The 144,179-nt window shown below is 39.5% G+C and overlaps 1 protein-coding gene across 1 annotated transcript; it reads right to left on the bottom strand.

Moving 5' to 3' along the window:
• Positions 1 to 5,237: 5,237 nt before the first annotated feature.
• Positions 5,238 to 60,441, bottom strand: Lhcgr (luteinizing hormone/choriogonadotropin receptor). The gene is made up of 11 exons (XM_026385757.2): positions 60,275 to 60,441; positions 41,130 to 41,201; positions 38,771 to 38,845; positions 35,593 to 35,667; positions 33,556 to 33,630; positions 33,390 to 33,467; positions 23,606 to 23,674; positions 18,072 to 18,146; positions 14,351 to 14,536; positions 10,719 to 10,799; positions 5,238 to 6,390 (listed from the first exon to the last, which is right to left on the bottom strand). The coding sequence occupies exons 1-11, from the start codon at positions 60,439 to 60,441 to the stop codon at positions 5,238 to 5,240; spliced, it is 2,106 nt and encodes a 701-aa protein (XP_026241542.1).
• Positions 60,442 to 144,179: the final 83,738 nt, after the last annotated feature.

Below are 144,179 nucleotides of genomic sequence, written 5' to 3' on the forward strand. Positions count from 1 at the left end.
ACACTCATGACACAAATGAAACAAGTTTCAGAAAATCATGATTGCCTTTAGCATGATGGCCTTCTGCATTAGCTGATTCCATTCTGCCTTTTTTTTTTAAACCTGATGATCTCAACCAAGTTGGTCTCATTACTTGCAGTTAAAAACCTTTTTTTTTTTTTTTTTTGGCATGCTGACAATCATATCTTTATTATTCAGTATGAATATGATAATATAGAGGATTCAGTTCTTAACAAATTCATCTAGTATTTTATTGCATTTTTTATTAAGATGTATTAATTATGCCTATTAATAGGGTTTTGTGTGATATTTCAGTATATGCAGACAGTGTGAAGTGATCAAATTCACCCTCCCAGTATCCCCGTCCCCTGCCCTGCTTGCTCATCAACCTCTAATAATCACTACTCCACATTCAGGTTGGCCTTTTTTTTTTTTTAACTTACACATATGAGAAAGATTTTTAACCTATGTGGTAAAGATAATGTGAGATAAATCTCCATCTACTTTAGAAGAGAAAATTATTCTTTGAACCCTGTAAAGTTGAGATTTTATCTGAGACTTCACTTTGCTATTATATGAATTTTAGGAACCTCTGCATCATGTCCAAGGTAAACATTTCTTATTGTATTTTATAACAAAATATTATAAAGTTAGTTTCTAAGTTCTTATAAAGACAGTACCTTGGTAAATGTTGTCTTTTACTTTTTATAAGTAAAATGTCTTTTGTAGAGGTTACAGTTTGCTATGTTAAAGGAGGTTTGTGAAAGTATCATGTATCTAATTCCTGTGCCAGTACACTTTGAGAATTTCTCAAAATTTTTTTTCTCATACTCAGCATCCTATGGTGATTTCTTAACATATTTTCTATCTCCCTGTAGACCAAGAAGATCTTGTTGATTTTGCATAGAATTAGTCTCTTGACTAACTGACCTTGCTTCCTTTACTTATTTTATTCAATGTGCAGAATTCCCCAGTCAGTGCTATAATATGTATAAATAATCATCTACAGCTCAGACTTCATACAGCATTAGGATTCTAATTCTAAGTGCTGTACTCAGTTTAAATCATTTATATTGTGTTGGAAAATAATAACTATAGAATGAATAGTGTTTTAGTCAGCTTTTTCATTGTCATGACTAAAGGACCTGACCAGCACAATTATAGAGGAGGAAGAGTTTATTTGAGGGCTCACGGTTTCAGAGGTTTTAGTCCATAGAGGGCTGGCTCTATTTCTTGGGGCTCAAGATGAGGCTGAACATCATGGCAGTGTGTGACAGAGGGATTCAGCTCATATTATGGTGATCAAGAAGCAGAGAGAGAGACTCCACTCTCGAGATACAGAATATATACCCCATAGCCGCATCCTAATTCCCACCTTCTTCAGCCACACCTTACTACTCCAGTTACCACTCAGTTAATCCCTACAGGGGATTAATTCACTGATTGGGTTAAGACTTTCACAACCCAATCATTTTTTCCTCTGAAGTATCTTGCATTGTCTAACACATGAGCTTTTGAGGGACACCTTACATGCAAACCATAACAAACAGCAACAGTTAATTGGGACATTAAGCAGGGAATTTAATACAGGATTTTATTTGATTTATGCTAGTAGGTCAATATTATGCTGTTTTCCATGTAAATATACTCTAGGCAAGGTGGGAACTTTGTGTTTTATAACTAGAAAGTTAAATGGTAAGTTGGAAGCCTATGGCAATAACTCTTAGGGAAAAAATATGTTAATTAAAATTAGAGTACTTCTATCTTATGCATAGGGAATATGTTTCAAGACCCCCAGTGGATGCTTAAAACTGAAGATAGTACCAAACCCTGTATAAACTGTTTTTATCCCTATGTGTTGTTCATTGTTGCCGTTTAACACCTAAGTTAATCTTTCCTTTTATGTTTTATGTTCTGGTGTCTCCTTTGCATAACTATTCTTGCATTTTGGGGTCATCATTAAATTAAAAAAAAGGTTTACTTGAATATAGGCATTGTGATATCATGCCAGTCAAACTGATAATCCAGACTGCTACTAAATAACAGTGGTATGTGGGGTGTTCAGTGTGGATATTCTGGATAAAAGGATGATTCAAATGGGTGGGATTGAGTATGATATGAGATTTCACCACAGCACACAATTTAAAACATGTGAAATTTTCATTTCTGGAATTTTTCACTTTATATTTTTTGCCTGTGGTTGATTGTGGATAGCTGAAACCATGGAAAGTGAAAACAGTGGGGGTACTTTGAAGAAAAGGTTATTTCTAATTATGAACACATTTATTGAAATCATTATGAGATTCTTAATTTACATTCTTTTTTAATATTTATTTTTTAGTTGTAGTTGGACACAATACCTTTATTTTATTTATTTATCTTTAAGTGGTGCTGAAAATCAAACCCAGGGCCTTGCACATGCTAGGTGAGTGCTTTGCTGCTGAGCCACAACACCAGCCCTTAATTTACATTCTTCTTTTTATAATTTTTTTATTGGTTGTTCAAGAAATTACAAAGCTCATGATATATCATCTTTCATACATTTGACTCAATTGGGTTATGAACTCCCATTTTTACCCCAAACACAAATTGCAGAATCACATCTGTTACACACTCACATTTTTATATAATGGCATATTAGTGACTGTTGTATTCTGCTTAATTTACATTCTTGAAGAAGCTAAAAACAGACCCTTTACAACAAATGTAATAAATGGAGTACAAAACACCAATACATTTTAAAGCTATTTATAACTTTACATGATTTATTCCAAATTGATTAACCCTTTTTAGCCAATATACAACCTAACAATAATAATATTCAACATCACAAAAAAAATTCAAGGCAGAAATATAAATCCATTAAGCATCTGATTTTTTCTATGATTTAGGTTTGAGAGATTATACAGCATAAGAATACACACACTGTCTATGGGACTATTACATACAAGAAATGCTTCTTGACAAGGACAGTTTTATATTCAGTTACAAAAGTGAATCAGCTTAAAAAATTATTAATCTGGGTGAGTAGCTCATTGGTAAAGCATTTGCTTAACATGAGCGCAACCTTGGATCCAATCCCTAACACCACAAAGAAGAAAAAATTCAATCAACTACTCTGTGTAAAGCTTCACAGAGTAGTTGAAGGATAAATATAGTGGGAGAAACAAAGTTGTAAAAGAGACAAGTGTATCAGAAATTTGTAACAGTTGAAATAAGGATGGGCTTGTAAACATAATTAGTAATACACAGTATAGGGTAGAAGCAAATGAGTGATATGGATGGCAAGTGCCATGGAGTCCAAAGAGAGAGACTGTTGTAGTTTATATAAATATTATTTGTACTCTATTTTATTGCACATAAGAGGTTCTTGACTATAGCTGATTGGCAAGGGAGTAGATTAAGGAGAGTTTGATAAAGAAGATAAACCCATAGTTGGAACTTTAAAGGAAGCAGGATAGAGGAATAAATAAGGAATAAATTATTCATGTGATAAGTATAGGGGATAAATACATATATGGCATGACTAAGGAAAAGTAACTGGAACAATTTGCTACATGTGAAAAAACAGGAGAAAAAGTGAGCAGATCTGAGGATGGATTCTAGAGCTCTAGAATATTAGTCTAGTAGCTGAAACTTAAATTTACAGGTATTTTCAGAGTATATGTATGATGACTTTTGGGCTCAAACTATTTAACAGTGGGGAAGTTAGTTATATTAAGATTCTCCACCAGAATAGATTTAATTTTTCATTATTTTGCTTTCTGCTTTTAAAAAATTTTCACTCAGTTGTTTTGATTCTGGGATTTATTATGAATAAAATGTATATATGTAGTTAAATAGCAACATGATGAATTGGTATTCTGCCATATTGCTGAGACAAATTCTAAAACACTAGCTTACAAGAGAGAGGACTACATCTGAATAAAGTAACTGTTATGGAGTTGAAAAATCAGAAATGTGAAAAACGCATTATAGAGAAGAGATTTTATAAAGTTTATAGTCTTTTTAAATTTTTATTTGAATCACATTATACATAGTAGCACAAGGACTGAAAGAAAACTAGATGTGTTGAGTCTAGTTATGTTTAGATATGTATTTAATGAAATGTTGAAGAGCTGAAATCTGGAAATAGCCCAGATATCCATTGACATAGCCACTGGAATACTAATAAGTATTGAAAAGCAATGAACTGATTCATCAGTAACAGAAATGAATAGCAAAAACATTATGTTGGGTTAAAGAAGAAATGTACAAGAATGTAAACTGTATGATTCCATTATATGAAGTTCTAGAATAGGCAAAACTAATCTATAGGAATAAAAATCAGATTCATCAGTACCTTTAAGAGAGGGGATGAGGAACTGACTGGGAAGGGAGGTGGGGGAACTTTCTGATAGTGATACTGTTCTGTGTATTCATAGAGTTGTATGCATTTCCCAAAACTTTTTAAATGGTATATTTAAGATTTGTCCATGTCACCTAAAAAATTCATATGTGAATTTTACCTAAAAACAAAACAAAACAAAAAATAAATACTGAACTTTTGTGAATTTTTTTTTTTTGCAGAAATTTTAGGACTGCCAAGTACTGAGGTCTTCTGCAAATTACTTTGAAATCCATAAAAAATAAACTCTTCTGGGAAGATGAAAATGTTTTGTATCTGTGCTGCCCAGTATAGAAATTACTAGTCAGATGTGCTCATAAAGCACTTAAAATGTGGTTAGTGCAACTGAGAAACTACAATTTTCATGTAACCTTAATTTAGCCACACATGGCTAGTGGCTAGCAGATTGCATAGTGCAATCTCTTGAGTGTGGCTTTCTAACTATTCGGGGGAAAAAAAGACCAATTACTTTAAATTTCCAATCTGTTATGCACTATTGTTTTTATAGAGTGAAATAAAAATTAAAAGACTAAAATGAAAAAAATCAAAGACACATAAAATGCCACCTTGATTTTTCTTAATATTAGGTTTAACAATTTAATCACTCTGTCAAAATTGTTACAAAATTTCTGAGCTGCCTCTGAATTTTATATCATCACATATCAATGACAAATAGTTCCCAGATTGGCAATGGTCATGGATCACAATTTGAACTAGGCAAAAGTCTTTTGATCAACATACCTAAGAATAAATAATTTTCTAAAACCAACTCTTTATATTAAAATTACTGGTTCAGGTAATTTTTTTCAGACTTAAGTATAATTCAGTAATGCAATTACTGATGTAATAGTTAACACTCTTTGTAGCAGGTCTTGTCTAGGACAGCTGAGTATTGACAGTGCAATGTGGACAACCTCAAGGTCGACTGAGAAGGCTTATTTGATCCAGAGAAGCCATTTTTGCAGTTGGAGGTATAAGCAGAAAATTCCTTCCTTCTATAAAGTTCAGCCCGACGTTTACAGCAGCCAAATTTGCTCAGCAACAGAAAGAAATCCCTTCGGAATGCCTTTGTGAAAATTGCATATAGAAATGGGTTGGCACAAGAATTGACAGGATAAAAGAGAACCAGTAAAACTTTAGAGTTGGTGACTGTGATAAGAGGAACTTTGAAGGCAGCTGAGATGGCAAAAAAAGAGATAGGTGCCATGCAGGTAAAGTCAGTGAAGATGAGGATTGCCATTTTCTTAGCAATCTTTGTATCTTTGTTGGTAGCCATCAGCTCTGGATTTTGAACTGCAAAATAAATTTTAATGTAACAAGCACAAATGATGATGAAGGCTACCACGTTGAGTATCAGGATAGTTAATATGTAGACTTGCGAGAGAGTGGTTTCCACATCCATGGGGAGGCAGATGCTGACCTTCATGTAATTGCTGACACCCACGAGGGGCAACATGGCAATCAGAGTAGAAAAGAGCCATCCTCCAAGCATAATTGGAATGGCATGTCTCAATCGAAGCTTTTGGTCCAGCTGAACAGCATAGGTGATGGTGTGCCATCTTTCTATAGTGATGACTGTAAGGGTGTAGACTGAAAGTTCGCTTGCAAATACTGTGAAAAAGCCAGCAGCACTACATCCACTCCCTGTCTGCCAATCTATGGCATGATTATAGTACTGGCCTTTTGTCTGGAAATCAACTGAGGCAATGAGGAGCAGATAGAGCCCCATGCAAAAGTCTGCAAAGGAGAGATTGCACATAAGAAAACGGGGGACTGTCAGTTTGTAACGACTGGTCAGAAGAACAAAAAGGACAGTCAAGTTTCCCATGATGGCCAGAATATTAATCAGCCAAATCAGAACTCTAAGGAAGTCATAGCCCATAATATCTTCACAGGGGTTAAAAGCATCTGGTTCAGGAGCACATCGGAGAGTCTTTGGCAAGCAGAAACCATAATCATAGTCCCAGCCACTCAGTTCACTCTCAGCAAAGATAGCAGAATAACTGTAAGAACAATATTGGCTTGATGTAAACTTAAGAGATGTTTTTATGATTCTGAGTATTGAAAAAAGTTCAAGAATCATCCTTATTGTGTTTTTAAAGCCTAAGAAACAAGAGAAAAAGACACAGCAGCCTCAGCCTTACATTTATTTGTTAGATTATCTGATTTGATAGTTCCTTAAGGAGGGAATGAAAAACCAATTAGACTATATTTTATATGTGTGTGTGTGTCACATTGATGAAAGACTTAATGAAACTGTTTACAGAGGATGATTTTCTTTGGAAAACAAATTTAGAGGCATAATATACACTTTGCTAAATCTAAAATAATCCTTTCTTGGCATTTTCTTAGCTATTTATCTCATTTAGTTGCCAACCAAACTGCTACTAAGCTGTTTGTAGTAGCCCACAAATGGGATAGGAAGGCTTGCAGTTTTAAAATCATCAGCTACCAGTGGACTTGTTTGACCTTAAGTCCCTGGCTAATAAAAATGAGGAATAGAAACCAAGGACAGATTACTAAAAACCTAAGAGAAGAGGATGAATAGTCATGGACAAAAGGAAGAAGTAGTGAAAATAGACATTTCTTAGGAATATGAGGCAAAGACTCTTCCTAGTAGAGGAACAGTTTTACTTCTGCCACTCCATTCCAACCCCATTGCGACTCCTCTCATGTTTTCATCCTCTCTCTTGGGGCAGTTACATTGCTTTTCTTCTTGACATCCTTTCTCCAATTTTAGCTCTCCCCATTCAAGCCTGTATATTCCTCTTGGAATGACCTTTTCTAAGTTATCTTCAAGGTTTGGGTCTAAATTACTTCCTTGGTTGGGTCCTGTCTACTTTTTCAGTCTCATTTCTGAGAAGCAGAAGTGCTGTACAATACAGAGCATGGTCTCTGAAGGGAGACTGCCAGGGTTCAGGCCTGGCATAGCAGCCTCCAGGCTGCAGACAACCTATAAAGTTAATTAACATCTCTGTGCCCCAAGTTCTTCATTTGCCAAATAGGGATAATAATCATACCTTCTTTGTTAGGGCTATGCTAAGAATTAAGTGCATTAAGATATGTATAATGTTTAGAAAAATTATTGACATAATACCAGGAATTCCAGTAGTTATCACTTGCAAATCTCCCATGCACTTTTGGTCACATGAGACTACTTGTAAGTCTCTGAATGAAGCAGTTCTATTGTTCATTCCTTTGTCTTCATATGTGTTGTTTCTTCTGCCTGGAATTTTTTTCCTCTCTGGTGATTTCCTCCTCATTCTTAAAGCCAAGTTCCTCTATAATGGCTTTCTTGATTCTCCTCCCCAAGGAGTTTATTATCTTTCCTCTCTGCTAGGTTGCACTTAGTACTATTGGAGTTATCAAAACATATTGCAATGAAGTGATGATACATGTCTGTCTTTAATAGTCTCTTAGTTTCTAGAAGACAGGGGACTCAGGTCTTATTTATTTCTGAAATAACAGTGTTTAGCACAGTTTTGGCTCAGAGTGTCCTTTCAATAAATGTAGAGCGAATAAATCTAAAGCACAACAATCCTGGCTCTGAAAGGAATTGATAGGGTACAGGAACAATGAGCATATCCTGCATGATGCAGGTGGGCTCAAATCTTTTCTTATTACACTCTGCTAATATAATCTTGAGAACTGGAAAAGCAGGTGTAATTTTTCTGTAAAGACCATTACAAATATGTATTTCACCTTGGGGTCTCTCAAATTAGTAGTATTTTTCTCTTTGAACTTCTTATGTTCTGTATTAGGAGTATGTGTCTAATTTAGTGAGTGGTTGAAATAATATATTTGAGGAATATAATACTGAAGGAGGAAAAAAATAAAAAATGTTCTCTGAAAATTTTGAAAATATCATGGAGACCAGTTTGGAACTACAGAAGGGCTGCTTTATACAGAAGGCTGCACAGAAACCTTATCTGTTTTATTATTAAATATCTTTAAAAACAATACATTTATTTTTCTTCATATGACAGGCATCAACATAATTATTTTTAATCTCTAAATAGAAAAGATTGTTATAAAGAACTATTAAAATTAGTGTTAGGTCCTTACACACCATCTCATTGAGTCTTCATTTTATTAGTGAGTGACTTACCCGAGGTCCCTCTGGAGGACCGTGGCAGCATGGGGTTCCACATCCACTGTCCAGAGGCCCTTGCTCTACACCTCACTATCTGTTAGTGTTTTTCAAAGTGTGGTCCTCACCACCTGCATCAGAATCACTAGGACGTTTGTTAAACTGCAGATTCCTAGCTTCACTCCAAGCAAGCCCCGATTCAAAATTTCTAGAGACAGAGCCCAGAAATCTGCAATTTAAGCAGGTTCTTTGGATGATTCATATAAAATACAGGCCAAAAATCAGGTAAAAATGTTTCAACTCTTGCTGTCTTGATTGCCTTTACTCCTTTCCCCTAATCAAAACTACTTCAGCTGCTAGAAGAAATAATTTAAAATTTCTAAAAATTCTGGCATGATTTCTGAATAAATTAAAATCAATAAAAGGTTCAACATGTTCCCTTCCTCCTTCCTCCTTGGTCCTTTGTCCTTTCTTCTTTTGCCCTACCTGTCATGTGTCTAGTAGTTTTTCTCCTTAGCGATTTGTCTTCAGACCAAATACCCACCTGCTGCTACTAACAAGTGTGTCCAGGGATGGCTCCTGAGGGAAGCCTGTTGCCTATTGAAAAGCCCAGCAGGGAACTGTCCTTAGTACTGGAGGCTATGACAGGGAATGTTAGTGGCTCACAGGGACCCAGTTAGAGGAGGCAGGAACAGTAGCACCACTGTTCCAGTTACAATTAAGAAAGAAAGGGAAAAGATGGGAATTTTAGGACAGTGGGGTCAGCCACAGCAGTGAGAGTACCAATCTTATCTTGGAAGAACTGATAAGGCTTAGTGGCTGGCTTTAGACCCCAGAGACTAGCTCTCTGGTGGGAAATGGGAGGTAGGGGATTTATCATTAAAAATGTTTTCACAGGGAGCCATTTAACTTAGATTATGTATGAACGTTGTGTAATTTTGGGGATGTTAGAGATTAGGGGATTTGTCTTAAAGCAGCATTAGCATAGTAAATTTGAGGTTTCATGCTTATTTGGGAAACCTTGGGGTGGGGGCTGATGAAGATTATTGAGTGTGGGTTAGAGTTTCTCTTCCCCCTACAAAACATCCCTTTGTGCCACCATTGACTGAACCCAGAAATGGTTTCCCATTGATGAGTATAAAGCCATGTGTTTGCCAGAGAGTCATGAGTGGTGAGTGGTATTGAGAAGGGAGGGACCAGTGGAGGAAAGGAACATGGGAGGACAGAGTGTCAGACCCAAATGAAAGGAAACGAAGGAGACTGAATAATAAGAATAAAACCTATGCTGATGCTATCATATTCTTTTACAACTCCTATCACTCTTATGGTTCTAAAAGCCAAATGATATTTATGCTGCTTCTTATAGATGAGGGCAAAAGTCTCAAAAAGAAATTTATTGTTCAGCAGTCCCCACTCATTGCAGGAACATTACTGTCAAACTCTGAGGAACCCTGAAGCTCAGGCCTTCCCCACACGGCCCTGCTGCCTCTGTGTAACTCAGAGATTAATGGGGGTGGAGGAGAGAAGAGAAAAATAATAGAAATTGGCAAGGTCTCTTAGAGGGGCACCTGGTTTTGTCTAAGGAGACATGGGAGGACTAATAATATTTCTAAATCTCACTAAATGTGGCATAGGGACACTGGGATTATCTTTTGAAGTGTGCTCTTTTACAATTGAAGGTAAGTGAATGCCAAGGCAGACAGTATTTAAAGCAGGAAAAACGTTAAAAATTAGTAGAATGGAAATGTAGCTCCTGTCCATTGCATGATGATGATGGCATTTTGATTAATATAATGCTTAGGGGTATAGTGGTCATGTAGCCTAAGTCCCTTTGAAAGGAATTGGTTACTTTCAAAAGCTATGTCTGCAATCAGTTTACCTTTGTGGAATGCTGACCATGTGACTATTGAAAATTCCTACAAATGAAACTTATTATTTAGATCAGCCTTTAGTGATATGCAAATACCTGAAAATAAAACTAATTTTTAAAAATTTTAATTTAAATGTAGAATGAACATTCAGGTACATTTTAAAAATAGGCTTCTTAAAAACCATTTAAAATACCTGTACAACTAGATGCTACTTGCAAAAAGAATTTTCCATTTTAAACTATTAAAAAATATCTTACAAACATACCTTAACCAATACTTTTATCAAAAGAAAGTCGTTGGTACTGATAATAATAAGGTGCACACAGAGTAAGACATGGCTTCCTGAGTTTCTTTGCATGCAAATACTTACAGTGTTTCATTATTTGGTTTTCTTACTGTGCTTTCACATTGTTTGGAAAAGTTTTCAAAAATGGAAAATGAAAAATTCTGTCTGAAAGAGAAGAAGTAAAAAAAAAAGCAATTGAGCTTTTGGTTTTTAAACTAAACCTAATCATGTCTATTTATGCTTTGTTCATCCAAGTTCTTTACCTAATACACCAGGGGACATTTTCTGCACCATTGTCCTAACTGAAATGCTTCCCGAGGAGAGAGTAAAGCCTTCTGAGTTGTCATTAGTGCTCCTCCAGTTTAGATAGAATGCTTCTGAATGCTAAATGTTTTGTGTGGGCTCTAGAGATGAAAACTCTTAAAATTGTCATAGTGAATCAAGTTTTCTTTTTTAATGCTTATTAAAAGCTACCTTAATGGTCTATTAAAGTTTGCTGCTTACCAACTCTCCTGTCCATATTGGCCTTGATTAATAATCATTCAGAGTTTATGACTTTGAATGAATTATAAGGATTTGAGGATGTTTGACATGACAGTACAATGTGAATTTTAGTTTTTTTTTTTTTTTGCTTATGGGCAGAAACCTATGTGGATGCTGCCTACACTTCCATCTTCACCTCTAAGTTTAGCTTATGGAAAGGGGAGAAATGCCAAGAAAACCAAAGAAAGTGTGTAAACTTGCCTAAAGGAGTATTTACCTAGGGATGAAACCTATGGCAGTGATAAAAATGAATGAAGAGTTGGGATAAAGGAGAGCAGGCTCCAAGAGCCTCAGCTTTCACTGAGGAAAAAAGAGAAAGGCTGTCCAATTACAAGGCTGTCCTTGTAATTCTAATCAAGAAAGACTTCTCTTGAGTTGTTCTTCTGCAATATCAATGAGACAGTTCCTTGTAGAAATAACTTTGTACAAAAGCAGAAAGTTGGGGAGTATGTCAGAATTATTTGATGTGCCAGACTTTCAAAAATTAATCAACTTGTTATTTTGGGTTATGATTGTAAATTCTTAAAATGTATCAAATTTTTTTGGGGGGCGGATGGTGGATGGATTCACATGTTGGCTTTGAGTATCTGACACTGAGAGCTCTTTTGTGGAAACAAATCCACAGTTAACAAGATATGTGCTTGTTCTTGGTCTTTAAATGATAATACTATTATCATTTAAAGTACTGTCCACTCCATCTTCTTTAAAGTTTTAATTATAGATACCAAAGAAGTCTTGGGAACCATTTGCCCAGGCAGCTGTGTGAGTTGTCCAGGCAGAGGGATGACTCAAAGTTTGCACCAACATCTCATAGGCCCTACTTGAGGTTCTCCATCCTCACTGGTAGCTAAGGCTTTAAGCTTTAGGGTCACAAAAGGAGTTAGTTAAAGCTTGTAATTCTAATCAAGACAATCTCTGTGTAACTATGTTCCCATCTTAGATTGATGCTGGTCCATAATTGTGCAATCCTCCCCCCACCAGAAATAGTCTCTTTCATCTACTGTAATAGAAGTTTTAAAGTTTTACAATTTATTACTTTCAGAAGGGATGTGGCCTCTACACCACATAGTGTAGGTATCCAGAATCAGCTTTACCATACCTCAGCATCTCTATTTTCTCTAAACTGGTCACTCACCAGCTTTGGTCACCTTCAGCCCATCCTTCACCCTGCTTGCCAGGGTGATATTTTGTGAAAGCAAATTTGAGTAATCTTGCTTTAAATTCTTTATGCCCTTCTATCCTCTAGACAACTTTGGCTGGCACTCAGAACCCATCATGGCCCAATTCTCAATGGCTTCTCTCCTGACACATTTTCCTCCACACACCCATAAGTCTTCTTGTTCTGCTTTTTCTGAATGACATTCATCTAGTGTCTCTTGTGTTTGTACTTTTATATGACAAATTCCATCTTCTTGGTATGCTTTCCCCCTCATCTGCTCTCCACAGCTCAGCACAAATCACCTCCCTTAGGAAGCCTTCCTTAAACCCTGCTACCATTTAGAAATTGTTCTTCTGTGCTACCAGAACATTCTGCTTTGTTCTCAACTATGTTATAACATCTGCTATATTCTGTGTAGATATTGGGTTATTTATTTGTGTGTCGCCCTATACTCTGAAAATTGGACTGAACTCTTACTCATCTTTTCATCTTCAGACCTGGCCCAGTGTTTAGAACACAGTAAGTGCTCAATTAATGTTTGTTGAAGCTCAGTTAGTGGTGCATAACTTTGAACACAACAAGTGTTTTGTCTTCTCAGCTCAGTTCACCTATGCAAAGCACACATAATACATGCTGGTTATAAATAAGTTATAAAGAAGTTGAATCCAAACAAAACCAGCAGCAGCCTGGTGTCACTGTCTCAGTGCCTTATTAATTGATTGAGAATATTTTCATAGACTGCAGTAATAATCCTTCAGGTGAGTGGTTCCCCCTCCAACACTCGTGAGTTGTGTCCCATTAGTGGATCTTGAAAACAATAGAATGCATCATGACTGGTAGTAAAAACAAACATGAAATAGAATGGAGTAAGACGGAAAGTATCAAAATATGTCACATATTTAAAAGTTACATATTGCTTTGCTTTGTTTTATTTCAGTTACATATATGATAAGTGTATTGGCTTCAATACAAAAAAAGGTATTTTTTTACTATGAGTCTCAGTCAAAAAAAAAAAATCTGGAAAACAACCCTCTAAAGGAGAGAATGAAATCTGGAGTGAACCAAATCAGTAAGATGCAGTTTACTGGACATAAACTAGCCAGGAGCGCATGCCCTGTCTGTTTGCATGACGTTAATCCTTAGGGAATTTGGCTTTCTTTTTGAAATGAATGATGTTCTTCAGTGAGAAATAACTTTAAAAAACCCCTTCTATAGTTTTTTTTGGTCCATATTTACTAAAAAATAAGATATTAGCTAATTTTTACTCTTCTTAGCCTACTTCCCCCACTTCTTTAAAGATGATGCTCTCTGATGAGGATTGGAACTAATTGATCTTTGAGATGCTGGTTTTATACTTCATTTTGTAATTGCTAAAGTAGGCTATCATTCAGTTAGCCCAGAATTGATCACTGAGGTTTTGTGGTTACAGGGTCAGTAAGTGATTTGGCAGCACTTTTTTTTTTTTTTTTTTTTTTTTTTTGGTACCAGGGATTGAACCCAGGGATGTTTAACCACTGTGCTACATTCCCAGTCCATTCCTAGTCCTCTTTATTTTTTATTTTGAGACAGGGTATTGCTAAGTTGCTTAGGGCCTTGCTAAGTTGCTGAGACTGGCTTTGAACTTGTGATCCTGCTTCAGCCTACCAAGATGCTGTCTGGTGTGTGCCACCATGCCTGGTTGGTAGCATTTTTTGTGAGAAAACAGGGGAGCTCATTTTCTTCTGTATCTGAGAGTGACCTCGTGATTATGGAATTGGCCTGGAAGGCAGGGAGTAAAAGTAGAGAGAGATCCCCATTAGTTGACTATCTTGAGAGCTGAGTCTCTGCCACATGGGTTGGCTTTACATTTTGTTTTTTACTTACTCTTAATTTTTAAAAAAATTTTAGTTGTAGATGGACACAATACATTTATTTTACTTATTTATTTTTATGTTGGTACTGAGGATCGAACATAGTGCCTCATGTGTACGAGGCAAGTGCTCCACCTCTGAGCTGCAACCCCAGCCCTACTTACTCTTTGGTTGGCAAGTTCCTAAAGGCACAGCAGTGGCTGGGGTAAGTCAGTGTGGCATCCACAAGATTGGTGAATTTTTCTCTCGATGGCAATTTTTTTAGATAATAGGATGATGTGGCAATTAGCGTCTGAATGGACTCCAGACCATAGCTTGGCAGGGCCTGTAATTTGGTGGAAGAAATATCCCTGAACAATAAAGAAGGAAAACGTTTTTATTTATTTATTTTATACATTTTATTCAGAGAACGAAACCTCCCCTCAATAGTCTGTCATTCTAAGTTGTTAGAACTCTTTTCTCCATTTTTGTTTTTCCTTTACTTCTCTTAGTTACCCTCATTAAGATCTGAATTCAAAAAAGTCATTCCATGGGTTTTTTCCACTTCATGTGCACCACATTATTCTTTTCAAGATTGAGTGTAACTCCTTGTACCTGCCTTGACTCTTCCCTCTCTAGATTCCCTTTTCCCATTCTCTTTCTCCCTTCTTCCACTTAGTAGAAGTGAAATAACTACTTGCTTTCTGAGAGAGTGGGCACATGCAGTGACATCAGCTTTTGTGCTCATTCCTGGGGTAAATATTCAGGACTTTGATGCCTTTGATTTATGAAGCCCTGCAGGAGAGGTTTTCATGAAACCTAGGCTGGCTACCTCATTAACAGCCGCCTTGTGGCATTTACCATAATCTGCCTGGGAAACTGAATATTTTCTAGTGGCAGGCTGGATGCATCTATCCAAAGTAAGCAAACACTTCTGCCATGTAAGCAGAGCTGTGTGGAAGGAAGTCTGGGGCTCTGCAAATAACCTGAACTCTTCAGTTTTACTAGATTTGAGGCCATGTCCAAGAAAATAGCAAACATGTAAAAAATCAGGAAGAAGAGAAGTCAGTGGGGATTCAAAAATTCTGCTCATCTTCTAAATACTTGCTACTGGTGCCCCTTGAGACTTCCAGCAGCACAGCACCCCTCAGCAGTCTGACCCAGTACTTGGTGCCCAGTGTGTGGGAGGGGATCAATAGGTGATGGATGGAACATGAACTTGACAACATGGAATGTGACTGGCATAGACAGCAGAATTTACCTCAGGAGCTTCAGACTTCCTATTGCTTCTATGTCCTGGTTGATTTAAGTAAACCAGTGTTCTCATTCTGCTTTACAGAGTTAACATTTCAGCTGTGTTAGGGATTGAGCACAGAACTCTTCGCAGACTTGCTTTTTTTTTTTTTCTGAGTGTATATGTTTAAAATTAGGATCTTAGAAATGGCAAGACCTTATTACAAAGGAGGAACTCTGAGAGTGGATTTTCAGTCTCAGTGACAGATTGGGGTAGGGGGAATATAATATTGAGGGGCAGAAAGGATGCTTCTAGACACCATCTCAATCCTGGAGGTGCAATGAGAACTCTATCTTGGGAATGAAGAGACCTAGGTCTAGCCCCACTGTTCCAAAAATGACAGCATAGGTACTTGCAGTACCCATAGTCATTCCTAAGCAGCCCACCAAGCAGCTCTTCAGGACTGTCACTCAGGGCTCTTCCAGCCACCCTAACAGTCATGTTCTGTACTGAGCCAGAAGCAGCACACTGTCCAGTGCCAGTGGGGGGTGGGTAAGATGGAGAGTATTCAGCCAGCCTGCAAGACTGGTGTCTTTCTAGTATGAGGACATGTAAAAAGATCTCTTAGGGCCTAGTGGTCAGAAGCTGGGAGACAACAGAGAAAGCAATAGGCAGGAGGCACCAGCTAAAGGGAGCCCTGAGGTTGAATATTTAGGATTGATTGTGGCAAAAGTCAGAGAACAGAAAGAATCCCAAATTTTAGTGGTGGGTGTTAGGAAGAGCCAGAGGTTGATGGGGGAGGAAATTAGATTCAGAATGAATAGCCACTGGAGCTAGGAGTGGATAACACCAGGAATTGGTAGTTGTGGGAGCTAGGCAGTGGCTGGATAGAAAGTAGAGCAGGTGTGGGTAGGTGTTTGGACTTGACAGCAGAAAGAAGTAGGAAGTGGACAAGAGTTTGGGGTTTATAGTGGTAGGAGAGAGTCCTGGGTTGATCCTGGCAGGATCTAGGATATAAAGAATAACTGGGACAGTTCATGTCCTTCTTCTGATCCAAAATTATGAAGCCTCCCCATCTCGCTAAGAGCAAGGTTAAGCCTTTTAGTGGCTACAAGATCCTGTGACCCTGCTTTGTCACCTCTCTTGATTTATGTTCCCTTACTCACTCCTTTGCCATGCCTCCTTGTTATTCTTCAAACACGCAAGGCAAGATTCTGCCTCAGGGCCTTTGCTCTTGCTGTTCTATCTCCTGAAATGTTTTTCTTCCAGATACTCACACAATTTGCTTCCTCACTCCTTTCATACATGTTTGTTCAACTGACACTTTTTCAGGCACTCTTCCTTGGCCATCCTCTTTAAAATGGTAACTCTGCCTCTCAAGAACTTCTTTCCCGCCCTCTAGCTGAATTTTTCACCTCTGTAACTGACACCATGTGGCTTCCTACATGTCTGTCTTTCCCTATTCTATAAAGGAGAAGATGTTTGTCTTGTCTCATTCTGTGCTATTTCCCTATTGTGTAATCCAATGCCTGGCACATGATTTGAGCTCTTAAAGGAGTTGTTGAACAAATTAATGAATGGATCAACAAATAAATTAAGTTATCCTGCTTTTTAGCACATTTTTTTTTACATTTTAAAATAACATGCCTATTTATTGCTTTGTCTCTTTATCGTTGTCTTCCTGTGTGACTGTAATCTCTTTAAGGACAGGGACTAGAGCTGTTTTGCTCAACACTGTCTCTCCATCCTGGTGCTTGGTGAGCAGGAGGGGTTTGTTGAATGAATAGCAGCTCACTAGAGTGGGAAGTAATGGACTGCACCTTTGTGGAGAGGGTGAAGTGATCTCCCATCTTAGAGCTGGAGAGCATCTGGAACCTTGTCTCTCTGAGCCCTGCCTGCAGCTGCAATTCTCCTCTGCAGGATGTTTCAGGTTTTTCAAGGCTTCACCAGACTACTGATTCGATTTCCTCTTCCTCCTAATTTTCCCACATGTCCTTACCCTAAACTCCTATAAACTGAGAAGCATGGCTCAGTCATTGTATCATCTGAGAGTGTGATACGCCAAGTACCAAGGACAAGTCAGAATTCTGGCCTTGGATTCCATGAGTGGATCCCAGGCAGGTAGCCATCCCATCTGCTAGCACACGAAACTACCCTCCATATTTGGTAGTACTAATTGAATTATAGTTCCTTCAAATTCATATGTTGAGGTCTTAACCCTGGTCCCTCCAAATATGACCTTGTTTGGAGATAAGCTCTTTATAGAGCTAACCAAAGTAAAATGAGGTCATTAGGCTGAGTCCCAATGCAGTATGCCTGTTTTTTTTACAAAAAGGGGAAATTGGAAGTCACACTCACACATGCACACAGAATGCCATGGGAGAGTGGAGTTATGCTGCCACAACCAGAAAGAACTACCAGAAGCAAAGAGAGAGGCCTGGAAGATTCTTCCCTCACTGCCCTGAGAAGGAACCTAACCTGCTGATACCTTGTCTTTGGACTTCTAGACTCTACAGCTGAGAGACAATATGTGGTGCTTTATTATTGGCATCCCAAATACATTGGGACTTTTCAGCTGCAGAGGCTGATGCTTTGCAAACCAGGCTGAGCACACTGAGTAGGCCAGTCGGGGTACATTGGGTGGGAAAGGGAGGCAACACCACCGTACTCACAAGATGCTGGGCCCTGTGGCCCCCCTGAAGGCTCCATTGTGCATCTTCTCCAGGTGTATGTTTTCTTTTAGTTCCCTGTGGGAAAGAACAGTTTCCTTAGTGGAGTTTGCACCTTATGTGTACACACACTTTTGGACAGTGTGCAAGATTAGGAGAGGGAAAGAGGAACTCTAGGAAAAGTGGAAAAAAGACATGCTGGCCCTTGCTGAAATTGTGTGATTGCTGGCATATGTGTTTGACTCCACCTTTTCTCTGCAATGTCTCCCTCACTTGGTGCAGCCCTTTGTCCTACAATGCACAACTCACCCCTCCTGTCCTGAAGTTGTGAGAGTTTGCTACCAGACAGCTGGGTGAGGATGAAAGGCCAAGAGGCCAAGACTGGAGTGTTAATGGGCAGCCTGCTCTGTGTCAGACCAGCAGCAGCAGTGACCTTGAAGGGCTCTCAGTTTGTCAATAGTAATATATTGAAGTTTGCAAATACTTAACAAAAAAAGTAGGGCTTATTCAAAGTCAACCTTGTCATAAGTTGCATTCTTTTTCTTTCAAATTTGCATTTCTCAGGGGGTGAGCATGGGGTGAGATCACAGCCTGAGGAGACAATTGCCCCATACCCTGTGTATGGGTCTGTACCGCATAGACAACTGTGTGTGTGTGTGTGTGTGTGTGTGTATATATTATGCAAACAACAGTGCTAAGGGCCACTATTCTGAAAAGTGCATGAATCCCCAAACTGCTGAGGCAGTAACTACACGAGGGCTCTGTGCCCCATAGCTCAAAGCAGCTCAAGCTAAATTACTGAGGAGCAGCACAGGCTGGCCCTGCCAAGAGACCTCTTGTCCAGTCTCTGACGCAGAGGGTCTCCTGAGCACCAGGCTCTTTGCTGGTTGGACCAGAGACCTAGAAAAGGAGTCCCTGGGCTCAGGCCTGCCAGCCTGAGTATTTTTTTTTTCCAATAAGAGTTGTGTCTAAAAGAACATTTTGGAAACCCTGGATAGTAGGCACAATGTTTAAGCATCCATTATTAGTGTGATGACTTGCACCATGGGAATGAGTCTTCTGCATTATCATTATAGTGTGACACAGCAAAACAAAGACAGCAACAGCCACTCCCTCCCCTACAGAAAGACTGGGAATCACTAGTGCTCATCTCATAACTTTACATCTCCTTTACCAGCTTTCTGCACGTTTGCATATCATGTCTGCCAGTTAGAAAATGCAAGAGCCCTTGCATCTCATTCTCTGGGTGATGGTTTTCCACACGCTTCTACTCAGCCCTTTCCTCGGAAGCCCTCAGCCTTTCATCAGAATGCACCTGTCAGTCTCGCAGCCTCCCATCCCCTGGGTGCACTTTCACTTTCAAAGAGATGAGGTTGTCAGAGTCAATTGCTGTTTAAAATCTAAATCAAAAGAAAATTTCCCTCCTAAACCTCCACAGTTCTTCTTCCTGATTCAGTTTGTTTTAATTATGTTCAGTTATAGTTATAAATCGTTGAAATGGGGCCCAGTGAGCAGATAATCCTCATGTCAGCCAGGTCAAATTAATTGTTTGAATTTCATGACAGAGCATTTCACATGTTTTATTAAAACTTGGATCTTTCTGTGTACTGGTAACTCTGCCTTATGTTACTTTGTCAAAAAATAAATCCATTTAGCACATTTTCCTGGGGGTCATCTTTTGAGGATTCTCCCAAGTGACATGACTAACCAGGTGTGAGAACCAGAGACAGGCAACCATTTTCAGGCACAGTGTGAGAACCCACAAGCTCCACCAAAGCCTCCTAACTGGTGTGCTCTGATAATGGGAGGGACTGACTGCCAGCCCCCTGCAGGTGTCTGAGGTGGGCTTCTGGTATTGCTCCTCTCTGTCCTGACCACCCATAGTGAGTAGGTGTCTGAGCATGTTGCAGACTTCCCCATCATTGCTCTAAACAACTCTGGATATGAGGGAGGTGTCAGAGACTGGGCTGAATGTATAGTTTTTTTTTTTAAATTTATTCCACTTTGTTATATATGATATATGACAGCAGTATGACTGTATAGTTTAAGAATTTTGTTTTTACAGTTTGGAAAACTATTCCCTCAGTCCTGTTTAAACTCTTCAGTGTGTATCTTTGCTCTTAGAAGAGATTCATACTCCTTCTGCTGGCCTGTCAGTCCTTCAGGACTTGCTTCTGCAATTTCTGCAATGTCTCCAGTTTATCTCTTGCTGAAGACCCTCTAGCCACAGAAGCTTCTTCTCAGTTCTTGGTACTTGCCAGCTTCTTTTTTTTTCCCAACTCAGGTCCTTTGCATACACTGCTTCTGCTTTCAGTAATATGTTTCCTCATTATTGCCATGGTGACTCCTTTTCAATTTCTGAGCTCAACTTAATTATCATGTTTTTGATGAGGCCTTCCCCAAACTACCTTGTCCAAGTCATTCACCTTCTGTACTCTCTCAGATCTCCTAATGGGTTATTTCTTCATAGCACATATGACTACTTTTAATAACTTTATTTATCTATTTACTTGCCTTTTTGTCTGACTCGTTTGCTAGAAAAGAAATTTCATGAAGGCAGGGACTGTGTCCACTCTTTAATTGTAGACTCAGCACCTAACACAGTGTCTAAGATATTGGTGGTGCTTAATAAAGATCTGTTGAATGAATACATGAATAAAATTAATTTGTGTTCTTGGCAATCTGATCTGGATTTTTTTGTTTCTTCTTTCTTGCTATATGAGGTACAGGAGGATACAAACTTTTAGTTAATTGGACAGTTCTCATTTTGGCACCCCTGTGACAGCTGAGACACTATGGAGTACCTGAATACTTCCTCCTGCTGTTTTTCCTGACCTCCCAAAGCAGTGCTCTGCTGGATTCCCTCCCACCTCTCTTTGCTCTTGCTCTGGCTTCTCTTCCTCATCTCTTGTTTCTCCTAATTGCATATTCAGTCCTCTTATTTTCTCCCTTGTCTAGGTGACATCAGTCACGAAGGACTTCAGATACCCTTTGTTCAGAAAATCCCAATATTTGTGTCTATAGACCTGCCCTGTCTCTTCCAGCCTCTGTCCTTCCTCTTAATACATGAACTTTCTTTATGCCCATTTCTCATAGTTTCCATCCAAGAACTTTCAATGGCTTCTCATTTCTACAGCGTCCAAATTCTTTACTCTGGCATTGAGGCTCTTCCCTCTTTAACCCTAACTCACATCCACCACTTTGTACACAGTACTATTTGTTGGTTTATGAACACATCCCCTGCTTCCTTCTTTTCTCTGGGCTATTCTTTCTGCCTTCTGCCTGGAATACATTTGCTTACCCTCATTGTCTGCCCCAATTAGGCCCAGCTTAAAGCCCACCTCTGACCAGGCTTGCTGTAACTTCCTTTCCTCCTGTCTTTGAAATCCCAGGGGACTCTCCTCTCCCAGTGCAGGTGCCACACTGTTGCCTTCTGTTTTAGCTACAACTTAGTGTACAGATAATGTACCATTTGGAAATGCCTCTTCATTGGCTGTAAATGCCTATGGGGCAGACCCCAGTGATTATTCATCTTTATTTCTTCTCAAAATATAGCATGTTCCTCCAAACACAGCTGATGCCTGCTAGACCCTTGTTGAGTGAATGACAGAATGAGGCATCTGAGAATACTAGACCAGGAGAGGCTATACATGCCTCTGATCTGAGTTTGACAGAAACAGATTCAATTGGCCAGGGTAAACCCTTCACCAACTCCAGGGTCTTGTTAATCAACCCTTCATTAAATCAAGCCAAGAGGAGAAAATGAGGGCAGATTCAGTCCATGATTGAAAGGACAACTTTTTTTGTTTTGTTGTGTGTGTGTGTGTGTGTGTGTGTGTGTGTATTTGCAAATCATAAGGAAGTTTGTATTGGGTCCTGTACAGGAGAGAAATGCTCAGTTGTCCAAAACAAAACAAAACAGAAGAAACAAAACAAAAAAACCAACAACTACAAACAGACCCCTGGCTCTGGGATGGATGGTGGTACGTAGACAGAGCTCCCTCCCCAGCTAAGTCCAGGGTCAATGTCTTTATAAACACAGCAAACAAAGTGTGGGAGAGAGCCCCAGGGTCCTCTATGTGGGGTCCTCCCCTGAAATTTCCTATCAACCAGGACTGGAGTGATTTGGGAGGGCTGAAAGGACAACTTTTAAAAAGCTACCATTTCTCTAGTACTTACTATGTACCAGATCCTATATGACCTCATAAAAATATAATATTATTTAATTATTTATTCATCATTGATTGTAAAATATAATAAAAATTAAATAAAGGACACATGATGTACCAGGCACCATTTTAAGTACTGAGGATACAAATCAAACCTTCCATTTTGTTGGGGGTATCCTCAAGTCTCTTAGCAGCTCAACTTTACTAATGAGTACACTGTAGCTTAGAGGGGCTGTGGAACTTGCTCAGCTTCATAAAGCTGATAAATAGTGGGGTTGGACTTTGACCCTTAGGCCTGTTCTCTTAACCACCAAACTATATAGTATCAATATAATGGGGTCTTTGGTTTAATGTCTATAGTTAAAATAATTAGTATTTCATATAGAGTTGTGCTACTTAACTTCAAACTGCCAGTGCCAGGATCTCCTGGGAGCTAGTTACAACTGCAAATTCCCAGACCTTACCTAGATCCACTGAATCAGTATCTCTGGGGGTAAGGCCCAGAGAATCTCTGTTTTTTAACAATCTACTGGTTATTCTCATGTGTGTTCAAGTTTGAGAAGTATCTATGTATACACCATATATGACCTATATGGTATAGATCATGGTTTATAGAAATCACTTCTTTAAAAAGCATTTTTGTTGGTTTTTCTAAAATTTGGTTTTAGTTGAACTTTTTGTGTGCTCTTAGGTTTTACTATGCACAACTATATGGTTTTTGGCACCTCATCCTGTACTTGTGATGAGTCACATGTCCCCATGGGATTGGGGATGTGCCACTCTTCTAAAAGAGGAACCACAGGGGGAAAAAAAAAAGAGAGGTTGAGAAGAAGGGGACAATGAGTAGGGTCACTCCCCCTGGGTTAGAGGCTGTTAGGCTAGGGATTAGGATGGGGTGAGTTCCCTCACCTGGGAACAGGGGCTTCCTCCCTCTGAGTAGGAGGGAGATAGCCTTTCTGGGTGGGGCTTTTGAGACTAATTAGGCTGGTAAATGGTGTCACCCGATTTCTCTGCAGTGAGGCCTGGGGAAGAATTTCTTTCTGAAATCATGCAGCCTCTAACACACCATCAACCTGAGTGAGGGGGATAGAGGGGGAAGCTGTGCTATGGAGGAGGCATCAAGTAAGGTGTTGAATATTTCAGCAAACTGTCAACTTCAATGTACTGAGGCTGCATCTGTCTTTGAAATCAGGGTGCTCTGGGGTTTCCAGCCAGCCAGTTGCCTAGTAACATGCGTAAAACACTGAGGACTAGCCACTTGAAAGTTTATTTTTGCCCTGAGTTAGTTGCTGAAGATTGAATATGATCTGGTAGCCAGAGTGATATTTCATTTTTATTCATGAGTTAGGGAAATAAGCACATACTTACAGTGAAATTAGCGTCGTTCCATTGAATGCATGACTTTGTACTTCTTCAAATCCATTTCCATATAGTTTGCTGAAGGAGGGAGGAGAGAGGATTTAGAAATGGGAAAGAACTGATAGAAACCCAGTTTGGAAGCACACATTCTTCCTCCTGTGACATTTATTACTGAGATAATCACTGGCATTCACAATATCTAGCTCGATTCCTCCAACATTTTAGATTCTAAGGGCATGCAGGGAAGAAGCTGTTCTTTTTGTTCTGGTTTCCCTCTACTTCCTCCTTGCCCACCATCACTAATTTATTAAGTGTTTATTAAGTGTCAGATACTTGACCAGCCATTGTATGCCTATTTTATGATTTAATTCTCATCATTATTTCCTTTATCCTGAAAAGAGAGCCAAGCATCAGTGTTGCCGTGCAGCTTGCTTATTGTGAAAGGAAAGCGGTGGTGGAGCTGTGATCTGAGGCCAGAGACTCAGCCTTTGGTTTTGTGGCTGTGGGATCTCTGGGCTGCTGAAAGCCAAGGGCAGAGCAAAGCTCCAGCACTGATCCACCTGTTTGTTTTCTTGGGTGAGTAGGTGGTTTTGTGGATGCCAGAGTTGATTCCAAAGCCAAGAAGATGTAAACATCTGTAAAGAGTTTACAGTGAGTTTAGTGGACAGTGAAATCAATTTAGTTGAGTGCCATCAGCATTTTGAAGTGAAATAGAATAGAACAAATGGAAAATATTATTGTGTATTACGAGTAGTTAGGCTAGGAATGTTTATGAAATGTTGTTTCAGAATTTTTATGGCATACACATATAAACACACTTAACACATGTGCATACATATATGCACACACATCTACCCAGACTAAGACATAAGAGAATCCTTAGAACACAGACATTGACAAATGTTAGAACCAGAAAGGAGCCTGGAGGGGCTCAAGGAGCAGGATCACTCTCTCATTTTATAAAGAAGGAAATAGGCTCAGAGAGGGAAAATGACTTCCACCATCGACAGGAATGGGACCAGAATACACTTTGTCTGGGGCCACTTCCAACATATCAGTTTTGCTTTAGACATCATTGTTTTTTCCTCCCACCCCTAAATCCTGAAGGTTCACTTGCTGTCTTCCTGCAAGGCTGAGTTCAATGTCATGTTCTCAATGTGGCCTTCTTTGGCTGCTCTATTTAAAATGCCTATCTCCCATCCCCAGAATTCTTTATCTCCCTTCCCCAACTTATTTTTCTTCCATCTCTTTTCATGATCTGACCCATGATGCTATTTTACTTATTCTTCCCCACCAGAGCATAAATATCATGAAAAAAAGGATTTTAAATTGCTTTTCACCTAGCATAACTTCCACATTCATAACAGATGCTTGGCATCTGCAGTATTACAGTAAGTATATGTTAAATGAATTGGATGAACAAATGGGCTTATGTAAGAAGAATCTCTTACTGTTGATCAAACCAAACAAATTGTAAAGCCACTATCTTACGTGCAATATTTGTATGGGTTCTTTGTGAATGATGATGCAAGACCTAGGTGAGAAACGACTGGAATGTAATACATGTTTGAGCATCCCATATCTAGCGAGGTCTAGCCTCTTCTCCAGGTTGTTGGCAGCTGGATGGCCATTTTAGGGACAGACTTGGGGAGTGACTTGAGAAATGGCTCAGATGCATGCTCTGCTCTACCCGCTCCTAGTCTAGGTGGCTATTGTCCATGGGGTTTCTCTAGTCTTTATTAAACAAAATGAACAGAGATTTTAACCTTGAGCTGTAGATGAATGTGTATAATGTATATGTATGTCATATGTATGCATATGTAGTGAATGTATATGTTTGATTTCTTCCCATCATATCACATCTGAGACAAATCAGCAAATAAATAGAGGTGGTACTCATATTGAGATATGATATTCAAACGACAAAATTCAGAAAATATAGACATTACAAAATAATTCTGAAAGCCTCCTCATTAAATTGAGTTCAAAGAGAGCAAGGAAGCTTATTTATTTCTTAAAATCCCATTATATATTTAAAGAAGAGACTGAAAAAAGGGAGCTTGAAGCCTCCAAACATAAAGAAATTATAAAGAGATGGAGATGTTGATTATCCTGTTTTGATCTCTATACATTATATACCAATCACATATTGAAATATCACACTGTACCCCATAAATATATACAATTAATACATGTTAATTAAAAACAAATACCCACAAACCTGAGGCCTCACATGCTGCCTAGTACCTGGAAGGAGCTGTCCATGGTCTGGCTGAAGCGATAGCTATGCCCTTCCATGGCAGAGAGAGCACCGCCCTGGCCCTGGTTTCTCCTGCTCTCACCTGCTCTCTTCTAGGATTCTCTGATTTTACAGCTTCACACACTATTTTCTTAACTATGATCTGCACTGGATTATGAGATGACATTTTCTGATAATTTTTCCTTACTTTTTATGTTATAGAATTTGAGAGAATAGGTACTAGGTATATACCTGTTGCTTTGGGAAATTGTACACAACCTTCTTGCCTTCTTAGTAGCTCAATCCTATGGGAGCTTTAAAAAAATTATACTTAGAATATTATTCTTTGTCAAACACCTGTCGTTTGGGGTGGCTGAATTCCTTTATAGCAATCCCTCTTATTTATTCATTTATTTGGTACTGGGGATTAATCCCATGGGTGCTCTACCACTGAACTACAGCCCCGGCCTATTTTAATTTTTAGTTTGAGACAAGGTCTTGTTAAATTTCCAAGGCTTGCCTTGAACTTGGCAACCATCCTGCCTCAGCCTCTCAAGTTGCTGGAATTACAGATGTACACCATTGTGTGTAGCAGCAATCTTTTTTAGGTGAGAGATTCATACCTATCTTTTCAATGAACTTCTTTGAAAAAATTGATTTTTTAGAATCTAGGCCAGTATTTGTCAAAGCATTATCCTCCATCCACTGAATCAGTCACTTGGACTTATTTGTCAAAGATGCAGACTCAGGCCTATTGACCAGGGCTACTACAGACCCACTGAGTCAGGGTCTAGTAGTGGTATTCAGGAATATGCACTTTTGTGACAAGTGCTCCCACTGAGTGGCAGCCATACCAGTTTGGGAACCCTCACCATAGAATACACCATGGTAAGATGAGGTTCTCATTATTTCTAGGGTGCAAATCAGAATGTCTTTTGCCCCATATTAAGTCTAGAGTCATTGCTTTCTCTACTCTTAAGTGATGGAGCTACATTTCTAGTGGATCAGGAAAAAGTAATCCTTCCTTTGTTTTGGGGAAAGCAAAGCTTCTTGCAGTTGTCTCAGTGGCCATTGCCCTTCACTTTTGCATGCTGCCCTGATCCTAAGTTTTGCTACATTAGGTTATCTTTTTTTTTGTGTGTGTGTGGATTTTTGCCATTGCTTTAAGTGAGGCCTCATGGTTAAGTCTGCAAGCATTGAGCTCAACTGCCTGGGCTTCAGTCCCAGTTCTGCTACTTACAAACTGAGCTAACTTTTGGCAATTTGCTTACCTTTCTGTGTCTCAGTTTCTTAATCTGAAAGTAGGAATGATAATAATAGTATCAACTCCATAAAGCTGTCTTGAAGGTTACAGGGGCAAACATATGTTGAGCACTTAGAAATAGGTTCTGGGACCCAGTAAATGCTTAATGTGCTGATCTTATTATGACTGTATTTTGCAGTAGTCTCCAGCCCTCTACCAGAACATAGGGAAAGGGTCTACCTTTCCATACTCTGGGAAGGATTTGTATGAACTTCAAGCAACCTGTTTAATTGAACTGTTCTTTTCTTCCTTTGGGGTAGGTGCCCTTCTGTTCTTGGGCAGAGCAGTCTAGGTCAGTGGCTGGGACTGCCAAAATGTCTTCCTTCTCTGAGTGCCCTCAAGATACTTTGGTCTGAGCCAGAATCATGGATGTTTTTGCATTTAGATAATTTTCATGTCTTTTTCTTTCTTTCTTTTTTATAGCCCAGGTCTTGCTTGTCCCAATTTTCCAAAGACTGTGGCTCACTGTTTCCTTTTCAGCTGCTTCTCATCTCTGTTCTTTGCAGTGGCACACAATGGCATGTGCTGCCTTGTTTTGATGAGAAGAGTGGCTTCCCCTCTCTGGATGAATTACATATGTGAGTGGGAGCCCTTGCACTATCGCACCAGCACAATGCCTCCAGTGCTCTTTCAAAACATCTAGAGATCACTTCAGATAAATTTTTCCCAAGATCTCATGGTGTCAGAATGAAATGAGAATGGTTCCCTTTGCCTGGAGAATTCTGTCAGGGGCATAGAAATGGAGGTTCCCCCTTGCTCCTCTATCACAATAGCAGCCCCTTGCTTGCGAGCATTGTCTAGGTTCTCTCTTCAAATGTCAGTAATTGCGAATCAAGCAGAGAGAATGGCATCTTTTTTATTCAAAATAAGATTTGGGCTTTAGAAATTAATCACAGATGATATTATGCTGCTGAATGCTGTCTTATTACAAACATTATTCCTGGGGTTCTAGAAGCACTTCTGGAAGTAGCACTTCTATATGCTGCTGTATTTCTTTTGTATCTTATAGTCACCTAGTTTTTGGATATTTCAAAGAAGGATTAATTTATATTTGCAGGTGTTTGAGGTCTCAAAAAGTGGCCCTTCTTCTGTTTGGATATCTGTAAGCCAATTTTAATCAAATAACTTTTTGTAGCTCCTCATGTGGCATGTTACTGAAGTCCTTCTATATCTGAAGCATTCCCCAGGTATGAAGACAGTTCAATAATAGATATATTGGCAGTGATTGTGTGCTAACTGTTACCCCATCACTGCTATGTGCTGCCATGACACTTGCTCTGAATGTATGTCAAGGTGCCCCCTTTTCTGTGGGTGTCACTGTCTCTGTAGCAAGGGATCCCTGTCCCTGATATGGAATAACTGCCTGTCTTTCAGCAGCACTGAGTTTTCATGTTTCCCTTCACCTCAGCCAAGTTCATGCCAACTTATATGACTTTACCATATATAGTAATAAAGAAGGTGACAGGCATCAAAAAGAATGATGACAATAATAAATTCTGATATATTGAATACATTATCTGAGAAATCCACATTCCACAGTGATATTTAGAAAGAGCAAGGGAGAGAGAGGAACAGAAACAACAACAACAAAGGAAGTCACTTTTTTGTAGACATGCTGGCTAATAAATATAGAGGAATACTAGAATGTAAAAATTTCCATTTTGTAACTCCCTTTTAAATAACGTGAGTGATCAAATTTGCTGAAAGATAGTTAGGCAACTGAACATCCCACCAGGTATCCCATCATGATTTACTTATAAATGACAAAGGGAAAAACATGTCTTTACAATAGAGGTTTAACTGTCAACATCTTAAGCAAGTGGCCAAGTAATGGAACAGTGTGACTTCCTGGTTTGATGCAGTGAGAGACATACCATTCCCTTTGTGGTGCTCTGATAGAAATATCTGGCCTAAATCTGGTCATGGCAATTCAGTCAGATGAATCGAGGCAGCCTGAGCTTCTCAGCATGTTCAGTGTCTTATAGAACAGAGGAAGGCAAAGGGACAGTTCTAGGTGTGGAAGAGGTATGGGAGATGAGGTTGAGTGGACTGAATGCCGGACATAACAGCAAAAATGCAATCCATAAACTTTGGATGCTAAATTTTGAAAAACCCATACAAGACATTTTCACTTAAATATGGGCTGGATGATGTCATTAAATTCCCAGTAATTTTCTTAAGGATAAAGGTACTATGTGGAGGGGGAGATACATGCTGAAGTACTTAGGGATAAAATATCATTATCTCTATAATTTTCTCCTGGATGATTTGGCAAAAGGGAAATGTATATACTCCCATCTATAGATGGAGTTGGCTGTGGCAAGCTGGTAATAGTTGATGAATCTAGGTAAGGTATAGGCATGTTAATCACATCATTTTTTCTATTTCTTGGTGGAAAGACAAATGGAAAGTCATGTGCCTTGTAAGTCATGTAATAGTTGATGACTCTAGGTAAGGTATATGTTAATCATATTGTTCTATTTGTTAGTGGAAAGACAAATGGAAAGTCATGTGTCAGTTAAAAAAATTATTTTTAGAGAGAGAGAGAGAAAATTTTTTTAATATTTATTTTTTAGTTTTCGGTGGACACAACATCTTTATTTTATTTTTATGTGGTGCTGAGGATCGAACCCAGGGCCCCGCGCATGCCAGGCGAGCGCGTTACCACTTGAGCCACCTCTCCAGCCCAAGTTAAAAAATTTTTACATAATATATTCAAAAGTGTTTTCAGTATGATCTAAAATAACTAACCTGTTGTGGGTCACTGCATATTATCCTTTAACTAGTTAATTATAATAATTGGATCTTCATAAGGATGCATTCATAATACCATTGAATAGACAGAGAGGGAGGCACATAGAGGTGGCCTGACTTGGCTAAGCATGCTTGATGGTAAGGCACAAAGCTGGGACTAAAATGAAGGCTTTTATTTGAACACCCAGCAGCCTCTCTACTATGGCTTGTCATGGGTGCAGCCAGGAATCTTGCTATGCTTTACCAGATACTCCTTCTCCAAAGGATCTCAGAAAAAAAATCGCCATGGCCTTCCCTTGTCTTATTGGATTTCAGATGTGAATAAAGGTTGCCTCTTTTTTGAGACTGGTATCACCAATCATCCAGAATATTTTAAAGGTGGTGCAGCTAAGTGCTGCTCATTTGCAGTGGGGTGGGGGTGGGGGTGGATTTCAAGGTGGCCTCTTGAGGAGATTTAATGAAAAGCCAAAGTGGCTATAAAGGGACATAAGAGTATAATGCATAGTTTTAGCATTAGCCCCACTGAGCTTCTCCTGCATCAAGTAAAGTGTTTTGTTTTCATTAAATGAGCTCACAGTTGGTAAAGATTTAGGTGGGGTGGGGGCAGGACAGGTTCCACTAGAAGCAAAATTTCAAATACTACTAATAATGAAAAGAGAAGGCTTGCTTTCATTATTTTCTAATTAAGGAGTTGAACTTTATAGCTGGGAAAATAAAGCTTTCCTCTTTAAGTGTAATACCCTTTATCCAGCAGGGTGCTCCACATGATCCTTCACTCACAGAAGGGCCCATTCAGCTGAGAACAAGTGCCAAGCAAATGACTAATCACTCCCCTTCCAGATGAAGTGCCAAGACTAAGGAGGGGGATGGAAGCACAGTTCCTCACAGGCCCTCTGGGAGAGATGAATTTGAAGTCCTCATTAACTTCAGAGGTGGGGCAATTACACCCGACTGGCAGGTACTATTCCTCTTAAATTCATAACCAACACAAGTTAATGTCCCTGTAAAAAGAATACCATGCAGCTCTTATGCATACATACTGGAATGTGGTGTCTGAAAGGTTTCTCTTCAGTTTGGTGGGGTGGCCCTGTCTTGGAGCTCATAGTTCCCTGTGGATTATCCCAGTGTGCCCTTCATGCCTCCGTCCTTTCATTCCACTCCACTCCCATTCCTGCACATTTACCTATTGGTTCTTGATTATTTAGGATAAAATTGATGAAAGTCTTGAATATTTTGATCTTTGCATAAAAGCTACTCTAGTACATGGTTTCTTCTTAGTTTTTTCAGAGTTTCTTCCAAGCCTTGTCCCCTTTATCTTTGCATTCAAAACCCCTGCAATTCAGTGTCCCCTCTACCCTAGCCATTTATCTGGAAACATCTTTCATTTCTTAAACAGGATGTTCACTCCCAGGTGTGAGCCTCACCCTGGCCATGCTCTTGCTCTTGCTGTTTCCTCACTCCCCCATCTCTATTTTGATACCACATAATGGTTAAGAACATGCCCTCTGGAGCCAGATTGCCTGGGTCCAAATCTTGGCCTTGGATAAATAATTAAGCCCTTCATCCCTTGGTTTCCTTAGTGGAGCTGAACCTTACCATATAAGGTTGCTGTGGAACTTAAATGAGTTTTAAAAGGTTCTTAAAACAGTCCAGGCATTTAATAATGCTGTCTAAATATTAGCTGCTGTTAATAAATTTACCCATACAAATACTACTGAATCTGTGAGATACAATTCAAGTCTCAGCTTCACCATGTAGCCTCCCTGGAGTTCTCCAACCCAAGAGGAATTCTCTGAGACCTTATTTCTGCATACCACACACTTGGAGGGGAATATCTATTGGCTTGTATTATTCCTTTGTTATTTCATGTCTCCTACCCTCATTGAGTTTATAAGCTTCTTAACATGAATATTGTCATGTCGTTTGTGTTCTCACTAAAGGCATTGTGAGACTCAAAAGTCATAAGCTATGTGGTGTCTCCTCACTCAGAGTTCATGCTGTGAATACCCTGTGGAAACAGGGGATGTGGGGACATGATATATAGTTATAAATCTATTATGCAATGGTGGGTTGGAAACAATTTATACACAGCTGCCAGAGCCATAGTGTGTGAGGGAAGTGGCAGGAGCTGAAAGACTATAGAAAAGTATTTCTGGGATCTACACAGTCTCCTTCCCAGTGTTCAAGAGTTGCTAGTAAAGAATTTAAGTTATTTTAAAATTAGTTTGGTTGCTGCTCTGTATCTTTTTGATTGCAGTCTGAGCTGGGGCTATGTTAGTCACAGTTTTGTAACATGGCAATTATATGTGTAAAATTATATCCACATAAAGTAAAAGTATTATACAAATGCAGTGTGCCATTGATACCAATTTTTAGGATCTATTGCTATAAAAGGGAGTTAAGACGATCTTTCCTCTTGCTTTCATCTTTCTCGTTACTCCAGGGTCATTCCAATCCATATTTTCTACTCCCCACCCTGAGCTTATTTATTGCTTCATCACAATCCCACCATGGGCTGTAACTAAGGTGGAAAGAGTGAGAGGGATGTGCATGTGGAGAGCAGAAATGAATATATGTCACTGGGCTTTGGATAAATGAGACATGGTGCTTAGGATGCTGCTTCTGAGTGGTGGGCAAGGGAGAGTATACATGTGAAGAGGGATGGCAGTGTTCTAAGTGAAGGAAGTCACTCTGGTGCATTGTAAAGGGTAAGGGCACCGAGTACAGTGCCCTTCAAATTATGATTACATGTAAATTTCTTGGGATCCTGTGAAAATGCAGATTTTAAATCAATGGGTCTGCACAGATCTTAGAGTCTGAATTTCTAACCAGCTCTCAGATGATGCTGAAGATGTCAGTTCATGGATGATACTTTAAACGATAGGTCCTTAGGAAACATCATGAAAAGGACAGGGCTTGTGAGCCTAGTGACCTAAGAGTGACTGTCAAATGAAATGTCATAATTTTGAAGTATCATGGAATGGAGGAAATGGGCATTGATGGTGTTACTTCAAACATAAAGTGAGAGAGATCCAAGGGGTAAGTGAAAAATCAGAGGGAGAGAACAAATTCCATTGATGAACTACTCTACCTACTTGGAGAGTGTCCTTCCAAACTTTGCTCAGTTGAAACCTTGAAATTCCTGTGTTTCTTTAATCATGTGCTTTCTTTAGCCATAACCCTCTAGGCTGTGTTTTCCAAGCCTCAAAGCATTCCACTGATTCACTGAACAATTTTATCACCTGGAAATTTAGTACTGAAAATCTTTAGGATCTATTTGATTGGTTTTAAACTGAATTGAGTGATTAGTTGTCCTATGAATATATAACCTAACAGTGATCCCATATCATTCCCCCAACCCTTGGCATTTTAGGTTGAGAAGGATGTCACCAGTTGGTGAAGAAGGTGTTAAAACATGAGAAAGAGCTCACCTCAAGCCAGAAGTAAGAATAGCAGGAGGCTGTGTGGCAGAATGAGTTTCTGGGGAGTTTACTCACAGTGTTATGGATTCGTTATTCATCCCTTGAAAAGCATTTCCTGGTATGGTGGTTATGTACAAGTTATCACAAATTTCCCTTGAGGAAATAAATGAGAAATATTTACTTTCCAAATTTTAGCTGCAAATAGGAAACTGTTATGCATAGCAATCAGCTGGGTACTTACAGAATGAAATTAAATTCGGAGGAGAAGATCTTCGTAACATCTGGAAGCATTCGAATGCCTGTGTTACAGATGCTCCTATGATTCAGGGCAGGATGGTGATGTGGGCAGAGAGTGGGTAAAAGTGATTGTCATTAAGGCATAAAGACAAAAAGGTGTAGAAAGGCATTTTGCAAATGCTATTTTCACTTTAAATAAAAACATTGAATTTGGCTTTATCAGTATCACTTCTAGCTGATGAAGACCGTAAAAATTCAAAGGCCCCTACTGCTCTGGAGAAGTTGTTCTAATCACTCCTATTTAGAGATCTAGGAGTTGGAACTAAGCTTTCAGGTCTTTTCCATTTGTATTTCCAACCTGTCTTTTCACATTAGATCAATTGTATTTTCCTATTGTATTACATTCTGTTTCCTTCTGGTAATTAGCTTATTCTATGCTCTTGATAGTTATAGAAAGCATCCCTCTCTTTTGGAGCAGGTTTTAACTCAAACACTTCAGGAAGATTCATCTCATGTGAGAAATTCATCTTCCTTATTATTAAAAACCTTCCTTTATTTATCTACCTCACAGTTCAGGAAGTTCTTTCTTGTACCTCATTGAAACCATTGTACATTCTTGTGGTGTCTGGAGCTACTCAAGGATCCTCTTCTTTTCCTCCAGTCTTTTATTTAACCTCCAAAGAAGAGAGAGGCTTAAGTGACAGGTAAAATTGAACTTTTTATTATAAGAATGGACTCCTTTAGAGGCATCCAGACAGTTGGATTTCCCCCAACTAACTTTTAAATTCACCAGACCTGGACAACTGATAGGAACTGTCTGGAACCCTGGTGACAATGGAACAAAGCCAGGTTTCCCTTCTGGCTGTGGGTCTCCTCTTTACTCATAACTCTCTTGAATGGATGAATGAGAATCCATGCCCTGTTTGTGGCTAAGCAGCTTGGGCTTAGTTTGGGCAAGAGGGTTTGGGTTGGGGAAACATCATATTTTTGGGTGAAAATACTATTTAATAGATAATGACTCTTGGAAAATAAGGGGCAGTAGTGGTCAAATTTGGTTCTTTGTTATTCTTATGATTTTTCAAAGTGATTGATACTGCAGGATGCTCACATGACTCTAGGTCTCCTGAAGATTGGGAAAAGCAGAACACCAGGGTTTGGAATTGTCCAATGTTGGAGTTGCCAAAGAGCTGTGCCAGTTCCATCAGCACCTCCTGCAGGAGGCCTGGGAGCAAGATGATGATGTGGATCACCAGAGTGATGTTCCTTCCCTGCCCCTTTGTTTTTCTTTTTTCAGGTAGTGGTGGGAAGTGGACTGGGGTGTTTATGAAATTTAATTTTTTAAAAAGAAGAGAGAATTATCTAAACTAGGAGGACTTAAATTTTTCTGCGTGAGTAGGGAGGACTTGATAGGTGAGAAGCTCTGCTATTGATCAATTTATAGATTGTATCAATTTTCAGGAATTTTGGCAAGGACAATTGCTGTTTGGCTACAGTTGTACTCAATTTGTCATGCTAAACAGTAGTGTTGGTATGATTTAATGGGAAAAAACAAATGATTATTTAGTTTATTTCTCACAGTACATGAAGGCAGTACATAAGAAGTTTTCACTTGACAAATGAATGAACAAATGAGATAAAGGAGATACACAATTCTCAACCAGCAACTATGGCTAAATCAGAATTGCCACTTTCACCTACTATCTGCTCACCTTAGAGATTCTGATGTACCCTTTTTGGAATATTGTGACCCCCCCTCCCTTCCCAGGGTCAGCTCTGAAAGTAACAGCAAAGAGTGATGTTCTTCTCAGGTGTTTGGGACAGAAAAAATGCTGGGAACCACTTCCATGTATGCAGAAGAACCCAGCATGGCAGCCAATAAGAAATGTCGATTATGTTTAAATCAGACAGCTAAAGAGGAGGAACATGCAAACAATGCCAAGTAGATGGTTTTAAAAAATATTTCTCAGCCTTTTAATTATTTTGGTTTTCATCAGATGCCCATCTTCCCCTTCCCAAATGGTTAAAAAGGAAAATTTCTCACAGGTATTTTAACCGGGGAAGATTTGTAAATGCACCAGGCTCAATGTGTACCAGGTTTTTGGTGTTCTGGATCAGTCTGTAAAGAGAGGGGGAAATAGGAAGCAATTTAATTGATGGATATTGTTTGGAATGCATGAGGCTGTGGTCACCAGAGGTTGCTGCTTGAAAATGGAATCAACAAAATCAAGCAAATTCATGTGCTTGAGAGGAGCTCCCAAGACTTTGGAGATGGAAATGGTTTGCTGAGGTTATTTTGAGGGAGCTTGGCTCAAACCTTTTGAAGAGGCAGTTGTAGGTATCATAGCTGTACATCTGTACCTGCCCCTCCTGCTCCCCATCAAATACCTCTGACATTTAGAGCTCCTAGCCAAGTAGATCCTGTCCCATTGTGGAGGCTGGTTGGTGAGAGATTCTGCACTCAGGAACAAATTAGTTGCTCTCCTCTGCAGGCAAATTAGTCCTCTTCATATTGAACTGGCAACCACACTGAGCAATTATCCAGATGGGCACCCAGTCTATGCAACAGCACAGAGTAGAGACTAGGGGTTTGGATTTTTGGAAACTTAGGGATAGTGTATAGATAATTTGCTGTGTGATGATGCCCATCTTAACTTCCCTTTGCTAGTGTTTGCTTCTGCAAAATTGGAATAATAATATTATGTCTTCTTCCTTTCTCATAGGTTGGTGGGTTTTGAGTAATAGAATAGGTCGAGATAATTTGAGACAGATAATTTGAGCTATGATACTACAATGGTGTTATTGCCTCCCCCCCCCGCCCATTCCATCAATTACTGTGACCCTGTAAGAAGTAGCCACAATTGTTGAGTACTGCCTACTTTGGATTCAATAAAAAGCCTGTAAATATGTGCGGCTTTCTTGACCCAGGTAACAACAACCTAAGGACATGGTAATCACCTTTGTTATACAGAGAAATATAGTATATAGTTTAGGAATATGTACTGTGAGATCAGTTGGTTTTATTTGCGGGGGGAGGGAGGATACTGGGGATTGAACTTGGGGGCACTTGACCACTGAGCCACATCCCTAGCCATTTTTTTAAAAAATTTATTTAGAGACAGGGTCTCACTGAATTGCTTAATACCTTGCTTTTGCTGAGGCTGGCTTTTAACTTGCAATCCTCCTGCCTCAGCCTCTGGAGCTGCTGGGATTATAGGTGTGCTCCACCACACCCAGCTACCAGTTGTTTTTTTTTAATCCTGATTTTACCCATCATATGAACTTGGATGTTTTCCTCATAGGATAGTTTTTGAGGAAGACTAAATGTGGGTGTCTAGTTCACAGCAAGGCCTTATCAGGTGTTAATAATGATTGTTAGAATTGAAATTAAGAAGTTGAATGATTTCTTTCCAGTCACACAGCTGAAAAGTAGCAGAACTTGAGTGTGACCCCATTTTTCTGACTCCAAGTCTAGTGCTATGGTTTCCTATCACTGGCATATATTTGCAAATAAAAGATGGAAATAGGCATCTGATTCTTCAGTGTGAGTGATATTTTGTGGTAATTATTTTTTCAACAACCAACTCAAGTAATCATGGGCCATAGGGCTTTATATGGGTGAGATGGAAGAGGCTTTTTACCTCTTAAAGATCTCTTGGGGGTCTTACCTTAGACCATTTGTTCATATATTCATTCACTCAATGTACATTTACTTAATGACTACATGTTCCAAGAACTGTCCTAGAGACTGGGGATACAATTGTGAAAATGCAAAAAGAGTCTGCATTGAGCTGGCATTCTAGTGTCAGGGACTTCATTGGGAATCGATAAATATTCCCTTTAGTGTTCTTTATTTTTCTTTGTGTTGATAAATGTTGCTTTACATCACTGGAGGCTTTATTATCATTAGCTTCCCTGGTGGTTCTCAATATAGTATGTGCTTCAGCATTACCTGGGAAGTTTGTTAAAACTGCAGATCTCTAGGTCTGGGAGAGCACAACTATAATGGGCCCTATGCACAATTCGGCTTCAAAGCCAAGTCTAGACATTTTTGTTTGCACTAAAGTACCCATTATTTTGGATTTTTCTGTAATCATCTCCTAGTGGATATTTGTATTTTATCTCCTTTGCATTCCAGTGGTGCTTGGATCAGAACTGGACACATGGTGGGTACTCACATACTTATTGGTTAATTATTCTTTTTAGATAATTATTCACTGGAGCATTTACAGGGAGACCTTGTGGTATAGTGGAAAATACATGAGCTTTGAAAAAGATAGGCTCAGAATTGTCTAAAGAGTCACACTGGTCAAGTTGTGGCACTTTTCCCAGCTTCCATTCCTTTCTTTGGGAAAAAGGGATAATTATCCCACTCTGCAAGGTGGCTGTGAGGATTAGTGACACAACCTAGAGGAAATGCCAAACAGTAGAGTTCAAAAAATATCCCATGCTGCCACAATTCCCTTTCTTGTACTTTTGATACTCCTAAGCAGGGGAGACTGAGGGATCTTTGCTTGGGTGGGAACCACATATGGCAGTGGTAAGAGGTTTGGTTTCAAAGTCATCTGACCTGGTTTCTAGTCCAGCTCTGGTACAACTTGCTGTGTGACATCAGGCGAGTTAGTTGACCTCTTTGGGTCACAGATGTGTCATGTGAAAACTCAATTGAGTTGGACTTCTCCCATCCTCTTTTTGGAATTAAGAGAAAATGATGAATTGGAAGGGGTTACATTAAAAAGTTAATTCCAAAACACCAACAAAATACAGCATGTCCAACACACAGGGGCTCAATATGGGGCTTTTCATGGTAGGTATTCAAGAAGCATTTTACTGACACAAAGAATATGCCAGAACAGCCCCCAATGAACCACTTCATGATCTCTAAGCTCCTTTCCAAAATTTTCAACTACCCCAAGTACTCCATACCCTCCCTTCCCTAAGGCAAGAGCTACTTGGCAGAACTTCACAATGTCAATTTTAATTTCCAACAGTGTGTTGTGATGTTTCAGGGTTTATACAGCTCCCAGAGAGAAGCAGTTGTCACTATGGCAACCTTCAGGCCACTGCAGTGAGAGAAATTAGTGCCTGCCCAGACCTAGTAATTGCTGAGTCTTTTCCTCTTGGATTCCTAGCAGTAGATGCTTGAATACAAATACCAAGTGGGCTCCAGCCAGCAAGGGTAATAGTGTACAGCAATAAACTATCTGTTAGCTGATGCTTACATTTCAGACAAATTGAGGAGGTTGTCAAAGGCATTAGCTTCTATCCTTTCCAGGGAATCACTCTGAGAGATTTCTCTAGGGGAGAAAAAAAAAGTAAAAAAAGAAGCATGAAAGAAATGACTATGTCTACATAATAAAGAAGAGTGTGTGTGTGACCCAACAACTAGGTGCTGCATTGTGTCCCTCTGGAAAAGAACAGAATGTGCGAGTTCTGCTTACATCACAAAATACTAACATCTCCCTTTAGGAGCACCCATGGGTGTCTACAACCCAGATGCAGTTGAAATGTAAGTTTCAGTAACTCCCATTTATATGACAGGCTTTTCTCTTATTTATCTGTGACTTGGAATCACAGATTTGTTAGAAGTAGATAAGTCCTTTGAGAAAGATGCACAATTCTTGAGAAAATCTAACCAGACTCTCTTGTTTTGGAAATCGAGTCCCTGAGAGGACAGGCAAATAGTATTTTTGTGAAGTCTCAAGACTAAGATTAGGAACACTGGGGTCCCAATTCCATCACTGTATTGAAGCTTTAATTTGGTCTAAATTAGTTGCTTCATAACTTTTTTTTTTTGGTTCTGGGGTTTGAACCCAGGAGTGCTTAACCACTAAGCCATATCCCCAGCCCTTTTTTTATATTTTATTTAGAGACAGGGTCTCACTGAGTTGCTTGGGGCCTCACAAAGTTTCTGAGGCTGGTATTAAACTCATAATCCTCCTGCCTCAGCCTCCTGGGCCACTGGGATGACAGGCATGCATCACCACAACTGTTTAATAACTCTTAATTCTGCTGTTTAATAACTCTTAATTCTTGATTTCCCAAAACACTCTCCTGAGGCTATTGTAATGGTTAACCTCTGCACGTGGCATCCATCATGGACAGTAATTATCCTTTTCCTTGACTGTTTTCTTATTCTTGAGCCAATCAAGGACATAAAAAATTTTTATTTCCTTCTGAATCCCTGGTGGCTTTATATTGCCTGGTGCATAGTTAGACAATGAATGAATAAATGAATGGACTAGTGAATAAACTGACTTTTTAAAAACACACAAACATAAAGCAACCATCTTTGCTATCCCTAAGCATGTCAGTAATGTCAGTGTTATCCAAAATCCCAACATGAGCCACTATCTGCTGCCAGCTGAGATAAAAGTCTCAAATTCACAAATTGTACATTTGTGTATTTCTAAGGTTAATGCTTACTGAACGCTTCAGACTTGATGAGAGCTTTAGCCCATAGAAAGGCAGAGCCTAAGGCTGTTAATGTCTTTTCTGAACAACACAGTAATGGATTGCCTGGGCTGATTCATCTTATTCCTACCTAATGTTTGCTTATTTAACTGTGTGGCTGCTTTTCTTAGTAGGAGGTCTTAATGCATTGAAAGTTATCAAAACTCAACATTTAAACTTGAGAGCAGTCAGAAGAACATGGGTTAGGTTTTAGTCAACTGACATGTCTGTAACCAGCAGCAAATACACTATAAGATGCACAATTCTTGAATATATTTTAATATTCTTAGTTTAATATTCTCATTGTTTCTTTTCAATATAGAATTTTAATAACTTAATAATGATAATACTAAACACCCTAAAGAGCAGCAGAGTTTCTCCAAGGAGCTAGGCTTAACAGTATAGCATCTTCTTTGGAGGTGTAAATCTGCCTGAAAGTCCAATGGATTGTTAATGTTAGAGATGCCTTATAGGAACAAAATAATCATCCTTTGATTCAGGTTAGCATTAAGGAGGATGCTGGAAAGTTCTTTCTCCTGAGAAAATTTTCTCTTTATGTATGGAGTCTTTGACTCTGGAAGCTGAAAAAACCCAGGGACAAATGATTGAACTTACATCTGACAGACATGAGATCATACTGCATTATCAGGCTGCTTTACACTTCTGATAAATGCCTTTCATCAATAAATCTATAAATACTGTGTTTTTGTCATACACTTATTATATTTTAGATACAAAGATTATCTTCTGATGCACAATAAACTTCTAACACATTTTCTTCTGTGTGGGAGTTATCTAAAAATGTGACACAAGGGAATAGCTGTTCTAGTAGAAGAATTTTTATGATTGAAATATATCTTGTTTTTTGCTTAAAAAGTGTATCATCACTTATCAAAATGCATTCAATTCTTTGAACCAAGGTTAATTATCTGGATTTTAATGACTCTTGAAAATCATACCTTTTCTTCAAAGGCCCCTAGATATTATTTGTATTATGAAGATAAAAATACTTGGGTGTCCTAAACACTATTTCTCTCCTAGAAAAATTATTCTTTTTCAGTTGTGTTTTTAGAAGAAAATTCATTATTTTGATTATGAATGTCTTTTAATATGCAATATCTTACTTACATTTTTACGACCTCATTAAGTCCTCTGAAAGCTTGAGATGGAATGATTTTGACAGGGAGATAAGTGAGTGATCTAGAAAAGAAAAACGAAAAGCCAAGAGTTTAAGTTTTCAGACTGGGTTCCTTTTAAGTTTATAAATAAAGTGTGTGTGTGTGTGTGTGTGTGTGTGTGTGTGTGTGTGTGTGTGTTTGAGAGAGAGAGAGAGAAAGAGAGAGAGAGAGAGATATTACAGAGGTAACAACTGGATGCAGGTTGAGTATTCTAACATATCAATAAGGAGATATACCATGACTTATTCTTGGTATATGTAATTGGGTGGTTACGGTCATGAACATTGGGATTAGATGCATCTGGGATCAAATCTCCATTGTCTCACCTCCTGATTATGTGACCCTGAGCATGTTCTTTAAGCCCTCTGTTTCTTTTGTCATCAACAAAATTGGAATAGTAATTCCTATCACATAGGATTGTTGTAGTAATTAATCAAGATTACCTCTGTAAAGTCAAGGCTCGAACCAAGTAAATAGTTAATAAATGGCTTTAGAGTGGTCCTGTAGAACTGATTGGGAGGATGAAATAAGAAGCTTTTTTTTAGATACAGTGGAGAAATGAATGGTGAAAATACAATTGGGAACCATGCCGGTAGGAGAAGGGAAGATTCCCTAAGTAATGGCCTCTTTCCACCTAACCTATCTTCTTCAGGCAGCCATTTCAATATAGTCCCAACCAGGCCACTCTGCTCCTATGGTTTTATTCACATGGGAATTTCACATCATTTGGGAGAATGTCTATGAGAGCACTAACATCTACAGGAACAACTTGAGTATTCATAAAATTGAGGTGAAAGCTGTACAAGACATAGGAGTTGAGAAAAGAGCTCCAGTTTGCAACAGGAAAACCAGTTCAGGATGATATGGGAAGGTTAAAGGATCTTGAGGTTAAGAGGTGCATAAGAAAGCTTCCGCAAATTAGAGATGAACAGTCAACCATTTATCAAGCATCTCCAGTGGTTCAAGATTCAGCTCAGGACTGGCAAAGAGGAAGCGAATGGATCAGGTCATTTCAAGTGGAAATCCAGTGACTATCAGGTATATGAGAACAGAGTGGGGAGATGCTGTCTCATTTTTTCTAGATGTCTACACAGCAGGGACTGTCTTAGCTTTCAAGAAGAAACAAGTCCTCTGTGATGAGCAAGTATCAATCAGTGAGGCATTAGAAGGAACTTGCTACGTTGTAATTCTGTTACATATACCCACTTACAACTTTATTTTATTCATGCAACAGTGGCATGAAGGGGTATTTCCATTTTGATAGCAGAAGAAATTGGGTCAGAAAGAAATTAGGTACTGTGGACAAGGTAACAACCAAGCAGACTGACTCTGAATGCCTTTTCCAATGTGCAGTACTGGGCTAAATGAAGCAAGTGATTCCTAACCCATTGTCTCTTGGTGAGTAAGGTGGAAGGACAAGCACTCCATCCTTGCTTCTCTTGAAAGGAAGCACGTCACACTCTGTTTTTCTCTCAAAGCAGCTTACCAGCATTTCCTCTCTTGAAGCTAATACAGAGGAGTTTTAGAGATTTCAGAAGAGTGCTTTCATTCAACAGTTTCTTAGAGATGATACAACCTAGAGGAAATAATCCAAACCTGGTCCTCTGATTCTGTTCCTGATGACTGTCCCACCAAGCACATTATTCAAAACCCCAAATTATTTAACTGGGGATCTGAAAAGAACAGGGATAGTGGAGGGAGAAATCTTCTTGCCATGGCATGTTTGCTTCCTATATTTCTTCTGGAATCATGTCTGCTTGGCTTACTGATTAAAAACACAGTTTTATTGCTTTCTGCACTGCCAAGCCAATAAATTTCCAGAAGAGAAAGCTGTATTCTACTGTACCCCATGCAACATCAATAAAACTGACAGCCAAATTCTGATTCCAGAATCTTTATTGCTGGGGATAATGCAGTGCAGAACATATTTTGGAGAGTGTTTACATAAAAGCTTCAACCAAACTCTTCAGAGGTGTTTATTCATGTAAATGGAGCCCAGAAGCCGGGGCACCTCTCAACAGGCAGCCTGTTCCCCTAAATGGGAGCTTGCTGCTCCCAGAAGAACAGTTTGGTTCAGATTCGCCAGGGGGTTGCCTGAGCTCTTGATTGATGTATGGATGAAGGAAGAGGAGCAAAGGTCAGACAGAAGTGAGAGAAGCTATAGATCATGCACTGGCTGTCCCCAGTGACTATTGAACAGCCCTGGTGCAAGATGAAATTTTGTAGAGTTGATGTCCACGCTGCAGAGTGGGAAAGGCAGCTATAATGAGAGTGAAAATAAGAGTCCCTATCTAAAGAGGGACACTGATCAAACAACTGACATCTTGGAGTATGTGGCTGGGTGCAGAAAGAGGCTTGGGGCCAGAGAGTGGGGAGAGAAGCGGGGTGAGGCAGGTACATGTGCTTTTCACAGCAGATGTGTTCCCAGGAGGCACCATGGAGAATGTGACTCTGTGAATTCAAAACATTTTTTCCATTGCTTAATACTTTTATTTCAAGAAGTCTTGTTTCCATTTTTGATTTGTCTTCAATTGGAGCAATAGCTCAGCATTAAGTATTGTTTCCTATATTTAAATTTGTTCATAGTGTAATCTGAATTGCCTTGTGTTTTTAAAAATATATTTCATTTTAAATTAGCATGTAGCAATTTCAATATTTATGGGGTAGAGGGTGACATTTCAACACACCTGTACAATGTGTAATGACCAGATCAGAGTAATTGGCATATCTATCACCTCAGACAGGTATGTTTGAAATCCTCTCTATTAACTGTTTTGAAATATTAAATGAATTATTGTCAACCATAGTTAACCCACTGTGCTATAGAACATGAAAAGTGATTCCTCTAGTCCAGATGTGATTTGTTAAGGGCCATTGCAATTTACACCCTTTGTAGGTGCTTCCTTCTCTGATGGATGCCTCTATTATTCTTCCCAAGATGCCAGAAACTTTTAGCAATGTGAACAATTATCTAAATAACTCTACAATTCCATTCCTGTTTACATCCCAGAGAAAATTTTAAACTGATTCCTAAGGAGACCTATACAAGAATTTTCTTTTTTTTTTATTTTTATTTTTTTTTTTTAGTTCTCGGCGGACACAACATGTTTGTTGGTATGTGGTGCTGAGGATCGAACCCGGGCCGCACGCATGCCAGGCGAGCACGCTACCGCTTGAGCCACATCCCCAGCCCCAAGAATTTTCTTGACCACATTGTGGCATCGGGAGTTAGGTGTCCATCCCTGGGTAAGGGTGCAGGTACAATGTACACAGTACATACCTAGTCAAGTAGATGAACACTTGGAAGCTGAAGGCACACAGAACAGCTTGGGTGAATCTTAGAATCATGGGAGTGACAGAAACAACTAATTTGATATACATAACACTATTTGCAGAATTAAACTACCTGCACACAAAACCTTAGAAATTTTAAAACACATGAACATATGTTAGGATTGATTGTCTATGGTGAGTTGAGGAACAGAAGTGGGAGAAGGGGATAAAATAAATAATTAAAACAGAGGAAGACCATTATAATTTGAATCTGGAATGACCCTCCCCACCACCAAAAAAAAAGCACATGTGTTGAAGGCTTGATCCCCAATTACAGCAGTGTTCAAAGGTGGATGTTGATTGGTCATGAGGGTTCTAACCTCACTAGTGGATTATGTTAGTAATAATCAACTCTATTAAGAGTTACTGTGAGGGCCGGGGATGTGGCTCAAGTGGTAGCGCGCTCGCTTGGCATGCGTGCGGCCCGGGTTCAATCCTCAGCACCACATACAAACAAAGATGTTGTGTCTGCCGAAAACTAAAAAATAAATATTAAAAATTCTCTCTCAAATGCAAATCAAAACCACCCTAAGATACCATCTCACTCCAGTAAGATTGGCAGCCACTATGAAGTCAAACAACAACAAGTGCTGGCGAGGATGTGGGGAAAAGGGTACTCTTGTACATTGCTGGTGGGACTGCAAATTGGTGCGGCCAATTTGGAAAGCAGTTTGGAGATTCCTGGGAAAGCTGGGAATGGAACCACCATTTGACCCTGCTATTGCCCTTCTCGGTCTATTCCCTGAAGACCTTAAAAGAGCATGCTACAGGGATGCTGCCACATCGATGTTCATAGCAGCACAATTCACAATAGCTAGACTGTGGAACCAACCCAGATGCCCTTCAATAGATGAATGGATAAAAAAAATGTGGCATCTATACACAATGGAGTACTATGCCGCAATAAAAAATGACAAAATCATAGAATTTGCAGGGAAATGGATGGCACTAGAGCAGATTATGCTTAGTGAAGCTAATCAATCCCTAAAAAACAAATACCAAATGTCTTCTTTGATATAATGAGAGCAACTATGAACAGAGCAGGGAGGAAGAGCAGGAAGAAAAGATTAACATTAAACAGAGACATGAGATGGGAGGGAAAGAGAAAGAAAAGGGAAATTGCATGGAAATGAAGGGAGACCCTCATTGCTATACAAAATTACATATAAGAGGTTGTGAGGGGAATGGGAAAATAAACAAGGAGAGAAATGAATTACAGTAGATAGGGTAGAGAGAGAAGATGGGAGGGGAGGGGAGGGGGGATAGTAGGGGATAGGAAAGGTAGCAGAATACAACAATTACTAATAGGGCATTATGTAAAATTGTGGATGTGTAACTGACGTGATTCTGCAATCTGCATTTGGGGTAAAATTGGGAGTTCATAACCCACTTCAATCTAATGTATGAAATATGATATGTCAAGAGCTTTGTAATGTTGTGAACAACCAATAAAAAAAAATTAAAAAAAATTCTCTCTCTCTCTCTCTCTCTCTCTCTCTCTCTCTCTCTCTCTAAAAAAAAAAAAAAAAAAAAAAAAAAAGAGAGAGAGAGTTACTGTGAGTCAGGCATCAGGCATGGTGGTGCACACCTGTAATCCCAGTGGCTCTAGGGCCTGAAACAGGAGGATCATGATTTCAAAGCCAGCTTTAGTGAGGTGCTAAGCAACTCAGTGAGACCCTGTCTCTAAATAAAATATAAAATAGGGCTGGGGATGTGGCTCAGTGGTCGAATGCCCCCTAAATTTACTCTCTGGTACCAACCCCCCCAAAAAAAATGCTTTGATGGGATGATTAAGGCAGCCTTAGTGTCATAAACTCTGAAATATCCAGCTATTCATTAATCCCATCTGCAGGTCCCCAATCCTTCCATTTGTGGATTAGAGTTAAAGTAGAAGTAGTCTCTACTCCTTAGGATTGAAATGAAGTCACCTCATCCTCTCATCTGGGGAGTCTTGTGTTTGATTATGACTCTGATGAAGCCCTGGGCATGGCCCATGCCATGTTGGTGCTTACATTTGCCTTGACTCCTTATCCTGAAGACTGCTTGCTATCCCTCAAGTCCATCTAGGAGTGGGGCTCCAACTAGTTCCTGCCTTCCCTTCTTCCCAATCACCAGATTCCCAATCCCTGCATCTCTGTTCTTAAAGGAACACTGCTGCTCCTGACCAGTTCCTAGTTACTATCTTGTTAGAATCAACCTAGTATCTCTCACTGATGGATTCAGACTTTCAGACTGGGCCTCCTGGCACAGTTAGGGACTCTGTGGTGGGGCTACCTAGTATAGCTGAGTTAGCTCCTCTAGTGGATGCTCTGGTAGGCTGTCAGAATCACCCTTTAGTACAGAGGCTCATTCTCCCAGCTGCTCAGAGAGTGGGTGGCAGAAACCCTCAACTAAATTGCTCTCCTGAAATTATACTTTCATTCTAACATTGCTATCTCATCAAGGATTATATCTTCTCTCCTGAGCAGCCCTCATCTAATGAGTGATCAGTGTGCAGAATAAAGGTGTGGCCCTTTTATCTCAAGGTGGGCTTACTCAGGACAGTTCTATTTTTGAGCTCCTTCTAATAACTCTTTCACCTGGGCAACTGATGTCATCTCCATCCTAGCCAACTCAAATTGCCAAGCTCCTACCTGTGCCAGAGCCCAGCATTGGTGAAATTTACAGTATTCAGATAAGTCTAATTATCTTGAAAATAATGTCAGTTTATATCCTCCTTTGTCATTTCTAATGTCTCTTAGGTCCTCAGAGATGGGGCTTAGATCTTTCTTTTTGTTTTTTTGGATTTAATGGCATAGTAGACCTTGGAAGGAGTCAATTTGTCCAGTTCACTAAGTTGTTAACTAATCCTCAAAGCTGGAGAGCTTCATTACTCTTCAGGAGGGCTCTTGTGTCTCCTCTTCAAGGAAACTGTGGTTTGGAAATCTTTGCTTATAAAAACCTATCAATTGAGAGACATTTGCATTATCAAAGGGTTCTTTGTTCTACAGAAGGATTCACTACAGGGATTCCTTTAAATAGCAAATTCCCTAGATGAATGAAAAGTAGGGTTCAATAGACACACAGATCTTTCCTCTTCCCTCCCCCCTCTCTTTAAAGACAGGTATTGCAGAAAGTAAATTATAACTGTAGGGTCCTTGGTTTCCCAGAGTGCAAGCTAGTTCTCAGGGCAGGACCACCCTCTAAAGCCCATAGGCTGAGCAGCTCCAGAGAAAGAAGAGAGCCAGGGAAGACATCCAGTGTTAATCTGGAATCCTCAAAGCCCGGGAGTGTGTGCATCTTTGGTACCTTGCTTTTCCTCTGTCCAACACATGGCAGAAATGAAATATTTTTATTCACTACCTTCTAATTATTTAAGAAAACCATCTATATTATCAATTTAAGACAGCACAAACATCCATCCATTTTCCACAGACAATTAGTTTATTGCTAGGGCTACACCTGAATTTTAAAAAAATATAAAATCAAAGGGAGGGAAAAAGAAAAATCAGAGAAGGCCAAAGCCCTCAGCCCCATGAACTTATTGAAATGGAAGGGGTTTTATTTATTTAAATTTGAAGAAATGTTAATTCCTGTGTATTTATTACATAAGATCTTATTCTACTTTTAAAAGAGACTTACTAAAATTACTGTTTTTTTTTTTTTTTTGGTAGTGCTGGGGATTGAACCCAGGGCTTTGTGCATGTGAGGCAAGCATTCTACCCACTGAGCTATATCCCCAGCTACAATTACTGTGTTCTTTTCAAACCTGCTCACTAATTATAATAAACTTGATTTCATCTTAGAATGAAATAAAAATGACTTTCACCTTTTCAAATGATTTTAGACTTTGAGCTCATCTGTTTAGTAACTTCATTATGGGCAATGTCTTCATTTATTAGCCTCTTCAGTATTCACCTAGAGGAAGCTAAGGCTTCAGTGTTAACTGAAATATGAAGTCAGTATAGGTGGACATCCAATATGATAAACTTTACATCAGAAAATTTTGGAATGTTCCTTAAAAATATAGCCCAGAGGTTTTGATTATCAGTTGACTACAGCCTGAAGCACTGATTGTATTAGGCTCATGGAGTCAGAGTGAAGGGGCTGCTTACAAGTCCTTTTGGTCCAAGCCTCTACTTTACAGAGGAAGAATTTTAAGTGAGGAAAGGTGAAATGATTTCCCTGAAAGCACATGGTAATTTTAAGGGCAAAGCTGGACTAGATCTAGGTCATTTCTTCCTGGTCCAGTATGGTGTCCTCCGCCAACTAAATCACATCTGCACTGTTCACTTGGTGTTTGTTGATACACTCTATTACACAGTGCTTTCTTCTTCCTGTGAAAACCTAACCTTCGGTTATTGAGGGTTTGTGCCCAGTCTTCAACTTGAGGATGCAGTTCAAATTTCTATTCTTGAATCTTTGGAGACAGCCAGAGTATTTTTTTTCTCTCATTTTTCTGTCTTCCTCTGTGCTTAATGTCTACTGTTGCATTCCCCACCCCCACCCCCACCCCATCTGCCTACCGCCAGAACTTATTTGAGAATTTACCAGGTGCTTACTACCATGTCCTCTGTTCTACCATTGAATACCTTGTCTCTGGTGGATTTTGCTTTCTTGTCTTGTCTCTTGGTTCTGGCTGCTTTAGTCCTTACCCACTGCTACTTTTGGCCGTTCTTTTCTCAACCTTGACTATTCTAGGGCCCCTAATTGGTTTCCTATTCTATTTCTCTATTCTGGCTCTCCCCTGCCTGGTCTAGATCATTCTTTCTGATAGCTCCTTCTATGTCATTCTAGTACTCAAGTCTCTTTTGTGCTTCCCCTTGGCTCCTACAAATGTCTCGGTCTTTCATTCAATTTTCATTCTTCGTTTGTCAGTTATATCACATACTCTCTGTTCATGTAACCATTATATTAGACTTGTACTGTTCAATATGTCCAGTCTGAATGGAGATGAGCTGTAAGTATGAAATAATACTAGGCTTTGAAAAAATAATGTAAAATACCTTATTAATAATTTTTGTATTGATTACATATTGACATGATAATATTTTGCCCATACTGGATTAAATAAAATATTGTATTACAATTAGTTTCACCTTTCAAAAACTTTTACAATGTAGGTACCAGAAATTTAAAAGGATTTACATCTTCTTTCTTTCTTTCTTTCTTTCTTTCTTAGCTGTAGATGGACACAATGTTTATTTTATTTTATTTTTATGTGGTGCTAAAAATCAAATCCAGTGTCTTAAACATGCTATGCAAGTGCTCTACCACTGAGCTACAACCTTAGACTCACATCTTATTTCTACTGGACAGTTTCCCCAGACAATCAGACCATTTGTGCTTCTTGAGCTCACCTCACATTTTTCCTGCCTTCATTCGTACTGTTTCTACCACCATGATGCACATCTCAAGTCTTCTCTGCTGGTCAAATTCTACTCTTAGGTAAAGGTTCATCTCAAGTCATATACTTTGGGTAATATATCTTCCATATATAACTGCACTTGCTTTCTCTCTTAGAACCAGAATGCCTGGATTCAAATCATGGCTTCATTCCAAATCTATAGAATGTGTTAAATATATATATATATTTTTAGCCTAAATAAGAAAATGTTTATATAATACTGGTACAACATCTAGCACAAGATAGTAATTCAGTAAGTGGTTTAATTTACAACAACTCATTGTAAAAAGTTTAAGCTACCTCTGCTACACCTCATGACATCTACTTCCTTGGCAAGTAGGTAGGTGGATCCTGTACCTTGGAACTGACTTTGTCATGAGTCACTCTTCAGCCTATGAAGTTCCTATGACTCGTCTCTGTGTCTTGACTCTCCACTGATTACATACAGGACAACTGTGAAGAAGGTTAGACATTCCCATTTGGTATCTTTCTTTTGGACTAAGATAAGCCCCTGATAGCCTTTTAGAGAAATCATAAAGAACAATCTTCCATTAAATATTTTAGCTCTAGCAAACCATTCTACAGAGTTTGCAATTGCTCATTGATTTTAAAAAGTTCAATCAGTTGGAACCCTCCTACTGAAAAGTGCAATTTGCACTCTCCTCCAAGACAGCCATTCCAGAACACCAAGGAAGCTGCTGTGGTGGAGTTTGTGAATTGTCATGTTAACCAAAATGTTAAGAAGATTCCCTGGATAATGGATTTTCCAAGTTACTTGTGCAGCAACTAATTTAAAAGTATAAAGCCTCAGAGGAAAATGGTAAACATACCTAAGTCCTTACACAAAACCTTTTAAAGTATTCTAAAGACACAAAACAAAATAACCCAATCTAGCCCTTAATTCTTCCAGCAATAATGTAACATGAAAAGTATAACTCTGGTAAATAAAACTACATGTTGAATTCTCCCTGGGGAATGTCTGTGTCATTTCTAATGATTTCTCAAAAATATTTTTCAGAAGCAGAGAATATTATGTTGTCAGGGCAGTGACATTGCAGATATGCTTCAGGAAGCCCTTTCATTACAAGCTTTTCTTGTTCCACACTTAAAAAGATTTGTTTTCCTCTTTTGAGTGAGTGTGTAAATGCTGGTTGCTATTGACATACCATATACTTTTAATTAATTGGAGGATGGGTTTGATGTACCTGAAATTACTGGCATATGTGCCTTCACTTTTCACTAATTTATCTGTTCTGGTAGACACCAATTTGTGTGGTTGCTTGGCTCAAAAACACCCCTTTCTTCTGGAAGTATGCCATTACTGGTAGCACCATGGTGGAAAAATCTCATTGATGGAGCAGGATGATTCTATGCTCCGTGTGTGTGTGTGTGTGTGTGTGTGTGTGTGTGTATGTGTGTGTGTTTGTTTCTTGGGAATTGAAAACTTACAATACAGAGACAGAAAGGAGGTCTTTGGAACTGATTCATTTAAAAGGTGGAATCTAGAGAAAATTTCCTTGACCTCCTGTTGCTAAGATGCCAGATTCTCTTCGGTTGTTGCTGGCATCCTTCTACCTCCTTATCCTTCCATTGAGTTTTCTCTTATGATTAAATTTGTCAGAGTTGATTTCTAATTCTTGCACATGAGAAAAGCCTTAACTAGAGCCCCACCCCAAATTTCCATGGTGAAGTATTCCTCTGTTCCATTGATCATATGTTCACAACACAGACAGAGCACGTGCTGATGGTCAGAGAGAGAATAGAAGGCTTTGCATTGTGATTTCCTAACAGCCTTTCTAAGCTGGTGTCAAAGGCCAGTCATGAATTTATGGAGTCACCACATTTGCTTGTTTGCTTGGCCACCTGCTGTGATAAAAAGTGAGCCTTGAAGAACTAACCCTCCACCAAGTTTCCTTTGTTACTGTGGCTACAAAGGATGGCTTCCTGGTCTGAACTCTTACCTGATTTTTGACCTTTGCTAGTTTTTATCACCTTCTGCATTTCCTGCAGTGATTTGAGAACTGGGCCTTCATCTCCTATGGTTGGAAGACTGTAAGCTCTTGGAGGGCAGGGATAATGTCTGGATCCTGTACATTTCAGAGCATAGTTCCTGAGTGGTGAGCAAGTTTGGTCTGAAGATTTTTTTGTGTCCAGCCTGAGCTTTAGTGATGGGGAATGGGGAAAGGAAAAGATACAGAATGGCCTTAGATGCCCTACTGTGCAGATTGGACTAAAACAACCTATAGTAGGTATTAGAAGGGATGTTTCAGAGGCAATGCAGTTTGAGCTGAAAAGGCCAGAATATTAGACTCCAGGCAATAATGACCTCTGCTATTTTGACATTCTAACTTATTCACCCACAGGTTGAGAAGACCTAGTGGGTAATTTTCTCTAATTAACACCTTCTAGCAACAAAACTCCTTTTTTCAGGCTTGCCCCGGATAGAGAATAGGTATTTACTACTCAACCTCATGTATGGGCAGTGGGTTTCAGTCTTCTTTGCCTCATGAGACTGTAACAATACCACTTTATGGTTATGTGAAACCTTTATTTCCTACTAATTTGGGCACTATAGTCTTGTTTATTCTCATCCTAGCAGGCCCCACTCAGAGGCAGCAATCATCACACCCCTTTTAAACAGAGCATAGAGGTTTTGTCACTAGTGAAAACCTACAGTGCAAATTAGGGAATGCTAATGGTGCTAGAAGTCAGGTCTGCCTTGTGTTTGTCTTACTGATCAGATACTTTGAGGCCCATGTTAGACTCACACCTGAATTCCTACCCCTGTGGGCTCAGGAATGTTGTGTGCTGCTGGTCATGAGAAGGAGTAGGAACCCAGGCATAATCTCATTGCATCAGAGCCAAGGACAGATGTAACAGCAGCAAGGGATAAAAAGTTGCGTTTTATTTATAAATTGGACTTTTCTGAGCTTAGCTCAGGTGGCATTACAGAACTATGGTTCAGGGCCACACAGAGAAGAGCTCTGAGTGGTTTGCTGCCGGGGTGGGGGGGGTGTTATCTCCCAGTGAGATCGAAGCTAAGAATAATGAGGATCCAGTATAGAAGTTGTTAGAAGCTGCCCACCAAATCAGAGAGTCCACCTGCATGGTAGGTAGGATTATTTTAATTTTTTTCTCTCTATATATAAAGCTGGTGGGAAATTTGCTAAAATTGGCGTTAAGTGTTTGTTTTTTTCTTGAACCAAGGGAACTGCAGGAATAGAGCATATATGGTTCCATGGAGCCCACCTTCTCAGATCTGCAATTGAGCAAAAGGGCCTCTCTCTATCACTGTGACTGAACTGGCTTTAAAACCTCACATGTTCCGGGCACAGTTGTGCACACCTGTAATCTCAGCTATTTGGGAGGTCAAGGCAGGAGAATTGCAAATTTGAGGCCAGCTTGGGCATCTTAATGAGACCCTGACTCAAAATTAAAAGGGAAAAGGGATGGGGATATAGCTTAGGTTCAATTCTAGGACCACCACCACCACAACAAAGTCCCATGAGTAAGCTCAGAGTTATACATGCACTATGTGGTGCAGCCACCCTGGGAGAAAATAGTTTTGAAAGAGACCTCTGTCACCTCATTTCAAGAAAAGAAGTCAATGGTGGAGCATACCTGTAATCCCAGCAACTCAGGAGGCTGAGTCAGGAAGATTGCAAGTTCAAAGCCAGTCTCAGCAACTTAGGGAGGCCCTAAGAAACTTAGTGAAGGCTGTCTCAAAAAATAAAAAGGGCTGGGGATGTGGCTCAATGGCAAATCATCCCTTGGTTGAATCCCTGGGAAAGAAAGAAAGGAAGGAAGAAAGGGAGGGAAGGAAGGAGGGAGAGAAAGAAAGCCAAATCAAGGGCTTGGGAAGAAGATAGAGGTATGTAAAGGAGCAGAGCTGATCTCTGAGTTGACCTGATTTACTGCTTTTGTAATAAAAACAACAATGAAGAAGAATCCCAAGCAATCACTGCTTTCTAAGGGAAAGCTGGATCCAATGCCAAAGGGATCTGGGTGTGAACTTTTTTGGCTCTATACTTCACTGAGATTTTGGGAGCTCTTGCTTGTTTCTTAGTATCCTGCTAGTGAACATCATTCACTTTTCCCAAGAGGATGATTTTAAAAAAATTAGTTGTAGATGGATACAATACTTTTATTTATCTATCTATCTCTCTATTTATTCTTTATGTGATTTTAAGGATCGAACCTAGAACCTCACACGTGCTAGGCAAGCGTTCTAAAACTGAACCACAACCATGTCCCCAAAGATGATGCTTAAACTAATAAAATTTGGCCCTCCGAAAGCTTCCTATAAGGAGTTTATTAGCACAACCAGGTTTAAGAATTGTCTCAAAAGCATGGCTGGGAGGGCTGAATTAGAATTGAGGTTCAAGATCAACTCCTACCTTGTACCTTTCTCCCCTCCCCTCCCACTCTCCTTCTCTCCCTCTTCCTTTCTTCCTTCCTTTCTTTCTAAGGAAGGGGGTGAGGTAGGAAAGTGGGACATGAACTTTCTGAAATCTGAGATTTTTCTTCTGGCCCAGCTGCAGGGAAGCTGAGGATAGGTCAAACTATTCTTCTTGCAAGAGCTTGCTAGGCTCCTCTCTGTACTGTGCTGCTTTCCTGGGGTCTGTTAACCTGGTATCCTGCACTGGGAACCCATCTATCTTGGTTCAGGCTCCCTTGGTATTTTTGTTTGTTTTTGGTTTCTTTGTTTTTAAGGAATCATTGGCTGGGGATTAAGCCTTCCCTCTTGAGAGAGTTAAAAACAAACAACCAAAATTAAAACATTTAGATGGGATCTACTAATAAGGGTAAGCTGAAGGTCTGCTTCTCTGCAGCTGGTATATCTGTTATTTCCCATTTATAGGACAGACTGAGAGCCTGCAGATTCTAGGACCTGGATATTGACATAAACTGCAACACAAAGAACGTCCTCCACTTCCCATAGCACCCTTTCATCTCCCATTCTTATGATGGAGATTTAAGAAATGACACTTAAATATGGTACCACGCTAGTTAACAAACACGCTTCCTTTTTGCATTAATTCCTTGTTCCTTTGTAGTTGTCTGCTCATTTTAGTCATCATGTAGCTCAGTAAACCCTTTAATAATAATAAATGCAAAATTCTGGGAATCTTACATTATTAAGACCTTGCTGAAAAGCAAAGGAAAAGGCTGAGTGGACTCTTCAGATAAAGGGAAGATAAAAAGCCATCAGAAATCTTTGAATAGTTTCTCAGAGGGCTCTAGCACATTGATTTAAAACTAAGGACTGAAGGAGTATTTATCTAGAGACATTTTTGATTCTCACAATTTGGGAGGGCAGTGCTACTTGCAGCTAGTGATTTGAGGCCAGGAATGCTGTTGAACATCCTAGGATGTGCAAAACAGTCCCCTGCAACAAACAGTTATCTGGTCCCAAGTGTTAAAATACTGGAGATCAAAAATCCTGCTCCAGCAGAACAGGTACACATTGACCAAATGGTTATATTCTGGTAGGATATGTGCAAAAATGCATGAAGTGCAGGTTATGAAAGCAAACCTATTGAGGGAGAAGCTGGAGGCTAGGAGTGGTGCATGGACTTTCTGGTGGTGGCCATCCAGGAAGGCTTCATGGGGAAGTGACTCCTAATCATGGCTTTAATGTCTTTGTAACCAGCCACCCAAGAAAGACTTTTATTGAAAGTTTATTATTAGTCAAGAATTACATAATAGAATCCATTTTCTTTTTGTACAGCCCTCTGAGAAACTATTCAAAGATTTCTGATGGCTTTTTATCTTCCCTTAAAAAAAAAAGTTCCCCCCAGAGAACCTGGGGGAAGCATGAAGAGGGAAGAGTCCACTCAGCCTTTTCCTTTGCTTTTCAGCAAGGACTTTAAAAAAAAAAAAAATTTTTTTTTTTTTTTAGTTGTAGATGGACACAATAGTTTTATTTTATTTATTTATTTTTATGTGGTGCTGAGGATCTAACCCAATGCCTCACACATGCTAGGCAAGCGCTCTACCACTGAGCCCCAACCCCAGCCCCCAGCAAGGACTCTTCTGTGTGACTCTTCTTCCCTTCTTTCTTTCAAGGTTTATCTTCTTCACATTTGGCCCATGAAGTCATCCCTTGGGGACTTCATGTTATAGTGACTGACCTACTCTCTGAAACCTTACAGCCTTGTCTTCTCTTTTCCCATCTAGACTAGTCTCTTGGGGTGTGTTGCCGCTTCAAGGACAGAAGCCACCACCTCCATATGTGCCTACTTCTACAGCCTGAAGTGCTGTTTGGGACCCTGACTTCCAAGGAAGAGGAAGACACTCAGGGAAGAAGAGGGACACTGGACTGGTGGATACATACTTTTTATCCTTCCGGAGTCTTTGGATTGTATCTTACAATATAGTTTAAAAGTTTCGTCTCTGTTTAGCAGGCACAACATTCAAAAATAAATTGCCACAATTATTATTAGCATTTTCTTACTAACAGATTTTTCAGAAGCTGTTTCCATATCAAGCAGATCAACCTTTCTGTTGTCATAGAGACAAAGATCTTTATATAACCATGTGCAAGGTGAGATTTTCGCCCCCCTTCTTTCCATTTGCCTGGAACTAATAAGAAAGAGAAAGGAAATGAAAAAATTTAAAATCAATTAGAACAAGTGAAAATATGGGCTATTTCTTGTATCATATTTTAGATTTTAAATACCTATGTTGTTAATAAAATAAGGAAGGTGAGGAAAGAGATGAACAATTTGAGTAGTTCCATTTTCAAAATTTTCAAGCAGTGGGATCATCAGTGACAAGCAATTATAATTCCTGCACTTGTTTATTCTACTTTTTAAACCAAATAGATGAAGGTCTTAGAAAGTAGAGTTATCAAGACCTGAAATGACTGACATAAACAATCATCTACTGATGGATGCTGATGAATTTCAGTATGCTCTGAGGTACTTGCTTCCCCCAACCCCCAGAGTCTGGGGTGCTCCCTTTCTCTCTGCAGAGCCAAACCCTATGTATAAATTAGTACAAGACTGCACTCTTCTCATAATTTCAGCTCTCTTCTTTTTATGAACTCCTGAAAACTTGGTGTTCACAACTTAATGATTACTTACTGTTTTATTCAGTCATCATCAAGAACAGGGGATGTCAGCATGAGCCTGCCCACTTTTCCTGCCCTCTGCGGTAACACTGAGTTATCCTTTGCACATCCATCTCCATTCCCCAGGACATAGAGCTATCCCTGCTCTCTCAAAATCATCTCTTCCCTTATGTTCTTAAACTGCTGCTTCCCTACTTTCTTGTTGAGATCTTCCTCCAATAAATATGACTCTATCCTCATCCCTTGTATCTTCAGTCTGTCCTTTTCCTTCCTCTATTCCTGTTTTAATAAAACAAACTTTCCTCCATTTTGCTTATTTTTCATCTCTTTCTGATTTTAAGGTTTTAATTTTATTGCCTTTTGCAATAAGTAGGTTTTGTGTATATGGTAGGTAGGGGGAAGATGGGGAAGGAAAGTGTATGGCTGTAGGAAGTTTAAAATATACTTCTTGCTCTCCAGGAGGATTATATCTATGAAGAACAATGCCTGGGCATGGTAGCACATGCCTGTAATCCCAGCAATTTGGGAGGCTGAGGCAGGAGGATCACAGGTCAAGGCCAGTTCAGCAACTTAGTGACAACCTGTCAGTGATTAAGTGCCCCTGGATTAAAACAAACAAACAAACAAACAAAAAACAACCAACTAACCAAAAAACCAGTGCCCTGTTTTTCAGACTTGAGCACACATCAGAATCACCCAGAGGAGTTGCCAAAGTGCAGACTACTAGGTGCCACCTCCACTGATTCAGATTCAGTTCATTGGAGTAGGTCCTGAGAACACATGTCTAACATTTCCTAGGTGCTCATGCTGCTGGTCCAGATCACACTTTGAGAAACATTGCCTTGAATAGAAACTTTCCTATTGCTTCATACATATTACTCTTGTCATATGGATGTTGCAGTCACTGTGTTGTGCCAAAAGTTATCCTACATAGGCTCTGCCTCTATTGGATTCTCACCTGAAAGACAAGGTCACCTTTCAGTCATCTGGTCCACATTAAAGATGACCTTGTGAAGGTTATCATGCTTGGTTTAAGGCTCCAAATGTCTAGGAGAGGATGTTGGGAGGTAGGGATGGATGTTAAGATGGAGCCCGCAGAGGGAGGAAGTAGAAGATTTCTCCAGAATACCTTGTGGATAGTAAAAAGCCTCATAGCTTGGAGAAGGGACTCCTGTTTGAGAACCAGACTTGCCACCTATCCTTTTATTGTGTGGGTCTCCCACTTCTACCCCTCACTCTAGTCAGCACTGTTAAATCTTGAGGATGGATTGAGGATGTAGCTCAGAGGTACAGCACTTGCCCAGCATATGCCAATCCCTGAGTTCAATCTCCAGTACTGCAAAAAAATATGTTCAGAAATAAAAGTTGGGTTGGGGATGTACGTCAGTGGTAGAGTGCTTGCCTAATATGTATGAGACCCTGGCTTCAATACACACACACACACACACACACACACACACAAATCTTTTAATGGCTTCTAGTTCTAGGCTTTTTCCAACCATGCTGTGGGACAATGAGATAGAGTATTTTGATTTTTTGTTTTTTCTTCAGCTTTTTTTCAGGGAAAGGGCCCCCCCCTCAGGCCAGCATAAATATGTCAGCTTTGTGAGATCTCAGTGAAAAGTTGAATCTCAGGTGAGCTAGGATTTGTCTCACCCATTCCTTACCTCTCCCCTGCCACAGGGGTTTCTCTACCCAGTACCAAACTTGGAGAAGTTGTATTTTTTTTTTTAAATTAAGTAAGAGGTAATTTTCTTACAAAGAAAGATATAAAAAGATAATTAATAGATAAAGTGCTATCTTTGCTATTCAATAGCTATGGGACCTTGAGCAAGTTATTCTATCTCTCTGGATCGTGGTTTCTTCTAATCTGTGTAAGCACTGAGCAAGTGAAAACTGCCATTAGTGGCACGATCATTCATAAGAGAAACACAGGAGGATTGTCACGGAAGGGCAAGGGCTGGAACTTGGAAGGCAGGTTCCATGGATTTGTTGATTGATTGAAACAAATTCTATCAGCATGGTCATCACCTTCAGGGAATGGAGCTGACAAGATAATTAATGGAAACTAATTAATATAAACCCCTCAACCCTTAAACTGTTTCTCTCAACCACAACTATTCCCAGAAGGCCATTAATTCTTCCACAGGGAAAAGTCCAGCCCTGAGGAGAGGGTGAATTCCTCCAGGAACAGACCCCTGACTGGCAGCTGGGGTCCAAAGAAGATGGGGGTGGTCTCTTTCCATCCCCAACATAGAATCCAGTTGTCTCAAGTAGTTAAAACATATTGAAGACCTCCTGGCCAGGATGTGTTTTGGATACCACCCCCAACATTTCTTTCCTAACAGTTTTATTGGGATGTAAATCATGTAAGATAAAATTCACCCATTTAAAGTGTACAATATCAAGATTTTTAGTATGTTCAGGTACAACCATTACCACCATCTAATTTTAGATATTTCCCCTCATCCCAAACCCCACACCTGTTAGCAGTAATGCTTGCCTCCCAACTTGCTCAACCCCTAGGAACTTGTGATCTACTTTCAGTCTATCCAGTTATTCATATTAAATAGAATCATGTAATATGTGGAACCTTTTTCTAAATGGAAGAAAGGAGACCTGATGGTCCCCTCCTCCTATTTACCCTATGACTTCAACAAAAGCCTCCTGCACCTGCTTGCTGATACACACATTCCCTTAATCATGTCTGTGGGTGTGAAGGTGGGGGCATACTAGGAACTAGACACAAGGCCTTTCAGTGCTTAGCTTACTAGACTGAAGTGCAAGAATATCTGGGGGCAGGGCCAGGGCAGGGACTTGTATGCTCAGCAGGAAGCAGGTAGAGGAGTAGGCCCGCCAGCATCCTTGTTGATAAATCAGGTCACCCTGGCCCTAGGGGCTGAGCACTCCATTCTGGCACCATAGGGTGGCAGAGCCCACTGACCTGGCTGGCCCAGGCTCAAACACCACACAAAGACTTCTCTGGCGGCGACCACTGCTGATTAAAGAGCCTTGCACCCAGGTTCGCTTCCGCAGAGGCAGAAAGCAGGACGTCTCTTGGAGCTTCTGGGCAGTTCCATGCCCCCTGCCTTGGTTTCGAACATGAAGAAAGTGCGGGTTTGGGCTACCAGGGGAACTGGGTGACAGACAACCTTAGGAGTATTATCACCCTAAAGGGGAAGTTTGATAGGGTGAAGCATCCTTCTCCCAGGTTTCAGCAAAGAGGGCTAAAGAAGTAGGCAGGGCAGGTGGCCTGGAGTGAGCGAGGGTCCCGCGTGGGAGGGCAGCGCGGTGTACTCACAGTCTGGTGAGGCCGGCCCGTGGGCCGGGGCAGCGCAGGGCGCTGTCGGGCGCGCAGTTGCAGGGCTCCGGGCAGCGCGCCCCGCGCAGCGCTTGGGACAGCGGCGGTAACACCAGCAGCAGCAGCAGCGCCAGCAGCAGCCGCGGAGCTGGGGACCGCTGCCCCATGGCCAGCAAGCCTGAGTGCCGGCTCTTGAGCCTGGGCCAGTGTCCTGGACAGCCCCCAGCCCGAGGGCGGCCCGCGCCAGCTGCCCGCCCTTCGGTCTGCCCTCCCACCCACTGTCCCCTGGCCCGCCCCTGCTCTCCCCTTTCACAGCGCCCCAGCTGAGTCCCTTCTCCCGGTCCTGGAACCTTAGTCAACTGCCCCATCACAGTCTTTCTGCTGCTTTCCCTAACGCGTCTTGTCCTCGACACCTGCAAATGGTCCCAGTTTTAGGAGGCAGAGTGATACGTGGCCAATGCTTTGGGTGAAGAGTGGGGAGTTCTCAATTCTGCTCTGCTGCAGAACTGCAGTGGTGAAGTTGAGTGATCTGTGGCACTTCCTTATTTCATCCGTGAGAGGGTCAGATGGATACTTGCAAACACGTGGAAGGAGTGAAAGTGCCTTCTCAGAAGCTTCTCTTCTTCAGGCTCCACGCCAGATCCTAGTTCCTTTTCTCCGACCAAGTCCCTTCATACTGCAAGTTCTCTCTCTTCCCAGCTTCCCCAGTGATTCCTCTGTTTTCTCTTGTAGTAACTGCTCTCCTCCTTACAGGATAGCTATTTGTGACCTCAACTAGAGATTGTGAGTTCCATGAGAGCAAAATTCAACTCAGATTTATTTTTATATTCCTTATGGCTTCTATATGGTAAGTCCTCACATAACTCAGCTGCCCCAGTGGAAGGCCCAATATAGACCCTATGACAGGTGCCCTGCGTTGCATCATGCTTGAGGTTCATGCCAAATTTGCAGGGCTTTTACTGTAAGACAGATGGTGTCCCAAGAGGTATGTGACTTCCCTGGGGGAGGGGGGAGGGAAAAAAAGAAAAAGAAAACACAACTTATAAATAGAGAACTCCTGTTTGACTCTTAGCTATATCATCCACTGTCTCTCATCAATGCAAAAATACTGCTATACAGTTTACATACCAAGGGGCTTTGAAAAGAGATCAGATTTTATGGTAACCATGGGATGTATAATTTTGCCTCTAATTTGATCATTAAGCTTTTTTTTCTTCCAAGGATTGTGTTTGGACTCTAGGAATCCTAGAAGTCTTGCTTGAAGAAGTGGACTTTCAGAGCTGGGAGGGTGTCTAAAGCTCTCCAGACAGGAAACATAAAACTAGATTTATTTCTGAAGCTGATTCTCAAAGATACTCTCCTTCAGTCACCAGTCTCTTGGCCAAGGATGGTAGATTATTATTGTTTTAGAAAATAATTTGGCTTTGGCCACATTGTGCTTAATGGCACAGAATCAATGCTTTTTTTGTAGGAGGGTATTGGGGATTAAATTCAGGGGCATTTGTCCACTGAGTCACATCCCCAGACTTATTTTGCATTTTATTAAGAGACAGGGTCTCACTGAGCTGCTAAGCACCTCCCCATTGCTGAGGCTGGCTTTGAACTGACAACTCTCCTGACTCAGCCAATCATGCTACTGGGATTATAGGTGTGGACCACTGTGCCAAGCTAGAATCAATGCTTTTGTCTATAATATAGTCTTCTCTGGATCTCTCTTTCCAAGTGCTTATCTGATTACTTATACTTTATATACCTTGCATATGTTTTCTCAATATTCGAAATGATTTTTTTTCCTTTCCCATTATTCCATCAGATAGACTCCTGGTTGCACTTCTAGACACAGCCAATGTCATTTCCATTGTGTGACTTTTCTGACTCAATATAGCTCAGTAGTTCTTCTGTAATACAATACACTGTAATTTGAGGTAGAATTTTGCTTTCCTGTCAATTGATTTTTTTTAAGAAATAGAATAAATAAATGAAACCCAAGCTCAGGTCTATAGCAGATGCTTAAATTATAAGAACTTAACAACATTGCTTGGTTTCTTCTCAACCATACTGCATCTATCTGCATAAACCTCAAGTAATTATCCATGATTATTTTGGGGTCACATTGTCTCTTCTGTTTTAGCTTTGTCAGATTTTGGTAGGGAAGTTGAGGTAGCACTGGACTTTTTAAATGATTGTATTGTGTGGCCTGAATTACAAGAAAGAAGCAATGAGTAATTCAAGGTAGCAGAGTGGAATTTATTTCAAGTCTCATGTTTTATGTGGTGTTTTCTTTTTACTCCATAGCTTATTTGTTGTGTTTATATAAAATGCTTGCTTTCAGCTAATATTGCATATTTGAGAACAGTGGCTATTTCAGGAGGAATTATTTAATTATACACACTGGTTGGAGAAGGACTGGGAAATCAGGACTTTTGGATTTTCCATCTTGCTCTGTCATCAGCCATGTGATTTGATCTTTGGTTTCTTTATTTGTAGGAGGGAATTATTTCATAATCCCTAAGACTCATTTGCATTTTTATTTAGAGACAGGGTCTTTGAACTTTGCAGCTCCTGCCATATTCTTGAGGGGAGAAGTTGAAGTGTGTATATTAACTCCTTGTAGCTTGCCTTATGTAAAATTCTGTTTATAAAGAGGTGAGGTTGTTCACGTGGAAGAAAGTTTACAACTGTAATGAGTTTTGTTAAATTTTGCTATGATTAATTTCAGTTGGATCTTAATTATCACCAGTCAATTCCTGCAGTGTACCCATTATAAGAATATCACATTGAATTGCTTGTTATATATTTGTTATAATGGAATTTACCTTTCCTACTCATTAATATGTGACCTACTTAGAGTATTTTTAAATCTGAAGGACTTCTGTTTTATATAACTATGCCTATAGCTACTATTGTTGCAGAACTTCAAAACAGCATGACCCATAGGATTGCTAATTACATTTTCCTGAAAAAATGAAGTTCATGGAATTCACAAGAAGTTTATCCCATCTTAAAGAAATGAAAATATCTGACACTACAACCAGAAATCCTAATTAAACTCCCAAAGTTTTAGAAGAGAGTTCATGTATTATGGTGCAGAAGTGTCATTTACAAAGTTTAAACAAGATTCCTGGGACTTCCCCAAAAAGATTCTAATTCAATAGGTATGCCAATGTATTTACGCTTTAATAAGCACCTCCATGTAATTTTGATGTATAGGGTTCCCAGAGCACAGTTGCAGGAACGCTAAACTGAATTTGCCTTAGGAAGACAAAGTTCAAGAATCCTTATAAAGAATTTTGAACAAAGCCTAAGTATTTTATTGCATTGTTAAAGAAACATGCAGGTTTGTGTGTGTTGTGTTTAAATATTTAAAATTATTCAATTGGTTGTGTTGCTAAAATTTTTTTCTTTGAGTAACAGTCTATTCAAATTTACTTATTTATTTATCTTTTGAATAAGCATTATCATAAGATCATAAAATTATTTTCTTTATACCTTCCTAGGTCAAAATTCAATAGCATTTGATGTTCCACTAAGACATACTGTGTCACACACAATTAAGAACTGGAGGAAGTTAACAAATCAATAATAATAATAATAATAATAATAATAATAATAATAATAATCTCTTAAGAAGAATAGTCAAAATTTTCTGGTTTATTTATTTTTTGTGGTACTGGGGATTGAACCCAGGGCCTTGTGCATAAAAGGCAAGCACTCTACCATTTGGGCTATATCCACAGCCCTGGTTTTCTGATTCTTGAACACATATCCTGTTTGTACTATAGCTGATATTGCTTCTCTCATAAAAACAGTGGTTTCACTTGTCTCTTGGAAGGAAAGGTAAATGTAGGGTGTAAGAAAATGTGTAAGAAAAGATAAATACATTATGTCTTTGAGCTGATTACCTTGCTACCTGCAAGAAAATCCAAATCCAAGCAAGGAGAACTAAAAAGATAACCCCTAAAATTTACACTCTGAAATTTCATGCAAATTTTCTGTTTCTTGCTTGGGAAATTTCATCTCCATTTTACTGCCTACACAGTATGAAACCAGAGATGTGAACAATTATGTCACCTCCAATGCCACCCTGGGAGTTCTTGTGGGAGAGGAACCTGGGGCTCCAGTGCCTAAGCACCTGGGTCTGGTCCTGGGATTGAGTGTGGATTAGAATGAGATGACTAGTCTGGGACTCAAGAATACTTCTCTGCAACTGGTGGACCGAGAAAGATGTGGAGAAGAGGACTTATCTTTTTTGGTCATGTTGCTGAAAGAATCTGAAATAAATTGGGGTCTGCTGTTCTCCTTGTCTCATGGAAAAAGCCTGTCTGCACTGGCAATGACTGAAGCTCTGGGGATGACAATACAGATGAGAAGCATGGCGGCAAGGAATCTTGATAATGTCCTTTGACCCCAGGGAGTTGATCATATCTGAGGCCAGTTCTACATTTGAGTTCAAGTAATGAGACAATGCATTCTCTCTTTTGCTTAAGCTAGGCGGCAGTGTTGGATTTCTGTCACTTGCAACCAGAAATCCTGATTTCCATTATCAGCTTTGCTGTGATTTTTTTGACCTGTCTACTTCCTCACCCCTTACCAGAGAGGAGAGAAATAGTCTTTTTTAATTCTTATCTCTGTCACAGGACTCATCGCATCCTCAGTGAATTTTTCCCCATTGCATCATTCTGGTTCTGGTAATAAGTAGTTGAATGAGTGAATGAGAGTGATTGAGTGCACAAAAGGTAATATTGAGTACCATGTTATTCCCTTTCTTCGGGAAGCTTCATTTTGCTAAATAATTCGCCAAACATTCTTCTCATTTTTTGGTAAGGCCTTTTAAAAAACTGTGACCTTGATTTAGAAATTAAATTTCAAGCTAAAATATTAGAACCAACACAAAAAAGAGAAAACTTTCTGAAATGATGATATAAATCATAGGTAAATAGGATTTGATTTCTAAAAACTTAATGTAGAATTAATCAAAGTTTGTACCACAGGATACCTAATGGTTCTCTGCTATGCTAATTCTTAGTGTTTAGGGAAAAACATCAAAGCCCAAGAAATTTAAGGAACATTTAGTCTAAAAGTTAAAGAAGATTCTTTACTAGAGAGTTTCTGATAACTTTTAATATGCATTCTTGATCACTAAGAAGTCCACAGTATATGTAATGGACTGATGTTTCTTATTTATTTATTTATTTTTGACTATTTTCCCCCCATAGCTTTATTGAGATAAAATTGAAGTACAATAAAATGCACATATTTGAAGTATGCAATTTGACGAGTTTTGATGTGCATGTAACCAACACAATCAATATAAAAAACATTTCTATTACTTTTATTTAAAATTTGAAATTATGCAGACTGTGTTTCCTGCATGATTTATTATATTAGAATCACCTTAAATTATATATAACCCCACCCCCACATGTCAAATATTTCAAAATTAAATGGCACATTTATTAGTATAGTGGGGTTATTATAAATCAAAATAACTCCACAGATATTAAAAATATATTAAGGTAATATTACCATTGTATGCCAACATATGTGCTAGCTAACGTAACATGGTCTATATTAGAGAAGGATCTGTGTGCTGCTGAGAAGAAAGTGTATTCAGTAATTGATGGATGAAATATTCTATTTATGTCTGTTAAGTTTAAATTATAAATTATATTTTTTACTTCTATAGCTTCTTTGTTTAGCTTTTGTTTGGAGAATCTATCCAGTGGTGACAGAGGCATGTTAAAGCTACCCATTATTATTGTGTTGTTGTCTATTTGATTCTTGAGATTGAAAAGGGTTTGTTTGATGTACGTAGATGCTCCATTGTTTTGGGCATAAATATTTAGCAGTGTTATGTCTTGTTGATGTATAATTCCCTTAAGCAGTATGAAATGGCCTTCTTTGTTCCTTCTGATTAACTTTGGCTTAAAAAAAGTTAAAGTCCACTTTATCTGATATAAGGATAGAAACCTCTGCTTGCTTACATGATCCGTGTGAGTGATGTGTGTTTTCCCATCCTTTCACCTTCAGTCTATGGATGTCTTCACCTATGAGGTGAGTTTCTTGGAGACAGCATATTGTTGGGTCTTATGTTTTAATCCAATCTGCCAGTCTGTGTCTTTTGATTGATGAGTTAGGCTATAATGTTCAAGGTTGTTATTAAAATATGATTTGTATTCCCAGTCATTTGGGTTTATTTCTAGTTTTTAATTTGAATTACTTTCTTCTTTGATTCTTCTTTTAGTTAGTTCCTCCCTTTGCTGTTTTTCACTTTTATTTTTCATTCCATCTTCATGGAATATTTTGTTGAGAATAATCTGTGGTACAGGCTTTCTAGTTGCAAATTCTTTTAACCTTTGTTTATTATGGAAGGTTTTAATTTTACCTTCAAATCTGAAGCTTAATATTGTGGATATAGTATTTTTGGTTGGCATCCATTTTCTTTCAGAGCTTGATATATGTTATTCTAGGACCTTCTGTCTTTGCGGGTCTGGGTTGAGAACTCAGCTGAGATTTGAATTGATTTCCCCCTATACATAATCTGATATTTTTCTCTCACAGTCTTTAAAATTCTATTCTTATTCTGTACGTTAGGCTTTTTAATTATAATATGCCTTGGTGTGGGTCTGTTGTAATTTTGTACATTTGGGGTCCTGTAAGCCTCTTTTTGAAAAAAAAATTTTTTTTGAAGTTGTAGATAAACAGAATGCCTTTATTTTGTTTGTTTATTTTTATGTGGTGCTTCATGCATGCTAGGCAAGTGCTCTACTGCTGAGCTACAGCCCCAGCCCCTTGTATTTGATTTTCATTTCATTTTTTAGGTTTGGGAAATTGATTGTGCATTTCTTTAGTTTGTATCTCTGCACCTTCATCTATCCTGATTAATCTTAAATTTGGTCTTTTCATGTTACCCCATAGTTCTTGGAAGTTCTATTCATGGTTTCTTAACACCTTCTCTCCATGGTCAACTCTGTTTTCAAGATTATATATTTTGTCTTCATTGCCTGAGGTTCTGCTTTCCAAGTGTTTTAGTTTGTTGGTGATGCTTTCTATTGTCTTTTTAATTTGGTTTATTATTTCCTTCATTTTAAGGATTTCTACTTATTATTTTTTTTCAGAATCTCTGCCTCTTTATTGAAGTGATGTTTCACTTCCTGTATTTTCTCTCTGATTTTATTTCTTACACCATCCTTTACTTCACAGATCAGTTTAACTATGTACATTCTAAACTCCTTCTCTTCCACTGTAGTGTCAATAGATTCTGTTACTGGAATACTTGGTTTGTTTGGGGGTGATTTGTTTCCTTGTCTTTTCATGTTGTTTGTGTGTCTACCCATCTAACAGTATGGATCAGAGGCAGTAGAGTTTCTACCCTGTGGACTTATGGTGTCCCTGAAGGTTTCCAGTACCTTACTGTTTCGGGGGAGACAAATAATAACATCAACCAATGCAAACAATATTCAGCATTTTACCAAATAGTTTCTATTATGACATCTACAATGATAATTATCACAATAAACAGAAATGATATGATCAGTTATTGTCTACAATAAAAATAGCAAGTTTGCAAAAGGGTTTATAATTTGAAATGGTGGGAGATAACAGAAGTGATATATAGGATGTGATGATTATGAGAGAGGAGGACAGAAGATAGAAGTAAAAACTTAAAGGAAGAGTGAAAGACAATAGAGATTGGCTATGAGCAGAAGAAAGGAGAGAATCAAGGGACACAGGTAGGAGAACAAAATGTATATATGAAGTAAAAATTTAAAAATTAAAAATAAAAATAAAAACAAATCTAAAATATATTAATCAAACATCCTAGTTCACAAAAAACTAATCCATGAAAAATAACTGGCTTCAAATATGCTAGACACGAGAAAAAATATATATAAATATTTATAAATATCCATTTATCATTAAGATCACAATTAGAGAAAAATATTTTTTTAAAAAAGATCTTGATGAAAAGTTAAAGAATTCTTTCTGTTGGAGTTCAAAAGATTCTGTTTCTCTTCTCTGCAGTTTTAGGTGGGGTCATCTGAAGTGTGATGCTCCACCCTCTGGACTGCTAGAGTGAGAGAGGTAATCCCATAGGTGGAATTCCTGGAGGCAGGGTTTAGGCTTAGGTGGGCTCCAGGCTCTTCGGTGAATGCCAATTGGTCTGGACATTTTAAATCAGCACACCTCCAGTGCTCAGTACTTGCTGGTCCACACTGGAAGACTGTGGGGGTCTTCCCTAGGTTCTACTCATGTGGTGAGGGACCCAATTCTTAGTCCCCTATGTAACCTTCAGTCCCCATGTTTTCTGGTCTCAGGTTCAGTTGCCAATCTATTCTGCTCCTGCCCTTCTGAGTTCTGGGCCAGATGCACATCTCCCAGCCGGTCCTACTAGCAGTCGGATTGAAGGAGGAGGGTAGAGCTGGGTGGGTTTCTGTGTTCAGTTGTCCCTTGTGTAAACCTCTCTCTACGTTTGATTTTCTCCTGGTCATTTAAGCACACACTATATCATGCAGTATGTTTACTGGACCTGAATTTTGGGCCAAACTTGAGTTTTCCGGGAATCAGCTCCCTCAGCTGCCGGCCCCCACATGGCAGCTGCAAAATGGCTCCTTCCTTTGTCCTCTGCAAGCTGCATGAAGAGGTGGCAGCTTCATTCCCCTCAAATGGGTATTGTGCAGCATGTCTTTCTGGTTTGCCAGGCAATGTCCTTGATCTCTAAACACTCCGCACTCAGACATGCCTTGGGCTTCCCCAAAATGTGGGTTCCTTTCATTCCCTTATCCTCCACTGTGCTCCTGGAGGGACTCCACTGGCTAGTGCTTCTGGTGTGCCACTGGGGATTTCTTCCTTGTTTTATTACATCCAACCTCTTGAGTCCCTGATCTATTTTGAATGCCCAGTTTTACATTCCAGTAAAATCCTCCTGCTTTTTTTTTTCTTCTTTTTTTGTTCACCCACCTTCCTGAGAAACTGCCTGTTTGCTTTCTTGGTTGCACTCCATGGAACAGCAAGGAAAGTGACCTCCTTTATTCTGCCATCTTGAAATTCTCCTGGACTGGTGTTTCTTTGAGATACTTTAAAAATACTGATTTGGGAATACAAATTGATTTATTTACACATGGCAGTTACCTGAGTTTTATGGCAAAGAACCCTTCTACTGGTTTGGAAACCACAGCTGTTCTTAGCATCTTACTACAGCAGATCAGTATGGTGAATGGAAGATCATCTGAATCCTTCTACTCCCCTTCCTCTCTCAATATCTGGAAATCCCAAAGTTATCAATATATCCCAAAAGTTAAGCACCTCTCTTTCCAGATTCTTTTCTGAAAATGAATATACAGCACAGGATGGCAGCACTTTGAGCCAATTATATCTTTATCTGAATGATCTATTTTTTGGATAATTTTTGAAGACTTTCACAGGTGATGTGAGGACACTGGACATGTGGAGATTAAGTGTGGGTCCCTGGAGAAAGGAAGAGTCCCCATTGGACTTCCTCCTGTCAGACCCTCTGCATGATTTGCCCTCAGATTCATTCAGAACAGAGAGTAGGGAAAGTGAAAAATTGCTATGCTTTTCACCTGGCTGTTTTGAGTGGATGCAGTGCTCTCTTCTCTCTTCCTCTTCCTCTCATCCTGTTTGGGGCTACTTGCTCTGGTGCCAGCTCTATTAGGGATGCACTATCCCTCTTCCTGCAGCTGATAATATCTGTCACATTGAATTATGCCTTTTGGACATCATGTGTCATGTAGACAAATAGAGAGGCTAGCCATTACCCTAGGGCTTGCAAGGTCTTTATCAAAAGGGGAATCTCCTTCAAAGAGTAGTTTTAGAAAAGGAAGCAGTACTGTACTGTGCATTTGGGCCCACAGACTGAAAGAATGGTATTCCTGTTTTCAGCAAAAGGGACTTAGTAATAAGTGCTTTGCAGCAGGCTGAGAGTGTCAGCAAGGGATGGGAGGGAGAGGAGGGACAGAAACCAGGAGTGCTGTCTAGGATGCACAAATTGAGGTGGCCTTTGCCTGTAGAAATCTAGGAGGCAACTGAACCCCACTGGTGCAGAGCAAAGGAAACACTGAAATGGGAGAGACAGATTTGGGAATCCTACATCAGTGGTTGTCAGACTTGTGGGGAAAGTGGCTGGACCATGTGCTCTCATCTGCATGATTTGTTAAGGCCCCTTTGCCAAGTCTCTCTCTTCCTCCTGCACAGGCCTGAGCTTCTGCTTGTGGAGAAGCAATGCTTTTCTTTGTTCAAGGAGAGGCTTTGTGACCTTCACACTATGTGTTGATGATAAGGCCTTTCTGCAGTGAGGATTTTGATATCTGTGAGGGATGAAGGGTGCAGCAAGGGGAGGCTAAGTACACTGAAATCTAGCCCCTTCTTAAATACACTGAGACTGAGTCTAGATTCTCATTTCAAATGATCTTCTATCACTCACTTCTGAATTCTCTCTCTTTCTTTTATTGCTGCAAGATAAATAAAAATAAATTTTAAAAAATCAAAGGGCTGAAAGAGGCTGGGCATCTCCCTCTAATTTATCCTCTTGCCCTCTATCTGTAACATCAAATCATTCCAGTGAAATAAGTCTCTCCTATTTTTAAGCACCAGAAGAGAATGTTCTTCAACATGCCTCAATCATACATTCTTCATGTGACAAGGCTCATCCCTAAAATGCCTCTTTAAGCTAAACTTCCCAGTCTAATTTCCTAACAATTTTATAGCCCATTTCTTATTGGATGGCCACCAGAGATTAAGAATTTTAACCATAGCCCTTTAGAATTTTTACCTGGAATCTCTAACTAGGTTGGGGATGATCACCTAGCCCTCTTTTACTGATGAGACTCAGAGGTCTAACAACATGCTCAGAGGCATAGGAACTTAGATACCCTTTTGTAGGTCATGGTTTCCACATCTAGAAAGTGAGGCTCCACCTGTCTCCTCCTCACAAGGGCCTTGTAAGAGACCCATGAAGATAACATGAATAAAGTACTCTGGAAATATAAACAAGTACCAGGTATTATTTAAATACTTCTCACTTTTCCTCTTGAGTCTTGTTTTTCATTGTTTAATGTTTTTCCACAGCACTGGCTTTGACACTTCATGGTATTTCCATCAGAATCCTCACAGCTTTCCTTCTCCTGCCAACTAGCTTGTGACTCTGTTCAATCCCCAGAGCAGAGTTTCCAGTGGTTAGGTCTAAAAGGATGAATGACCTATGTGGACTCAGGCTCCTGTCTTTCTTTTTCTCCTTTATAACCTACCAAATCCACATAGACATATGGTTTTCAATTGGGGGTCCCCCAGCCCCCTCCCCAACCAGGAGACTTTTGGCAGGGACCGCGATCATCTTTGGTTAAGTGTCTGGAATCATCTTTGGTTGTCACTGGTGGGTGGAGTGGTGTTACTGGTATGTGGTGGGTAGATCCAGGGGTACTACTAAACATCCTACAATGCACGGGATATCCCCCCACAACAAAAATACCTAAAATATTAGTAAATGTTGAGGTTAAGAAACTCTGCTATATATTAAAGCTCAACGAACTGCATTTTCTTTTTCTTTTTTGAAATGTTATCAGGAATAAAGGTATAATTAATATACAATAACATGTACATATTTGAAGTGTATAATTTGATGTTTTGACATCTCCACATGTGAATCAAAAAAGCGAACATATCCATCACACCCAAAAGATTCCCCCTGTCCTTTTGTAATTCAGCCCTGCTCTTGCCATATACTCCACTCACTGTCCCTAGTCAATCATTGAATTTGCTTTCTGTCTTCATTCATTAGTTTGCATCATCTAGAATTTTATATAAATGGAATCATACAACATGTTCTTCTTCTTTGGTGTCTTTCACTCAGCATGATTGTTTGGAGATTATTCCATGTCCTGATAAGCTACTTATTCTTGAAATAAGCTTGAGATAAGCTATGTTTAAGAACAAAGGGTTATGACCTGTAGGTTCTTGGGTTACCGCTAGATACTCTTTTGATGATGTTATTTCCTGGATGGGATGCCTCAATAACTGTTCCATATATTTTAATTTTTATTTTGTTTTCATAATCACCTTCCTTATCACAGTCCTCATTACTTAGCTGGTGAACTGCCTCAGTGGGCTCCTAACAGGAGACCTCTGGTCACTAGTCTTTGCTCCCTTTCATTCATGAAATTCTCTTCTCCTCTTTTCTGCTCAAAGAGAATCTCAAAGATCTAAATTGTGGGGTACCAGTTTGAGAAATGCTGAACTCACATGGCTGTTTTGTTTTTAAAAGTCTACATTTCAATCTTTATTCATGTATAGTACACACACAGAGAAATGAATCATGTGACACCATCTGTGGGAAGCACTGCTTACCCGGTTTTTCCCACTTTGGTGCTCAGAATTTTTGCTGGAATGATGTATCCAGTTAAGAGATAAGTGTTTAATAATGGGATGGATTCTTTGACCAGAGACTTTATGAAGACCCTAAAAAAAATTAGTTGACAGTAATTGAACTCAGACATCATAATGAGAATCAAATATATTTAATTACAAAGTAGGCCTCAACAATTTAATGATGTAAGGTTTTGGAGTGGGTTTCTTGACTAAGTCTCAAGTTGCACCCTTTAAGATACCTGTTAAAATCTTTATCCTTAAGAAAACAGTTCTCTTTGTTGTCTATTCCATAGTTTCCTTCTCTAGTTATCTTAATCCTATAGGGTATTGTCTACTCTTTTCTCATGCTGTCTGCTCTGGTGTTGGTTATTTACTTTATGGCTCATATTATTTTTCTTCAGTCAGATTTTGGTCTTTGAATCTGCAAGTGTCCCAACTTAATTTTAAGTATCAAGTGTAATTAGTTTGACTGGGATGTTTTGTGCTCCTCCTGGCAATTTACTACCTAGAGAGGCTCTGATCTGTTTGTGATGGTCATTAGTCATTTTTCCTACTTAGTATTCTCTTCCTTTGATAAGAGCACTATTTCCTGGGGGCGGGGCATGTTGAAGGGACTTTCCATCTCCTCTTTAATATGTTTATTTAACCTATGGATCTAAGTGCTCCTTGGCCTTCAAACTCTCTGCCCAGGAGATGCTGAGCACATAACCTGCGTTAGGCCCAGTAGCTTCTCTCCTGGGAGTTTAGTGCAATGACTTGTAGACAGAGGTGGTGGAGATGAGTCATTCTTCTTTTTTCTGTGAGATTCTGACTGAAATTCTGGGAACTATTCTTTTCCTGTCCTTGAGGACTGATTGTTCAGATCTTCCTTCAGTCCTAGGACATTACCCAACGTTCTGTCCTCCCAATAAATTATTATTATTTTGTCTATACTTTTTCAGAGTCAGTTTCAATTGCTTTCAACCAAAGAACCTGATGGTTATAATACAGTCTTTCTATTTTTCTTCCTGCATGTGATCTTTTCTGTTCTTTGCTTCTTTTTCCCAAACTGAAAAGAACGACTTACTTTTCCTTTTAGCAAGCAGATTGACTTCCTAATTGTGGTTGCAGTAAGAGATTGCCCTAGCTCAACTGGCCTTGGTGATCTCATTGAAGAGACTACGGATTTGACTGAAAGTAATAAGTGAAGAAGAAAAGTGATTTCCCTTGGAGTCTGATAAGACACCCTGTCTGGGGAAGAGGCAGTGGGACATTTTGGAAGGACTGGGCTCAGCAACATTTGAGCCCCTTGCCTATAGTGGTGACAAGATTTTAGAGAGGGTGAAGGAGGCCTGACTTTAGGCCCTGGAATTCCAATGGTGAAAACTCCCTTTCTTCCAGCACAAAGACATTAGATTTCTAGGGTTCCTTCCCCATGGGCTGGGGTGATGAGGTTTTCAGTAATGACCACGAAGGAGAAGAGAATAGAAGTTTAACCCTGACTTTCTGAGCACTGTGGAAGCCTACTGGACTTTGGGGAGACCCTGAGGTGAAAAGAGACCTTAGTAATGCCTGAGATTGAAACTCTTGCAAATCTAGGAGGATAAAAACTCAAATGGAAATTAATTTGATTTGATGAAAATAAAGAATTAGATCTTTGTTTTACATGCCTCAGTTTGTAGGTTGAGATTCATAATGTCTATAAGCACCTAAGAAATTCTTATCCATATATTTATGAGTCTATTGAGTTCCAGCTCTATTCCAAACATAAATAAGACTCTCTGTGGGTAAAGCAAAGACTTAAGTGGCCCTACCTCAGTCTTTCAAGAACACATGGCTTAGTTGGAAAGAAAAACCTCAAACAGCTAGGAGAAAGTTAATACTTAGGAGAGATAATCATCAGCCTGACAATTTAGGAGCTACCACTTGAACTTAATTAGTAAATGAATAGCCTGGTCAACAAGCCAAATTCAGCAGCAATACTGTTATGTGGAAATGGAAGAAATAAAAAAAAAACAATAATAATTTAATAGCTTTTGTTCCTTTAAGGGTGAGTAGGGATCATTGTTCTGAAGAAAGAAGTTTGCTCTTCCTAGGGATCCTGTGCTTCGATAGCCTGAAGTTTCAAGGGTCTCTCTTCCAGAGGAGGGGTCAGGTCAACTCTCATGGCTTGCAGAAATCAAGCAGGATGATAATGCGCTTAAAGATGTTTTGTGCTTGTCCTATCTCCTCTCTTTCCAGATATATAGCACTTGTCCAGGTCAATGTCAGAGGAGCTTATGTTGCTTTTAAGCAATAAGACCCAGCAGGCAGGGAATTGCTCAGGGATTAGGGGACTCAAAGTGGCTTTGTGTGTCAGGGACACAGGCCTCTGCTTCTATGCCAATATCCAGCACAAGGTTGTTTGAAAGCCTTGCTTTAAAAAAATCTGAAGTTAAGCGCACCATGGAGCTTTTGGCTCTGATGCAAGCAAGGTGAAGAGATGAAGTTCCTTAGAGTCCCGGGCTGTGAGGAGGAGTGGGTAGGAAAGGGATTTGAGTCCATAGTGTGGAATTAGTCCTAGGATATTCTTGGATGAGACATAACTAACCTTTCTGGAGTTGATTTTATTACTGTGGCTTTGCAGTAAAGTGACTACAAGCAGAGCAAGGTAGAACTTTAATCAAAACCAAACATACCTAAATATCCTACATTTATACATTAAGGAATGGTCTGTCACTTTATAAAAAACAATTGTCACCTTTATAGCAATTCACAGTGAAGTCCATTTGTAGGGCAGTTGAGTTTTAATTTTAAAGAGTTTATCTAGTAGAATGTGATTGCATTTTTAGCTCTTAAGGACTGTATCTGTTGCAGAAAGGGGATTCTGCATATCTTCTTGCTTATTCCTTTTTTACCCTTTAATCTAGTCTTTATTTCCCTGTGAAACTTGTGAGGATAATATTTACATGGTGCTTAACAGATATTTAAGATCTGACCTGAAAATTCATTGATAACAGCTAATCATCAAAGATAAGCCAGGTTCATCTTCTGTAGCTGGTGGAATGGGTGGGGTGAGACCTATGTTCTGATCCAGGTTTTTCCTCTAAATAGCTTTTTCCCTGGGGGCAAGAATAAGAATTGTAGAGCCTGGTATTGTAATGAAATTGGGAATCCTCCATTTGGATCTTCTTTTGATGAAGGCATTTCATCTATAATATCCCCCGATGATGAGTACCTATTTTCTTTATTTCCTAGGCCTCAGTGTATCCGTCTGTACTATGAGGGGAATTGATCTTCAACTTGAATCACCCTCCAGGTGGAGCTGGGGGTGGGGAGGTCCAGAAAGTAGTGGTCAGGTCTCTGAAGACATAATGACAAAACAGCTTGGCAGAGGCCCAGCCCTACGTAGATGTAGTGTCCAAGTAAGAACTTCTGGGGGTGACACTCAGTATACACCTTCCTTCTTCATGGCTCTACCCTCATGAGCAGTAGTGGGAAAAAGTTCTCGGACTTTGAGACACTTGGATTTGGTATGGATCTGTTGGTAGCTCTACCTCCAGAGTTTTTTTTTTTTTTTTAAATTGCTTTTGTTTTTTAAATACATGACAGCAGAATACATCATGATTCTTATCGCACATATAGGACACAATTTTTCGTATCTCTCTTTGTATATAAAGTATGTTGACACCAATTCATGTCTTCATACATGTACTTTGGATAATGATATCCATCACATTCCACCATCATTGCTAACCCCCTGTCTCCTCCCTTTCCCGTCCACTCCTCTGCCCTATCTCAAGTTTGTCTATTCCTCTCATGCTCCCTCTCCCTACCCCACTATGAGTCAGTCACCTTATATCAGAGAAAACATTCACCATTTTTTTTTTTTTTTTTGCTGCCTCAGAGTTTTAAAAGGAGGATAAAGTTGGGATGTCAAGTGAGCTTTCTTATTTGAGCTGAGTAATTCCGAGATGGTGTAGACTCCAGGGCTCTCTCTCTGTCTTTTCTTTGCATCCCATCTCCCTCTTCTCTCCTCCTCCCCCTGCTTTTCTTCTTCTTTTTTTAAAAATAGCATGCAAATCTCAAGGGCATGCAGCAGGGTCTGGCTGAAATCAGCTGAGTGTTTTCAGAATTTATCTGAGGAAGAGCCCTTGGGTCATTGTCATGGTAATTTTGATAATCCTGACAGGGTGCAGATGTGCCTATCAAGGGTGATCTGAGAGTGCCTCCCACTCTTCCAGCCTTAGCCACCGCTTGGGGTTAATGGGGCTGCTTACTGTTTTTTGTAATCTCTGTGCTGAAAAAGTCTTCTCAAAATTTGTTTTAAAATTCTGGGTCAAAAAAAAGGTTTATCAAAAACTTTATCTGGAATGAGAAAAATTCGCTGACCGGGCTGGAAAATAGCCCATTTTTGCATATACTACATTGCTTCCTTATTCTACTCACCCTCTCCAGTCCTGTGCCCCTACTCCCACCCCGCATCTGCGCTCATATCTAGAGTATGAGCTTCTCAAGGCCAGGGATCTTTTCCAATTTAGCTTTTGACGTCTTCAGTGCTTAGGGCTATGCCAAAGCACATCACAGGAATTCAGTAATGTTTGTTGGATGAATGAAGAGGTAGGCATAAGATGGCAGAAAGATGTACATGGCCACTCCTGGTGGATAGAGACTGAATAAAGATAGGAATGAGTAGCAAGAAAAGATGGGCTTCCAGTCCAGATGCCAGGACAAAATGTAGGTGGGAGTGAAGCTGTAGGTCAGGATGAAGATGTGGTGCTTTGAATGTTAGCCAGAGGTCTTGAGCATGGAATTGGTCCATGAAGATCAAGTCCAAGAACATTATATCTTGTTTCAAGACCTAGGGAGAACTAGACTTGGAAAGAGCTTGGAAGCAGGGAGATCAGAAAAGGACTCTGGAAAAAATCCTATCTGTCTCTGAAAATTCCTGACAGAAAATTCCTGTCTGTATCTGAAAAATTCCAGAAAGGGTAAGTCAATACTAGGGGAGTCTAAGAGACATCTATTATTGCAAGCCCATTCTCTGACTGGAAGCATAGTCTGAGAGAGACTCACATGCCTGAAGAATTGGTTACCAACTTGAACGTGAATGTTTATGGCAGCATTATTCATAATAGCTAAAAAAGTAGAAACAGCTCAAGTTTCCATCAACCGATGAATGCCTGAACAATATGTGGTACTGATACATGCATAGCATGGGTGAAGTTTGAAAACATTATTCTAAGGGAGAGAAGCCAGCCACAAAAGATAATACGTTGAGTTATTCTCCTTACATGAGATGTTCAGAGTATTGGTTAATCCACACAGACAGAAAGTACATTAGTAGTTTCTGGGGCCTGGGGGGGGAGAAATGGGGAGTGACTGCCGGTGTGCATGGGTTTTCTTTTTGGGATGATGAAAATCAACTAAAAATTTCATAATGGCAATGGATGTATAACTGTGAATCTATGAAAACGAATCACATAATACACTTTAAAGGGGGTGAATTGTATAGAATGTAAATTATTTCTAAGTAAAGTTGTTACTAAAAAGTAAGAGTCATCTACCTGACCTAAGGGTTTCAGTGTCTCCTGGCCTTTGGAAGAGAGACCATAGAGATCACAGACCCTTGAAACATGTTGTCCACGTCAGTAAAGAACCTGTGTGTACAATCCAATCCACAAGCCTACAGATGGCTTTTTCTTTCCTTGATTTCGAAAGTAGGCTGGTCCAGGTGCAGCTTGGGAGGGTCCACTTGATTCTGGAGGGTGCTCCACAAGTTGCCCCAGCTCCTGCCAGCTATGTGCTGGTGAGGGAAACTCAGGGCCATCCTGGGCTCTTGTTCCGTGTGACTTAGGATCCAAGAAGCAGCTCTTACAGGTTTCACCTACTCTTCATTACAGCCCTCATTCTCTAGGACTCATTCTAGGCTGGAAAATAATTTTGAGTGACAGACTCTATTTTGTCTTCAAAATGGCTTCTCCTATAAGTCCTGACCTTTGAAAAAAAATCAAGCTATGAGTCATGATGCCATTAGAATGAGAAGCATCTTTCAAAGTTGGCAAAGCAGGTTTCTGGAAAAGAGCTTAAATAAATAATAAAGGAACCAAGACTAGGACCCCTGTCACTCTGACTCCAAAGCAAGTGCTTTTAATCACTGCAACTGTCCTATTTACCCTTAAAGCACTCACCTTAGTTCACAGGATCCCAGTTGAAATGGTCTTCAGAAAGAAGGGGCCCTAGCCAAGGGGCATCTTGGATGGAATTAAGCCTAGAGAGTGGCTGTCATTCTAAAGCCTCCACCATGACTGATTTCAAGATACCAGTGTGATGTCATCGAATACAAAGTGGAGGAGACAGGAGCGTGATTGGTTCTTGAGGGGAGGATGAGCCCACTCCTGCATACCGTGGCTGTCAGGTCTTTGGGGCAACCTGCCTGGTGGCTCTTTCACCAGCTCTTCCGACATATTCTGATGGGTTTGTCCCAGGGTATTCAACACATGAAAAGTTCTCATTTTTTTTTCTATATCCATTTATTTGACATTTGTGCAGGCACACAGGAGAGTTTATTCATCAATGAGGAAACCATATACAGTTTTGTTGTTGTTGTTATTGTTTGGGGGACAGGGTATTGAACTCAAGGACACTTAACCACTGAGCCACAGGTTAAGTGACTTTTTATATTTTAAAATATAAAATCATTTTGAATGACAGACACTATTTTGTCTTCAAAATGGCTTCTCCTGTAAGTTCTGATCTTTGAAAAATTATTTTTTATATATTTTTATTTAGAGACAGGGTTTCACTGAGTTGCTTAAGGTCTCACTAAGTTACTGAGGCTGGCTTTGAACTTGTGATCCTCTTGCCTCAGCCTCCCAAGGTGTTGGAATTACAGGCATGTGCCATTGAGCCTGGCTATATGCAGGTTTTATGTGACCAAAACCTTCTGATAGGGATGGAGATTGGATTCTTCTTTCTAATGGGCACAGTTTGTTTGCTGGGTAAGTCAATTTTAGGAAGCCTACATGGAAGACTGTGGGATGAATCCATACAAATTTGTTATAAAGCTTAACAGTGAAATTGTAGACTTCTTTTTTCATACCATTAGTCTGTTTTCTGTTGCTATAACAGAATACCTGAGACTGGAAAATTTATTAAGGAAAGAAGTTTATGTAGATCACAGTTCTAGAAACTGGAATCCTAAGACTAGGTGACTACATTGAGCAAGGATCTGCTATTGAATCATAACATGGCAGAAAAGAAAAAGGGCAAATGAGTGCATGCAGTTGTTATAAGTGTTCTTTATGAAAACTTGCTTTTGTGGTAACTAATTCATTCCCATGTGAGAGTGGCATTGATTAACACTTGACTCAAGGTAACATTGACCCAAACACCTCTCACAGGTTCTACCACCTTTCAATAATGTTCACTGAGGATCAAGTTTTAATGAGTTTTGGAGTATATAAGCCACATCTAAAATATAGCACATATTCTACTTGGCTCCTTGTTTTCAACTTGATGGAAAAAACTCAACATTTATTTTAGCATGCCGTCAACTGTTTTTCTTGTTTTCATCCCCTCCCCCTCTTTATAATCAAAAACTTTCTAAAAAACCATCCCATCACAATTTAATTTTAGAAGATTTTTAATAACCCTCTGTTATGGTTTAGATGTGATGTCCCCGGAAAGCTCACATGTCAGACAATGCAAGAAGGTTTACAGGAGAAGTGGTTGGGTTAGAGCCTCAGCCTAATCAGTGAATTAATCCCTGATGGGATTAACTGAAGTGGTAGGGTGTGGCTGGAGGAGATGGGAATTGGGGCGTGGCTTTGGGGTATGTATTTGTATCTGGCAAGTGGAGTCTCTCTCTGTGCCTTCTGGTCACCAGGATGTGAGCTCTTCCCTCCGCCACCCTCTCCAGCCATGATGTTCAGCTTCCCCTCAAGCCCTGAGGGATGGAGGAGCTGCCTTCTCTGGACTAAGACCTCTAACACTGTGAGCCTTCAAAAAACCTTTCCTCCTCTAAAATTGCTCTGGTCCGATTCTTCAGTCACAGCAATGAAAAAGCTGACTAAAACACCCTCACACACATTAGTGAAAAGTTTATAAATGTTGCTGGTGATTCTTTATTCTTCCTCCTCCCCCCACCGGTCTTCAGGCACCAACCTACTTTTTGTCTTTATAAATTGGCTTATTCTGGACATTTCAGAAAAGTGAAATCTTATAATGTTTGGTTTTTTTGTGTCTGTCTTCAATTGGCATAATGTTCTCAAGTGTTCTCCAGGTCATAGTATCTTAGTCTGGTTTTATATTTTGACACCACAATAGAATAAATACCACACACTGGATAATTTGCAATGAACAGAAATTTATTCTTCATAGTTCTGGAGGCTGGCAAGTCTAAGATCAAGTTTCCAGCCTCCAGTCCACTTGCTGCATCACCACATGACAGAAAGTGGAAGGACAAAGAGCAGGTGACAAAAAGCAGGGCTAGAGAGGGCCAAACTCATCCTTTTGTAAGGAACCCACTGAAGGGAAACTAGACACAGGTAAGTGAGAAATGAAAGACAGAGACCAGGCAGAGATACATACTAGAGTTTATTTGTCAGAGCTGACAAATAAAGGCCACCTCTCTATAGGAGAGAGCGGCAACACAGGCTTGGGTTCTGGAATTTTTGTGGGGGAGGCTGAGGAATCAGAACCAAGTGTGTTCTAATGCAAGTGGCTAGGGGTTGAGTTGGTGTGAGGGAGTGGTGAGTTTTTCTCATAAACGCCCTTGGACAATAAGTGTTGGCGAGGATGTGGGGAAAAAGGTTCTCTTATACACTGCTGGTGGGACTGCAAACTGGTGCAGCCAATATGGAAAGCAGTATGGAGATTCCTTGGAAATCTGGGAATGGAACCACCATTTGACCCACCTATCCCTCATCTTGGACTATACCCAAAGAACTTAAAAACAGCATACTACAGAAACACAGCCACATCAATGTTTATAGCAGCACAATTCACAATAGCTAAACTGTGGAGCCAAACTAGATGCCCTTCAGCGGATGAATGGATAAAAAAAATGTGGCATATATACACAATGGAATTTTATTCAGCAATAAAAGAGAATAAAATCATGGCATTTGCAGGTAAATGGATGGCATTGGAGAAGATAATGCTAAGTGAAGTTAGCCAATCCCCCCAAAAACAAATTCCGAATGTTTTCTCTGATATAAGGAGGCTGAATCATAATACGGAGGGGGAACATGGGATGAATAGATGAATTCTATATAGGGAAGAGGGGAGGGAGGGAAAGGGAAGAGGCAGGGGATTAGCAATGAGGATGGAATGTGATGGCAATCATTATCCAAAGTACATGTGTGAAGACACGAATTGGGTGTCAACCTACTTTATATACAGAGATATGAAAAATTGTGGTATATGTGTGTAATAAGTGTAATAAGAATTGTAATGCAAAAAAAGTACACCTATAAAGACATGAATTGGCATGAACACACTTTATACAAAGATATGAAAAATTGGGCTCTATATGTGTAATAAGAATTGTAATACATTCAGCTGTGGTATATTTAAAAAATAAAATCAATTAAAAAAAAAAAAGAAATGCCCTTGGGTGGGAAAGTGAAACTTTTTCCTTAAAATGGCCATCCAGATGCTAAGCAAGGACCTTATATCCACTGCTTTGATAATGAATTCACTCCCCTGACAACAGCTCTAATTCATTCACTAGGGCAATGCACCTAAGACCCAAACACCTCCCATTAGGTTCTATTGCTCAACACAACAGCATTGGAGTTCAAGTTTCTAACACATGAACTTCATTTTTTTTGTAATAAATTTTTAAATTTTTTACTTAAAAATATTTATTAGCGTATTATAATTATACATATTAGTGGGATTCATTGTTACTTATTCATATATGCACATGATATAATTTGGTCCATTTCATTCCCCAGACCTTCTTTTCCCCTCCTCACCTCTGCTGGTCTCCCTTGTAGTTTTATCAACACACAAACTTTGGGGAACACATTCAAGCAAGAGCATATATCATGAATTAGAGCACCTTATTCTCTTTTATTGCAAAATCATATTATGTTATATAGATATTCCATAATTTGTTTATCCATTCACCGTTTGATGGACATTTGAGTTGTTTCTGCTTTTTTTTTTTTTTTTTTGTCTGGGGACTGAATTCAGGGGCTTTTGACCACTGAGCCACAACCCCAGCTTCTATTTTGTATTTTATTTAGAGACAGGTCTCACTGCATGCTTAGTGCCACACTGTTGCTGAGGCTGGCTTTGAACTTGTGATCCTCCCTTCTCAGCCTCCTAAGCCTCTGGGTGTTTCTGCTTTTTGACTATTATGAATAATGCTGCTATGAACATTTGTGTACAGGTTTTTGTGGGGACACAAGGTTTTAGTTCTCTTGGTTCTACACTTAGAGTGTAATTGCTAAGCTTTTTGGGAACTGTCAAACTATTTCCCAACATGTTTGCACCATTTTACAGTCCACTAGTAGTATTTGAGAGTTTCAGTTTTTCTACATTCTCACCAAACCTTGTTATTCTTTTTTCTTCAAGTATGGCCATCTTAGTGAGTGTAAACTAGCATCCCAGCAGGTGTGAAGTAGTGTGATTTGCCTTTCACTAATGGTTATTCACCTTAGGCACCTTTTCATTGCCATTTGCATATCATTTTTGGAGAAATGTCTGTTCAAATTCTCTGCCCATTTTTAAATTGGGTTATCTATCATTTTTGTTGGTGAATTGCTGGAGTTACCCATATATTATGAGTAAAAGTACCTTGTCAGATATATTATTTACAAATACTTTCTCCCATTCTCTGGATTGTTTTTTTACTTTCTTGATTTTTCCATTTAGTGTGCAAAAATTTTTAATTTTGATGAAATCTAATTTATCTTTATTTTCTTTGGTGGTTGGGCTTTGGCATCATATCTAAGAAACCATTACCTAATTCAAGGTCACAAAGATTTATTGTTACATATTCCTCTGGGATCTTTATAGTTTTAGTTCCTATATTTAGGTTTTGATCCATTTTGAGATAATTTTATGGACGGTGAGAAGTAGTAGTCTAACTTGGGTATCATTTTGCCTTAGCCCTATTTCTTAAAAGACTCTTCTTTCTCCTTTGAATTGCCTTGGCACACTTGTCTAACATAATTTGACCAAAAAATGTGATAATTTATTTCTAGACTCTTAATTTTATTTTATTGATCCATACCTCTATTCTTATGCCAGTGCCACACTGTCTCAATTACTTTGTGATAAGCTTGAAATTATTTTATCATGGAAACATGTTGGATTTTGTCAAATGTTTTTTTCTGCATGTGTTGAGATGATCACGTGGTTTTTATACTTTATTAATGTGATGTATGACAATGATTGATAATTTAGATGTCAAAACAACTTTGCAACTCTCTTTTGCTTTTTAGAATCTGCTAAATCCATGAAAAAGTTGGAAAAACCTGGCTATTCTCTTTTGTTGTTTTTTTAGGTTTGCTTTAGAATGAAGCTTAGCAACGTACAAATGGTGGCAATGTACAAATATCTTGTCAAACCTAGTCCTGGAATTGGCTCCCAGGAGAAACTGGGATCTGACAGCTATGTCTCTATTATGAGATGGACAGACATCTTGTCCAGGGGATCAAGAGTGGAGCTAGCAGAGCTGGACCTGGTGTTGGAGTTGGGAAACCATAAATAGCCTGGGCATCAATGGGAATCACAGGCAGGTGTGCAGAGCTGTGTTTTGGGAAGGGACCAGAATGGAAGGGAGAATGGGCAGACTTGAGCAGGGCACCCTGGGTGAGGTCAGTAAAGGAGAAATTGAGACCATGTTGTTTTAGAGTTTCCATACTATTCACGTGGGACTGATCATCCTGATAGGCTTTCAGTAAATTGTGACCCTAATCTCTTATTTAATATAACACTGGATTTGTTTTAATACCTTGCTTCCAGTACCTGGGGCTTTCTCGATTCCTGTATTTCTTTGTTGATATCTTTTGGTAGTTGGGCTTTTCTGTGGTTCAGTCAAAGACCGAGTAGGTGGAGGCTACTTGTTCCAAGTCCCCAGGTTGTTGATGGTTGAATCCCTCTGAGTCCAGGAGCTAGTCCTTCCAGCTGACGTCCAGCATGACTTGAATGTACTCGAAGTGGCATCTACATTCTCAGTTTAATGTAGTCAGAGACAGCTCTTGGTCTGGGTCATTTACTTTCTGATAAGTGTATTGCCAAGGATCTTGTGGACTAACGTGAGTGTTTTAGGAGTTAAATAGGGGCAGTCCAGTGATTATGAGCACAGCTTGAAGAACAGAGAGACAGGAGATCTGCCACTTGCTACTCATCGTCTTTAAGTCTTGGTTTCCTTATCTGCAAAATGGAGATAATTCAAGTTAGAATGAAGCTTAGCAACGTACAAATGGTGGCAATGTACAAATATCTTGTCAAACCTAGTCCTGGAATTGGCTCCCAGGAGAAACTGGGATCTGACAGCTATGTCTCTATTATGAGATGGACAGACATCTTGTCCAGGGGATCAAGAGTGGAGCTAGCAGAGCTGGACCTGGTGTTGGAGTTGGGAAACCATAAATAGCCTGGTTTTATATTTGATGTACATGGGTTTCATAAATAGTGTCTGGCCCATCAGTGTCCAAGAGTAGCTGTCGCTGTTACCGCTGTTGACCGGTGACGAGTTCTTGCTTCCCCGATGTTGAAGAATAACACCAAAGAAGCACGCCGAGGCAAGGTCAGAGTAGAAATCAGAAATTTATTAAAGGACAGAAGAAAAGACTTCTCCCGGAGGAAGAAGGGGACCCAAAAGGTGGAATCCAGTTAGCGGGCAATGTGTTCCCTTTTTATAGGTTTGGTGATGGAATGTAGGTTGAAGGGCCCGAGGGATGGGACACAGGTGGACATAATTATCATCTTTTGGGATGGGATTATCACTTCTCTGAGATGGGCTATCTCCAGATCTGTTGGGGCTGTTGGTTAATACTTCCGTCCAGGTGGACTTTGGCCTAGGGCCTTTTCGGAACTTCATTAACATTCCATGAGTTGTCCTGTTTTCCCTGAGTCATTCCCAGCATGGCCTCCATTTTAGATTTCACTTGGTATTAGACCCGATTTACCTAACTACACTGACTACCTAACTTTAAATCTGGCTTCACTGCTATAACTAATAATGATCTGATGGTACAAGTGCTCTGGTCTTTCACTGTCCCCTATGTGACATTAGCTACAAGTCACCTTAGAGAGTAAAATAACTTTGTAATGTTGTGAACAACCAATTAAAAAAAAAAAAAAGAAAAAAAAAAAGAGAGTAAAATAAGTGGCTTTCTAGCTTGGGGATTAGAGAGGGAAAACAAAAGCTCAAAAAAGTTGTTGACAAGTTTGTGTTGAGGTATGTAGAAAAGGAGTTGTTGCATTTGCATTTTATTTAGTTTCTCCAGTCAAGAAAATGCTAATGAGTACGATTAAATGGCGTTACTTAAATCCTGCACCTTAAGAGGGAAAAGAAGTCATTAGCAAGTTGATTATGATTATTAATGCTCAAGTAATCAGGCTTTTTATGGAGACTGATTAAAAGTAAATATCCAAATGAAAACACTGGGTTTCAATTATTGAAAGTGGGAGTCCCAAATATTTAAGATGATCACTTGTGGTACCACAATAAGACGAAGGCAATTAAGTTATTGGCAATATTTGAACAAGAACACGTGTGTTTTGTCTTTGTCTCTATAAGAAAGAATAGAGAATAGAGATTTACAAGTCACATACCTCAATGAAAGCTTTAGTTTTCTCACTCAGATATTCACAAACCTTTGTTCCTTGATGGTTACATGGATTTTTACAAGTTCTCACAAGACCTGATAGAAATGCCTCAAATGAAGAGACTCCTTTGAATCAGCTTATCATTAGTCATTCTTTTTCAGCTTGTACTTTTACATGAGATTAAACATTTAGCACCAACTTCCATATGAGAGAGCAGATTCTGGCAGGTCATGATGGCTCTTGGCAGAAGTATATTGCCTAATTTTTGGCCTACTTCCTTTTCCACACTCTCTGAGTGATCTTGTCTGTATAGCTCCTTTTTTATGTCCTCTCAACATGTTGCCCTTTAGTCATTTGCTAAGACAAAACTTTTAATGCTGGTATACTTTGTTCTAAGAAATGTGTGTTTTCAGAAAATCAAGTACTTGCAAGCTATTTTATTTTGTGTGTGTGTGTGTGGTAGTTAGTTTTCCGTCACTGTAACAAATTACCTGAGATAATAAACTTATAAGGAGGAAAAATTTTATTTTGGCTCATGTTTTCAGAAGTTTCAGTCTAAGGTCAGTTAGCTTTATTGCTTTTGGGCCTGTAGTGAGGGCAGAACATCAAGGCAGGGAGAGTATGGTTAGCAAAGCTGTGCACCTCATGTTGACTGGGAACCAAAGAGAGAAACAGGAAGGGGCTGGGGTTCAATATCCTCTTCAAGGGTACAACCCCAATGACCTATTTTCCTTCTACTAGGACTTATTTGCTAAAAGGCTTCACTGCCTCCCAGTAGTGCCATTGGCTGGGGACCAAACCTACAACATACAGGCCTTTGGGGGACATTCAAAATCCAAACCATAGTACTAGTTAAATGTTATTGAGTATCTCTACCCTAATTCATTAGCTGGTGGATGTTTATGAAAGAGCTACCAAGTGTCCCTATTTCTTATGCCTTTAGTTGTTTACTTTTTCTTAACCCTTTTTACCTGGGAAGTTGCTTGGTACCTCCAGAATCCTAAAATCCCTCTCTTGACAAAGGGGCTCCTCTTTTTATCCCTCCCTTTAACTACCAAATCTCTCAAGAGAGTAGCTTGTCTCTGCTGGTTCCATCCCCTCTCACATCTTTCACTCTTCCCTCTTTAACACCCCACTGAAGTTGCTCTTAAAAGGGTCAACAGAATCCTCTGTGCCCAAATCAGCCCATCCCCTTCTTGATCATATGGTGCTTTTCACTCTTCCTCTTCTTTTTTTCCCCCCTTGAAATAACTTTGTTCTTTTAGGTTCTGGAACACTAACCTCTCCTGGTTCTCCTTCTAGCTTCTTGTCTGCTCCATGTCTGCCTTCCTTTTCCTTTTCCTGGCCCTCATATGCAGGTATTCTCCAGAGATTGGTTCTCTGCCTACTTCCCTCCACACTCTCTCTGCGCAATTTCGTCCATACTCAGCTACACAGCTCTAATATGACCTTTGAACACACGACTTCACAACTTTGTTTATAGTATAGAGCTCTTTCCCAAGTTCTAGATTGATTTTCTCACTGGCTGCAAGATTTCTCTTCCTAAAGTTTCCAGAACAATCTCAAATTTGGCATAACCATCACTAAAGTTGTGTGTTCCTCCTGTTTGCTGATGATCTTGTTTTCCTTCGAGTCTCCAAACTCGCAACACTAGGGTCACTGTGTGTTCCTTCTCCTCTGTTCCTATTTTTGACACATGCCAAGCCCTGTTCATTCTCTGTCTTGCATTGCAGGCTTCCCCAGCCCAGGTTCCTCATTATCATTCTCCTGACCTTTCTAGTCTTATTTCCTCCTCTCCCCATGGCCTTCAATTGAGTACTTCTGAAGTGTAGTCCTGATCACATGACTGTCCTCATGAGTGTTCCCCATTCATAGCTCACCAGCAACATTCATTGAGTGCTCTCAGTGAGCCAGACTCTGCTGTTTTCCTGCTTGTATTACCTGGTGAAGTGTTCATGTCCGCTGGTAAGGTAAGACTTTATCAGCTTCATTTTATGCAGAGGGTTTTGAAGAGCTTAATCTGCTGTCACCACTGTGGTGTAGATCTGTTTGGGCCAATCTACATGATCAACCTCATGTTCTGCTTTTTCTTTGTAGGGGAGGAAAAATATCATTTCCTCAACCCATTTTAGGTTAATTGGCTAAGGTCCCTAAAATAAAAGACAGATTAATGGGAAAGACATACAAAGTTATTTAATGTAACTTTTATATGACACAGAAGCCTTTACTAACCACCAAAGAAGGGGTTGAACTTGAGTGTTTTTATTTGGATTGATGAAGTATGGAGAGTTGTGGAGAAATTGGAGAGGACAAAGGAAAGGTGAGCTAAGTGTAATAAATGTGTGTGTGTGTGTGTGTGTGTGTGTGTGTGTGTGTGTGTAGGGGGTATTATTCAGATGCTTTTTGGTGTCCCTGTGTCTTTGGAGATAAGTGTGCTCCTTTTCTCTGGGTATAGGGATTGCCCCTCACAATAGAATCTTTGATATGATTCAAGAGAAAGTTAGAGGACACTTTCTATAATGCCATTTCTCAAGTTCTTTCCGTTTAAAATATTCATTATATCATGATGCTATATTTTGAGGGAGTGTTTCATGAACTCCATCACCTTCATATTCTTTTGTTCTCTATAAAAATGAAAATATTTTTTCCTCACACATGCTGTATATTCTTCTGACTTTGGGCCACTGTTGGTCCTGTTTCCCCATAAGACTTTCCTTCTTTCTCTACATGTCTAAAATCTAGCCATGCCTTTCTAAACCCTCACCACATCAACTCATCTCTTTTTCTTTCAAAGGTTGTAGAGTTTTATCTGTACCCTTATCAACGTAGCATTAAGGCACCAGGATTCTATGCATGTCTCCAGCTGTGCTGTAAACCCATGGAAAGCAGAGTCCTGTATTTTCCCTCTTGATACCCGCCCTGCAGTAATGAGCACATTGCCTTGCATGTAGTAGGCATTCATTAATCATTTATAGTATAAATGAATGGCTGAGTAAAGGCATGAACTAAGTAGGAGATCAGTTGCAGCACAGTCCACTAAGCTTATGAAGTCATCAAAATGATATTTTGGGTCTTGGTGCTCCTTGCTGGGCTTGATATCCTTTTCCACATTGTTTCCTTGGCACTCTCTGCTCCAAGATCCTGCTACCCTTTTACTTTCACCATTTCTACCAACTTGATTATTCTAGGAAAGTCATGTAAAGTCTCTCATCCTCATTTTTCCAAATGTAAAATAGTCATGATATTACTCATCTCCTAGGTTGTGAAATTGAATATATTAATTCTTCATAGCTGTATGTATAGCATATACAGCACAGCACTATACATATAGCACACATTCAACAATTGTTTATTTGAAGGTTGGAGTTGTGGCTCAGTGGTAGAGCGCTTGCCTGGCATGTGTGAGGCCCTGGGTTCGATCCTCAGTACCACATGTAAATAAATAAAACAAAAGATTCATTGCAACTAAAAAAAAAAAAGAAATATTTAAAAAACAAAATAAAATAAACAAACAAAAAAACCAATTGTTTACTTCCTCCCACTTTTTCCCCTTTAAAAACTTTCTTACAGCAAGGTTTTAAAGATAATGAATTGTTTAATGAGATGTTCTTTGGGATATTTGCAATTTAGTCTAAGTAATCCACTTAACCATTTATTCACTTATTCCATATCAATAGATACTTTTGATGGGTCTCTCTGTGTTCCAGAAACTGTTAGCTTTAACAACTAAAAATTAAACAACCAAATATTTGGGGTCAGATATTCTTGAAATTATATTGAGTAGTTTGAATCTAAATAGACCTGGTAAAATACTTAGAATTAGCAGTCTGTTACACCTCACATTATTAGGATATCTTTCCTGTCTGACATTTTCTTTACTGGTGCAATGCCTAAAAATGGCTATCAGACGCAGCCACATCAATGTTTACAGCACAATTCATAATAGCTAATCTATGAAACCAACTTAGGTGCACATGGGCAGATGAATGGATAAAGAAAACGTGGTACATATAGCAATGGAATATTACTCATACATAAGGAAAATGACTTCATGACATTTGTCAGTAAATGGATGGATCTTAAGACTATTATGCTAAGTGAAATAAGCCAATCCCCCCAAACCAAAGGTTGAGTGTTCTCTCTGATTTGTGGCTCCTAACACGCAATAAGAGGAGGGGTTGGTAAGAATAGAAATTGAGCAGATTAGACAAAGGGAAGGGAGGGTACAGTAATAGGAAAGATAGTGAAATGAATCTGACATAACTTTCCTATGTACAGTGAATCTCCACATCATGTACAACTACAAAAATGAGATCCTAATTAGAATAAGATGTACTCCATGTTTGTATAAATATGTTGGAATAGACTATACTGTCGTGTGTAAATAAAAAGAACAAGTAAAAAATTAAAAAGGAAGAATGACACATTTTGTTGATGCAAGAAACAATTCTTGCACTTAGTTTTTTAAGAAAATTTGTCAAATGATGTAATGTTGTCTCAAAAATTGAAGTAAATAAATGATATTGAGCTTTAAAAAATGAGGCTGTCAGAATTGAGTACTGAGTCATCTCCGAAGGCAAGGACAGGATAAGAGTCCCAGGATAGGCTGCACACTAAGCACTGTGTCTTCCCAAGTGTTGCTGTTTTGTCTTAACAGGCGTCTGTTTTTGTAGCAAAACTGTTTGATGGATGTGCATTTGGCATAATTCTCTGAGGAGCCTGAATCTCTTGATAAAATGATCCTGAATATCCCATGGTGAGAGGCACTGAGAGGAGCCAGTGATTTCCTTGGGGCTATTTTAGCCATAACAGAGATAGGACCATGTACAGAGAGCTCGGGGGATTCAGCAGACAAGACAAGGACTGGAGCTACTGGAAGAGCGTTCGTGATTAGAGAGGGACACAGTCCTTTAGGAATTCTGAGTACTTTTATCTAAAGAGCTAAAATATCCTCTAACCTCTTTATGAAAGACTATGGCTCCTTGTGCATAATTTCTACCACTTTGCAGGTGGGGAGCTGAGGAGCACAGAGAGATGTAAGGCAGCTGTTACTTGGCTGTGGCTTCTGTGTTCCTCTTTACCTGCAGTATCTTAGCCCCACCTTGTGTAGCAATCAAATTAGCCTTTTTATCATTTCCCAATTATGCCATGTTCCCCTCCCAACTTTAGTGTAGAAAAGGAAAGTATACTGATCCCAACGTACAACTGAAAAAAACTGCAGCTCAGAGAGATTAACCACCTTGCCCAAGCTCACCTGACTAGTCGAGACAAGGTTGGGACGTAATTTAGGCCTCCTGATCGCCCATCAATTTCCCTGACTTCTCTATCCTTTAAAACCACAAGCAAGCAGAGCTTCTAGGAAGACCCCCTCATGCAGGGTGGGCACCCAGAACTGCAGACACAGCAGGTGGAAGAAGGAAGGACGCTCTACCCATTCATCAGGCTCTATTATTCCGTGCCTGAGGTGTCTGCTTTGGGCAACTTAACCACTTTCCAGAGTCAGCATTTAGTGATGGTTGTAAAAACACAAACAATTTAGCACACAACACTCTGAACTGTAAACTTTGGTAAATAGGATTAGGGAGAAGATTTAAGTGGAAAGGACAACAGCTATAAAGACTTAACAAGAATTCATTAGGCTTCACAGATAAAGTAGATACGAGATCCATAACCACAGGTAGGAAGTGGAAGGAAAATCCTAAATCATTAAGATGCAATGAGGTCCTGCCACAACTCATTAATCAGATCATCCTCAGGCGCACTGGCTCTAGCATTTGAAGGAACCCAGAGAAGGAAAAACTCCAGTGGCTTCCATTTTAGAAGACAGTGGGTTTTACTGGCCTGCGTAGTTTTAATATCATGGGAATGTTAGAATTTCTCCTTGGATCCTTTGGTTTCTGTATATGATTATCTTCTTCTATGTTCTCTTTTACCCTTTGCTTCTTAACTTTATCCTCCTGCTTTTCTCCTCACCCTCCCTTAAGAACAATTCCTGTTCTTTTTCCTCTTTCTCCACCTGCCTCTGCCTTTACCATCTCCTTTCTACCTTCTTGCTCCATTTTTATTCCATACCCTCCTCTGACACTCCCTGGACTTCCCTTCCTTTATTACTCCTCATCCTAGGCTCCCGTACTTGCCCTGTAGAAGCCAGCAAAGTCCTCAGTCTGCTACACGTAGGTGATGTGTGTGGGCAGATCCACCAACATTCTTTCTCACAGTTTCTTTCAGCATTTTTGTATGACTGAGAGAAGGTGGAGGGCAAAGCATAAAATAACCAGTTAATTTGGCCCTAAATTGTTTGCTTTTATCATTAAATTAGATGTCCTCAGATTTCTCTGTAAAATCCAAACATAAGTGGGTTGAAAAATATTTCACTGTTTCTCCGGAAATTTAAGAGAATAACTGTTATCAAAGGTAAGGTGCCAATTTTTCACCTCATGCTGATTAGCACAGATTTTTCTGAAGAAAATGCTGGTGCTGGCTTTCCACTCTCCTACTTCCTGACCTTCCCCCAGAAGAGATATAACAGATTCTCAAGAATTGAGCAATATTTTATTGCAATTTTTATATAGTTTTTGAGGTAATTACTTGTAAGTGGAAATGAAGAACGAAAGAACTTTGGAGCAATGCAGTGTCACTTTCAATAAATCAAGACAGGAGAGTGGGTGTTGTTAAGTGATGGGGGAAAATGCTCAGAGAACAAACTGTGTGTGGTGTGTGGTGTTGAGTGTGTGTGTGTGTGTGTGTGTGTGTGTGTGAGTGTGAGTGTGTGTGTGTGTGTGTGCTGTTTCTGCCACATCTTGAAGATCCATTCTGGCCTCATGAGTTTTGTAAAATTGCTGGGGAGATTGTAGGATGACAAACATCTATAGTCCCTTTCATAGTAAGGCTCTGGATATAACCCCACTCACATTTGGCAATAGTAAAAAGCAATTTTTCCATACGCCAGGAGACTGCAATTTGAGTATTGTAATGATTAGTGACTTCATCTAGTGGAAGTCCACCCCCTGCTCATTTTTATATATTAAATGTTAAAAAGGAAAGGGAGAAAACTTGAGAGTGCTAGTTGATTGAAATTCCAAGAGGAACTTTCATGCCGATAAAACATATTGAAAAAAGCCAGGGTGCTGGGAATTTCAGGGCAAATATGAGAAATAGGAAAAGAAAAAGATAATAATTATAATAGAGAGGTTCCTCAAAGTCTTTCTGACCGTGAAAAATGTATACATCCTTTTTTGGCTATACGGTGTGAAGCTTCCATATCTAATGACTTTTCACCTTCTCTCCAACATTACGTTCCCTCCTTACGTCTCTTTATTTTCCCTACCTGCCTCTCTTTCTCCTTCTCCTTCCCTCTTTTTTCCTGTTCCTCCAGAAGGATGCTGTAAAATGTCTCCAGAGAGGCAGGCTCTGCAGTGGTGTTGGTTGTCATGGAAACTCACAGATTCCAAGGCTTCAAGTCCTGCCAGCACGATCTAAGATCAGACCCTAAATGGGTCAGAAGCCAAGACTGTCTCTAGGACTTCAGGATAAGGGAAACCAGGAAATGTAAGGCCATTTGAGTTATGGCTTGGTGTCTATAGAGAAAGGCTAGAAAAATGGCATTTAAATAGTTGTTTCTTCTATTTTAGACCATTCATAATTACATTTGCTGTTAGGAATATAGATGAATGTGGCTGTCAGTGTAAGGGGTGGAGAAATAAAAATCGTTGCAGTCGTTTCTGGTGTTTTCTTACTATTGTTATGGAATGATAAGGTTGATGCCTCTGAGAAGTGGTCACAGTTTGAAGAAATTTTGCCAACTCTCCCATCTCAAACCTGGTAAGCTGCTATTTCAATGGAATAGAAAAGCTTAGGTAGTTTTATAGACGCCAACATTTTCTTTCTTCTCTCATCACATTTGTAAGTACATCAAATTTTATTCAGGTTGTTTCATTTTAGAACAGTATTTCAACCTGGGTAATAGAAGTGTCACTTCTGTCTCAGACCAGAGCTCCAGAACATTGTTCTCTTCTCTCTTCAATTTAAACACAGGCATGGGGCTTTCCTTCCACTGCCTCAGGTGGTGATTGCATACTGTCCTGGCCGAGGGATGAAGGCATGGACTAATTCCATGAGGATGACGCAAGAAGACCTCTGACCTCTTTTTAATTGGGGGGGGGGATCATCTCTTTAGATTTTTCAGAGACATTCTTTTCTCCTTTCCTTATTCTACCTCTCAACCTCTACATGGACGTTCCTATTGTTCATTCACAATGCACTCAGATGGTCCTGGAAGCCAAGAGCCCAAATCATTCAAAAACAGTTCATTTTCTATGATGGCAAGGGAGTTTGCTATTTTAGTCATTCTAGAAAAGTGTTTGTAGTTCACCCTTTAGAAAAACACCCATCAGTAAAACACAGTCCAGTTTCCAAGATCTGACCATACAGTCCGTATTAAAATACTCTTTCCTTCCCCTGTTCACCAGGCAGGTTGATTGGTGAATTCATAAATGGTGATTGGTGAATGCTCCTGTCGGTTGATGTATTTTTCTCTGTAGGATTTTCTGAGGCCTTCATGATTTGTATAAGGCTCCCCAGGAATGGAGGTGAGACATTATTCTCATCTATGACAATTCAACAAGGGTTTATCCAAACTTTCTTAACTCATTCAGTGCTGGAAAGCCTCAATTACCAGGCTCAGCTACCTCTGTTAGGTACACATATTTCTCCCACCAATTGTCCTTTCCTCATCTCTATTGGAGTTCAGATCCATGCTGGTTCCTTTTTCTCAGTTTATAAGTATGCTCAAATTTTCTCTATTCTTTTTTTAAAAAATATCTTTTTAGTTGTACTTGGACACAATACCTTTATTTTATTCATTTTTTTTAATGTGGTGCTGAGGATGAAACCCAGTGCCTTGCATGTGCTGGGCGAGTGTTCTACGGTTGAGCCATAACTCAAGCCCCTCTATTCTTAATAAGGAAATAAAAAAGGGAAATACAGAAAGCATCCAAACAAAGGGTAGTACTTGACATCATGCCTTCTTTTATGAACGATTCAATACTTTCTTTTTCCCTTCTGAGCCAAACTTTTTTTTTTTTTTGGTGGGGGACAGAATTTATTTATTTTTATTCTGGTAAAATATACGTAGAGTAAATTTATCATTCAGTTATTTTTAAATGAACAGTTCAGAGACATTAGGTTTATTTACATTATTGTGCAACTGGAACCACCATCTATCTTCAGAAGTTTTTTTTATCTTTCTAAACTGAAATTCCAACTCATGTAACACTATCTCGCCATTCTCCCCTATTGCTAGTCTCTTGTAACTACCATTCTACATTCTGTCTATATGAATTAGTCTACCCTAGAACTTCATGTAAAAGCAGAATCATGCGATTGTTCTTTCATGACTGGCTTATTTTACTTAGCATGTCTTTAAGATTTATCCATGCTAAAGCATGCATCAGAATTTTTTTCCTTTTTAAGATTGTATGGTATTCCATTCTGTGTATATATTATAATTTGCTTTTCCATTTATCTGTTGATGGACACTTGTGTTATTTCTGTTTTTTGGTTATCATGAGTAATACTGATATGAATAAAGTATCTGTTAAAGTTCCCGCTTTCAATTCTTTTGAGTGTATACCCATAATTTTAGAATTGCTAGTCTAGTCAAATTTTCTAACCATTGTTTTGCCTTTCAAAGTAAGCACATAGTCATAGTTTTGAACATCAGGTTATACTGTATGGTTTATAACAAAACAACAGCAGTCACTTGTCTACCTCTTTCTACACTGATCCCTTCTTCAAAGTCAAGAGCTTCAAGCTCTTTGGTTATTTGTTCACATTTTTGTTTTTCTAGATTACATTGTGTGTTCACTGATATTGCCACATTAGATATTATGCTGACTTCTCACTATAGAGGATTAAGTCTTGATTCTTATGCATAATTATAGCAGCATGCCTGAAAAGGTGATGATAATAAATTCTCTAATCCCTGCAGGCACACCCCTTTCCCAAGTATCTTTGTAGCTCCTCCTAATAAGAGGTAAGATCTATTTCTCTCCCCTTTGGCTCTAGATTGGGCATATGATGTGCTTTGACCAACTGGCAATGATGCCATTGGGACTTCTAAACCTAGATGTCAAGAAGACCTTTGCTCTTATCCTTTTGGACCCATGCCCTGAGGCTGTCATGTAAATAAGCCCAGTCTAAGCAATTGGAGGGCAGAAGGCCACACAAATGGACTAGCTGTGTGCTAGCTGAGAGCCTTAGACCTTCCAGCAGCCAGCCAGCAGCAGTCCCTCAAAATGAGGTGAAGCCATCCTAGAGAGCTTGTCCTAGTTGAGTCTCCCAGATGACAGCACCCATGTGTAAAGAACTGCCCATCTGAGCCCAGCCCAAATTACTAAGCTATATACAGATAGGATTAAAGTTGTTTTAACTCATAAAGTTTTAGAATGGTTTGTTATACATAAATAGATTTCTGACATAATAATCCATCACTCATGCATATTTCACTCCTCTGTATCTCCCCAATATAATTTTATCTTGTGTTTAATAACATCCATATTCACTATTTTCATTATTAATAACTATGTTAATATTGTTCAGTGCTGAAATAGATTTTGTTCAGAACTATGTTATGAGTGACTTCCCTTTCTTGTTCATCTTTGGGCTTTCCTGAAGTTCTTTTTTGCCTTACAAAATTTTTTTATACTTATTTTTCTTCCAATCTCTTGCCAAGTTTCCCTACATCCTTCAATAACTGTGTAAAATGACTACAATCCAATTTTCCACACTGTAAACCTGTCATAAGATCTATCACTTTTATTTTCTTCTGGAAACTTCTATCTCAGAGCCTTTTATTCTTCTATTTTAATCTGGATTGGTTGCCCTATAAAATGGCTGCCTGGCGGTTGTCATGAGACTTTGAGGGTCTTATTCACCTGTTTTGTCCTGAATCTTCTGTTTCATGATTCACATCTTCCTCTTTTCTTTTTTTTCATTAACTCTAGTGTTTTACAGAAGTTTACCCTCTAGAAGTTTCCTGACAAAGCATGCAAAGGAAATATTTTTTTGAGATTTTTGCATATATGGAAATACCTCTGTTTTCACTCTTGATTCATAGTTTGCCTGGGTATAGAATTATAGGTTGAGTATTATTTTCTCTGTTGATTTCAAAGGCATAGATCACTGTATACTAATTTAACTGTTGCTGTTGAGAAGTGTGTTGCCATTATTATTTCCAATTCTTTGTATGTCATTTTTTTTTCTTAGAATCTTTTCTTCATTATCAGGATTCTTTCTTTCTTTATTTTGGCATTACAATTCTTAATACACCATTATATCATAACTTTTCATATCTCTGATTCAGGATTCTTAAAATTAAAGTCATGTCATAATGTGAATCCTTTTTTAAAATTATTATTATTATGTTAGGCTTTAGGACTTTTCAATCTGTAAGTTCATTTCCTTCAGAAATATTCTTAAATTTTTTCTTTGACAGTTTCCTACCCTGTGTTTTCTCTATTTAATTTATTAAGAAGTCCTAATTTTGGATGTTCTGTTTCCTGGATCTCCTAGTTTTCATTGATATGTCTTTTTGATTTGCTTTCTTCAAGACATCCTCAACCTTGTCTTCTCATTCTTTTCTTCTGGACCTACATATCCAGCTGCTTGCTTTACATCTGCATATGGTTATTCTTTATACTCTTTTTTTTTTTTTTTTATAATTGAATCAAGCCTTTATTGAAGCACACCGGTGGCGACTGACCAGAACATAAAGCTGTTCCTCTGATCAGCCCTGAACAATTGTAAGGGTGCCCCCTTTTAAGCCTGAAAACCACAAAAAAGGATGTTTGGGGGTCCAGTCAATGTAAGCAAGCCAAGTAACAGAAGCAGGAGAGTGCAGTCAGGCGGCCGGACTCTTAGCCAATCACAATTAGCCCCAGTCACCCCAGTTACAGATATAGAGCCTTGTTACCCTAGTTACAGAAACAATGCCTCATTAGGTAGTTCCCTGTTCTTAAGGGTTTCTATAGCAAAAGGAAAAGAACAACTTGCCCCAGTCATGACCTTTCTATTTGGCATAGTTGTTTTACAAAATGCAGTCACTTTGGCTTAACCATCACTCATACACCACATTTTCTTTATCCATTCATCTGTTTTTTTTTTATTATTATTGGTCGTTCAAAACATTACATAGTTCTTAATACATCATATTTCACAGTTTGATTCAGGTGGGTTATGAACTCCCAATTTTACCCCGTATATAGATTGCTGTATCACATCAGTTACCCTTCCATTGATTGACATATTGCCTTTCTCGTGTCTGATGTATTCTGCTGTCTGTCCTATTCTCTACTATCCCCCCTCCCCTCCCCTCCCCTCCCCTCCCCTTTTCTCTCTCTACCCCTTCTACTGTAAATCATTTCTTCCCTTTGTATTGTCTTGTCTTACCCCTCCTTTCCTCTTATATGTCATTTTGTATAACCCTGAGGATTGCCTTCTATTTCCATGCGATTTCCCTTCTCACTCCCTTTCCCACCCACCTCTCGTCCCTGTTTAATGTACATCTTCTACTCAAGCTCTTTGTCCCTACCCTGTCCTTGTTTACTCCCCTTATATCAAAGGAGTCATTTGGTATTTGTTTTTTAAAGATTGACTGGCTTCACTTAGCATAATCTTCTCTAATGCCATCCATTTCCCTCCAAATTCTATGATTTTGTCATTTTTTAATGCAGCATAATACTCCATTGTGTATAAATGCCACATTTTTTTTATCCACTCATCTATTGAAGGGCATCTAGGCTGATTCCACAATCTTGCTATGGTGAATTGTGTTGCTATGAACATCGATGTAGCAGTGTCCCTGTAGCATGCTCTTTTTAGGTCTTTTGGGGATAGACCGAGAAGGGGAATAGCTGGGTCAAATGGTGGATCCATTCCCAGCTTTCCAAGAAATCTCCATACTGCTTTCCAAATTGGCCGCACCAATTTGCAGTCCCACCAGCAATGTACAAGAGTGCCCTTTTCCCCGCATCCTCTCCAGCACTTATTGTTGTCTGACTTCCTAATGGCTGCCAATCTTACTGGAGTGAGATGGTATCTTAGGGTAGTTTTGATTTGCATTTCTCTGACTGCTAGTGATGGTGAGCATTTTTTCATGTACTTGTTGATTGATTGTATGTCCTCCTCTGAGAAGTGTCTGTTCAGGTCCTTGGCCCATTTATTGATTGGGTTATTTGTTATCTTATTGTCTAATTTTTTGAGTTCTTTGTATATTCTGGTTATTAGGGCTCTATCTGAAGTGTGCGGAGTAAAGATTTGTTCCCAGGATGTAGGCTCCCTGTTTATCTCTCTTATTGTTTCTTTTGCTGAGAAAAAACTTTTTAGTTTGAGTAAGTCCCATTTGTTGATTCTAGTTGTTAACTCTTGCACTATGGGTGTCCTATTGAGGAATTTGGAGCCTGATCCCACAGTATGTAGATCATAACCAACTTTTTCTTCTATCAGATGCCGTGTCTCTGATTTAATATCAAGCTCCTTGATCCATTTTGAGTTAACTTTTGTGGATGGTGAGAGATAGGGATTCAGATTCATTTTGATTTCCAATTTTCCCAGCACCATTTGTTGAAGATGCTATCCTTCCTCCATTGCATGCTTTTAGCCCCTTTATCAAATATAAGATAGTTGTAGTTTTGTGGATTGGTTACTGTATCCTCTATTCTGTACCATTGGTCCACCCACCTGTTTTGGTACCAGTACCATGCTGTTTTTGTTACTATTGCTCTGTAGTATAGTTTGAAGTCTGGTATCGCTATACCGCCTGATTCACACTTCCTGCTTAGCATTGTTTTTGCTATTCTGGGTCTTTTATTATTCCATATGAATTTCATGATTCTCTTTTCTATTTCTGCAAGAAATGCTGTTGGGATTTTGATTGGCATTGCATTGAACTTATAGAGAACTTTTGGTAATATTGCCATTTTGATGATGTTAGTTCTGCCTATCCATGAGCAGGGTATATTTTTCCATCTTCTAAGGTCTTCTTCTATATCTTTCTTTAGGGTTCTGTAATTTTCATTGTATAAATCTTTCACCTCTTTTGTTAGGTTGATTCCCAAGTATTTTATTTTTTGGGGGGATATTGTGAATGGAGTAGTTGTCCTCATTTCCCTTTCAGAGGATTTGTCGCTGATATACAGGAATGCCTTTGATTTATGCGTGTTGATCTTATATCCTGCCACTTTGCTGAATTCATTTATTAGCTCTAATAGCTTCTTTGTAGACCCTTTTGGGTCTGCTAGGTATAGAATCATATCATCTGCAAACAGTGATAATTTAAGTTCTTCTTTTCCTATTTTTATGCCTTTAATTTCTTTCGTCTGTCTAATTGCTCTGGCCAGTGTTTCAAGGACTATGTTGAACAGAAGTGGTGAGAGAGGGCATCCCTGTCTTGTACCCGATCTTAGTGGGAATGCCTTCAATTTTTCTCCATTCAGAGTGATGCTGGCCTGTGGCTTATCATAAATGGCTTTTACAATGTTGAGGTATGATCCAGTTATCCCTAATTTTTCTAGAGTTTTGAACATAAAGGGATGCTGTACTTTGTCGAATGCTTTTTCTGCATCTATCGAGATGATCATATGGTTCTTATTTTTAAGTCTATTGATGTGGTGAATAACATTTATTGATTTCCGTATATTGAACCAGCCTTGCCTCCCAGGGATGAATCCTACTTGATCATGGTGTATAATTTTTTTGATATGTATTTGAATCCGATTCGCCAGAATTTTGTTGAGGATTTTTGCGTCAAGGTTCATTAGAGATATTGGTCTGTAGTTTTCTTTCTTTGAAGTGTCTTTGTCTGGTTTCGGAATCAGGGTGATGTTGGCCTCGTAGAACGAATTTGGAAGTTCTCCCTCTTTTTCTATTTCCTGAAATAGCTTGAAAAGTATTGGTGTTAGTTCCTCTTTAAAGGTTTTGTAAAACTCTGCTGTATACCCATCCGGTCCTGGGCTTTTCTTAGTTGGTAATCTTTTGATGGTTTCTTCTATTTCCTCTATTGTTATTGGTCTGTTTAGGTTGTCTATGTCCTCCTGACTCAATCTGGGCAGATCATAAGACTTAAGGAATTTATCTATGCCTTCACTATCTTCTATTTTATTGGAGTATAAGGATTCAAAATAATTTCTGATTATCATCTGTATTTCTGAAGTGTCTGTTGTGATATTGCCTTTTTCATCCCGTATGCTAGTAATTTGGGTTCTCTCTCTTCTTCTCTTCGTTAGCATGGCTAAGGGTCTGTCAATTTTATTTATTTTTTCAAAAAACCAACTTTTAGTTTTGTCAATTTTTTCAATTGTTTCTTTTGTTTCAATTTCATTAATTTCAGCTCTGATTTTAATTATTTCTTGCCTTCTACTTCTTTTGCTGTTGTTTTGCTCTTCTTTTTCTAGGATTTTGAGATGAAGTATGAGATCATTTATTTGTTGGTTTTTTCTTTTTTTGAGGAATGAACTCCAAGCAATGAATTTTCCTCTTAGAACTGCTTTCAATGTGTCCCATAGATTCCGATATGTTGTGTCTGTGTTTTCATTTGACTCTAGGAAGTTTTTAATTTCCTCCTTAATGTCTTCTAGAACCCATTGATCATTAAGCAACCTATTGTTCATTCTCCAGGTGATGCTTGATTTTTCCTTCCTTCTTTTATCATTGATTTTCAGTTTCATTCCATTATGATCAGATAAGATGCATGGTATTATCTCTACCCCTTTATATTGTCTAAGAGTTGCCCTGTGACATAATATATGGTCTATTTTTGAGAAGGTTCCATGTGCTGCTGAGAAAAAAGTGTAATTACTTGATGTTGGGTGGTATAGTCTATATATGTCAATTAAGTCTAGGTTATTAATTATGTTATTGAGTTCTATAGTTTCCTTATTTAACTTTTGTTTGGAAGATCTGTCCAGTGGTGAGAGAGGTGTATTAAAGTTTCCCATGATTATTGTATGGTGGTCTATTAGACTCTTGAACTTGAGGAGCGTTTGCTTGATGAACATAGCAGCACCGTTGTTTGGGGCATATATATTTATGATTGTTATGTCTTGTTGGTGTATGGTTCCCTTGAGCAGTATGAAGTGTCCTTCTTTATCCCTTTTGATTAACTTTGGCTTGAAATCTATTTTATTAGATATGAGTATGGCCACTCCTGCTTGTTTCCGCAGTCCATATGAGTGGTATGATTTTTCCCACCCTTTCACCTTCAGTCTATGAATATCTTTTCCTATCAGATGCGTCTCCTGTAGGCAGCATATTGTTGGGTCTTGTTTTGTGATCCATTCTACTAGCCTGTGTCTCTTAATTGGTGAGTTTAAGCCATTAACATTTAAGGTTATTATTGAGATATGATTTGTTCTTCCAGCCATATTTGTTTATTGATGTTACTAAACCTGATTTGTTATCCTCTTTGACTACTTTCCCCCCTTTACTGTCCTACCTCCCATTGTTGGTTTTCAATGTTATTTTCCATTTCTTCTTCCTGTAATGTTTTGCCAATGATTTTTTGAAGAGATGGTTTTCTAGCTGCGAATTCTTTCAACTTTTGTTTATCATGGAAGGTTTTAATTTCATCTTCTATCCTGAAGCTTAATTTCGCCGGATACACGATTCTTGGTTGGAACCCATTTTCTTTCAGTGTTTGAAATATGTTATTCCAGGATCTTCTAGCTTTCAGAGTCTGTGTTGAGAGATCAGCTGTTATCCTGATTGGTTTACCCCTAAATGTAATCTGCTTTCTTTCTCTTGCAGCTTTTAAAATTCTCTCCTTATTCTGTATGTTGGACATCTTCATTATAATGTGTCTAGGTGTGGATCTCTTATGATTTTGCACCATCGGCGTCCTGTAGGCTTCTAGGATTTGGGATTCTGTCACATTCTTCATGTCTGGGAAGTTTTCTTGTATTATTTCACTGAATAGATTGCTTAATCCTTTGGTTTGGAGCTCTGTGCCTTCCTGTATCCCAATGACTCTTAAGTTTGGTCTTTTGATATTATCCCATAGCTCTTGAATGTTCTGCTCATGGTTTCTTAGTAGACTTGCTGAGCTATCTATGTTCTTTTCAAGTTGAAATACTCTGTCTTCATTGTCTGATGTTCTATCTTCTAAGTGATCCACTCTGCTGGTAGTATTCTCAATTGAGTTTTTAAGTTGGTTTATTGTTTCCTGCATTTCTAGTATTTCTATTTGTTTGTTTTTTATTACCTCTATCTCCCTGTGAAATTGATCTTTTACTTCCTGGATTTGTTTGTCAATGTGATCTTTCATTGTCTGATTTTGCTGTCTCATGTCTTCCTTGAGACTCCAGATCATCTGAAGCATATATATCCTGAACTCTTTATCTGATATTCCATCTGTTGCAGCTATTACCTCTTCTAAAGTTGAGTTGACCTGCATTGCTTGTGATCCTTTCTTTCCTTGTCTTTTCATACTGCATGCGCTTCTTTCTGCTTGGTGCAACTGTTGTGTTTTTGAAATTTACTAGCCTGAAATCACCTCTTCCGTAACTGAATGAGCTGTGATCAGTAGAACATGGGGATGATTACATCATCTCTCTGAAATGGCGGCTGCTGTCCTCCTCTGTGGTCCGACCAGTGTCTGGAACCAAACTGGACCGCTTCTCTCCTCTGTCTCAAAGCTGAAACTCAGCCCTAAGCGCTGCCAAAGTCCTAGCGCCAAACCGCTAGAGGCCGTTCACAGACTCAGGCCTGCGGGGCCCAGTCCAGCCGCCTCCGTGGCTGGCGGGATTGTGTCCCTGCTCCGCGTTGCTCCGAACCGGCTGGAGGGGGGTGGGGTGGCAGGAGTGTGGATCCTAGTGCTGAACCGCCAGAGGCCATTCACAGACTCAGCCCTGCAGGGCCCAGATCAGCCGCCGCCGTGACCGGCGGGATTGTGTCCCTGATCCGCGTTGCTCCGAACCGGCTGGAGGGGGATGGGGTGGTAGGAGTGTGGATCCTAGTGCTGAACCGCCTGAGGCCGATCCCAGACTCAGCCTTGCAGGGCCCAGATCAGCCGCCGCCGCCGTGACCGGCGGGATTGTGTCCCTGATCCGCGTTGCCGAGATTCAGTCGCCTGGGACAAACTGACCCCTCACACAGACTTACTAGTTATGGGCAGGTCTCCTTTCAGTGGAATATTGTTAGAAGATCTTCAGCAGGTCCCATGCAAGTGTATTTATGTGTCTCTCTGATCCTGTTACTGCGGAGGTATAGAAAATGCTGCTTGCTCGCCGGCCGCCATGTTGGATCCTGTCTTTATACTCTTGAAATTCAACCTGTTCAGGACTAAATTTACCTTTAGCAGAAGGACTGTTGTTTTTTTTCTCCGACTAAATAAAACTAATATCTTTCAAAAACTCAGCTATAATTGACACCATATTTAGTCATCTACCAATCTGAATCCCGTTTATCCTACCTCCTTAATGGTTCTTAAATTTATCCACTACTATTAATTACCACTGTCTCTCCCAGGTTTGGGCCACTTCTGTGCATCTTACCTGTGATATGTTGATGCCTTCTCCAATTTTATATCTGATTCCTGGTGACTCCAGTCTGATTGTTTATACTGCAACCAAACCTTGAGATTAAACTCAAATGTGACTTCCCCACCTTCCACTCCCATCTCACATTTTTCTTACCTCTATTATACATTCTTTTAAACCCTGAGTATTATATTTGCCTATCCTCTAGCTGTCTTCTACTCCATACCCTGAGTGATCTGAGGGCAGGATAATTGTTGTTATACAACAGGTTCATAATAAATATATACTGCAAAATCTCTACTTCTTGAGGTAGAGCATTTTGTTTTTGGAAACTCTTTCTATTAGAATATTTTCCCTCATACTAAGCTTGAATGTGTCACCTTAGAATTTCTATTCATTTATTGCAATCAGAATTTATGAACATAAGCCCCAGATTTTCCAGAACATAATATCTGGTTTCAAATACTTAGTGTCTTATAAGCTATCTCAGAGTCCTGGAAATTTTCAAGTTTTGGTATTCAAACCACGTGCTGTGTAGATTTCCTATACTTGAATGCGGCACAAAGACTCTTTGTCATATAATGTGTCCTGATTTTGGTTTGGAAAGTGTAGAAACTGCATAGTAGAGAATCAATCCAATTCTTTTTACTTTGTGAGTACTTTCAGATACTGAAATCAACCATATGTCCCTCTTTTCCCCAAACTGATATTTTTCAGGCTGCATCTCATGGAATTGTTCTGTGTTTACTTCTGGATCATTATGACCTTATTTTAAGTATGTGTGGTACCAGTTGATACTACCTGAACAGAATACAACAGGAAACCACTCCCAGCAATAGATACTGGCGTGCTTTTAACACAGCCCAAGTTTGATTTTGCTCTCTTTGGAGCAACTATATTATATTTACAACTCCCTGTATTTCTTACTTGTGATATAAGCCATATCTCCTACATCTCACACTTGAGCATTGGGTTTATTTCTGTTAAAATACATCTGGTTAGGTTGGACCATCATGCAATCTTATATTTTACTCTGGATACCAATCCTGTCACCCAGTGTATTCTCTGGTCTTCTCAGACTTGTGACATGAAAATAATCTTAGCTTGAATTATTGGCCTGTACCCAGTGTGGCTGGAACTTTGAAGAACGTTTGTGAGAATTCAGTTCTACTTGCAAGTTGTTTTTCCTCTGATGTTTGTTTGCTTTGTGAATACCTGTTTATGTGTTTGAATTTCACCCAGTGTTACATATCACAGTAGGCACTTGGGGTCAGAAGAGTAGCTTTTGAGATAACACATAATTAAGGAATATGGTTTCTCTAAAGTACTTTTTTTTTTCTCTCAGAATAGAAGCTATCATCCTATGAAAATACCTATTCCAATATTTGCTCATTGTTTTTCTTCCATGTAATCATTTGCAAGTCCGTTTTAGAAACCAGACAACTAGTTACAAACATTCTTCATCTTAATCTGAATAGTTTTAAAAACTAGAGACTTCAGTGTCCTCAGGGGGCTTGGATGGTGTTTCCTGCTTGCTGTAGTTTGGATGTGGTTCCAGCGTCCTCCAGTGATCTGCATAACAAAATTTAATCCTCCTTTTGAGGCATAAAGAGGGTGGAAACTTAATTTGATTATGGTGTTTAAAGTGATTAGGTTTACATAAAGTCCTAGGGCACAGCCCCTGGGATGGAATCCTGGTGGATTTATAAGAGGTTAAGAGGCCAGACAGACATACCATGCCTGGATTCCCCATCTTTTGCTGTTATCATGAGATGCCCACCACCTTGAGCTGCGAGAAAGAAGGCCCTCACCAGAAGTAACCCTTTGACCTTGAACCTCCAGAATTATGAGCCAAAATTAACCTCTTTTCTTTATAAAGCTAGCCTCTCTCAGGGATTTCATCATATATAAAACAGACTAAAATAGTACTTCTCTGTCAGGTGATTCCTCCACCCCTAAGACAGTCCCGAGGAAAACAAAACAATTTTTTTTTCTTTCCTATGTGTATACCTTCCTTTTTTTGTGGTCTCTCTTCTTTCTAGAATGGTCCTCCTTCTCTGTGGGCTAAAATTCTCAAAGCCCAGTTTTAATTTCATAACCTTTGAGAAACCTTTCTCCAGATTCAATGGAGCCTCAATTTTTCTTCACTTTTTAAAATATGAGTTTGAATGTCGCATTGCTTTTCTGTTTAAACATGTATATTGTTTCTTGAGCTGTATTCTAAATTCACTGAGAGCAGGGGACATATCTTTTTTTTCCCTATGAGATTCCCTACAATGGCAAAGTTCTATGCATATATTAATTTAGCTGACATTTTCGAAAACTCGAGGAAACAAGTCTCGGAAAGCAGGGTTCGGGATCATTACTTTTCTTTAAAAACAAAAACACCAAAAGTATATTATCTTTGAAATCTTTGGAGGAACATTTCCTAGAACTGCTGTAGTTCATCACAAAAACATTCAAAGTGTAATTTGAGCATCTGTCATGATAAGAATTTTCACTTCCTTTCTGTGGGGCCACTAGACAAAGAAATGGCTGTGGAGGAGAGGCTATGTTGGCTGGTACAGCGCAAGGCTGTGAGACTGCACTTCCCAAGACCTAGCGGGTTGCATCTTTCCTGTTGCCACACAGGGGATGCATAGTTTTATTCTTTGTGTTTTGTACTTTTTCTTTTTTTCCCCTCCCTCCTTCCCTTTCCCTTCCCTTTCCTCCATCTCTCTCTCTCTCTCTCTCTCCCTTTGGCCAGGGAATAGAGGAGGAAGTCCTTGGGTATTTTAGAAGAGTTTTATCAGTGTCAGTTACATCACCCCAATCGTTTGGTTTCAAGGCAACAAAACATTCTTCTTTTACCACCAACTTCCCTCCCAACTAATCTAGGAGGTTAATACTAAAAAATTAGGTTTGTCTCATTTTTTAAGCCCAATTTAGTTTGCTTAAGCATGCGATTTCCCCTTCTCAAACCTCAACTTCAGTAATAGAACCGTCCACTGAATCGTCATAAATGTTTGACATTTATCAAAGTTGTAGATTGTGCTATTGATCGGAGCTTCACATCTGCTCGGAGTGACTGGTACCTTTTAAACATGTCCTAGACACATTTGGGGGGTGGGGTTGTTATTATAGTGAAAAATTGAATTTACTCAACAACAAGGTCTCACCTGCTCCTGTGAAGTGACCTCTATACCCTTGGAATTTCCAGAGTGATAGGAGTGTCATTGCTATTGATCGTGGGTCTGTCAAACCGCACCTGACCAGATAGCTTCTAATAATGAGTGACTCAGGATGGGGGCTATCCACACCAGGAAAACCAAGTATGCAGCTAGAAGGTTTGGATTTGAACTATGTAATAATCATCCCCGTCTCTCAGGAGGCTGGGGATGCCGTTGCCAGGAGATGCTTCCATCAGTGCCTACTTAATGAAGTCCTCCCGAATGTCTGGACACTAAGCTTGGGTGAACTTCCCTGGTTGGCAGCCCTTCATGTTAATTGTCACACATTAATGTTGGGAGGGCAACAAGTCCCTGAGGGATATTGGAAGCTTTGTACTTCGAACCCTCCCATACCTTACTCTGTATTTCTCTCCACCTGGCTCTAGTTTGTAATCTTTCGCTACAGTACAACAGTAATTATAAGTGGAGAGCTTTCCTGAGTTCTATCACATTCTAGGAAATCATACAACCCTTAGAGTGATCGTGGGAGTCCCTGAATGAGTAGCCGGTTGGTCTGAAGTGAGAGTGGCCTTTGGGACCTCCATGCTTGCAACTGGTATCTGAGCTGAAAGCAATCTTCCAGGGACTGTATCCTCGGGTTCAGCTATTTGTTCAAGTCATCATAGTAGTTTTTCAAGGACTAGGAAAAAAAAAAAGATATCAAGAAGAAGGAAAGAAAACAAAAACATTCACATCAAACAACGAAACCCAAGTGACTCAGAAGAATTAAAAAAATAATAATTTCTCTTAAAATGAAGTTGAATAAAGAGAGAGGAGGACCTATAATGGTCAAATAGTTGAGAGAAATATGTGTGTCTTTTAAACCTTGAGATCAGACGTAGAGGGTAGAATTTCAAACCTCATTTGAGGTCAAGCTGTGGATTCTGAGGCCTGTGGAAGTCTAAAATGGACTTGCAAATGATTCCATGGAAGAAGAACAATGAGAAAATGTTGGAATAGGTATTTTAATAGGACTCTTCTGAACTTGCTCTGTGGACCCTCCTGCCCAGGCCACTCCCACTGTTATGCTGCATTCCAGTGATGTCCCCAGGCTGCAGAAGGGGTTGTTACATTCCTCCGAGCAGCCCCTGGAAAGAAAAACTAATTTTCTTAGTAGTTAGAGGAGTGACTCTAAGTTAGTAAGTGATTCATGAGTCATGTTGGCATGAATTTTGAGGTGACTTTTCATTTCATTCAGACTTTAGCTAAGGACAATTAGAAACCAAGTCTAGAGGTGGCAGTTCCTCATGTATGAAAACACAGGAGGGCCTGTGCCTCCCAGAGCAATGGGGGAATCTTAGACCGGTTTACTGCTCCTCTCTAGACTTTAATTTCTGTATGCATGAAAAGAAGATGATGAATTAACTATTTCTTAAAGACCCTGTAAAGAAAAGCATTATGATATTTAGTCTAGGGGTAAGGTTAGGGATTAAGAAAGGGATTCACCAAAAAATGAAAAATTTACATGAGGTCAGGCTACCTAGAGGCCCAAATACACTATGTGTGGCCTGGGAATTTTACTTGGAGATTATCTGCTTGGAGACAAAAGGAGAAGAAGAGCCATTCAGGGATGTCAAATCTAGTGCCTTTTGATGGTAGGGTCAATGGAGGAGGCAATGCAGTTGATGAGGAGAAATGGACAACCTGGTCATTCCTCAGCTTTCCTCCTTCTTTCACTGCTGCTGTGAAGAAGAGAAAAGAATCACTGAAACCTTAGGCCTTTACTATTTTAAGGGTGCACATTATGACAGCACTTTCTAACCAGTACTTCCATGTCCAGAGCTGGTCCTCTGAAAACTGGTGAATAGGGTTAGTCTTTATTCATCTTCAAAGTCGTCTCACCTCCTCTGTGACCTTTCTCTTTATATATTCTCAGCAATCCTCTGAAAGGAATCTATACTTTCCTTAATAGCAAATGGACTCCAGCTCTTCTGAGGTTGGCCCTGTGGGAAGGAGAATCTCCTGTGGGATGGGGAAGGGACTGACCTGTTTATAATTTTTTCTTTCTTTGGAGATTTCTTAGATGAGATCAGTACAGCTGGCCTCAAGAGAACTCTGACCCAAGTGAGATGCAAGTGTGCTTTTCCTTGCTTCTCGGTATAGTCAAGTTGAGGCAAGACTGGATTTTCCCATGAGCAGGACTGGAATAGACCTATCCCCCAAGCAGGGTGGTAGAGTCAAGCTCCTACAGTCTGATATCCTTGGTGAGTAGTGTGTTTGGGAAGAAGAGAGAAAGAATTCTGATAGTAGAGCTTGGTCTTTCCTTCACGAACCCTGGTGGTTTAGCCATGAATTTACATCATCATTTCAATCCAACAAATCAAAAGTCCGATGGTTAGTTGGTTTCACTCTCCTTGGGAGGTCTGACTCTCAGGGTTCTCTCCTCATCCTTCCAAGTGATTTCTAGTCAACATGCTTTCACCTTGAGAGGAGCTGCAGTAAATGCAATTTTCTCCTTGCTGTAGTTGTGTATGTGTGTTGGGGGTACTAGGGATTGAACCCAGGGGCACTTCACCACTGAGCTACATCCCCAGGCCTTTTTGTTCTTTTATTTTGAGACAGGGTCTCTCTCTACATTGCTTAGGGACTTGCTAAATTACTGAGACTGTGCTTGAACTTGTCATCCTCCTGCCTTAACCTCTTGAATCTCTGGGATTACAGTCATATGCCACCACAACTGGCTCTTTGCTGCATTTTTGATGGTGTTGTAGAGGTACTGCAGGAAGATACTGAACTGACTTGATCTCTCCCACATGCTAAGGGTCAAGAAACTACCATAGAGAGAACACTGGGAACTGGACAAAGTGCTTTATCAATATGTCTTTCTTGAATGCAAGTTTTTCCTATCCAATTTTGGAGTATCCCTGGGAAAAGAACCAGCTTTTCTTTTCTTTCTTTTTTTTTTATTCCCAGCTCCTCGTTTATCTTTACAGGAGAGACATCACCTTTGATTTATTTTTCTTACCTTTCTCCCCGCAAGGATGAGGATCAAACCCAGAGCCTTGCATGTGCTAGGCAAGTGCTCTGCCACTGAGCTAAATCCCCAATCCTGGGTGTTTCAGTCAAGCCTTTTCACTGCTGTGACTAAAAGACCTGACAAGAATAATTTTAGGGGAGGAAAAATTTATTTTGGGGCTCATGGTTTCAGAGGTCCACAGAAGGCTAGCTCCATTCCTTGGGGCTTGAGGTGAGGCAGAAGAACACCATGGTGAAAGTGTGGCAAAGGAAAGTGGCTCAGGACATCACATCAGGAAGTATAACTAGAGAGAGTTCTCCATCCACCAAGGGAAAATATATACCCAAAGGCACATCCTCCAATGACCCACCTCCTCCAGCCATACCCTATCTGCCTATAGTCACCACCTAGTTAATCTTTATCAGGGTATTAACACACTGATTGGATTAAGGCTCTCATAATCCAATAATTTCACCTCTAAACCTTCTTGCATTGTTTCAAACGTGAGCTTTTGGGGGACACTTCCATCTAAACCATAACACTGGGATATATCATCTTTATATACATTATTACAGATGCCCACTCTGACATAAAAACTCTGATGTATAGACCCTTCAGGTCTAGTTTCTTTTTCTCATGAGCTAGCTAGCTTATGCCCCGAGTACTAAAAACTAACAGTGGCCTTTCAGGAGACCATACCTACCTCCAAGAATGGTCTTTATTTTTGCTGGTCTTCATAGAATAATCGTGAAGACACACTGTCATGACTCCAATAGTCATATCACATTTACAGTTATGGGAGTCATTTTCCCCTCTGACTGCCTTAAGCTTACGTTCAAGATGCCTTGCCTGCTACTGCGAAGCCCTTCTTTATTCCTCTCTCTCCATATATTGTCCTATTTACCAAAGGCCCTTTTAAAATGAGCTGCTTTAATTATTAGAAAATAATGATGAGCTAAATTTCAATAAGGTATTTTTTTGGCTAAAAATAGCTCAATGGGCAATTCAACTTTAGAGTGACAATGCTCTCAACCCAAGTGAGCCAAACTTTAAAGGTGAGCTTCAGCCATTGTTGCAGGCCACTAGGAAGACATTTTGGGCCAGAGAGACCTCCCTGATTCAGCTTAAATCACGTATGTATGGAGAAGATTATACTAGTTAGTCCTACATGATGTTTGCCTTGTGGCTGGTTGCTTGGCTCTTCTGTAATAAAGTGAGAACACAGAAGTATGTTTCCATGAGGAAGCCTGCATTCCCCCATTACTATGTTTTTTACAGTGGTGTGGTGGTATACTGCCATTTGCTCAAAGGTATTTAGAGCCTTAGGTAAGCAGGACGATCCTTGGATACTGAATTTTGTCTTGGATATTTGGGGAAATAATTGCATTAGGATTATTTGCATTTTGTTTTTGAAGCTGTGAAGATATAGAAGGGATGAGAACTAGTTGCATTTTTCTGAATTTGGAGAAGATCATTGTTGCATTTTTTTTCTGAATTTGGAGAAGCAGTTTGAAGATAATCTATATTTCTGTCATTTTTCAAAATTCTCAACTCTTTGAAATTATGCTAGGGGGATGTGTATGTATATTCAGGGCTGTGGAGAAGAGGTAGAAGGGCAGAGAAGGAAGAGGAGATTCTTAGAAGCCCAAGAGGGACTGTTGGGTCTGTGAGGGACCCCAAGCCCCTCTCTCAGCTTGGGAGCTGATAGAACTGTTGGTCTTGAGTGTGTTAGTTCCAGCCTCAGCAAAAGTCCCAGTGACTGATCAGAGGCTTGGTAGGGAAGATATGAAGCTTCCTATCTCCCTAATGCCATGGGTCTTGCACAGTTGGGCAATGAGCCCAGCAATGGTGACCAAAGCAAACCAAGGACTAGAGGCCCTTCCCAAATACTCCGTCTTTAATGCCCTGGGACTTTGACAAGACCCCAGAGAAATAGATGTGGGTTAAAGTTACAGTGTTGAATAAGATAATTTCCTGCCAATTTGACAGGGAGAGGAGGGGGCTTGCATTAGATTTAGTTTGCTTTACAGAAAAAAAGAAAATCTAATATTTACTGGGAACTTGGTATATTAGTATTTATTGCTGTGTAATAACAAATTACCCCCAAATTTATCATCTTAGAATAACAAACCCAACACTCTGCCTCAGGGTATCTCACAAAGATGCAATCAAGATGTCAGCTGGGGTGAGGTCATCTCAATACTTTATTGGAGAGGATCTGCTTCCTAGCTCACTCACATCACATGACCGGCTTTAGGTCTTCTCTGGATGTAAGCTGGTGACTTTATTCCTTTCCCTGTGATTCTCCTCAGAGAGCTGCTACTTAGAGAAAGTTGGGGGAGAGGATAAAGAAAGAGGAGAGGGAGGGGAAAGGGGAAGATAGATTGGGAAAGGGAAAAGACAAACTTGGGAAGCAGTAAAGAAAGAAAAAAGGTCTAAGACAGAGGTACAGTCTTTTAATAACCTAATTTCAGAAGTGACATTCAAAGGTCATGCTACGTTCTATTAATAGAAGTCAGTCAGTAGGTCCAGCCCCCACAGAACAGGAGGGAATTTCACAAGATCATGGATACCAGGAGGGAGATCATTGGAAACCATCTCGGAGGCTGCCCACTACACCCGACTGCAGTTCCATTTCTTCCGTACATGAGCAAACATAATTACATTATGTCATAGAGTACGCAGTTCTTGGGTTCATTCATAGACTCATAGTGGTGACATTTGGGAGCTTCACATTCATATGGCTCTCCTTATGCTTAAGGAATTTGCCCAAGCTTTGCTTATTTCTGGAGGACCCTGACTGCCATTTGAGGGGCTGGGAAAAGACTGTAGGCAGATGAGAAGGAAAAGAAAACATGTTTATCTGAATAGTACAGAGGAGACCAAGGAGGAATAGACATGGCCTTACTCTCATATACGACGTGGTTTAATTGGACACTGGGAAGCAGAACCAAAAAAATAATGTCACTCTGTCTTTAAGTCAATGATCACAACAAATGTTGTTTATATCAAATACTGTTGGTAGGTGATTGGAGCCAAGCACAGTGTCCTAGGGTCTAACCTAGTATTAAGAGTTTGAAGAAAAGGAGATACTTGAGCTGCACTGTAAATTGCGGGTGTATGAGTGGAGGTGGACAATATAGGCAGGGGCTCTGATGTGTTTGAAAAGTGAATTGGTTGGAAGTCAAGTTTATATGGAGTTTGGGTGCTGGTGCCTCATCTACAGGGTGTCTTTGTGGTTTGGATCCTGCCCATATAGCTCTGTACTGAGTGGCACTGGAGAAGCAGAGCTGGTGATGACCTTGGGGCATTGGACATTCCTGACCTCCTTGTTTGTTGTCACACTTCACTACATGATTCCAGGATGTGAATCTGAATAAGAAGATTAAAATTTTTTTTTCCTTAATTTTCTGGGAGAGAGAAATTTTTGGAGCAAAGGGAAATTAGCTAGGGAAAACCGGCTCATCCTCTAAAAAAATGATGTTTTTTCAAGATTCTCAAAGAAATAACCAGCTAGCTGTTTTGAACTAATTAACTGGATATTCTGTTGGAAAGAGTCAAAGCATCACAAGGAAGGCAGTTATTTTTAGAATCCCAAGGAAGCAGGGGTTTGTTTGAAATTCCAGATTGAAGGTAGAGCCGGGGTTCCATGAGGTGATGGCCAAGGAGACCCAACAAAGTTTTATGTCTTTTGAACTTGTGTGATCCGTTAGGAAGAGGGGTTGTCTTATTGTATTCATTTTATTCCCTGGCTGGCTTGTCTGAGCTTAGGTGTCACACTTGGGGCATTTAACCACTTGGTGTTTTCCACAGGCCAACCTGTTAATTAATCTTTGCTTGTCCTTCCTTCTTGATCCAGAGCTGAGAGCATGAGGTCAGAGTCCTGCTTGTCTGAACTTTGTGGGACCTGGCACTGGGTTTTGGAGCAATGGATGCCCATAGGCTGGGCCGTTTGGGGCGGGGGGGGGGGGTGGTCAAGGCAGCCATGGAGACATTCTGTCGGAACCAGGTTAGCCTCAGCAAATTTTAGAAATTGTAATCTCATGTCCCTATTAACCCAAACAAACCTTGTGGTTACTTTGTCCTTTTAACTCCTCACAGTAAAAAGTTGGTTAAATTAGGAAATTATTTTTTAAAAGCACGCAATTCTATATTATTATCTCCCCACCTGTTTACTTTCTCACTTACTTAAAATAATTATTTTTATTTAACCTGAACTTTAAGGTGAACGTCTATTGAGACAGAGCAAAGACTCTTTAAGGATCTGCCATTGGTTACAGTGCTGTGTTGCCTTTCTTATATAAACACCTCCCCCAAACGCATCAGCACTGTTTTCTTATTTTAGGGTTTTAAAAGTAGAATGAGAAGTATGGGCATTATAAAGTAAAATCTTAATATTTTGTGATTCCACCCAATATATTATGGGTGTCTCCCTCACATTTAAATCAAGAACAGTTTTTTTATTAGTTGTTCAAAACATTACAAAGTTCTTGACATATCATATTTCATACATTTGATTCAAGCGGATTATGAACTCCCATTTTTACCCTATATACATATTGCAGATTCACATCAGTTACACATCCACTTTTTTACATACTGCCATACTAGTGTATGTTGTATTCTGCTGCCTTTCCTATCCTCTACTATCCCCCCTCCTTTCCCCTTCCCTCCCCTCCCCTCCCCTCCCATCTTCTCTCTCTACCCCATCTACTGTAATTCATTTCTCTCTCTTGTATTTTTTCCGCCTTTCCCCTCACTTCCTCTTATATGTAATTTTGTGTAACAATGAGGGTCTCCTTCCTTTACCATGCAATTTCCCTTCTCTCTCTCTTTCCCTCCCCGATCTCATCCCTGTTTAGTGGTTATCTTCCTCTCATGCTCTTCCTTTCTATTCTATTCTTAGTTGCTCTCCTTATATCAAAGAAGACATTTGGCATTTATTTTTTAGGGATTGGCTAGCTTCTCTTAGCATAATCTGCTCTAATTCCATCCATTTCCCTGCAAATTCCATGATTTTGTCATTTTTTAGTGCTGCGTAATATTCCATGGTGTATAAATGCCACATTTTTTTTTATCCATTCATCTATTGAAGGGCATCTGGGTTGATTCCACAGTCTAGCTATTGTGAATTGTGCTGCTATGAACATCGATGTGGCAGTATCCCTGTAGCATGCTCTTTTAAGGTCTTCAGGGAATAGACCGAGAAGGGCAATAGCAGGGTCAAATGGTGGTTCCATTCCCAGCTTTCCCAGGAATCTCCATACTGCTTTCCAAATTGGCTGCACCAATTTGCAGTCCCACCAGCAATGTACAAGTGTACCCTTTTCTCCAGCACTTGTTGTTGTTTGACTTCATAGTGGCTGCCAATCTTACTGGAGTGAGATGGTATCTTAGGGTGGTTTTTATTTGCATTTCTCTGACTGCTAGAGACGGTGAGCATTTTTTCATGTACTTGTTGATTGATTGTATATCCTCCTCTGAGAAGTGTCTGTTCAGGTCCATGGCCCATTTGTTGATTGGGTTATTTGTTATCTTTTTGTCTAATTTTTTGAGTTCTTTGTATACTCTGGATATTAGGGCTCTATCTGAAGTGTGAGGAGTAAAAATTTGTTCCCAGGATGTAGGCTCCCTATTTACCTCTCTTATTGTTTCTCTTGCTGAGAAAAAACTTTTTAGTTTAAGTAAGCCCCATTTGTTGATTCTTGTTATTAACTCTTGTGCTATGGGTGTCCTATTAAGGAATTTGGAGCCTGACCCCACAATATGTAGATCGGAGCCACCTTTTTCTTCTATCAGACGCAGAGTCTCTGATTTGATATCAAGCTCCTTGATCCATTTTGAGTTAACTTTTGTGCATGGCGAGAGGAGGGGATTCAGTTTCATTTTGTTGCATATGGATTTCCAGTTTTCCCAGCACCATTTGTTGAAGATGCTATCCTTCTTCCATTGCATGCTTTTAGCCCCTTTATCAAATATAAGATAGTTGTAACTTTGTGGATTAGTCTCTCTGTCCTCTATTCTATACCATTGGTCCACCCGCCTGTTTTGGTACCAGTACCATGTTGTTTTTGTCACTATTGCTCTGTAATATAGTTTGAAATCGGGTATCGCTATACCTCCTGATTCACACTTCCTGCTTAGAATTGCTTTTGCTATTCTGGGTCTTTTATTTTTCCATATGAATTTCATGATTACTTTATCTATTTCTACAAGAAATGCTGTTGGGATTTTGATTGGCATTGCATTAAACCTATAGAGAACTTTTGGTATTATCGCCATTTGGATAATGTTAGTTCTGCCTATCCATGAACAGGGTATATTTTTCCATCTTCTAAGATCTTCTTCTACTTCTCTCTTTAGGGTTCTGTAGTTTTCATTGTATAAATCTTTTACCTCTTTGTTAGGTTGATTCCCAAGTATTTTATTTTTTTGAGGATATTGTGAATGGAGTTTTTTTCCTCATTTCCGTTTCAGAAGTTTTGTTGCTGATATACAGAAATGCCTTTGATTTATGCATGTTGATTTTATATCCTGCCACTTTGCTGAATTCATTTATTAGATGTAGTAGTTTCTTTGTAGACCCTTTTGGGTCTTCTAGGTATAGAATCACATCGTCCGCAAATAGTGATTATTTAAGTTCTTCTTTTCCTATTTTTATGCCTTTAATTTCTTTCGTCTAATTGCTCTGGCCAGTGTTTCAAGAACTATGTTGAACAGAAGTGGTGAGAGAGGGCATCCCTGTCATGTTCCAGATTTTAGGGGGAATGCCTTCAAATTTTCTCCATTCAGAATGATGCTAGCCTGAGGCTTAGCATAGATTGCTTTTACAATGTTGAGGTATGTTCCTGTTATCCCTAGTTTTTCTAGAGTTTTGAACATAAAGGGATGCTGTACTTTGTTGAATGATTTTTCTGTGTCTATTGAGATGATCATATGGTTCTTATCTTTAAGTCTATTGATGTGGTGAATAACATTTATTGATTTCCATATATTGAACCAGCCTTGCATCCCAGGGATGAATCCTACTTGATCATGGTGCACAATTTTTTGGATGTGTTTTTGTATCCAATTCGCCAGAATTTTATTGAGGATTTTTGCATCTAGGTTCATTAGAGATATTGGTCAGTAGTTTTCTTTCTTTGAGGTGTCTTTGTCTGGTTTCGGGATCAGGGTGATGTTGGCCTCATAGAATGAATTTGGAAGATCTCCTTGTTTTTCTATTTCCTGAAATAAATTGAAAAGTATTGGTATTAATTCTTCTTTGAAGGTTTTGTAAAACTCTGCTGTATACCCATTCGGTCCTGGGCGTTTCTTGGTTGGTAGTCCTTTGATTGCTTCTTCTATTTCATCCACTGTTCAAATTGTGTGTATCCTCCTGACTCAGTCTGGGCAAATCATATGACTTAAGAAGTTTATTGATGTCTTCACTATCTTCTATTTTATTGGAATATAGGGTTTCAAAATAATTTCTAATTGTCTTCTGTATTTCTGTAGCATCTGTTGTGATATTGCCTTTTTCATCCCGTATGTTAGTAATTTGAGTTCTCTCTCTTCTTCTCTTCGTTAGCATGGCTAAGGGTCTGTCGATCTTATTTATTTTTTGAAAGAACCAACTTTTAGTTTTGTCAATTGTTTCAATAGTTTCTTTTGTTTCAATTTCGTTGATTTCCACTCTTATTTTAATTATTTCTTGCTTCTGCTATATTTTCTGTTGTTTTGTTCTTCGTTTTCTAGGGCTTTGAGATGAAGTGTGAGCTCATTTATTTGTTGGTTTTTTCTTTTTTTGAGGAATGACCTCCAGGCAATGAATTTCCCTGTTAAAACTGCTTTCATTGTGTCCCATAGATTCCGATATGTTGTGTCTGTATTTTCATTTATCTCTAAGAATTTTTTGATTTCCTCCTTTATGTCTTCTGTAACCCATTGATCATTCAGTAAAATATTGTTCATTTTCCCTGAGATGTATGATTTTTCCTTCCTTCTTTTATCGTTGATTTCCAGTTTCATTCCATTATGATCAGATAAAATGCATGGTATTATCTCCACCCCTTTATATTTACTGAGGGTTGCCCTATGGCATAATATATGGTCTATTTTTGAGAAGGATCCATGTGCTACTGAGAAAAAAGTATATCCACTTGATGATGGTTGATATATTCTATATATGTCAGTTATGTCTAGGTTATTGATTGTGATATTGAGTTCTTTAGTTTCTTTATTCAACTTTTGTTTGGAGGATCTGTCCAATGGTGAGAGAGGAGTGTTGAAGTCACCCATAATTATTGTGTTGTGGTCTATTTGGTTCTTGAACTTGAGGAGAGTTTGTTTTATGAACATCACAGCACCATTATTTGGTGCATAAATATTGATAATTGTTATGTCTTGTTGGTTAATGGTTCCTTTTAACAGTATATAATGTCCTTCCTTATCCCTTTTGATTAACTTAGTCTTGAAGTCGATTTTATTTGATATGAGGATGGCTACCTCTGCTTGCTTACGAGGACCATGTGCATGGTATGTTTTTTCGCAACCTTTGACCTTTAGCCTGTGTATGTCTTTTCCAATCAAATGTGTCTCCTGGAGGCAGCATATTGTTGTATTTTTTTTTTTAATCCATGTTACCAGCCTATGTCGCTTTATTGGTGAGTTTAAGGCATTTACATTTAGAGTTACTATTGATATATGGTTCGTACTTCCAGCCATGTTTGATTTTTTATCTTTTTTTAAAATTTGGTTTGTTTCTCCATGATTAGCTTTCCTCCTGCTCTCTGGCTTTACTGAGGTACTTCCCACTGTTGGTTTTGGTTGTTATTTTTCTTTTCTTCCTCGCGTAGTGTTTTGCTCAAGATGCTTTGCAATGCTGGTTTTCTGGCTGCAAATTCTTTTAACTTTTGTTTATCATGAAAGATTTTTATTTTGTTGATGTACCTGAAGTTTATTTTGCTGAATACAAAATTCTTGGTTAGCATCCATTTTTTTTGAGAGTTCGAAATATGTTGTCCCAGGATCTTCTCGCTTTCAGCGTCTGTGATGAAAAATCCGTTGTTAACCTTATTGGTTTACCCCTGAATGTAATCTGCCTCCTTTCTCTTGCAGCTTTTAATATTTTCTCTTTGTTCTGTATATTGGATATCTTCATAACAATGTGTCTTGACATTGGTCTACTGTGATTTTGTATGCTCGGTGTCCTGTATGCATCTTCAATTTGCATATCTGTTTCCTTTTTTATTTCTGGAAAGTTTTCTGTAATTATTTCATTCAACAGGTTGTTCATTCCCTTGGTTTGAACCTCTATACCTTCCTCTATCCAAATGACTCTTAAGTTTGTTTTTTTTATGTTATCCCATATCTCTTGGATGTTTTTCTCGTGATTTTTTACCAGCCTTTCTGAGATGGCTAGACTCTTTTCAAGATGATATATTTTGTCTTCATTATCTGACTTTCTGGCTTCTACTTGCTCCACTCTGTTAGTGATACTCTCATTTGAGTTTTTAATTTGGTTTATATTTCCTTCATTTCTAGAATTATTGTTTGATTTTTTTTATAATCTCTATCTCCTGATAATGATGCTTATTTTCTTCTTTTATTTGTTTGTGTAATTCATTTTCAATGTGTTGTTTCACTGTTTGAATTTGCTGTCTCATATCGTCTTTAAGATTCCATTCCATCTGTCTAAGGTATTCCTTGAGTTCTTTATTTGACCATTTTTCTGATCCCTCTAGGTCCTCCTGAATATTTAGTCTGTCCTGCATTGTTTGTACTCCTTTTCGTCCTTGCTTTTTCATGCTGCTTATGTTACTTCTTGTTCTGTTTGACTGCTGAGTTACTGTTTACTCCTATATATTTATTTGGTTTTGTATGTCTCTGGGGTCTCTCTTTTGTGATGGGAGACTATGACTAGAGATGATGAGTTTTGTTGCACTTTAGTGCAGATGCATTCGTTTCCTAATCTGTGTATGGATTCTGATGGCATATAGCGGTCTGCGGTTTGGTCTTGGGACTTATATTTAGGTCGAATGATGTGATGGTATTGAGGTTGGTATCTCTTGGCAGCCTTGGAAGGTTGCTCTACTGATGAGGGATATTAATGGGAGAATGGTCTGGAGTATTTGGGGGAAGTTAGAGTCTTGGTAGCACTATATAATGTCTCGGAACATTGACCTATACATATTTAGTAAATTGCACATAAACAGCGTCGTGTTGCTTGGGAGAAAAGTATTAGAAGGGAAGGGAAGAAGTCACTAAAGAGAATTAGAGTAAACAGATAGAATTCAAGGAAAGGGGAATAAGGAAATTGAAAAGAAATGAAAAGACAAAAGAAAAAATAGAAAATAAAAAAAATTCAAAAATAAGAAAAAAAGTGAAAATAAAAAATAAAAAAATAATACAAAAATATTTTTAAAAATTAAAAAAGGAAAAAAATTAAATTAAAAAAAATTTAAAAATGTAGTCTTAGAGTTTGATTAACTTCTCTTCCAGTAGGTGGAGCTGTGCCCACCGGGCCAAGCTTCTCCTCTCAATGCATGGGAACCAATCACTGTGAAGCAGCTCCTCCTCCCCGACTGGGCGGGTCTCTACCCCTGAGTTCCTTGGGCCGTGTCTTGTGTCTAGACACTTCGCCACTGGCCTCGTTTACAGGTGTCGCTCACCGCAATACTGATTATCGTCAGGTCTGCTGCTCACAGGAGCCCTATTTTCTTGAACAACTGGGTTACACTCTCCCTGCTTGCCAGTCCCTCAGCCCCTAAGGTTGTGGAGCTTGGGGCTGAGAGCCCTCAGAGTATTTTGCTTGCCCTCCAGTAGCCACGCCCCCCGGAGCTGGTGCAAGAGACCTCAGTTGTCTGCGCTGCTGGGAGTGGTAGCTGGGGGTCCCACGCCACTCCTGAATCCCTCGGTCTGACTATCGCGCTCACGGGAGAGCTAGGAGGGGCCCTTGAGGTTTCCCTGCTGTGTGGAGAGGGAAGGCTAGGGGGTTACACACCTGCCGCCAATGAAGTTATCTCCTCCATCGCATTCTGGTGAAGTCGGTTCTCTGCCATGTTGGTATCCCATGCGAATGGCAGCATTTCGTTCCCTTTGCTGGGTGACCGAAGCAACGGGTGGGTCCTGACTGGCCCTCCCAAGCCCCGTCTCAATCCTGTTGCCACTGCCTATGAAGGCTCGGTTGGTATTTATCTCCACAGGATTTTGTGGGACCGGGACCAACAAGCAGTTTCCTCGGGATCCTTTAGCACGGACCCAGAGCAGTTTGTCTGCGAGACGCAGGCGAACGGGAGCCTGAATTCGGCTGCTCCGGGCTCGGTGTGTGTTCTGAGAGGAGCAGGCTACTTGCCCCAGATCCACGTTAGCTCAGCAATGCCTAGTGATCTTGAGCAAACAGCATTTAGACGGTTTAAGACTCCCTATGCCCACACAGCTGAAGAGGTCAGAGACTTGATACCTCCGTGCCCGCTGCCATGTTGGATCTCCAAGAACATTTTTATTAACTTGTTACAATGGAGATTTTTTTAAAGTACTCTTAGTTTTTTTTTTTTTTTTTTAAACTGGGGATTGAACCCAGGGTGCACTCAACCACTGAGCCACATCCCCAACCCGTTTTTGTATTTTATTTAGAGACAGGGTCTCACTGAGTTGCTTAAGTCCTCTCCAAGCAAGGCTTTGAACTTGAGATTCTCCTGCTTCGGCATCCTGAGCCACTGGGATTACAAACATGGGCCACCTCACCCAGCTACTCTGCCTTAGTTTTGGTAGAAACAACCCTTCCTGTGCATGCTCATATTTTTATCAGTGAATACAATATTTCATTGAATTAGATACTTAGTACATGAAACTGACAAAACACATTTGGGAACTAACAATTTACACTTGGAAAGTATACAACTAAATTGGTGGGATGCAAGGATGAATCATTTATTACTTCCTAGCTTTCAGCTCAGAGTACTCTTACATTTCAAAGGGAATAAAGGGTGTCTGTTCATCTAAAATAGGGGTTAGCAAACATCAAGGGCCACATAATAAGTGTTTTTGGCTTTGTAGACCATGTAATTTCTACTGCCAACTCTGCTATCATAGCACAAAAGGAACCAGGGACAATGTGTAAACAAACAGAAACAGGCAGTGAATGGGACTGCCTGAGGGCCACGATTTGTCAACCCTGATCTAGAATATCAGTTACATACCTTCCTAATATGTCTTCTTCCATCTCTCAGTATAGCTATGCCACTGTTTTTTGTTTGTCCTGTCAGTATCACTCAGAGCTGAGATGTATGGTGTCTTATATAGTGTTTTGGATTTTATCAAAGAGGGAAGTGCTAAAAAAGTGATTGGAAGATGTACAAGAGGGAAAGGGGGTTTGTTACAAATGGTGGGTGGATGGGAACTTAGCTCTTTCTTTGGAAGACTCCTAAATGTCACCATCTCTGGTTATTTTTTTGTTGGGCTAGTCAGTTTTTGCAGAGCAATCCTCTTATCTTCTGCCCGGAGGCATAAGCTTGGCTTCCCCAGGGTTCCAGAAACTGAGCAGGGGTGATGACTCACTATTTAGAATGCTAACTTCCTTGATGTTTTTCTCATTTTAACAGATTGATTGAAGTATTATGGACATAACCCCATAGTACAGCAACTCCTCCTCTCCGTGTTGCACAAGCCTCTCCTTTCTCCTGTCCTGGAGGAGACATCTTCAGAGATGAGAGAACTGTGACTCCAGTTCTTAAATTCTTCTGGGGTAGATAGCATGAACACCTAGCCTCTTAGTTTAGGTTTCAGTATTTTTGATTCATTTACCATAGCACATCTTCCTTCCAGTTTCCATAATTTAAGCATGGCCATAATTTGGGAATTTCAGAAGTGGAGAAAATGCATTTTTAATCTGACAAGTTTAACCAGAAAAATTAATGTATTTTTATAACATTAATACCATTTGTTCCTATTAGTCATAAGTGAGTCCCTTGAACTGTTTGGAGGTCAAGGGGACAAGGAGTATATGTGTGCATGCACACGTGTGTACCTGTGCATGTGCTTGTGCTATTTGTGTTTGTGTGAGGTTCTAATATGTGAGTGTGTGTGTGTGTGTGTGTGTGTGTGTGTGTAAGGGGGAGAGAGAGAGAGAGAGAGAATAGGTTAAAATAAGAAAAAGCATGTTAGCTGAGGAACCATAAGTAGACCTAAAAATGGTGAGTGTGAAGAGAAGGGCAGAGAAGAGGAAGGGAGTCAACCTGTAAGTTTTGGGATAATGGGATTCAGAACATGCTACACCAAAACATCGTACCTTAGCATTTGAGGACATAGCAAAAGCAGGAAGGTTTCTATGACCGCCTCCTGACCCAATCTCCTGAAGGAATTTTCTGACTTTGTTCTGGAGTAGGTTATAAGACTGTCATGGGACAGGGGTGCATCTTACACTCAAAGGAAGGGAATATCCTTACACTGAAGTCACAGGGACATGAAGAAGAATCTGAACAAATAGGCCTTGGTAAGTCCCCTTAGTTAATTATCACAGGATCATGCCCCTGTTGTCTAAACATACTTATTCATTAAATTTGGCACTCAAATATACAGATTTCTCTATTTCTTTGAGCCCACATTTCTTCCTTCTCTTTCTTTTGCCTGCCCCTGCCTTCCTTTTTTGGGGGTTGGTGGTGGGGACTGGGGATATAACCCAGTGGCACTCCTCTACTGAACTACAATCTTAACCCCTTTTATTTTTTATTTTGAGATAATTTTGCTAAATTGCACAGGCTGGACTGGAACTTGGATCCTCCTGCCTCAGTCTTCTTGGTAGCTGGGCTTATAGCCTTGTGCCACTGCATTGAGCTTGGATTTTCATTTTTGAAGGCTCCTGACTCACATAACTTATATTAAATGAATTTGTATACCTTTTTCATGGCAATCTGTCTTTTGTCATGGGGGCTCAACCATGATTTTAGAAATGGGTGAGAAAAGAGATCTTTTCTCCCATGCAGGAGTAATATTCTACCTCAATGGGATCCTTCCTTTTCTTAACCAGGCCTTTCTCACTGAAACAGAAGCACAGGGAACAGGGTTGAACATAGGAAAAAGTGTGATATTTGACTTTGTTCTTCTTTCCAGGACCTGTCAATTTCTCTATTACTTCATTTGGTTACTTTGGACTTAGAGCAAAGCTCTACTTCTTACCTTACATGTAGCACTTTGAGCTTTTGTCCCCACAGTGCACAGATACAAAATGCCTTTTATTTACAAGCATTCAGACTATCATTTAATTTCCCTATTATATCTTAAGGTTTAGTTTTTTTACATGTGAGAGATGGAGAAACCAGCTTGGCGAGATGCAGTCTCTTTTTCAAACATACAGTTGACAAGTATCAGAAATGATGATTTGAATTTAGCTGCTTTGGTTTTAAAGTCCATGCTTTAACCAATATACTGTACTACATCAGTGTATTTAATTGCATGAGTATTCACTCATACTTCTCTAATGATGAACACATAATGGCATCTTATTTTGTCCAGTTCAGTACAGATTCTTGCTGAGTCAGGAGTATACCTCTTAAGAAGTCCCTGTCTTCAAAGAACTCACCTTCTAAAGTAATGATACCTCTCAATGTCACTATTTGGAATTAGAAAAGATAAGACTTTGGAACTCCAGGCATAGTATAAAAATCTGGGTTTAAATAACAGCTTGTGATCATGAGCCATACCTCTGGGTTTCATAGGTGTAATAAGCAAGATAATGGAAAAAGAGGGATTTGCTACCACTCTATGTTATTAGTACTATGTAATTAATATGTAATCACACCTATGTAAGTAACACAGTGTCATTATCTACATATTAAATATAAGGAAAATAAGAATTGTGAAGCTGAAAGCTTGGCACCGTGACATGACTGGAATCCAGTCTTCTGAAGGTCAGCCCAGGGTTTTTCTCCATCTCTCTATTTTTTTCCAGTTCTATAAGTTTTACAAAGATGTTACAGCACCCTTAGGAGGTAAGGAAGATAGGTAATGTAATTTCTGTTGTATAGATGGACAAACTGATGCACAGAGTTATTTTTCAAAGATGCTTTTAGGATGGATCTAAATGGCTGCCCCAATTTCTAAGCAGATTAGATTTATACAATAGAAGGAGGAAAAGCTGATATTTATTGGACTTCTACTGTATACCAGGTCATCAGACTGTTTGTAAATGGGTAAACGGATCTATTTCATATAATGTATGGCAAAGATGATATTCAACTCTAGGACTGTATTATTTTAGAACCCACAGAGATATGTGTTCATAACCTTTTTCTTAGTATCTGTGACTTATCATTGAAATTTCTGTTGCTTCTGAGAACTGAAACCAAAGGTAAACTTCTCAGCAACCATTTCACAGAGGTGCCTCTCATTTAAAGAGCACATTCTTGTCTTTTCCTCCCTCTTCTGGGGGAAGGATAAATTATGTGTTGGAGGAGATGTTTCTTCTGTGGCCACTTAAATAAAGGCTTTTCTCTTTCTTTTCCTTCTGAGTCAAGAGACAGTATTTCTAATTGCTCTGCTTTTTTTTCTCCCTGCATTATAAAAGCCATGCTATGAAAGTTACAAATGTTAAAAATTTTATTCATCTGCTAAAATCTTTGCCTCAGAGTATATTCTGTTGGTTTGGATTTACTCAAAAGTATTATAAATAAAAGATTTAAATAGAAGATGTGTTTGATATGGAAATTCAATAGTTAAGAGGGCCACAAAACTTGCCATATATTTATGAGAGAAGCTAGCAGTTCAGGTAGAGAAGTATTTATTGCTTCCTAGAGAGAATATCAGCTGCTTGGGAGCCATGAAGTAAAAAGGAAAAAGAAAAAAAAAAAAAAGACCCTTCTCTGTATTGGGGAAAGAAAGGAAAGAAAGTGCAGTGGCACTGACTTTATAATTAGGAAAAAAACCCCCTGGATGTGGGGGTGCACCCACTCTCCTGTCTCAAAAATAACTTCTGTCTAAGGAAAATGACTGCTTTCTTTTGCTTATGATGCTATTTGCACTTGCCATGTCCAAGGGCAGTCTGCTTACAAAGCCCAGCAGCCCTCTCAGGACTAGTAACTCTTCACGGGATCAGAGTGCTGTACTTCACAAGGCCATCCAAATGCATTCCTCAGCTTATGTTAGGATGCCTGAATGTTTTTGTTCCTCTGTCTCTCTGTCTGTTTCTCTGTCTCTCTGTCTGTCTGTCTGTCTGTCTCTCTCTCTCTCTCTCTCTCTCTCTTCCCTTAGAACACACCTGGCATATTTTAACATATCGGAATTCGTTAATAGTCTGTCTAAAATTTGGTTCGACATGGTGGAAATACAAAAGAAATGAAGTGATCAGCTGTGCTAGAGGGACACTATTAATACGCTCAAACAATCTAGGGGACAATGAAGAGTGAGTGCAAATGGACTCATGCTTGCAGCCAGAAGGTGCTCCCCAGCTATTGTGGGTTAAGGCAGAAAGAAAACAATCCAGGGGCCTGAAATAAACAGGAAGAGGTTCAAGGAGGAGGCGAGGTTTAAATTGGATCTGAAAGATCAGCTGCATTTAGATAGCCAAAAAGGAAGTCCTACCTAGCAGGGGAGTGGACAAAAATAAAGGGTTGAGCACTAGCTTGAAGCATGAGTGGCAAGTTAGAAGAGCTATCTGAATCAGAGCCATCTTTGGGAGCAATAAGGAACAAATCTGTGAAATCTCTATACTGCTTCTTTCCCTCTCAACCATCCCAGTTGTTGTTAGCCTGTTTTCTCCAGTCTGTTGGCATCCCTAGGCTCCCAGGAGCTCCCAGCAGGGGAGCAAGGTCAGAGACACCCTTGTTCAGAAAAGTAACAACACACGAATAGAAGTGTCTTTGAATAGAAGTGTCATTTATATAGGGATATAAATGGAAGAATTGTCTGTGCGTCCTAGAGGGCACATGTATGCTAATGAAGAGGGAAGTGTTGTGTCCCTAACCCCTGGCTCCAACCCCTGGATAGCTTCTGTCAGCATTTCCTTGGCAGGAAATTCTTCCTTGTAGAGTCTTGCATTGTATTTCAAAATTATGTAAAGAGGTTTTTAGCAGCATAACTGGAATGCTTAGTTATCTCTTTATTGGGGAGTAATTTAGATGGTTATAAAGTTAAATAAAACCCAGAAAGTTCTAACTGCCTTTTCTTAAAATCCTTTGTCAAAACAAATAGCCTTGAAATGAACATAAAAACTTAAATGGCATTGACTTGAATGAAACCACGTGGAGTTTAATGAAGTTGAGGAGCTGTGAGAGCACTGGGAACCAGGGCTGCTTTTATCTTGCTGTAATGTTTATGTCCTTGCGTGACTCCTAATCACACTGTGGTAACGTCACTGGGAGCAAGTACTCCAGGAAAGATTGCTAATAAAAAACAAAAACGATGCATTCTTAAGTTAGCAGTGCAGAATATTCCAAGAAGTCAGACCAAATCAGTTGTTTAGGATAGAGGATACTGGGCTGGAACAACACAGTTGGAGACATCTTTGATTTTAAATTTGGATATGGTGACTATTTGGCGATGTTGATAAAAGGGCTCTCCACTGTTACTGAGACTGCAGCACATCAAGCTCTACTTGGAAACCAAAGTCTTCACCCTTCTCCCAGAAACCAGCTTTTAATCCACTGTTCCTTATCTCTATGAATAAATCTTCATTTTTCCAAGCATCCAGACCTGGGGATTTCAATCATCCTTGGCTTGTTCCTCTCTCCTCCCAAATCCCCAAGCTACTGAATTTTCTTCTCTCAGGGCCTCCAGAATCCCTTCTCATTTTTTCCAGGGCTATCTCTCCTAGCTCAACTCATCTTCTTGATCCTCACCTTTGGACTAGGATTCTTTCTGACTTCAGGTTCATAACTTCCACCCCATCTTGCCCAAAGTGGTCAGAGGTATGGTCCTAGGCCTGATATCTGTCATTCGTCTGAACACAGCCCACACAATCCTGCCACATTCTACTTTGTTTTCTGTCACCATCTCTTGACATTGCCTGTGTGAATGAGACCACCGCCATCAACGGAGTAGCATGGCTCATTGTCCACTTAAACAGCTTGTTCATGTTCTCATCATTCCCTTGTTTACTTGTCACCATACATAGGATGCTGCTTTTCTTCCACATTACTCTTGTGGTTTCTTGCAAAGCAGTGGCTTATCATCTCATCAGTTACCCTTTGGAGAATCTGATGAAGGTCTTAAGATTCATCCCAGTAAAATGCATATCCAAAGGGTTGACTCCCAAAGCACCATTCATGTTCTCCTTAAGAAAACATTGACCTTAAAATAAGAATCCTTGTTCAAGGTCAAGCTGAACTCCTCAAACCTCCACAAAACTTCTCTAAACCACTCTGGCTAATAATGATAGCTCCATCACGCACTCCTTCCTCTGTCTCCTGAATTCTAGTGCAGTTGTTCAGTTTATGTGGGACTCATTGAACCCTAAAGTATCTGGTTTGTTTCCTTTCCGTGCATGGAACCTATTTTTTTTCCAAATAAACTAAATACTATTTGAAGATGAGGCCCTGCTACTTACCTCTTGGAATTGTTTATAACTCAGAAACATGTTGCTTTGATTGGTGCAGGAATATAATAAGGATTATATAGAAGTCTAAATGAATAGGTTTTTTTTTTCTTTCCCTTCTTTGACTCTGATTGTCATAGAACACACTCTGGAGAGGCCTCTGATGTCTCCTGGGTCAGTTAGGATCTAAAAATTCTGGAAGCCTCTTGATCTGTCCATGTTTATGGGGGGTGGTTACCAGAGTGGCCACTGGTTCTGAAATTCCTTATTGAGAAGAAATAAGGACACTTGCTATTTTGGTATTTAAGGACCTTTTGGGATACAGTAAAGGATTCACATGTAGTACCAGATCTTGGCGAAACTGTGGAGATGTGTGTGTCCTTGTTGTGTCTACGTTCCTAGCTTCCTCTTCCCTGAAATTACATATGAGAAGTATTCCCTCTCCTAACTTGAACCTCTACTCAGGAAAACTTCTACTATATTTGACCTTAGCCTAAATAGTAGCTTCTCTGTTCTCTATATGAAGATTATTTATAATTTAAATCTTATTTCTAATTATAGAATGAAAAAGGTTTTTTAGTAAAGATAGTCCATGCATCTGATAATCTCTAGGGATGGCTCATACTGTGCAGTTTAATATCTACACCATCCTTTTCATTTTAACACACACACACATACATAAGTAGATGTACACAAATATGGCTAGAACTGGCTTCTGTGTAACTAGTGTATTGACAGTCTTGATGTTTGTCATGCATTGAGAAAATTTTTTCCTAAGTTCCCCAAATATTCTGAGTTATGATGTCTTCATCACAATCCCTTTGTCTTCTCCTATAGGGAAAAAAATGCAATAGAAGGAAAGAGCTGATGAGGAGCAACACACTGTAGGTTCGAGATTAAGAGTTGAGATGGTAGTAACAGCTGCAGGAATGCTCAAGTTATGAAGCCCAACAGCAGCAACAAAGCTACCTGTACATCACAGGCAGCCAAGAGCAGTGCCCCTCAAACTAATCTGCATGACAGAGCTCCTAGACAAAATGGTGTTCTTTGCTTATACCTCGTTCTTTACCAAGGGCCATAGAAGGGTGATATATTCCCCCCAGCAGGCACACAAGGAACAATGTTGCAAGCAGAAATCATGCTTATGTCATATGTGTGCAGTAAAATCCCACTATCAAAAACACACTCTTTCTAACACAAAATGATGCATGATATCTCAGTGGGGTAGAGGAAAGGACACAGAGAGAGGTTTGCAGGCAGTGGGCTGCAGCACCCCTAGAGCAGTGTCCCTGCATAGAAGGCAGAGGGTGAAGTCAGTGGCTATGGCCAACTTGAGGATAAAGGGTCCTTATCCAATTTTTGTAGAACTGCATAAGCCTCCTGGTTCTGAGTAAACCAAGGAAAGCCAGGGATGGGGGTTGGGGGAGGGGAGTGGGGGGGTGAGAGTCCTTAATAACTGTGATTAGATTTCCTGCTCACCAGGTAGGACTGAACAATATCTAAAACAACGAAGAAATGTGATGTTTCTTGCACCCAAGTGCCATTGACCAATTCCTATCATTATAGGTTGTGTATGTTATTTCACAATTGGGACTAGTCGTTGTTAATGTTGCCTTTATAAAGTCCTGATTTCAAGAATTCCTCCCATCACTGTGTTGGAATCTGGTTATTATTAATCTTGGGGTGACCACAGAGCTGCCTTATCTGGATGTGCTGACCAGCACACAAGGTCAGGATCCAGAGGCTAGAAAATGATGCAGAAACACATTAACTTCTATGAACTGAAGAAAACCCACCACCCATCAGGCTCAGCACCCACTGGCTGAGAGCTGTAAAGATAGAGCAGCACTTCTCAAACTTTAGTATGCATGCAAATCATGCTGGCATTTGGCTAAATGTAGATTCTTACTCAATAGGTCTGAGAGTCTAACCACCTCTCAGGGGATTAGTGCTTCAGGTCCACAGATCACATTTGGGGTATCAAGGATATAGAATATTTGACTGAATTCCTATTCCAGCCCTACCTCTAACTTGTTCTTTGTCCTTTAAAAATTATCTAACCTTTCTAGATCTCAGCTTCCTTAATGGTTAAAGAAGAAAATGTGTTTTAAAGTTCTTGGGAAGAATATTTATTAGGTTTTGCTATTCAGTATACATCGCCTTGTCTTAATAGCACTTACACTGCCCTCCTTTGTGTGCCATTGAGATAGGTAGGTAAGAGCCAGGGCCTTCTGTCCCTTCATGGCAGGCCAGGAAGCCCTAAAGGCTCTGTTCCCAAGACCTTTATTCATAGCCCAAGTATAGCAAGAGGCAAGAGAGGACCTGAGCTTGTTCTGTTGGTTTCTTTCTCTCCTAAGACTTTCAATCTTGAGCAGAATGAATGTAAAGAAGGTGAACAGTTGAAATTCATATGTTCCAGCTTTGGGGCCTGGGAGCAACTGGTAATAAAGCTTTCAGAGCCTTCTCGTTCCTGTTTCAAATTTGGCTCTTTAGTCTTCCCTTCAATCAGTCATGTGAGCAGACTCGTAACTTTCCAGAATTTTTTTTTTTAACCCAAGTTACCATTTAAGTCCATAAAGTTCATTTCTGTTGCTTGCCACCAGAGACCAATATAGTCTTCCAAGCTCCTTCTGACTGGAGCTTTGGAGGAATCAAGTCCTGAACAGCTTATTGAATAACTTGATCATTATTCTATGTAAGAAAAATCAAAAGACACAGGGATATTTTTTCCCTATGAAAAAGCAATTGCTTTGAATTCTTGGGCATGTGGTTGGGAGGAGGTTATTGGTGCTGGTGAGGGGTGGGGATTTTTTACTGGCAAATTGGTAACTGCATTGATGTAATAAGGTTATTCTCCTTGAGAGTCAAGGGGAGGTTGAGATTCAACCTGTGCTTCAGAAGCAATTTGTGCAGCTCTTAATGAGGCTTCTTGGGCCTGCTTATCCTTGGAAATGACTAGAAGTATTCAAATTCTTCTGTCTTCAATCCTGCCTATTGGCACAAGGACTTTTCTGGTGTGCTCTAGAGTTTACTGTCCAAGTATAGCAAGAGAATAGTGGCTGAAAGCAGTGGATAATATTCTAGAGACCAAGACCACTGCTAAACAGTAACAGAACTGATAGCTCAGATGCCTGGTATTGCAATTTGAGGAATGAAGACACCTGACACCTTACCCTCATTACACAGATTGTAACAAGAATAGAAAATGGCATATCCATATGTTCCTTCTTCCTAATTTGTAGGAGAGCAGCCTCATAAGCTAATTTAGGCCATTTTTCCTGGTCAAGGGCCTCAGCCATGTTCTGCTTTTCATGAGGAATAAGCCTGTAGTCTATCAGCTCATTCTTCATCTTTCTTGTCCTCACCCTATGTTGAAAAATTTAGGAATCAGCTAATAATACTCTTCTATTCTCATTTCAGAGGAGTTGAAACATGAAGAACACATACCAGTTTTATTGATAAAATGGTATTGAAGGATGCAACTTGAACCTTTGGCTGATAGACTTTTCAGAGCTTTGTTTCTGGCGCTGGTCTGGCTATAGGTCCCTACCAACAAGGGCAGCACTTGTAGTGCTGAGCTTCCTCTTGGGGAAAAGCAGACTGTGCATGTAGCCTGCAAAGATTAAGGGAGAAGACATTTAGTATGATTCTGAGCTGAATTATGTGAGGGTTTTCTCTTCTCTAGTTTTCAGTGACAAACCAGATAATACCTTTCCCCCGCTTTTCGATCATCTTTTCAGTATTAAATTGACCTATTTATTTTCTGGACAGTTTCTTCCTACTTCCATTAACCTCAATCTTCCTTGATTTTCTTTCTTATTTAGGATCCCAAGGGCAAAAAAACAAATATCAACCCTGAACGTAATGTTCCTAGAATTCGTAACTTCAGTGAAACACGACCAGCCTGAATGCTGAGACCTATTGGCCATTTATTTTGTGCAGTGGGACACTCTTAGAGTCATTTGCTGAGGAAGGATCTTGGCACTGTCTTGCTGGTGCTCCCTGGGCAGACACGGGGAGGCCCTGTTTTCAGATGCAGCCTACTCAGGTCCTTCAGTTTCCATAAGAAAATGTCTCTGATGAAAATGTATATGAAGAGAGTGTTCCTTCTTAGCAGATTGTTGAAAGATACAGATCTGCAATGAGGTATCTGTACTCTAGGTTCTGCCAGAGACCATGACCTTGAACTCTATTGTACAATTTTTATCAGAAACTCAATAGTGAGAAACAAAAATTATATATATATATATATATATATATATATATATATATATATAGTCTGTTGCAATCTATTTTTTTAAATATCTATTTTTAGTTATAATAATATCTTTATTTTATTTTTATGTGGTGCTGAGAATCAAACTCAGTGCCTCATGAATGGTAGGCAAGCGCTCTACCTCTGAGCCACAACTCCAGCCCACAATCTGTTTTTACTGAACTGGACATTGAAGTTTAGAAGTAAAGATGCTATAAGAAGAATTCTTGTGGAAGTTGCTTACTGTACTTTTGGAAGGGGCACCAGTGAGGGTGTTTGTTGTCAACTAAATCCCAACATGCTCTGCAACAAAAACCCATAGAAAATATTCCTTACACATGTAAACACAAGGAAAATCTACCTTTCTCCAGAACAAATGGATTTTGAATATTTTTATGTTCATTGTGACGCTTATAATCAATAATGTTTGCCTCTTTAGTTTTGGCTATTATGACACTTAAAAGTGAACTAGGGACGTTTAACATTTGTATATGACAATTGGGTGCCCATTTTTTTTTAAAAAAGTTTGTTTTAGTGGATTATTGTCATTCACAATAGTGGGGTTAATATTCATAAATACATATTGTCATTTCATAAATAAATATAATATAATTTGCTTCATTTCAATCCCTAGAAATTCCCCTTTCCCCTCCACTGACCCCCTTTCTCTTCTCTACTATTTTTTATATTTACTTATTGTTTTTAAATTGGTGTATTATAAAAGTGGAATTCATTTTGATATATCCATATATGCACATAGCATAATTTGGCTAATTTCTTTTTTTTCTATTTATTCCTTACATACATGACAATAGTGGAGTGCATTGCATTTATAATTTATCCATTCACAGCACAATTTTTCATAACTCTGTATATAGAATATGTTCACGTCAAATTATGCCATTATACATGAGCGCTCCTTTTTTGCATCACAATTCTTAATACACTTTTATACTACAATTTATCATATTTCTGTTTGTATATAAGGTATGTTGACACCAAATTCTTATACTTCAAATTCTAGAGTTCTCTTCTAGAACTCTACCATTAGTTCATCTCATCATTCTAGCCTACACTATTGCCCCTCACAGTATCACTGCCAGCCTATTCTCTACTCAGCTCCCAACATGATATTTCTAAAATATAAATCTAATTATACGAGTTACTTAAAAACCTTTAGTAGGGGCTGGGATTGTGGCTCAGCAGTAGAGCACTCGCCTAGCATGGGTGAGGCACTGGGTTGGATCCTCGGCACCACATAAAGATAAATAAATAAAGGTATTGTGTCCATTTACAGCTAAAAAAATTTTAAAAAACAAAACAAAATTAAAAACAACAAACACAACAACAACAACAACAAAAACCTTAGTAGAATTCTCTTCTGTGGGATAAAGTTTTTTTTTTTTTTTTGTGTGTGTGTGTGTGTGTGCATTACATAAAAATGCTACCAAAAATGTTATTGTTTGGATTCAAAATGCCTCCAAAGGCTCTTGTGTCAAAAGCTTGGCCCAAATGCAGCAATGTTCAGGGTGATGTATCTTGGGAAGTGATTGAATCCTGAGGGCTGTAAACTCCTCAGTAGAGTAATCCATTGATAGATTCATAATTTGATGGCATTATTGGAAGGTGGTGGAAAACTGTAGGAGGTAGGCAGAGTTGGAGAAAGAGGGTCATTGGGGGCATGTCTTGGTAGGGGTATATCTTGTCCCTGGTCCCTTCCTTTTTCTCTCTATGCTTTCTGGCTGCCATGAGATGAGCCTCTTTCCTATGCCATGCCTTTCCACCACAGTGAAATGCCTTACCACAGGTCCAGATGGATGGAGCCAGCCAACCATGGACTGAAGCCTCTGAAACTGTGAACCAAAAATAAATCTTTCTTCCTCTAGGTTGTCTCTCAAGTATTTTGTTACAGCAATGCAGAGCTGACTAACACACATAGGTTGAGAAGAGAAGGGGAGTCCACCACTCCAGTCTCATTTCCTGTCGGTCTTCTCTTCCTCTAAATTTTACTATTTGGATCATTCTCTTTGGCTTTTTTTTTTTTTTAAAGTTCAACTTCCTAGTGCCAGTTTTAAATAAACAGCAAGTTAGAAGTCTCTTAGCTCACTTATGGTGAGATCCAGGGATGAGGAACCCCCCCTACCCTGATTCCATTAGAGTGTTTCAGCTGCTCAGGAGGAGTAATAGCTTCCTCCTTTATTAGCTGTATCTATTTGAAAACTTCAGAATATTCTGTGGCTTTTGGAGAAGTGAATTTTCAAGGGATCAGGTGGCACTAAAAAGTAAAAGGAATCAACTTAACAGGACTTAGTACCTACAGTTGAACATCAAAACGTTATATTTATTTAGAGTAAGTTGAATTTATGAAAGGCCATAAGTTCAGAATGGTATTCAAAAGGGAAAGATTTAATGTACCTCAACAATTAGTTCTAATACAATGGAAAACTGAATATAATAGGGCATATGTAAGTTTAAATTTATTTTAATCATCAGGAGAATGTTAATATTGGTACTTGGCATTTTGTTCCTTCTAATAGTATATATCTGTTATTACTATGTAGAAATGTTGTTAAGAGTTAAAAATGTGTTCCTAAATTGTACTTGGAAAATAGCAAACTATTAAGAACAGTAATTAGGTCAGTACCCATTGTTTCACATAAAAATGACATACAGAGGGGGCCCAAGATTTAATTGGCACAGCTATCACCCAGAGTAACTAAACTGAGAGAGGTTAACAGTGTGTGGGCAAGGTTTTTAATTGTCCAGATGTCCTAAGGAGGAGAGGTAATTGTACCAACTTAATCTCTCATCTCCTAGGAAATGGAACCCCTGGACGGATTTGCCAATCATAATAATATATAGTAATTAGGAATATGAGCTTTCCTAATAATACTAACAAGCTGGGTCACTATAGTGTAATGATAAAGACAAAGGTCAAATGAAACATTGCAGTACCAGTATTTCAAGGGGAAATACTGTGTAAAAAGTATGATCTTGTAGTCTTATTGGCATAAAAGCAAAGTTTAATTCAATGGCTTAACAAGATCTCAGGTCAGACCTCCCATCCAACCAAATCAACCAATCAAAAAGGCCAAAAAGATCAGTGATACAGAACCTGCAACGTTAATTGACTAGTCTAAGGATCTGTTTTAATTGTGAGTGGAGCTGATGTTACTTACTACACCTCTAGGAAGATACACAACTTAAATTAATGTTATTAGCATTAAAAGTAGTATTAATTAAATTGAGTGTAATAAGTTTTTAAAATTCTTATGATGTTTTGAAAAGGTTTTGTCTACTTCTTAAAGTGTCTAATGAACTTATGAGAATATGACATTAGATTTGTAATTGTAATTACGTAGTGAGAATAGTTTGAATAAAAAGAGGGCAGATGATGTATCAGAGTGTGTAGTAGCTCATCATCAGGAGACTCATTTTAATAGATAGGCGAGATTTTTATAAATAAGTCTAATGGCTGAGCACAGTGGCACATGCCTATAATCACAGTGGCTCAGGAGGCTGAAGTAGGAGGATCACAAGTTCAAAGCCAGCCTCAGGAACTTAGTGAGGACCCTGTCTCAAAATTTAAAAACTAAAACATAAAAAAAGAGTGGGGATGTGGCTCATGGTTAAGTATCCCTGGATTCAATCCCTGGTACCAAAATAGCTGTATCTCTATATCTCTATACCTATCTATCTATCCACCCATCCATCCATCCATCCATCCATCCATCTATCTATGAATATTACTAGGGTTAAATTATAATTATAACCATGTTGCCATGAGATTATTACAACTTTTTAATTTATATTGCTGTTGACTATTACAAATGATCTTACTATGGATATGTTTCTTTTGTTCTTCCTGGATTCTTACTGGTCCTAGATGCCTCAGGAAAATCATACTTGCTGCAAGAGAAATGAGATTTGTGTCAATTGACAAAAGCTTGATGGCTTAATTAACCTTAAGGCTTCATTGGAATGAGAAGCTGCTCGTTCCTAAGTTAGGTGGCTTCCTGGGTAAGTAGGAATTGAAGTTGTCAGTGATGGCCACAGCCTCCTGGGTAGGAACTATAGAGTGACATAATTTACCTCACACAATGTGGGTTCTGTCCTAATAACTACAAAGACCTTCTGCCTTAAGTTATGTACTAAGAAAAGAGACCACAGCCAGTTTTTAACCTTGTGTGGGATGAATGTTTATATTTCTTATCTTTGTTGTGAAGGCTTTGGTTCTTGATTATAAACCTACTCTTTTTCCTCTGGTTTAGACAGTATACTGCAATAAATGGACAACTGTTCTACTCAAGGCCACAAATTCAGCAAGTGAGATTATGGAACTTTCTATGAAATAATCATAAGATTTCTGATGGGACTGGATGGAATAAAATCCTTACCTTTAAGCCTTGCAGTTACTGTCCAAAAAGTTATTGATAGAATGTCTTTGGAGCTCATATTTATATAGATACCTCAAAATATTTCTGTGAGTTGGTTTAGAGAACACCAAGTGAGGACATTGACATTAGAGAAAGAAAGAGATCTGACCAGGTCTTCTGTGTGTATGCATGTGTGTGTGTGTGTGTGTGTGTGTGTGTGTGTGTGTGTGGCATGTGAGGTTTGAATACAGGTATAGAGTGCAACCAATAAATGGTATCAGCAAAAATAAAAACAGTACTAACATGGCAGCAATGATATATCCTAATGAGAATATATGAGAAGTCTGTAGTCAAGTTTGGCAGATGAAACATACTTATCAACTGTAGAAAGAAGAAAAAAGTCACTATGAAAACAATCTGAATTTATATATGAAAGAAGGTAAAATCATTGCTCTTTCAAATTATTGAAAAGAGAAAGACAATATAACCACAGAGTAGACAAAGAATAGCAACAGATATTTACCAGAATAAGATATTCCAAGGAACAGTAAACATGAAAAGATGTTCAACCTCATGAGTTATCATGGGAATGCAAATAAAAGAAGTTATCATTCCTCACTTATCAGATTGGTTAATATTTAGAAGGCTGATGATATTCATTGTCGGCAAAGATAAAATTGGCAGGAGTATGGCATGGAAAAGTCTAGTAGGAGGCTGATTTCTTACTATTTTATTTTTATTTTTTTTTAGTTGTAGATGGACAAAATGCCTTTATTTTATTTTTTTAAATGTGGTGCTGAGGATTGAACCCATTGCCTCACGCATGCTAGCAACTGCCCTGCCACTGAGCTATAGCCCCGGCCCTTCTTACTATTTTTTAAAGTTAAATTGTGCTCATGCTTGACCCAGAATTCCAGTACTAGCAATTCCTAAGAAGTCTGAGGCATTAGTTCTGAGGCATCTATGTCTGTACTTATGTCTGTATCTATGTTGATGGCCATGTCTATATTGTTTTAGTCTTTGAGTCCACATTGTCTTCATCTAATACTCATTATCCTTTTATTGAAAAAAAATAAAGCAAGCATTTCTAAAGCCCTGGCCCTTCAGCCTAATCCTGGCCCCACTCAGAAAATTACCACTCTTGTTTGAGGGAAAAGGATAGCATGGAAAAGCTTAAAAGGAACAGAGGGCTGTTTCTTGGCCCTGATTCCTTCTCTTATCTCCCATCTTTCCAATATAACTTGTAAAGGTTACAGAGTATCTGGCTGTACCTGTGTGTGCTCACCCAACCTTTTCCTAACCTCTACAGTCAAAATACACCCGAGATATGTCTCGAGAGTGAATGATGCCTATTGGAAGTGTTTTTTTCAATGCTTGGTTTTCCTGTCTTGGCCAATGTCCCCAGTGCTGTCCAGTGTGCTTGCTCACTTTCTCCAGGTGGAATAGCAATCTGTTCTACACTTTGCTTTGTACTTGCTTAGTGGAAACACAATGGAGAATTTCTCATGCTGGGGCCAGGACCACAGACCATGAACTCTAAGTCTGTTTTGTTTATCAGTTGGAATAGTTCTGCCAAAAGAATCCGTTGGAGATGTTGGCCTTATTTCCCAGTTGTTTTTATTTTATTTTATTTTATTTTTTTAAGATAACTAGCCTGCTTGGAGCACGTATAGTGCAGCACTGTTTGTTGGCTTGGCAGATCAGAGGCTGGTGCTGGCATGATACCTGAACCTATGGGGACAAAAATCACAGCTCTCTCACAGGCAGGCTGCTCAAAAGAGGAGCCAGAAAAGGACTGGTACCAGAAGCTGGGGACTATTCCCCTGACTTTTCTGTTGGTTATTCATTTATTTAGCAAACTTTGGTTACTTTCTTGACACTGCTCTGCCCATGAAATTTGTTACCTGGCACATAGGAAAGCCCACCATTTCTATGATTTTCTCACATTGTCCTCTTCCTTGCCTGATTTGACTTGTTGTTCCTGGTTTTCTTTATTTCATCCCTGCCTCTATTTCTTTGGTCTGCACACTTATTCCTCATAATGAGTTTTTCAAGACTCACTTGCTCTGAGGGGCGCCTCGATGCAATTTCCGTGCCCTAACCCACAGCTCTGTCTCTGGATTGTGATTTGTCTTTGGCTTGTTCCTAGTCCATGGAAATAAACTGTGCTTGGCTAACCCTTTAGGACTTTCCAGGCAGTGGAGGGGACCAGATAATTTTATAGCCAGGCATTGTGCTAGCGAGCACATTTGGGGGTGGGAAGAATTAGGACTACAAAGACTCATTCATTCATATATTCATTCAAAAGACAGAAATTTCAAAAATACTATATTCAAAAATATAGTTTCATGTTGAGAAGTACTTTGAAGAAAAATAAAGTATATAAGGAGAATAACAAATACGATGGTGGGAAGAGAGGCAAAAAAAATTAATAGGGGATTCAGAGAAGGCCTTGTTTGGAAGACATTAATGAGCCAGTCAGCCTTGTGGATTGCTTGGGAGGAGACGTTCTAGACAAAGGCTCTGAGGTGAGAACTTGGAATGTTGGAGAAGAGTGAGAAAGTCAGTGTGAGCAGTGAGAAGGGTTATAAGTTCAGTGAGGGAATGGATGGCTAGACGGCGTAGACTCCATACTCCTCTGGGGGACCTCAGTGTTTGCTGTCAGTGAGCCCCGGAACAGTCATAAAAGTGGGAAGGACTCACAACCAGAGGTGAACACCTGCATAGTGCACTATGCGTGCATCAGCTCATTCAGACATGATGGAACAGAGGCCATGGCAAGGCTGACTGGGAACAGCTCACTCTACCTGGGGGAGCTGGAGAAGAGCTGATTCTGGCAATATGAGTTTTCCAGCCAGAAGGACTAGCATGGGCAAGGGCTAGTAAGTGCACCTAATGGCATTTTCAGAGAATGGACAAGTTTTTGCTTTGTTTCAAGATGGCAGGACAAGTGTGAAGAGGCAGGAAGGGAGCTGAGAGGCACTGATGAGGCAGCAGCACCAGACTGAAGGGCCATGTGTGGTGCAGTAATGTGGTTGGGTTTAGTCTTGCAGTAATGGAAAGTTTTCAAATAGAAAGTGACTTCTTATGAAAATGAAAATATTTTTGTTCTTAATCTCAGTATCCATACCATTAAACAGTGGGCAGCCTCAGGATCTAATGAAAAAAGAACTGAGACATTTGTCACACAACCCTAACTTTCCTAATCTCTTAAGTGGGAATTTTATCTGCTTGATCAACCTTACCAGGTTGCTCTGAGAAACAAACGAGCTAACATGTATGAAAGAGCATCAGAACCTGCAGAGCATCATGAGTCCTGTTTTCATATCCCCATAAAGCAAGAGTGGGATGGGTTCAGTCTGTAAAAGGCACAGGCAGTGTGCTGAAGAGGAAGATGCACAGTTCTGGGGTTGGACATCATTTGGAATCTTGGCCCCATCAGACATTGGTAGTATGACTTTGAACCATGTGCAGGACCACTTGATCAGTGACCATCTGTAGGAAGTGCCTAACACTGTGCATAGTCCAGAGGAGAAGCTCACTAACTGATGGCTATTGTTTTCTGAGAGTGTGGTAAACACTTATGACAGCCTGTGGGCAGGAGGCTGTGCCTAGAGCTGTAAGTCATGGCTACCAGTGCCAGTATAATGTGCCATCTGAGCTGCTTCTTTCTTCTTCTTTTGTAGTCATCCTTGTGTTCACTTCATTCATTTGTGCCTTTAGCATGCTGCATACCGGTGGTTGGGGATACGTTATGGACGCATAAAAGAAGTGAAGGTAATGGACCCCCAAGGCACCAGGCTCATGGCTGATGTGATGCAAACTCTACCCTTCTAAGTTAAGTGGCCACAGCCCATCATATGGCCATTGATTCAGACAAGCCAAAGAGAAATGGAGGCTGAAACATGAATTCATATAAGTTGTTCATAATTTCCTGCTACTGAGGGGGAAAGGGTGTTTTTGTCTGAATATAACAGAACAATTGTCCACATTGATTGAATTCTCCAAAAAAACACTTCTCATCTCCTTCCTCCGTTTTGTTTCAGAGCACATGGCTTCACAGTTAAAAGAGAGAAAGAGAGAAAAATTACTGTCCGGCTGCAATTTCTCATTTGGCAGGCACCCAGCCATTTTCTCAGGATTTGACAGAATATGATCTCTCATTTAACTGGCTTTCTAATACTGCCTCTGGGCCAGCCTGAATTGAATCAGACCCCAGTGCAATCATTATCTTGGCTGAAGATTCACACCTACACTTCTTCCCACAGATTGTTCAGCGCAGCCACAGTGGACTCAGAAAAACAAGCAGAAAACAATACACTTGCCAAGCTGAAACTGGGCTTGCTGCTGTGTCCAACAGGGCTGCCTCTCTTCTGCCTTTTAATAATTCTCCATAGTCATTAGTCATTCATTCATTCAATAAATAATTAAACACTTAGCATGGTGCATATTGCAAATAATACAATCTATGCTATCTTCCCTCAGGGAGCTTACAATTTAGTTGAAAAGCTAAAATGTGTGCAAATAGCTGGACTCACTGTAAGGAACAGAATTGGATGTCAGATAGCAAGGGTGGGATTTGTGAGCAGGAGAGGAGACCTTTTTCCTAGAATAGTTTCATGGAATAAGTGGAATTATTTGAGTGGGAAATTGGAGTGGGGTGTGCAGAGATGGAGATGAATGGGGATGGGTGGGTATTCCAATATAGCTTGAGTGATGGGAGGAGTGAGACTGGTGTGTTCTATAATTGCTTTTAAAATTGAATTGAAACAAGTATCATTTGGAGTAATGCAATACAACCCAACAGCTTGAAACTTTTAAAGAGACTGCACAGTGGAAGACTGATTAGGAAGCTAGTGCAATAATCCAGGCAAGAAAGCTAGTGATTTATGTGAAGCTGGTATCAATTAAGATGATGAGGAAAGGTGGGATTCTAGAAATATTTTAGTTTTCTCAGTCTTATTGTAGTTTCTGATGTTCTACCTTCTGAGAAGATCCCTGTTCTTCACTTTCTTTCTTTTTTTTTTTTTTTTTGTACCAGAGATTGAACTCAGGGACACTTGACCACTGAGCCACATCCCCAGTCCTATTTTGTAATTTATTTAGAGACAGGGTCTCACTGAGTTATTTAGTCCTTGCCTTTGCTGAGGCTGGCTTTGAACTTGCGATCTCCTGTCTCAGCCTTCTGAGCCACTGGGTTTACAAGCATGTGCCACTGCACCGCACCCTGTCCTTCACTTTTGAAAAAAGATATTATTGAAGGCCGGCTCTCTGTGTGTGACCAGATATCCTCCCTCACCTTGGCCTTGGCACTATTGCCCTTTGTGTTATAGCCCTGCACCATTTCTAGCTGTATTCCTTTGAGTCATAGAACCATATAATAAGAGAACTGGGACCTAGGGATCTCTTGGTCAAATCCCTCATTTTATAGATGAGGAAACTAAAATCAATGGAGGAACTTAATAAAAGTTTGCTGCAATTGGCGGCCACTTGGGTTTGACTCTTGTCCTAGAAATTTGTAGAGCAAGACTTCTTGGCAGCAGAACCAGGATGGATGGGTTGAGATTCACTCTCAGAGTTTGTCAGGGAAAAAGGGGTGTGGACCAGATATTGGCTCTTCAGGAAAGAAAACCTTCCTGTAATTATTTTGACTCCTATCTAAATAGGCTATAAGATGAGGAAAACACTGACGATGGAGAATGGTTCTGGGTTGTGGGGACAACCCCAAAACTTAATGTGGAACTGGAAGCAACAGCAGAGGAGCCAATAGCAGTGGCCCATCCCTGGAGTTGCAAGTTGGGGATCCTATCTAGAGAGTCTCCAAAGGACCCTGAAATCATCCACAAAGAAAGAACTGAGTTTGAATCTTGCTTAGACCAAGAGTAAGATGCCAATTCAAGACTCCCACAGTCAAGTGAGAGCTTCTGGTCCCTTT

The sequence above is a fragment of the Urocitellus parryii genome, chromosome 12 (assembly GCF_045843805.1).
Source record: "Urocitellus parryii isolate mUroPar1 chromosome 12, mUroPar1.hap1, whole genome shotgun sequence".
NCBI classification, from domain to species: domain Eukaryota; kingdom Metazoa; phylum Chordata; class Mammalia; order Rodentia; family Sciuridae; genus Urocitellus; species Urocitellus parryii.

What these genes read in the sequence shown, in the direction of transcription:
- Lhcgr (XM_026385757.2), bottom strand. Translation starts at nt 60,441, where the DNA reads ATGGGGCAGCGGTCCCCAGCTCCGCGGCTGCTGCTGGCGCTGCTGCTG. An exon ending in CTTAATGAGGTCGTAAAAAT is followed by an intron (nt 38,846 to 41,129) that starts GTAAGTAAGATA and finishes TTTCTCCCCTAG; the next exon opens with AGAAATCTCTCAGAGTGATT. An exon ending in GGAACGACGCTAATTTCACT is followed by an intron (nt 18,147 to 23,605) that starts GTAAGTATGTGC and finishes TCTTTCCCACAG; the next exon opens with GGAACTAAAAGAAAACATAC.